This window comes from Callorhinchus milii, unplaced genomic scaffold, assembly GCF_018977255.1.
Source record: "Callorhinchus milii isolate IMCB2004 unplaced genomic scaffold, IMCB_Cmil_1.0 Scaffold1, whole genome shotgun sequence".
In the NCBI taxonomy this organism is placed as follows: Eukaryota; Metazoa; Chordata; class Chondrichthyes; order Chimaeriformes; family Callorhinchidae; genus Callorhinchus; species Callorhinchus milii.
The window spans coordinates 107,324,059-107,468,237 of NW_024704742.1; the positions used below are offsets into that span (position 1 = coordinate 107,324,059).

General features: G+C 41.2%; 2 protein-coding genes across 5 annotated transcripts; one reads left to right on the forward strand and one right to left on the reverse strand.

Moving 5' to 3' along the window:
* The first annotated feature begins 15,781 nt into the window (after positions 1-15,781).
* Positions 15,782-55,620, forward strand: st8sia4 (ST8 alpha-N-acetyl-neuraminide alpha-2,8-sialyltransferase 4). 4 transcript variants are annotated; one of them, XM_007893115.2, is made up of 5 exons: positions 15,782-15,888; positions 18,504-18,635; positions 27,583-27,840; positions 36,249-36,542; positions 53,200-55,620. In XM_007893115.2, the coding sequence occupies exons 1-5, from the start codon at positions 15,782-15,784 to the stop codon at positions 53,480-53,482; spliced, it is 1,074 nt and encodes a 357-aa protein (XP_007891306.1). In that variant the 3' UTR covers positions 53,483-55,620. The 4 variants fall into 4 exon arrangements, with proteins under 4 accessions (XP_007891306.1, XP_007891307.1, XP_042190064.1 ...); XM_007893116.2 differs by lacking the exon at positions 53,200-55,620 and adding an exon at positions 41,756-41,819; XM_042334130.1 differs by lacking the exon at positions 15,782-15,888 and adding an exon at positions 16,472-16,683.
* Positions 55,621-104,895: 49,275 nt separating this feature from the next.
* LOC103178399 (membrane protein FAM174A) lies at positions 104,896-126,408 on the reverse strand. Its single transcript, XM_007893114.2, has 3 exons — positions 126,014-126,408; positions 113,514-113,648; positions 104,896-105,982 (listed from the first exon to the last, which is right to left on the reverse strand). The coding sequence occupies exons 1-3, from the start codon at positions 126,388-126,390 to the stop codon at positions 105,979-105,981; spliced, it is 516 nt and encodes a 171-aa protein (XP_007891305.1). The 5' UTR covers positions 126,391-126,408; the 3' UTR covers positions 104,896-105,978.
* Positions 126,409-144,179: the final 17,771 nt, after the last annotated feature.

Consider the following 144,179-nt stretch of genomic DNA (forward strand, 5'->3'; position numbering starts at 1 on the left):
TCAACCTCCTTTACACTCTGGTATACAAAGATGAGAAAGGAAGACTCCATCCCAGAAACAAAAGCAGAAGTCACTGGGAACACTCAGCAGGTCAGGCCACATCTATGGAGACAGTAAAGTGAGTCAACGTTTCAGGTCCACGACCCTTCGTCAGAACTGTTGGAGGGTCGTGGACCCAAAATGTTGACTCACTTTCCTTTCTCCATAGATGCTGGCTGATCTGTTGAGTGTTTCCAGCGACTTCTGTTTTTGTTTTCAGATTTCCAGCATCTGCAGTATTTTGCGCTTTGATTCTATCCCGGATTGTACATAATGGCAGCATTTGCAGTGTCAGTCAAATAGCTGTGTGCTTAGTCAGGAAGATACCAAGGGAAATAATAGAGGTCATTTTCCTTTTGTCACTAAGCTTTTTTTATGAATTTCTGTCTCCTCCCCAGGGAAAAAAATAACTGTCTGAAGATGCTACATTAGCGAGACACTTCCACTACAACAAGAAAAGCCACTAGCCACAGTAAATCAGGATCAAAGTGCAACTTCATATATTTATAGAGTTCAAGGCACTGAAACAGAAACAACATTTTCTATTTTTGAAGCCAGTAGTTCAAATGGAAGTTGATACATCGCTTCAACATCAAAGTGCTTCGCAAGATTCACTGTAAAGTGTAGTGACTGTGTATTTTTGCAGGTGAACACTGTATGGCACAGTTCTGTTAGAAATTCAAACGAATAAACAACTAGAGCCTGAGCCAATCCCTCCGCTTATCTTTGATTGGGGTCCAGTGTGCTATTGTCACTTGGACTAAAATTAACACAGGGAATTGCCAGACAGAGAAGCTGGTGATTGAGAAATGCACCTCTCTGTTGCTGAGGAGGTTAAGTTTCGGAGAAACAGAATTATGTGAACACAATTGAACACACATACATATTTGTTTTAACTAGCAAATTAAACAGAGGCCTCATCTTTGCCCGGGGATTTGAATTGATGCCTCATGAATTTCTTTGGCACAAACTGCCTCCATCAGCAATTCTGGTGTTTGCTAAAGATATTTTTTTGGCTGTTTTCAGTGAGTTGCAAGTTTGTAGTTGCTGCTCCTGATTGTGTAAAGAAGGTCGAAATTCCAGTGGATTTACGCTGAAAGAGTTAAAACAATAAAACTATTCACGTGGGAATGTTAACACCACTCAATATCCACATATGAATGATTCTGAAGGCATCTGAATTGAAAGTTAAAAAAACACACTATCAGTCAAAACTACAGGACCACCCACAATGTGACTGGGAATGATAAAACAAGGTCATTATTGGCTTCAGGAAAGTCTATCCAGCAACAGCAAAGATGGTGCCCACTTGAAATCAGAAGTGAGGGAAATTCTGCAGATCAAAAATGCATGAAGCTAACGTCTAAAGCTGTAAAGTAAATCAAAGAGTGACCAATAGATAAGCCATTCAGTTTTTAATAATTATCTTAAATCATGTCTATACAACTGGTGTCCTGACAGAATGTCTGTCAGACATCAAGTCCTGGATGAGAACTAACTTTCTTCAGTTGAACCTCAACAAGACCGAGGCTCTCCTGATTGGCTCCCGTCGGCATCTCCTCACCTCAGGCGCTGACAGTATCACCATCCATGGTGGCACACTCCACCTCACTGAGCCAGTCCGGAACCTTGGGGTCTTGTTTGACCCTCAACTACCCTTTCTACCCCACATCTGCGCCATGACCCGCTCTGCCATCCCCCACCTCAACAACGTCGCCCGGCTCTGACACTGACTCACACCGCAGGCCACTGAAAACCCTCATACATGCCTTCATTACATCGAGGCTCGACTATGCAAAGTCACTGCTTGTCGGCCTCCCCAACTTCTACCTCCACAGGCTGCAGATCATTCAGAACTCTGCAGCCCGTGTCCTCCCCCGCACTAAGCTCTGTGACCCTATCACCCCCGTCCTCGCCCAACTCCACTGGCTTCCCATCACACAGAGGATACAGTTCAAGATCCTGGTCCTCACCTTCAAAGCCCTCCATGGTCCTCTGTACCCACCCTCTGGAACTCCATCCCGCAGTCCCTCCGTCTCGCCTCCTTCCTCGCCACCTTCAAGACCCACCTCAAGACTCTCCTCTTCGACCTTGCTTTCGATCTCCCTGCTTCCCCCCCTGCCCTCCACCCTCCCCCACCCTGACCCCCAGCTCGAACCTGTAACTCTGTCTGTCCAGGGTCTTGGGATGTCCTCCTGACGTGAAAGGCGCTATACAAATGTAATTTTGTTATTGTTGTTGTTGTTTTATGAGTTTAAATTGGCCAATTGTTCACTAGACAGAAATATATTATTTTTCCAAATTTCTGTATCTTATTCTAGTGGGTGATCACTATATGTGAAGAATATATTCTAGCTCTTGTCCTAAAATTGCCCTCACATCCTTGTCCTGCTGCTTTGGCACATCTGAAACTAATTTTTCAGTTTTCTTGCTAAATCATATAGAGCACTTTATGTGCCATACTTGGATGAGAGATTAAATTAAAATCCTGTCTCCCTGTTCAGGTGAATGTTACGGCCAGGTGCTGTAAGAGAAGGGAGTTAATTTCTCATTGTGTCCTAGCCAACAATCACCCAGATAAAATTGTCATTCACCTCATGGATGTTTGTAGGACATTTCTGTGCGCAAATTCTCTCCTTCAGGGAGGATAATCACTGATTTAGAAGTAGCGATGGGCAAGATCGGGAAGGAATTTGAAGATAAAGATCTTGAAGTTTATCTGCTGGGGTATTGGGAGCCAGTGTAGCCTTGTGAGCACGGAGGTAATTGGTATGCAGAGCATTCTAATGGGTAAGTCAAATGATACTTCTATCAGTTCATTCATGTGTCTTACTGGTTTTTTTAAAATAATCGTTCAATGACTTGCTCCTCAATTCCTGTGTAAGTACCTCAGTTGAAACTGCTCTCCCTTTGCTGTGTTGTGTTTGACACAGAATTACCCAGGAGACAAGCCGATCAAATCCTGACTGTTAATTTTAAAGGTATGCTCCTGCCTGGATCAATCTAACCGTAAAATAAAATGATAACACACCGATAACATCTAAAAAGAAAATGGAACTTTTCTTTTCAAAGTAACTCTTTCATTTAAAAAGAAAGGCAAAGGAATGAACCTGTAGCTCTGGTAGGCCGACCAATTTGGATACCATCAGTGTGAGGATGCTATAGCTCACCTCTCCGACCCTGTTCTTCACTATAATTCATGCTACAGAATCCCGTTACAATGTCTGTCAGTCTACCTGACCCAGACTGACTTGGAAGCACCACTATGACTAACAATCTGAGTATTTGATTCATTATTAACACAAACAATGGAAAGTTTGTCGTATCATGTTGATTCGCTAGTGAAAATGGCAAATAAAAAAATTGTAAGATTTATTGTACTGATAAACTTTCAGAGTCTCAGGTATAAGCCTATGAGTATGTGGTTAAGTTTAAAAACAAGCGTACATGTTAGGGTCCTTTTAATGTTGCCAACTTTCAGCTGTTATCTTAAGACTTGTTTGCTTCAAGTTTTTGGAGGCTTAATGATGGGTTTAAAAAATATTATCACTGAGATAGGGAAGGGAATGTTATCCACTGAACCTGGCTGAAAAGTGCTTCCTTCATCTTTGAACAAGGCCACATGGTGAAGTAACAAAGAGAGGCGCATTACAAGTTAACTCATTGGCTTTAAGAGAAAAGGAAGAAAATTAATGGTCTAGACTAGAGCAAAACAAAATCTCCAATACATTACTTTAGAGCTTGGTGTTTTCTGTATATGAGGAACGCCATCATTCCATGATGTGATTTTCTATGGGTAAGCTATTAATGTGCTTTTCAATTTTACAGACATACATACAAAGGTCTGAACAGTAAACTATGTCGTTCCAGGAGAGGCTCCTTTTATAAAGTGAATGAAACAGGGCAATTAAAAAACCTGTGCTTCTGTGTATACTCTCATCTTAACTCCTTAATTCTGCAACACAAAGTGAGACAATCCCAGACAGACAAATTTAATGAGGAAAATCAGAGATATGGAAAAAAGCTTGGGAAATGAAATTGAAAGATCTGCCATTCTTTTAAGGTCTCAGAGCACACATCTGACATCTGTTCCTATGTTCCCAAGTGCTATGTTGGCTATTTGGTTACTGTTATTTGAATCAAATATTAATAAAATAATGATAATTCAAAATTGTCAAAATGTCTCAAATCACATTTCATAGGATTTATTGCAAAATGCAATGACTGTGTATTTGTAGGTAAATGCAACAACAGCAACAACAACAAAATTACATTTATAGAGCGCCTTTCAAGTCGGGAGGACATCTCAAAGCACTGAACAGTTAGGTGTCGGAGCCCGAGCATGGGGGAGGGGTGGTGTAGGGGTGAGGGAAGGCAGAGAGGTGGGAGGGCAACCAAAGGCACGGTCGAAGAGGAGGGTCTTGAGACCGGCCTTGAAGGAGGCAAGGGAGGAAGCGAGGCGAAGGGGCCGTGGGATGGAGTTCCAGAGTGTGGGGGCATAGAGGCTGAAAGCCCGGCCACCGATGGTAGGGAGGGTCGGGCAGGAGACATGGAGCAGGCCGGAGCCCGCTGAATGGAGAGAGCAGGCAGGTTGGTAGGAACGCAATGCAATTTGCATACAACAATTTCCGACATACAGCCATCAAATGAATGACCAATTTTTTTCTGGCAGGATATTGAACACTGGAAGAAACTCCCTTCTGTTGTTAAGTACTGCTGTGGGACCTTTAACATCCACCTGAACACAGGTGGATCTTGGTTTAACCTTTCATTCAAAGGTTGGTGTCTCTGACAATCCAGTGCTCCCCCATCATTTCACTGCAGTGTCAGCCTAGATTATAAATTCAAAATTTTGAATTTAATCATTAACCCATAACTTTCTGATGCAGAAGAGTGCTACCGATTACACCAAACTGACACCTTTGTGGAGTCCTGTAGCTCAGTGGTTAGAGCACTCGCTTTGCAAGCGAGAGACCTGAGTTCAATTCCAGGCAGGGCGAAACCTTGGGCAAGTTTGCTTACTCCACACGGCTAATAATAATCCCTCCAAAACAAAAAAACAATAATAAATTGGTTATTTTCAATCTACGACTGTTTGTGGGACATTGCTGTGTGCAATTGGCTGCCGCGTTCGCCCACAAATATACAGTCAATTCACTTTACAGTGTGTTCTGTGAAACGCTTTGGGATGTCCTCCCGACGTGAAAAGCGCTATATAAAATGCAAGGATTATTATTATTATTATTACCTTAGAACCATGGTAATGCATGGCACAGTAAGAGGCCATTCAACTCATTGCAAGATGATTCAAAATCAAAGCCAATCAAAAGCCACTCCAAACCTGGCATGCATGTGGTGTATCTCCGGGATGATCCTGTTTAAGTGTTTATTGTAGTCGGGCAGATTTCATTGGAAAAATCGGGTCTTGACATTGGGATCGTTAAAACCAGAGGTTTGTTACATCAAATGCAAGGATTATTATTATTATAAGCAGGGTTTGTTATAGTGAGGTTCAATTGTATTTTGTGTCAGTGTTTGCTGTTTAGACAGCCCATCCATCATAATACCAATTCCCTGCTCTTTCCCTTATCTGATAGAACCATAAATTGATTTAATACATTAAATAGTTTTTTTACATTTTAACTCCTGCTGAAGTAGTGAACGTCTCTGATTACTGTGAATGTTATTGCTATCCTTGAAAAGGACCAATAACACCCAGTTGAGTCCTGCAATGTTTTTAACCTGACAATATCTTAAATCTTCTGTGTTCCATTTCTAATTGGTGAATAATTCATTTCAAGTTAAATAAGCAATTAACGAGTTTATACCATCTTGTTTAGTTGATCATGCATCAATTTTGCCTCATTATATTCAATGAATACATGGATATGTACCACAAATGAATAATTCAAATTGCCATCAATATAATTAGAGCATTGTGTGACCATTGAACAAAGTGAGATCACAACAGCTAGAAAGAAAGACATTTGTTTCTGAAGTAAGATTTAGTCAGAATATAATTTGGCTCATCATTCTGAACAGCTATTCAGGTTTCAAAAGTAGCTCGTTCATCCACAGTGAGTGTTTGATCTAACAACAAATTGGACGAATTATGCAAAACAATTAGTGCAACCATATGTAGATGATTATTTCTGTATTTTAATAAGAGAGATTTTGAGAAGTGATATGAAAAGGGTAGCTTTATACTTGCACATAGGAGGGGCTGCAATTTTTGCAATCAGTCTTAGAAAATAAGCAAAATTTCCACTCACTTTAGCTGCTTTTCATGTTTAAAAATACTGCAGTGCATTTACAATGCAGATCTTTTGTTATCACCAACCTAATTTTTTATTCAATGAAATATTAAGAAATATATCAATATGTAAACTATCTATTTTGTATCCATATTAATTCGTCCAGATTGAAGTTAGTTGGATTTGTAAAGCAGTTAATAGCCTTGACATGCAGAATTTTCATTGGTTTATTGCCTGTGAGACATTTCTGAGAGTTTGGCTGCTGTGCTTGCCTACATAAAATTGTACATTAAATACAAGGGTCTTATTTATTTATTTGTTAGCCTGACTCAGTTGGTAGCACTCTCACCTCTGAGTCAGAAGGTTGTGGGTTCATACCATACGTAGGGCCTTTGAGCTCATGGTCCATACCAACATTTCGAGCCAGTGCTGGCATGTTTTGCTTTGTTGGATGTGCTCTTCCTTTGGAAACAGGTCTCGAAAGCCTATTGAGGTTGAACATCCCATGGCACTATTAAAGAAGAGAAGAAAGTTTCTTCCGGTGTCTTGGTCAACATTCCCTCAAATAAAACTGGCTGTTGCAATTGTTGGTTGGCCAATAGGAAATGTGATACCAAGTTTTATCATTCACATTTTGAAAAGAAAATATTCTAAGCAAGAATGAAAACTTATGTATTTGTCGTTTTCTTTGGTCAATCGTGTGTCTGACATGTGCGAAACCCATCACCATACCTAAAAAATTTTTGGTCAGCTGGGTGTCTGACATATTCGGAAAATCATCACCATGCTTAAGAGTATCCAATCCATACTGAGAATTCTATATGTGTATGCCATCTACATGTGGAAAACAGTTACCAGATATTTAGACTTTACCCTTGTGTTAGTTGCTAGTTTCACTGAGTGAAGATGATTTTTTGCTGAATTTTTAAAGGATTTCTTAATTAAGAAATCTAGAAGTCCATGATGCCAACTTACAGGAATGCGGCATTAATTACATTTATGTTCAGAGCAGGGTTCTCTTAAATCAGAGTGACATTTGAGACATCAAGCTTTTAATGTTAGAAATACACAGGAACTGGTTAAAGTCGGTAAATATAAAGTTAAAATATACAGGTCAGAGACAATAGAGATGAAGAAATTTATTTCAAAATCCCAATAGGTGAGCTGAGAACTTACAGGACCAGTCACCCAAAGACAGGATTAAACTGTGGATGACTTTTTTGGTGCCTTTTTTCCATCAGCTGCATTTCAGTGAAACCCTGGAGAATTTCCACAAAAAGGAGTCAACGATAGTTTTGTGCCTTCCTATAAAAAATGTTACTGTAGTGTTAAAGTCATCTTTCTTAAATAATAAATAATATTAATAATAATCCTTGCATTTGATATAGAGCTTTTCATGTCTGCTCGACATCTCAAAGCGCTTCACAGAATAGACTGTAAAGTGAATTGACTGTATATTTGTGGGCGAATCGCAGCAGCCAATTGCGCACAACAGTGTCCCACAAACAGTCGTAGATTGAAAATGACCAATTTATTATTGTTTTTTGTTTTGGAGGGATTGGAGTAAGCTGGCTCATCAGGTTTGAGTCTTTCCTGAGAGCATTGCACAGAGATGGCTTCAGTAGCCACCACAGTTGAAGCTCACTGCCCGATCGCTTCTGCCTGCCACCAACCGTTGGTTCTTCTTCCCTGGCAGGAGGTCCTTCTTCCAAGGGTAGAGGACTTCTGTGAGGTCTATCTGAGGGAAGACGTGCGACAGCCGAGCTTTCATCAGCTCCCTTTCCAACATGGCAGTCCTGAAACGTTCTACGTTGAGCTCCTTGCAGAGCTGTGCTGCTGATTTTTCCATTGTTCTGCGAAGTGTGAGGTGAAGGCATCTCAGTTGGATTTGGATGAACCGTCAACTTCAGTAGACCGCACAATTCATGTGACAACTGCAAAGGTATTGTGGGAAGGTTGCCTTTTCTGATGTAATGCCAGGCCATGTAAAAGCCAATAAAAGTGCATTTGCAGACTTTTGTCAGGACTGTACTCATCTTCTGTAACCAGCAACCCATGCTACTGCTTCCCGTCTCACTATTTCTTAAGTGAGTCCAGTATGTTAGCCTTTCCTTCCCAATTCAGCTATCGATTATCTCTTGCAAAAAAAAATCATGTTGTGTTTCCTGGCATTGTGCTTTGCAACTTTAAAATGTGCTACTGCTACTGCTTCCCGTCTCACTATTTCTTAAGTGAGTCCAGTATGTTAACCTTTCCTTCCCAATTCAGCTATCGATTATCTCTTGCAAAAAAAATCATGTTGTGTTTCCTGGCATTGTGCTTTGCAACTTTAAAATGTTGACCTCTTTTTTTACCGCTTTGGTTGTATGTGAAGTTATTGTACTGAATTTATACACTCAAACCCATTTAGCATGTTATAAACCTCTCTGAAGTTCACCTTATAGATGTCTCATTTCAAGGATGAAAAGTCCTAGTTTATCTTGTAGATAATAAATAATGTGTAGCACAAATCCTATATTTGGAATGATTTTGAAATTTCGCTCCTATGTCTGAACCGAAAACAGTGTCACATAATCAGTATTGTCAAGGACAAGTTTCAGAAAAGATGCTTATCGCATGCTTAACAGCAGAATGGTAAATGTTCATACTGTAGTTCTTGCTTGATTATCTTTGGGGTGGGGGGTGGGGAAAGAAATATCTGTGGAAAAACTTCTGCAGAAAAGTTAGTGATGTCCTTGGTGAGGTGGGTTTTAAAAGGTCGATGGGAGCAGTAGGTTTAATGGGTTGACTGGCCCTCACCCCTTCCATGCTTTCATATGTACTTCTGATTCTCAAAGGTAATCTAGCAAAAACTCCAGACCATCCCCACACCTCCACAGGCTTGGTTTTCTTCCCTTCGTAGATAACATACTCTCCACATTTTTCGAGGCTGAAATGGTACAAAAGAAATTAGTGTATTTTAGAGTATTTGATCATCTGAGTCTGTACCTGTCTCTTATTTCCAATGTTGTTCTCATGCAGGTAGATATCCAATTCTTTTTGAAAGCATGCCATTGAAAACACAGCAATATTTCACATATCTGTGAATAAATTTGAATTCTTTCATTGGCTTTTTAATCCAGAATATGGACAAACTGTGCCAATAGATTTTAATGGAGATAAATGGATACGATACAAAATGGAACATTACCAATTTTGGAGAATGGAAAACATTTGGTGTGATTATAGATCAGTCAATGAACATTTCCAGTCAATGAAAAGCTCCCGTCAACAAAGTTGATCAACTAATAGATTGTTTCTCAAAGCCAATTGACTATAAGCCAAGAGTAAATTATTCTAGCCTTGAATGGATCACTGGTAAGGCCATATTTAGGAAATGCTGCATAATTTTAGATATCAAACTTATAAAGGATATTAAGGCATTGCAGAAGATTCTGAGAAGAGCAACAAGCAAGATTCTGAGATTCAGCCCATTAAATTATGAGAGGCTCGAGAAGTTTAACCTGGTTTATGTGGAAATAAGATTGAGCGCCAGTATTTAACATGATGACAGGCAAAGATATTATTATTATAAAATGATGATGTGAGAAGACTAGAATTTATATCCAGACTAGATTACATAACTCTGCTCACAGGATTACCTGCCTCTACCCTTCACACGTTGCAATCTATCCAAAATTCTGCAGCTCATGTGCTTTGCAACACTAGGTGGGCGAGCCTATCACCCCCCCCCCATTCTTGCCCAACTCCGCTGGCTCCCCATCCCCCATTAGACTGAGTTCAAGATCCTCCTCCTGACCTTTAAATTCCTCTCTGGTCTTGCCCCACCCTCCCTCAGTGACCTTGTTAAACCCTACAAACCCGGGTGTTCTCTCCACATTGCCAGCATCGGCCTACTTCATGACACCTGCCCCACCCACCCATTGTCGGTGGTTGTGTTTTCAGAGTACCTCTCTGAAACTCCATTGTGAAATCCCCTAAACTTGCCCCTTCCCGCACTTCATTCAAGGTCCGCCTCAAGACCTTCCTCTGTGCCTCTGCTTTTTTTCATCTTTCACCCCTCAGTCGCTCACTCTCCACCGCCCACCCCCAACTTGGGCACAAACCTAAACTGTCCAGCTCTTTGGAATGTCCTCCTGACAAAAAACGTGCTATACAAATGTACATTTGTAAAAAATATGTTTCCCCCCCCCCCCCACAGAATAGCGCATTGAGAAGGGACCCAATCAAAACAGTTTCTGTTCCATTAATGCACTGTGTTTAAAAACAAACTGAATAAGAATATTCTTGAACTGTGTTGGGTCTAAAAAGTGTTATTTGTAACAGGAATTGCAATAATAACCATAATAATAATTTATTAATTTGATCCTATAAAATCCAGAATGATTCCAAAAACTTCAGATCTTGGACGTGCTTTGAATCTGTTATGAACCAATGGAATTTTAATCTATAATGATTATTGGTTTCAGGTCTGAATATCCCTGCAGCTTTGGTACAAAGGTTTGCTTCATAGGATATTTTATACTACAGTAGATTTATATCAAATCCAAAGCAGGATCTGAATGCTACTTTATAGGTTAACAGCCGAGCAAAGTAGGAATCCTATATTTAGATTCAGATCTAGAGATCTTCTTTGCCAAATAGTGGTCTAAAAATAATTTTAGTGTAAAACATTAAAGTTAAAAAGCCATTCTATCAGCTAGGAATCCCCAATCCCTACATTTTAAAAATATGGTGGGCAATTTGATGAAGAGAAGCCTGAGGGAGGAACCATTCTCCCAAAGTTCCATCATAAACTTGTTTAAAAATCCATATTTAAAAATATGCTACTTTAATTCTAACTTTTGAATATTCCTTAATTATTTATGGTAATGATTAAGAAAAGCAATGTTGGCAGTTTTGACCCCAGGGTCTGTATACAAGCAAGCTTCTTCAGTTCTCCAAAAATGTGCCATCTCATGCAAGGTTATAAGAATAGTGTTGAGCCCTGGCAACACAGCAAAAAAGGAAAAGCGTGGCATGATACAAAGCAGGGCTCAGAGGTTGCTTCTGGAGTCACTAGGCTCATCTCAAGTCAGCATTCAAGCCCCAGAAACAAAAACAGCCACTTTATTGCCCATAAATATTGGAGTTTTTTGGGGGGTCAGCCAGGTGTCTGACACATGCGGAAACCCTTCACCACATGCTTAAAAATATCCCAAATATTTGTAAGCGATAAACAATCTCCATTTAAAACTATGTGACTCTGCTGGTAAAGGAAATACCGTTGCCTGCTGGTAAGTCTACCTTGATTATCTATTAGTGAAGTACTTATTATTCTGTTGATACTGCACACTTGCATCAATTTCTTCCTACCCATACTCAAAAACTCAATTCCATTTTAATTACAGATTGCAATTTTGAAAGATTAAAGTCCTGCAGCATATCCAGATCTTACTACGTTTGTATCTGACACATGTGCTGCAGGTTGGTCATTAAATCTGACTGTGTAAGTTAACTGATGAGTCAGCGATAGAGTGCGCGCACTGGCCAAGCATAGAGAGAGGGAGAGAGAGAGAGAGAAATCCTAGGTGTTTAGGCACTCGACATTGTACAGAGTTCTGAGAATGGAATCGGCCAACCAGGAAGAGAAGATTGTAGTTTAGATACTTTAGATCAGGAGTGGGCAAAATACGTCCCACGGGCCATATCCGGCCCGCCAAATGATTCTATCCAGCCCGTCATTGTGTCTAGCAATAGAAAAAAATGATAGTTCGTTCAGTCCCAGAAAGTCGCACAAATTTTGCATTTGAATCTGACCAGGAACATCAGCCAATCACACTGCTTAGTTGTGCGCACGCTCCCTTAAATGTTGAATCAGGCTGACGTCAGAAACGTACGGATCGGCAAATTTTCAAACACGCACGGGCGACAACCGCGGCTATACTTTTCACTGAAGAGGACGTTAATTCGAAATGAGTTTAGCAAAGCAGCGGAAAGTGGACGCTGAAGGCCGAATATTCAACAAAGAATGAACTTCTAAATTTTTTTTACCAGTGTGGGTGAAAAATAAAACAAATAAAATAAATAAAATAAAAATAAATTAAAAAATAAAATAAAGAAAGAAAATAAAAACAGTGTGCCGTTACAACATAAAGTAAGCAATTTTGCATGTTTTTCACTGGCACTCGATGAGAGTTGTGATGTCAAAGACACAGCCCAGTTGATAATTTTTATTCTAGGTATCACCAAACATTTTGAGCTCACAGAAGAATCGGCATCAATGCAGTCAATGAAAGATATGACAACTGGAGAAGTCTTTTTGGAGGCAGTAAACAAGTGTATCTTAAAATTAGGAGTGGAGTGGAAAAAATTGGTGAATGTGACCACTAATGGAAGCCCGAATCTGACAGGCAAAAATGTTGGGTTACTGAAAAGAATTCAAGATCAAGTCAAAGAAACAAATCCAGAACAGAATATTGTTTTTCTACACTGCATTATCCACCAAGAGGTTCTCTGTAAGAGTGTTCTAAAATTAAGCAGTGTCGTGGACACAGTTACGAAAGTGGTCAACTACATTCGAGCAAGAGGATTAAACCACAGGCTCAAACTCTGCTTGAGGAATTGGAATCCGAGCACACAGATGCTCTGTATCACATGAATATAAGATGGCTTAGTTTAGGAAAGATTTTGAAAAGAGTGTGGGAACTGAGAACAGAGATTGATTTATTTTTGGACATGAAACAAAAAGATTCGTATTTCCCACAGCTGAATGATGCGAATTGGCTCCCTGATTTCGCATTTGCCGTTGATATCATGGGCCACATGAATTAACTGAATTCAAAACTGCAACGGAAGAGGGCTTTTGTGCACGCAGTGTCAAGTCATTTATGTGCACGCAATGTCAAGTCATTTATGTGCACGCAGTGTCAAGTCATTTATGACAAAATTATTTATTTCATCACATCAGATAGGAAACAGGCTGTTCGCCCACTTTCCAACTTTGCAGCAGATTACTGTTTGCGATCAAAACCTTAAAAAGTATACTTCGTCACTACTTGACTTACACACCGAATCTTCTCGCCAATTAAATTATTTTAAATTAGTGTCCTCGGTTTACTGACCCACCCGCCAGTGGAAATAGTTTCTCCTTGTTCACCCTATCAAATCCCCTTGTAATTATGAAAACTTCTATTAAGTCTCCTCTTAACCTTCTCTGCTCCAAGGAGAATAATCCTCGCTTCTCTAGCCTCTCCTGATAACTGGAGTCCCTCATTCCTGGTACCATCCTGGTAAATCTCCTTTGCACCCTCTCCAATGCATCGACATCCTTCCTAAAGTGAGGTGCCCAGAACTGGACACAGTACTCCAGCTGAGGCCTAACCAGTGTTTTATAAAGGTTCATAACTTCCTGACTTTTGTATTCTATGCCCCTATTTATAAACCCTAGTATCCCGTATGCATTTTTTAACAGCTTTATCTACCTGTCCTGCCACCTTCACAGATTTACTTATCTGAACCCCAGGTCTCTCTGTTCTTTCTCCCCCTTTAAGATTGTACCATCAACTTATATTGCCTCTCCTCATTCTTCCTCCAAACATGCATCACTTTGCATTTCTCCACGTTAAACTTCATCTGCCACGTGTCTGCCCATTTTACCAGTCAGTCTGTGTCCTCTTGCAGTCTGCTCCTATCCTCCTCAATGTTTACTACTTTTCCTAACTCATCATCTGCAAACTTGGAAGTTGTACTCCCTATACCCAAGTCCATGTCATTGATATAGATCAAAAAGAGCAGTGGTCCCAATACCGACCCGTGGGGGACACCACTGCACACTTCCCTCCAGTCAGAAAAAAACAACCTCCAATACAATGGGCCTAATTATCTTCTGTGCTTTAAATTTCTATGGTTCTAATGCAAGGTTGAAAATCTATCAGGTGGGGTAGGCATATGAGCTGTTGACTGAGGGAGGGCAGCAAGGGATGGAGTGTGAGCTGTCAGTCTGCCATGTGTGAGGTAAACTTTAGATAAGCAGATGGGTAGGGCATGAGTTACCAGTTCAAATAAACACAGTTAGAGAAGGTGCAGTTGTGTGATGGATGTCAAAGACTATTGTATTGTATGGTCCAACTGGGACTGGCTGCCTTCTCTAGTGATTCCTATAGGTGTGTGCGATTTCTTTTTATTGTTTTAGCAACTTAATACAATGGCTGCAGACGGCTGCACAGTGCACAAGAGGAAACCCAGAGTTAATCTTCAAGCAGACGGCAAACGTCGTAGGAATGCAAAATATCAATTTGAGAAGTGAAGCCAACGACATGAAAGCTGAGAAAAATACAGCTGAAATGGGGGCTATTAAAAATGTAATAAGTGCAAAAGCTGTTCCCGACTCTCCAGCAAACGCCGACGTTCTCGTTAAACTCAGGCAACGAGGGCTGTGTGTTTGTGTGTGTGTGTGTGTGTGTGTGTGGCGAGAAATGAACCAGGGGGCAGACAAGGACAGAGCAAACAACTGGAAGAGATGAAAGCAGAGGAGCAAGTTCACAGCGTGAAACAAACAGCCCGTGAAGGCAGGAGCCGAAAAAGTACACGTTTATTCACAACATTTATTTGCTGAGGCGCTGCAGCTCACCCCCCCTGACCATGGCCATGACCATCCCCGGCTATTTTAAGTGGGAGCGCTTCATTTCAGTGCCCAGATTTACTGCGATGCTTTTTTTTGGGGGGGGAAAAAAAAATCATGCATATTAAACCTGCACTCGTGCAGGGCGTTACCGACCCCCCCCCCCCCCCGTCTAACACTCGGCTGTTGTTATTTGCGATTGCTCTGAAACAGAGGAAACTTTTACCTGGAGGGTTGCTACTGAGACCAATTCTTTGTTGAGGAGCAAATACTGAGCTGTTGCACGTACCGGATGAGAAAAGAGTCTGCGGTGCAAACATAGCTGTTGGTATCACCAGGATCGCCTCCCTCCCTCCCTCCCTCCCCACACCATCCCGTCTCTATCTCGAGCAGCCAGACGTGAGCCAGTGACCCCCCTCCTCCTCCTCCACCCCCTCCCCACCTCCTCCTCCTCCTGTAGCTGCTCCAGTCCGCTGTCCTGTCAATCTGCGGCTGCCTCTGGGCTGGGGCTGAGGCTGAGTGCAACCCGATTGGCTGTGAGGGAGGGAGGGGGGGGCGGGATCCGGACGGCTGGAGGTGTCATTGGGCAGAGCCGGTGTCAATCAAGCGACGGCGAGCTTTGTTCTTCCCCAGTGAGTGTGTGTGGGGAGGAGAGCACTGGGCAGTCCAGTCCAGGCTCAGCTCAGCCCAGTCCAGGCTCAGCTCAGCTCAGCCCAGGCTCAGACTGCAACCTCCCTCACACACACACACACACACACACAACCCTCTCACTTATTGCACGGGTTGGGAGGGAAAGCCGACTCTCTCTTGACTTCACGCGCGCAGGATATATTTTTTTTCCCCCCCCCCCTTCTTTTTCTTTTTTTTTCCCCCCCAAAAAAAAGCAATGCGCCTCACCCGAAAATGCTGTGCCCTGTGCACCATAAGCATCTTAGTCATTTTCTTTAAAACAAAGGACTTAACAAGAACGGAGCACCAGCAGTCGGAACTGGGGTAATGTACATCATTCTCGTGTTAAAGAATTAAGCAAAAGTCACCAGACTTGCAATGTATAAACACGCAAATTGTCATTTTTTTAAAATATATTTTTTTAAATGAACCCCAACCCCCCAATGCCTGCAATTGTTTTGGTAGATTTGGGCTTTAGTTTTTGTTTTGAGTGACAGTTCTAATTCTTGATGCACAGCGATATTTCTTTTTGTTCCTCGCCGTCTGTTGTGAAAAGAGTTGTGTGCTTTTTTTTTGTGTGGGTGTGTGTGAGTGTGATGTGTGCGGTGTGTGTGTGTGAGTGTGAGTGAGTGTGTGAGTGTGAGTGAGTGTGAGTGAGTGTGGTGTGTGAGTGTGTGGTGTGAGTGTGTGGTGTGTGAGTGAGTGGTGTGTAGTGTGAGTGAGTGTGTGAGTGAGTGTGGTGTGTGAGTGAGTGTGTGGTGTGAGTGAGTGTGTGAGTGAGTGTGTGGTGTGTGAGTGAGTGTATGGTGTGAGTGAGTGTGTGAGTGTGTGGTGTGTGTGAGTTAGTGAGTGTGTGGTGTGTGTGAGTGAGTGAGTGTGTGGAGTGTGAGTGAGTGAGTGTGTGGTGTGAGTGTGAGTGAGTGGGTGTGTGAGTGTGTGGTGTGAGTGAGTGTGAGGACGTTTGCAATGTGCATCGTCGAGAAGTGCTGCTCCTTATTGTATTGTGTTGGGCTGAGGAAGGGTCTGGACCGGCGTCTTAGCGAAAGTCTTTGGGTTAGAAGAGGAGAGGAGGGGTCGGTGGAAGGAAAATATACCGTTTGGGTGGAAGTGGATCAGTGAGTGAGTCGACTCAAAACCATCTCCACCTCAGTCTCTCTTCCCATTTCCCCCCAACACCCCACACACACGCGAAACGAGCAATAATAGTTGTGTGTGTGTGTGTGTGAGGAGGCAGTGAAAAGCATTGAGACTCACACTGGTGCCACTGCCTGCAAATGGCCAACTTTGAAATGAGTATGTCCTGTGTTCAGTCCCTGCCCTCCCCTGCCCTGCCTTCCCCTGCCCTGCCCTGCCCTGCCTTCCCGTGCCCTGCCTTCCCCTGCCCTCCCCTGCCCTGCCCTGCCTTCCCCTGCCCTCCCCTGCCCTGCCTTCCCCTGCCCTGCCCTGCCCTCCCCTGCCCTGCCTTCCCCTGCCCTCCCCTGCCTTCCCCTGCCCTGCCTTCCCCTGCCCTGCCCTGCCTTCCCCTGCCCTGCCTTCCCCTGCCCTCCCCTGCCCTGCCTTCCCCTGCCCTGCCTTCCCCTGCCCTGCCCTCCCCTGCCCTGCCCTCCCCTGTCCTCCCCTGCCCTGCCCTGCCCTCCCCTGCCCTGCCTTGCCTTGCCCTGCCCTCCCCTGCCCTGCCTTCCCCTCCCATCCCCTGCCCTGCCCTGCCTTCCCCTCCCATCCCCTGCCTGCCCTCCCCTGCCCTGCCTTCCCCTCCCATCCCCTGCCCTGCCTTCCCCTGCCCTCCCCTCCCTGCTCAGGACCTCTGTGCAGACACCAGCCACAGGGTCCTGAGCAGGGAGGGGAGGGGAGGGCAGGGCCAGTGTTTGCAGTGTGTGGTGTGGCTTTGTCACCTCCAGGCACAACAACAAACCAAACTAAACTAAACTGACTAACTTAACGGCTCTGACTCGCCTCAGATCCTCTGTGAGGATGCAGCAGTGTAAATGTGCCATGTAGTAGCCCGTCCACCGACTGAGAGAGAGAGAGAGAGAGAGAGAGAGTTGGGGGGAGGGAGAGAGAGAGAGCATCTGCTGTTAACAGTCTTGGTGCGTTTTCCAGCTCCTGTGCTCACCCATCCTTTTTTTGTCCGTCTTCTTGATCTTATTTGGACCCTCTCTCTCCCCCCCCCCCCCCCAGTGCAGATTAGTGAATGTGGCATCTTATAGTTTCACCAACTTGTCCACTAAGTGAGTGCCCCGCTCTCTGATGGGCAAGATGTTAAATTCCCCTTCATTATTGGTTGGTACCTTTTTTTTTAAAAGAAAGTCTTAGGGGGAGAGAGAGAGAGAGAGCAACAACAACAAGAAAACTTGCCACCCCCCCCCCCCACCTCCTTCCTTCCTTCCTTCCTTTAAAAAAGGAATCGGGACGATCTGAAGCCAGAGCGATGCTCAAACACTGGATCACAAGTGTAATGATCGCTAAAAGGTCCGAGATGATACCAAACACTGACTGCCGCTTGATGGGGGAGCTGTGGTGAAGGCAAGAACCCCAGGCTGCCAGCAATGCCTTGCTTTTACACGGCATATGCTTTTGTGTGTAGATGTATACGTGCAGATACATGTACAGAGCAAGCCACGTCTCATGTGCTGCAAACAGGAAAACAAGATCTAGGTGACGAGCGAAACGGGGTCAGTCGCCAAACACTAGAACATGATTATTATTATTATTCATTATTATTAAACACTGGAACACACAGAAGTTTCGTCCATCGATCGGTTGCGAGCAAAGCTGATCAATTGGTTATGATTGACAATGTACCTTTTGGGCAAAAAAGATGCTCGTTTAGTTTGATTGTTGCATTTGCATAATTTGGGCTTCTTTGCATGTTGCACATTTTTTGTCGTGACTTACTTTTTTAAAAAAAATACAACCCCAAATAATCTTAATTGTTTCAGGGATGGAGAAACGAGTCCAACCAGGCTGATGGTTAATAGTTCCAATAAAGTGAATAGAAAGGATGTTCGCCCGATCTTCAAACACTCTGTGGAGGGCTGGAAAAGCAATTTATCCCTGGTTATTAAAATAAGGTAATTTTACAGTTCAAAATATTATTTGGGACAAAATAATCTGCTTTTAGCAGATGTTGAAAATCAGAATGTGCATTATATAAGCCTCCACCATAATAGAACAATATATATTGCTTTTTGGGGTTTAAAGAAATTAATTCTGAATTGTTCTCTGAAAAATTCAGTGGGGTGTGAACAACAAATAGGATTTGTTTTATTTCACTGAGAAATAGAACATGCTTCATTATAGTTTCCAGCTGTAAACATAACTGGTAAAGGCTGCTGGTTGCTATATAAAATGGTATTTTTCAGCAGTTTATCACTCCACAATCACTCAATAAAACTCACTCACTCAACAAAACTCAGTAAAGGTAACTTTGGTGTCAGCATGACCTTAGGAGTTTGATAAGTTATCATTTACTTATTTCTCAAACTGGCACCAGTTGTTGTTCAGAGTTGAAAATAAATAAGACGCCAGAGAGAGATGGAGAGATTCTGCTTGGGGTATCAGTTGCTTGCAATAAATCCTTCATATTGCTGTCATTTTTCCAATCGGCATATAATCCTCCTTCCTTCCGCCGCAGAGAAAATACCTGACCTGAAGCGGAACATTTCACATTTTAGGAACTAGTGTGATGTGTAATATTGGGTAGCATGAGTAGTGATGATGGGATGTGTTTAATTGACCTTGGGTATTCTTCAAATAGTTCATATTAATACAGGAGTGTCCATAGGGCTGTGAAACCTCTTTATACTTTTGCTGCCTCTGTGAAACAATTTAGCAATTAAAACAAACTAAATTGTAGATGTGGTAATGTAGCAGGTGGCTGCCTGGTTATGAGTCACTTGGCTTGTTAAACCACTTGGAGACAAGAGTTCAGGGATATAATGGAGATAGAGGTATAATTGTAATAAGGCTTGCAGTCAAATCCCAGTGTAAATTGCTACTCACAATTTTTGCAAGTTTTCAACTGAAATTAAAATGCAGTGAACTGGATAATAATGTTACTAAAAATAAAGAGAATATCTCAGACCCACCTCCTCAACCTTCAGTACAAAAGCCAAACTTAATAATGGGCTGCAGAGGGATTTGCAAACCCAGAGAATCTATTTTGGAGACCTGTAGTTCAATGGTTAGAGCACTCGCTTTGCAAGCGGGAGACCTGGGTTTAGTTCCCAGCAGGGTGAAACCGTGGGCAAGTTTCCTTACTCCACACGTCTGATAATAATCCCTCAAGAAAATAAAACAATAATAAATTGGTCACTTCAAACCACAACTGTTTGTGGGACACTGCTGTGCGCAATTGGCTGCTGCGTTTTGCCCACAAATATACAGTCAATTCACTTTACAGTCTATTCTGTGATACGCTTTGAGACGTCTAGAAGACGTGAAAAGCGCTATATCAAATGCAAGGATTATTATTATTATTTTGCTTCTGAAAGGCAGAAATTATTTCTTGATCCCCAAAATTGATTCACTGCCTTAAATTTACTGAAGTGTATCTGTTATTGTTTATTGTGACATAGATAACATGCTTATTTTCTTGGATAATTATTTTCCTATTATTACGATGCATTGTTTCCATTTCTATTTGATAAAGCCATGTGACATCGAATATCGATTTTATAGCACAGGAGTTGGAGGAATATTGAGTTTGTGAGATAGAATCTGAAAATATAGCGAATCTAGGATAGAGGACACATGGTGTCTGAAATTCTACCTGACTTTCGCCTACAAGATTACTTTATTTTAAAATTTTAAGAATTACATTAAATTTGGGAAAATTCTTTAATTTGGTCTAAATTCAAAAGCAGTTTTTTTTTACCCTTTCTTAAAATAAACCATCTTAAAATTGAGACTGAATTCCAAAATTTTCTTCAATTCTGTACGATCTTAAATTTTAAGATAAAATGGATTTACAGGTTTATTGGCCTGTAACAGACACTTCCTAGACAGTGGGTAAGATCTACCAGCACCAGTCTGTACAGATACACTAAACACAAAGGATAAGGTCCACAGCAATGGCCTGTATATAGAGAGCGGGAAGAGCCACAGCTCTGACCTATTAATTGTTCCTTTCATCATATTGTATGACAGACATTCCCCAGGCATTGGGGAAGAGTCACAACATTGACCTGTACAGACGTTCTCCAGACATCGGGGTAGATTAATGGTCAGAAATAAACATGACCATTCATAACTTCCAAACAACTGAGCAAGTGCAATGTAATCAGATAAAATTCTGTAGGGCTCTGATTTGAGAACAGCTCTGTAATGTAAAGGCAGGTAACACTTAGTGTCTCTGTGTTTTCTGAAGTGAAACAATGTTAGAATTACAATGGGTTACATTTATATAGCACCTTTCATGTAAAAGAAGTGTCTTGAAACGCTTTACAAAATTAAGATGAATTATTAACAAAGTGAATGAATGCTATTATGGAGGCAAACGTGGCACCTAAGTTGGACAGGCAATTTAATATCAATAATAATTTGATAAGTGAACCATTAATTAGAATTGGAAGTGAATTTGGATAAGAAAGGAATAAAAGATGACATGCTGTAACCTAGTTTAAAAAAAAATCCACTTTTCTTTGAAATAGCACCAAGCCGTACAGATTTAGAATTTGAAGGCTGAAATCCCATTTGGCTGGAATTAGTTGGGCAACAGTTTGGATGTTGCAATTGGAGAAATTGGAGATTTTCTCTCAGAGAAAATCAGCCAGTATTCCAGCTTCTGTTCACTACTAAGTGGGCTCTACCGGAATGTATGTTTGTGTGGATATTGGGTGCAAAGAGAATTGGGCTCAACTGTGATGTCTCCTCTCCCATGGGCAAATAGTCTGCCAGTGCTCACCATGCTGGCTGAGAATGAGGAATGGCTGTTTGCATGAAGAACCAGAAGGTGGCCAACAGCTGTTGAACCACACAAACAGAAACCAGTGCCCTGGGGGAAGTTTAAAAGGAGGAAAGGGTGAAGATTGGCAGAAAAAATGTGATTTGGGGAATTATTCAAGCGCTGCAGGAGGTGGAAGAGCAGAATCTCACTATCCCACCGACTCATGCCCAACAATTTGCTTTATTCTTTGAATGCTATTAATTTCTTGGCTTCAATAAAATTCAAAATGATCTGTAACTGCAACTATTGGATAACTAGTACTCTGGGGCACATTTGAAAAGACCGGTGTATCAGAACAAAGTATTACACTATTGACATTAGAAAGATTCTTGCATGAAAGACAAGAAAATGTGGTCTGAGCATTTCCACAATTGTGAAAGAACTCCCATAACAGTTGCTGCAGTTAATACAGTATCATGTGTTTATTTAGACAAGGTGGATAAATAAGGATTAGGATTTACATTAATATTTTCAGTCTAGATTCTGTACTGATTTTCTCAAAACATTGAAATAAGCACATAACAAAAATGTCATATTGTAGTCATTTAGTGAGGGATGATGAAGTGCTAAAAACATATATATCATATCGTGCCTAAAATGTAACTGTCATGTATTTTGCTAAAGCAATTTATGTTTAAGACTAATTGGCTCAAAATGTGCTTAACACATAAGGAGTTTCTTGGGATTAAAGAACACCTTGTATTCTGACTAGTGCAGTGCTGAAGGGATAGTTAAGAGGGTCAATTTTGATTTTGTTGTATTTAGCTGAGCAATCCTGCTAACAGCAGAAGGCCACCTGGGGTTTTGAGAATGAAAACAATGACATTTATTTCCTTTAAATATTGTTCCCCTCCCTAGAAGGCAGTGGTAACATTGTTAAGGAAATGTCTCTTTGCCTGCGCTCCCAATATTGAGGGCCATTGCAACAAGGAAAGGTATTGAAGATTTCAGTTGCAGTTCACAAGCATTTGTTTACCAGTGAGGATTTAGAGGAAATGGTTGTGCCAGGAGATACTGTCTACCACAATAAGTGCCTGCAAATAGGAACATCCTGTCATGAGCCTTATTATTAACACGTCACACAAAAGCACAGAACAGTAGTAACAATCCTGATTCTCATAGCTCCAGATGACACATGCGTGTTTTTCAGAATTAGCAAGAATAACTGAAGGGAGAAAATGTAATAGACTAAATATAAAGAGCTGTAGGATGGATACACCTCATTTCTCTCTTCAGTTTTCTCCCCTCTTGTGAAGCCAATGGGTGACTCCTCCTGGAATTAGTTTTACAAGTACCGTCAGTTCTCCCATATCTCATTTTTTTCCTTCCATGGTGTGGGGACACGCAGGCTTGTCATAATAACCCACTACTGCCTCTATTTCGGCACGGACCAGGGACTGAATTTGCAACCTTAATATATATTAATATTATAATGAGATTATTATTATAAGATTATAATAATAATCATTGTTTTTGACATAATCTCATATTATATTGTTGAGATGTTTGAAAACCCTTCACAGGATATTTTCAGAATATTACTATAGTGAATGTGTATTGGTTTGCGAATACGGTGGCTAATTTATATTCAGTTGAAACAAATGGAAGAAGAGTTTGTTATAAGGAAATAAAGTGGTTCATTTAATTTATTTTTAATTGAGTATTAATGAAGGTTATGACATGTAGTGGAGTGTAGTTTAATACTCTCCATATAAGCTGAATCTCTCCTGTCTCCAGTTGTGGTCCTCAGTCAGGTTGAAAATACCCTCAGGGCTGGATTGAGTCTTAAATTCATGCAGCATCTCTGCCCTAAACGATATTTCTTTCATGAGCTATTCATGGAGCCAGTGTGAATAGTACATCAAATGAAACTTTTTTTTAGATAAAATATCTTGTAAATTGTCTGCCAGCCTATGCTTCAGATGAGACCTCCATCCTCCCAACTGAATGTTCAACTGAGGTCCTGCTGCAGTGACGCATGTGGATGCTAAGGATCCCAAAGTATTATTTTGCAGAAGAGCAGGGAATTCTCCCAGTGTCCTAACATATTATTTCCTGATCCTAATTCACCGAATGAAAAATTCCATCAGGGTAAGATATACTCCATTTATGTAGAATTTCATTCCACAATTGTTTGTCGGACACTGCATAATTGGCTGCCATGTTTTGCCCACAAAATATATAGTCAATTTCCTTTACAGTATATTCTGTGAAGTGCTTTGAGGTTTCTCAATGACGTCATAAGGCGCTATATCAAGTGCAAAGATTCTTCTTTTTATTATTTCAGGGTGTCCAGAATTTTTGCAAATTCTTAAATACAGTCTTAATTTTGAAGTCAGGTTTTCTGTTGTCTCTACGACTTACAGAAAACCAGCTTCAAAATGAAGCCTGTATTTAAGAGTTTGCCAAATGCTTGGGTGGTCTGAAATGTTAAATACTGAGATGGAATTTCTCCCCAAAACATTGTTGTTAGTGGGATTTTGCTGGTCCCGTTTGGTTGCTATGTTAGCCTACATAACGAATCATGGCATTTCAACGTTACTTATTGTGTGAAGCATATTGAGGAACTTCAATGCGAACAAGCAAGATATCAAATGATCAAGTGCAATTTTTAAAAATAATAATTATTCAACAGCACAATTAATTGAAAAAACAGGCATGCCTTATGGTGCCTGTGAGATCTGTGACCTTCTTTACCTTCACAACATAGTTTAGATTTAATCCACCGATATTTTCAAGCACGGACTGTTTCAAAAAAGTCTGCATGCTGAAAATTATTCATCTTTCAACACCCGTATATCAAAATTACAGAGAGCCAGAAAGCAGAGCATTTGCAAGTAACAAAACTGAGTCTCTATGACTGGTGCTGTGAATAAGAGAGTAAAGCTCCATTCACTCTTCCAAAGTCCATCAGAATTTCTCTGAAAGAGGTCTCTGTTTTCTAGAAAGCCAGGTACACTGCAGAGTCTGTATCAGTTCTATGTGCTGTTTTGTGTTCAACTTCGTACAACAAAAATAATTTGCTGAAAAGCTATGAAATTCCACCTCGGCGTAGATTTACTCTGTTTACACAGCATTTTAGAAGATCAAGACTCTGGCAAATTCTTAAATACAGCTTTAATTTTGAAGCTGGCTTACTATAAGTTCTTATAGAAAAACAACCTCAAAGTTAAGCCTCAATTCTACAATTTGCCAGTTTCTGGAAGCAGCTAAAGTGCTCCATAAATAAATTTAATTAGAGTAACTCTAGACCAAGGTAAAATTTTTCCCCAATGATTGTGCAATACCAAGTACAATTGAACCCTATTATAAGGTTCATCGAATGGTAACCCACCTTATAATGGGGTGTGATCACTGATCTAAGCTTCCTTCTTTCACACAACATGCAGAAGCGACATAGGTACTAACCTGATGTTCCAAAAGTCAGCCACGTTTTAGTGCAGGGAAACCTGACCGACACTCAAGTGAATGTTGGGTCCACAGAGCACCCATCTTATAACCTGGGCCAATAGAAAAATGAGGAGATATTTACCAAATATTGCGGGGCATTTGTGTGTACAGATGTGTAGCAGAGGAGGGCATTTGTAGCGTTTTCCACGAGAAAAAGTGCAGCCGCACTTTTCGATTGGCCCAGCTTATATGTTATTAGGGCGGGTCTTATAATGTGGTTTTACACTTATTTTAACATCTGTGAACAGCTGAAAATTGTACTGAGTCTTCACTTCTGCTAAAATATAGACAACATTTAATCATAAATTACTAGAGCACTTGGCTAGATTTAACGGTATTCAGAGCCCAATGCAAAACCAACAGTATAAATCTACATTGCTGATTTACATTGCTCTACTGCAGGCAGAATACATTCCCATAGTATCAGGCAATGGTAATGTACTTAACATAACATGTAACTTAACATGAAATAATTTGAATAGTACAGCACTGACCAAGAATGTGTTGCAGGAGGTCAGTGTAGGCTGGAAATATGTAACATAATGTAAGGTTAACTCTATTTTGTATAAGTGTAGTTACTTGTCCAATTAGATTCTGCAAAAAAAATCTATGGTATAAAAGAAAATAAAGAGGTGGTCAGTTTTCAATGTAATCCACTGTTATAGGATGCACAGGACAAGAAAGCACTGCTGAGATTCTTCTGCCCAGTTCCAAAGTTAAAAAATTCTTGGAATACGGTAGGGAATGCAGTAACATACTTCTTAAAAAAGTGTCAAGGACACCATTTGCGAACTAATGATACAGTGGAATAGGGAATGATTGGATAAAAATTCAACTTGGCTCTGGCTTTACTTTAACATAACAACAACAACAACTTGGATTTATATAGTGGCCTCCATGCCGGACGGCGTCTCAGAGCGCTTTACAGTTTAGGATCCCGGGGATGAGCCAGGGGGAGGGGGAGGAAGGTGACCAAAGGCGCGGTTGAAAAGAAAGGTCTTCAGCAGAGACCTGAAAATGGGAAGAGAGGGAGCGAGGCGAAGGAGTGAGGAAGGCAGTTCCAGAGCCTCGGGGCATAGTGGCTGAAGGCACGGCAGCCGAGGGTGGAGTGGAGGACTCGGGGTACAAGGAGGAGGCCAGACCCGGAGGAACAAAGTGCTGAGGAGAGAGGAGGTCGGAGAGGTAGGGGGGTGCAGAGGAGTGCAGGGACTTGAGGATAAGGATCTTGAAATCGAACATCTCCGTGTTCAAGGTTTTTCGATTTCTAAACACGATGTTCAGTTTTGAAGCCGGTTTTCTGTAAGTTCGTACCCGCTTCAACAACTGAAATCAACAATTTGCCAAGTACTACACTCTAAAATACTACATTAATAAAATAAATCTATACCCAAGTGAAATGAGTCAGTGGTGCCTTGGTAGTACAGCAAGGTTTGTAGAACAATAAAATTGAAACTATTGTAATAGAAAAGATTGTACCACTATGTGCAATTAGCTAACAAATAGTGATTGGCAAAATGAGCACAGAAGTAGAGTGAATTGTTTTGGAAGATTTGTTGCTGTGGTGACAGAATACCATTAAAATTAATACTCAGGAGAGAAATAAATGTAGAGACAACCTGTTTAAAAATGGGAAAGTGCTTCATGTTGAAAGAGTTTTGAATTAGTGGTAAGTGTCTCAGTGAGAGGCGTGGTTTTATAGGAGTTTGCTATTAGGGAGGAAATTAAAACGTGTAAATGCTTCTTCTGAGGTTTTATTATACCGGGAAGCATTGTAATTATGAGTAGCTACTGCAGTGAAGTAAGGGGAGGATGGGGAGATCCAGGACCACACCTTTTTACATTTACACAGATCACACAGATGCATTGTATGGTCATTTATTGCACAGTTTAGCAATCTTAATGCATTATTCAGCAACAAAATACACAGTCACTACACTTTACATTAAATCCTTTGAACTGCTTGGAGATGCCCTCCTGTTGTGAAATATAATAATAATATATAATAATCCTTGCATTTGATATAGCACTTTTCACATCTTCTCGACGTCTCAAAGCGCTCCATAGAATAGACTAAAGTGAATTGACCGGATATTTGTGGGCAAAACGCAGCAGCCAATTGCGCACAGCAGTGTCCCACAAACAGTCGTAGATTGAAAATTACCAATTTTTTTTTTTGTTTTGGAGGGATTATTATTAGGCGTGTGGAGTAAGGAAACTTACCCAAGGTTTCGCCCTGCCGGGAATTGAACCCAGGAGTCTCGCTTCCAAGGCGAATGCTCTAACCACTGTTATATACTATATCAATTACAAAGATTATTTATCACACAGAATTTTAAAGGTGTAATTTCCTTATGCTGTTCAATAACACATTCTCCCTTTTTGCCTCATATTTTCCTAATGCAGCAAAAGTGTGAAGAACATTTTCAAAGTGCTCACATTTTCTTATACCGTGTTATGAATCAGACGAGGCATTGACAAAAGCTATTTTATTATTAATGGTTAACAATAATAATAAAAAATAGGAACGGGCAAAGGTTTTGTTGAAGGAACTATGCCATAGGGAACAAAAAAGGGAAGCAATTTAATCACTTTCCTGAGAATGTCATTTCTTCCCAACACAGGAAGGATATTCTTCGATTTTTAGATGCAGAACGAGACATATCAGTGGTCAAGAGCAGCTTGAAACCTGGGGATATAATTCATTATGTGCTGGACAGACGTCGCACACTTAACATCTCACGCAACCTGCACAGCCTTCTGCCAGAAGTGTCGCCGATGAAGAACAAGCGATTCAACGCTTGTGCAGTCGTTGGAAATTCAGGGATTCTTCTGGGTAGCGGATGTGGAAAGGAGATTGACAGCCATGAGTTTGTAATAAGGTACGTCGCCTCCTACAGTCTCCATTTCTGCCACTGAAGTCAACAAAGATCCTCTACGAATAGTAGTCTTTTTACCTAGGCATAATAGAAATACACGATGATGAGCCAAGACTATTTCTTGCTTCTTACTGTTACCTTTTAGCAGATGTTGCTGCCTATCCTTTTCCTTATTTTCCAGTTTATCTTATTTTCCTTACACTGCATGCTCTTGGAAATGAGCAGAGCAGGTTGTAAGTCAGGGGCTGTTTAACGTTTGATGGCAACTGGGTCCTCAGCCAAGCTATCGAAAACAACTTATCTCACAAAAAACATTCCCAAATTACAAATACCAGTTGATGGTAATGCAACTATGACCTTCGGTGACCAACTCCTCAGGGCAGTTCAATTCACGAGTTGGTATTGGCATTTTACAATTTGTTTTTCTTCCATTCAATGCACCACTCCCGGTCTGACCTAGCATCTGTAACTCTCTTGTGTGTCCTTGGCTGTGCATTGTAGAAAGAATTCCTCTTTATTGGCTGTCACAAGAGTGCAACAAGGGAAATTGATTTTCCCACTGTTTTCCTTCCAAAATGAGACATTTATTGCTGGTTTCAGAGGTGCAGCAATTTTGAGGAAGAAGAAAGAATCAACCGTTAGCGTTGACTCATAACATTCTGCCTCTGTTTGCACACCTCTGCCTTTTCACTAACGTTAGTGACTTCAGGCAGGAAGGACTCATGACATTTGGGTCTAAAGGTGTGGGTTTATTTATTAATGTCAAGAATTTAATAGAATAAAAGAACTTGCATTTTTATCCTCCCATATCATATTGAAACATCTCAGAGCTCTACAGTAATTGTTAAGTGTAATGACTGATTTTGGGAAGCAAATGTATCACAAGAAATGAATCAATATATTTCCATTATAACTGTAACTATACCTCTGTATTTCCAAATATAAAAGTCATGATTAGGTTTGCAGCATTGGCTGAAATCACAGTCCTTCCTGCAATTGACTGCCTCGGTCTGTAATACTCAGAAACTTATGGACCAAACACACAAGTTCAAACCTTCAGCAGCTCAGTGGTGGGTTGAAAAAAGCACCACAACATGTAACAGCTGCTGGTGCCGTGCTGAGCTACTAATGAGCTACCTCAGTCAACGGGAGGATATGGCAATCCCCAAATGGTGGTTTCTCGGGAATTACTGGTCCCTGGCACTATCTCTGGGGAAAGGGGCTCATACAGGCTTAGCAGGAAAGTGATGCAGAACACTGAATAGTGAGCCAATCCACACCAGCTTGTACATAGTGTGTCTTCAATACTATTTTTAGGTGTGGAAAACTCATTGATCTGGGAAAACCTGTTTTTATCAGAGAGCCAAATAGGGACAAAATATAACTTAGAATCTGACAAATTTGCAAAACTCAGTAATTAAATGTTCGATCTTAAAGAGATTCGTTTGTAATATTTACAACACACTGATCGAGTTAATAAGGCAAAGTAAATTAATGTAAAGCAGTCTGATAACCAAGAAAACTAGCTAAGCCTTATTATTGAGGTACATGGGGTTAACTTCCACATGTATGCGGATGACACCCAACTCTACCTTTCCTCCTCTACCCTCAACTCCACGACCACCGATGTCCTGACAGCTGCCTGTCCGACATCGAGTCCTGGACGAGAGACAACTTTCTTCAGCTCAACGTGCGCAAAACTGAGGCCCTCCTGATTGGCTCACGTCAGCGCCTCCGCACCTCAGGCGCTGACAGCATCAGCATCCAAGGCTGCACTCTCCACCTCTCAAAGGCAGTCAGGAACCTCGGCGTTCTGTTCGACCCTGAGCTGTCCTTTCTTCCTCATATCCGCGCCACAACTGGCACCGCCTTCCATCACCTCCGACATATCGCCAGACTACGGCACTACCTCACCCCTCACGCTGCTGAAACTCTGGTCCACGCCTTTATCACCTCAAGGCTGGACTATGGGAACTCTCTCCTCGTCGGCCTTCCCGGCACCTCCCTCCACAAGCTGCAGGTCATTCAGAACTCTGCAGCTTGTGTACAGTCCCGCATCAGGCTTCGCGACCACATCACTCCCACCCTCGCTCGCCTCCACTGGCTCCCCATCCCCCAGAGGATCGATTTCAAGATCCTCATCCTCACCTACAAGGCCACCCACGGCCATGCTCCCTCCTACCTCTCCGACCTACTATCCCCCTACCTACCTGCCCGTACCCTCCGTTCCTCTGGCTCCGGTCAGCTCCACATCTCCCGCTCCAACCGCCCTACCATCGGTGGTCGGGCCTTCAGCCTCTCAGCCCCCAGGCTCTGGAACTCCATCCCCCAGTGCCTTCGCCGCCTCCTCCCTTTCCTCCTTCAAGGCCGGTCTCAAGACCTTTCTCTTTGACCGTGCCTTCAGCTCCCCTCTCGACTCTCTACCCCCTCCTCGCTCCCTCCCTTCCCCCCCCTCACCCTGACCAATTCTCCCCTGCTCGGGTCCTGACCCAGCTGTCCAGCGCCTCGGGATGTCCTCCTGACGTGAAAGGCGCTCTATAAATGGAATCTTGTTGTTGTTGTTGAGGTAGATAGAATAAATAGTCCCATTTGGAGTCTGAAAGGAAGAATTGTATTTTTGTAACATCTTACTATCATGTTGAACTATATGACAGTGCTTGAACAGTAATTACTTTCAAGTGTAGTAACTATTTATGCAGGTAAACCTAGCAGCCATTTTGCATACAGTATTGTCCTACAAGCCATCAGCGTGACATGCACAGTTTTCGCATTGTAAATCATCCCATATTACACCCAACTATCAATGTCACTATTTCTAGCTGAATGAAGAATATTTTGCTCTTTGAATAAAGCTGTCTTGATCTTTATTTTTTCCCATATCATTTGAAGTTATTCCGTCTTTCCTGGGCCATAGGGAAACAGGAACAGGCCATTCAGCCCATCAAGTCTGTTCCACCAGTTTATTGGATTTTCTCAGATCTTTTAATCCCAATTGCCCCAAGCTTTTGCCATAGGCCTTAATATTCTACTGCCCGAGAATCTGTCTATCTCTCTTGCAAACCTGGCTTTGTATCAGGGACCATTTACTGACTGAATGGGTGAACAGACAGCCAACATGCTCTCAGGCATCTGTCAATGCTGCACCTGGTCTGTCGCTAGGAAATGCACCCAAGTTGATGTGTGTTCACATTTTCTCTCTTCCGACAGGAAATGTTTGATCTTTTTTGCTGCCTTGCCTCATACTCAGCTGTGATCAAGACCTCATAATTCTGGGAAAATTACATTCTTCATTATTCTATTGTGTGCCATAATTGACCAAAAGAGTTCCATTGTAATCTTACACTAAAATCCCCCTGATGAGTTTGAAATGAACTTTTGTTGCAAAGCCTCCTATTTAATTCTGGACAAAGACTGCCAGATGTTTGGGAACTCAAATGAAACGTTTTACTGTTGTGTGCCTTCTGTAGATCCAATTTTGGATAGCTTGGAAATTATTAGACTTAAACCAACAATTGGGAGCCTGGTGAAGCTTATCCAATCTGGATAAATGTGGTAGTTAGAAGCAGGAAGTCTATATTCATTCTTGTTTAGGCAAAGAAATAGACCAAGGAAAGCTCACAGAAATTATCATATTTGTAAACATAACCCTGGCAACTATGAAACTGATGGCAGAAATGTAAATTACATTTGGTAATTTCACTCCCAGACATGTTGAGCCAACCAGACGCCTATTCTTGGTCTGCAGAGAATTAAGCCTGAGTGGCAGAAGGAGTCTTTGATTGGCATCAGTGCCCTGGGCTAGGAAAGGGAAATAGTCAACCAGGGATCCAGCTCCTGATTGATGTCTGGTGATCTTTGCTGGAAAGTACATGTCAATGAACACAGAGTGAAGACAGGATTTGGTTAATAATTTGTTCACACTCATGCTTTGGGCTCGCGTGATCAATAGCCATTTGGGAGAAGTATCCAGGGGGGTCTGGCACCCAGAGAACCAAAACCCAGCACCGTCAGAGAAGAGAAAAAAAAGGGGTAGACAAAAAATGCTTAAGATCAAAGTTGGAGGTGTTTTTACAGATGGTGTTCTTACATTAGTGGACCTCTAACACATTGAAATTTGTGAGGACATTACAGGCTCCCAGTGCTCAATTTAGGAACAATTTTAGTTCAGGTTCTAATCTTGGTTTTAAGGTCATTTTCTTTTGAATGCTGGACATAGAGTTTGGGGATAGTTCAGTTTTGCTGAATTTCTATTCCCAAATATCAGTACGGAGCTGGATCCTAAACTTTTAAAACAAAACTGCCTTTCCCAGCAGTCAAGTTTTGTTTTATTCAGCATGTTGTTTATTGCTAGATCAGTGAGCCTATGGTTTCAAGTGCTAAAAAGTGCTTCTCAGCTGAGTGCAGAAAATTTCTGCACACATCCCAATATTAGTTACTATATTGACTTACCTCTTTGACCGACCCTATGGTCACCTTCCCCCTCCCTCTCCCTTGCTTGGTGTCCAACTCTACAGTTTTGCGTCACTCTGAAATGCTATCCTTGGTGAAGGGCACTTTATAAATAGAAGTTGTTGTACATGGCATAAAAGCACTGTTCAGTCCTAGGGGCAATACATAAGAGAGCAGCAAGGTTTGTTCCCTGTATTAGAGAGATACTACTACTACTACTAATAATAATCCTTGCATTTGATATAGCGCCTTACTTATCACGTCTTCAAGAATTCTCACAGAATATACTGTAAAATGAATTGACTGTATATATTGTGGGCAAAACCATGTTATAAGTTATAAAAAATGCTGAGCTAGGGCTCTTGAAAAGATGCTTGAATGCCATAGGAAAATTAAACCCGGAAGACTGCTTTCAGATATGCTGAATGTTTAAGATTACGAAAGGATTCCATAAGTGGATTTTGATAGGCTGTTTCCACTTGTTAGTAAGTCCAAAACTTACGACACACAAATAAAATACAGCCAATAGTGAATCTAAGTAAGTGAAGCAGCAGGGCAAGAGGTCAGAGTTTTAAGCTTGTGAATGGCAACTTTGGGACTTATTTCTTTATTTCTTTACAAAGAGGGTAATCAACAGCTGGAATATAGGTTGCCAGATAGCGTGATTGAACCCAAACAATGGACTAATTTAAGAAACAGTTTGGTTCTGTTATAGAAAGATGGAATCCAAATGGGCCAAAGGGCATTCTTTATCCAAACCTCTCATCTTTGGTATAAGAAAAGTATAATTTTTCAACCAAGGTAAATGTTAATGCCCAATTTTCCCTAAAGAAAATATTTAGGCTCACAAAAACGATTTAATCGGGTTCCTGGCTTTTGCTTTAATGGTTTAGACTTTTGAGGTACATCACATTAATTCTTAATTTTATAAAATATAATTTAAGGTTTGTATTGCCAGGGTTTCCATTTAAGATGAGGTGGGAAGCATCTCTATATCAGCATTCCTTCTTTCTGTTTGCTATTGGCTTTGTTCCTGCTTTAATGTTAAGAGTGATTTATAACAAGACCGCAAGTAAAAGCTATCAAATGTATTTACTGGCTTGTAATGGACTAAACACCATCCTTGCTAAGCAGTTCCTGCACTCTGAAAGACTGCAGGAGTATAAAGGTTGTTATCGTATCCAACAAATAGTCCAATAGGCTAATAAAAAAACATTCTATGTTGCAGTACATGAGAAAAAAACAAGTGAGTTTAAATAAATAGAATCAATGTTATTTGTGGGAAACTTTTCTTGTCAGGCTGTTAGTGCTGGGGGATAGAAATGATTTGCATTTTTATTCAACATAAAGTACTCTCAGGTGAAAATAGTACCGGCTAAAGGCAGAAAAACATTCCCTCCAGCAATTACCCACTTCCCCCAACCTCAGAACCCCCACTGTGCAAAGTTCTGATATTTTTCACTTTGTTCTCATTACCCAGTTCAATTTTGAATTTGCTTCTATGTTTAGGTTACTAATTGGTAAACGTGGCACTAAAATCAAGTGTTGACGTGCAGGAAATCTTACCAAAGGTGTTGACCCAGCAATAGATTTGTACCAGCTTCAAACTGAGAGCTGACACAGTGCCCCAGAACCCTTTGCATATCATGAGATTAGAGAGCAAGCATAGGCACGATGAGCTGAATGGCCTCCTTCTGCGCTGTGCATTGCCATCAATGGTGCCTTATATGTAGTGCTTCTGATTTTTGTTTTTAACTGATAAACCCCCCGATACAAAAAATAAATTGTGTTTATCCAATAACCACTCGAAGACCACTGGAAATGGTTACTTAACTCTGAGGTGAGATTTTCTCTCTTTCTCTACTTACTCTCAGCAGCATCCTGATGTGCTAAATGCTTGCCCTCTGCCTCTCCTTCTCCTCTGTGTGCGAAGACATGTCTGGTTAAGTGTTTCTGAGAGTAAGGAAGCACTGTGCATGCGTGAGGGCACCTCTCTCCTCTCCATGTGCACAGACGGGTCTGGTGAAGTGTTTGTATGTGAGAGGAGGGAGGCAACACACAAGAGTGAGGATGTGTCTCTCCCCTCTGTGTGCACAGGCGCAACTTCTCATTACAGTAACAAAAGCCCTGAAAAACCCTGATTCATAAACACTCTAAAATTGCTAAAAAAAATCAAATTAACAAACCCCCAAAATCAGAAGGCCTACTTACATGCTCACCAACCATCATGAGCCCAACTCAATGTTGATAACTAATGCACTTATGACTGAGGTGGGCCAGTAAAATTGCCACACTGGTTATATATCAAGGCGCTATGTCAAATGCAAGGATTAATATTATTATTATGTGCTCCAGCTTCTCGAATGGCGAATGGAAGTAATATGAAACATGCAGCAGCAATGTTTAGTGGGAGGGGAGAGAGAATTAAATTACTTCTCCTATAAAAATGCATCACTAAGACATATTGAGCGCATGCATTTCCAGCTCAGACAATAAATTGGAAACCATTCCTTCTGAGATAAGTTGCTTTAAATCAAATCACTTAATGTATCTTTGAACCCTTAACTCCAAGTAAATGCAAATAAAAGAAAATTGAGTGCTTGTTAATGGAATGTCATATATTCTGTAAAGACTTTCACGTTTATGAAGTGCATTAGTCTTGTTAGGATTGTTCCAAAACATGTGCACTTTGTATAAGTTTGGTCATGCCTGCTGATGCAATGAAATGTCTGATATTTACTGACATTGGGGTCTATCATTGCTGTGTTTGTTATCTGTAGCAAACATTTCATTCCCCTTTTAAATTGCTCATGTCATTCCAGGTTAACTTATTACTTTATCCAAACATCAGATATCTATTTACTTGGTGACATGGAGCGAGCTTACTTTGACAGCTTCATCTTAAATCTCTTGCTATATAACTCTGTCCTGTGCTTCAGGTTTATCCCACACAAAATCTTTGAGCTAGTTATTGCATCAGTCATTATTATTATTATTAATGCTCTCACATGTTTCATGCTGAGTTGTGTTGCCTACCAGGAAGCTCGTAGGGAGTTCCTGTTACCTACCATCCACCTAGTGAGGGCTCAAACCTGCGTTTGTTGGATGTTAAACGACCAACTGACCTGTCGTGTATTAGTTATAGCACTCAGCTCGCAAGCGAGTGGACCTGGGCTTCAATTTCAAGGCAGGGCGAAATCTTGGTCACGTTTCTTTACTCCACATGCCTCTGTTTACCTAGCAGTAAGTAGGAACCCGGTTGTTAGTCAGTTAGTGGATCGCTTTCCTGGGGTAATAATCCCTTAAAAAAGAATAATAATTTGGTCGCTCAATCCACGGCTGTTTGTGGGACATTGCTGTGCACAATTGACTGTTGCATTTCGCCCATAAAATATACAGTCAATTCAATGAATGTCTGATATTTTTATTCAGTTGAAGTACATGAGACAGCTCAACAACTAAGGTGCTAAGGCACTATATCAAATGCCAGGATCATTATTATTATAACGAGTGACTATCCTCCTTGGGTGTGGGAGGAGATAAGCAGGGTTTCTGCTTGAAAGGCAGTACTATTAATGGTAAGCTATGCGATTTTAGCTGGTTAGACTCCAGCAGAACCCCAACTCACAATCTGAGGTTCCCAAGCCTTGGCTCTTGCCAACCTGTGCCTAATACTTTCCAGAATTAGGTAAGCAGGATGTGTCCTTCCAGGGAGAGAGTGTACATACCGTTCCAACAATCTATCTGGGATTTCCATGTGTAGGTGGGATACATGGAATTCTCAGCTTGGTGATGGATTTCTGCATGTGTCAGACACCTGACTTACCCACCAAAAACATTAATAATGCATCTTTAACATTTTTATGAACAAGCTGCTGGTGAGTTTTAATCATTTCCACTGTCTATTTATTTACAAATACTAATAAATATGGTAATTGGAGAAAACTCTTCTTTAATTTTAGGTGTAACCTTGCTCCTCTTGTGGAATACACTGATGATGTTGGATCCAAATCTGACTTTGTCACTATGAATCCATCCGTCGTGCAAAGAGCTTTTGGAAGTCTCCAGAATGAGACAGACAGAGAAAACTTTGTCCGCAGACTGGCGGTACTGAATGACAGTGTTCTGTGGATCCCTGCGTTCATGGTTAAAGGTGGAGAAAGGCATGTGGAGTGGGTGAACGAACTAATTCTAAAGAACAAACTGAGCATCCAGACAGCCTATCCATCCCTTCGACTCATCCACGCTGTGCGAGGGTAGGTATCTATCTAGTCCTTGTGTCACTCGGATGCTGTTAGGCAGTGAGCAAAACTGCAGTTCAGGGAAGTGTGAAATCAAAGCAGACAATTACACGCTCAGTGGTTAATCTCAGCTCCATTTTAATCCAACCAATTAGATTTCACTGAACAATTTCAGTGTTTCAATCGGTATGATTCAGAGTGTGATCTTCCTTACATTAAATTAGGCTTGGGTTACTTAAAGTAAAAAAGAATGATATCTGTCAGAGCTCTTTTGAATGTTGCCACAAAGGAGATCCATTTGTAGCTCCTTGCAACGGTTGATAGTCATTCAAATTTTATTCAGAATTGAAGTCTTTCCCCAGCCAAAAACTCAATCATCAGCCACATACAAAAGGGAGTGGAAACTTTCTGGTGAGGTAATAAACATTCAGGCCTCTGCACATGTTGAGAACTTATCTCTGTGAAGATGTACAGATTGCTGACAGAATTTTAATATGTACATGATTAATTTTAAAATTGCTGTAAAGTCTGCTGTACAAATCATCTCTTATTAACTAATATCCCTCATTTAAAGAATGATATGTGAAATGCATTGTTGTACAACGGTATTGCATGACAGGAGCAGGCTGACCTCATAACTCCTGAGTAATAATGTTCTTATGTGGGTTATGTCTAGTTCCCTCAGGGATGTAAACACAGCAACTGTAATTCCAGTTACTCATCTGTCATTTTTTAAAATGTTTTTGTAAAAAAAAATGTAAAACTGTGGGGTAAGTGTTTTGTTACTCATTTGGCTTTGGAAGAAAAGGTGTGTCCTGTTGAATTCCCCATCACTCCGAAGTGTTACGAGTAGAAATACCTGTGTGCTTACTGGTTTTTCTCTCACTGATTCCATGTTGCAGAATTTTATGGTTTAATAACTCTCAGTTAGAAGCGACCATTCCGCTGCCCATTTGCTCCACTGGCGACATATTTTTTGGTCAGTCAGGTGTCTGACGTGCGTGGCAAACCCATCACCATGCTTCCGAGTAACCACAATGTGGAAGTTCCACAAATGTATAACTGCCGACTGAAATCACTGGAGTGCAGTTTTCCGGCCTGGCATGGAAATGGGGAAGTTCCAAACACGTAGATCATCTCTTCCTAGGTTGTCTCTGATCTGCAGCTCTACGGTTGAGATTGCACACATATCATCGTTTGACATGTCAGACAGACTGGGGTATTTCAGGAGAAATAACTTCCTCTTTGACTGTACCTGAGATTGCTTTGTGCAGAAGCACAGAGGAGCATTCATTGGTATAGTGCACTTGTCTCCTGTCTCAATTTTTAAATGCCCTCCTAGATGGTCTCCCCAGCTCCACCATTCATAAAATCCAGTTAATTAATAACTCCACCACCCGTATCCTCACCCATACTAAACTCCGCACCCACATTCATTTCTAGGCTCCATTGACAAAAATATACAGTCGTTTCACTTTACAGTATATTCCGTGAAGCACTTTGAGATATTTCAAAGACGTGATAAGGTGCTATCAAATGCAAAGATTATTATTATAGAATGGATCGATATAGTCCACCACAAACTGAATGTTCACATTCCTGCCTTCCAGTTTGAATCTGTGCTGGTAATGTCAGGTATTTGACACTTTATGAATCTAGGGGTTCAAACCCTAATCTAGCTCTTCATTCGCCCCCCAGCCTAGCTCAGCTACGCAGGTTCCTCGGCTTGACCATCCCCCAGCGGATTGAATTCAAGACCCCACCCTCACCTTTAAATTCCTCCATGGCAGTTTCGGTTACTGTATGCCCCTATCAAGGATTTCAAAGAACACTTATCTATTGTGGAGTCTCAGTGTGTTTTCAAGTGCTAGTTGTACACCACTTTCCTTGGTGTTCTTTATCCTTTGCCTCCAGCACTCCTGAATATTATTTGAAGAATGTTTTCCGAGATAACTTCTGCAACCATACAGATCTGGCTGCTCCCTCTGCTCAGCTAATAGCAGCCTGCTTCATGCAATCTAGCCAGTAGCTTTCAGCTATTCTGACCAGACTTTCTGAAATTCCCCCTCCCCATGTTGAAAATCCTCCTGAGAACCAGTCTTTGCAATCGTGTTTTCAGGCATCTCCCACACCCTTATCTTTTGGTCCATATTGTGATTTCTTAGCTCAACTGGGTCTGGTTATGCAATATGTTTTTAACACTAGTTGTTTCTGTCTTTCCCCTTTCCTTAGTAAGAAAGGAAGAAACGTAGTATGAATTAAGCGTTACCTGGTTATCTCATGGTCCAGATCAAACTAAAAGAAACCAATTTGAAATGTTGAGGCATTTCTTAATGTGTGATACAAGCTAAACAAAACTATTCTAAACTAATCTAATTTGGCATGAGGCTCCCTCAAATTGAAGTAACATGATGACCTGATTCCCACCATGGAAAAAGAGACACTTGATTTTCTTATTTAAATAATCCATAACTTAATTAGGAAATCTGTTATGAAATCTCACCAACCAACTGAGCCAGGCTGACACTGGTGAAACCACATGATTCATAACATGTCATAAATAATAATCCTTGCATTTGATATAGCGATTTTCACGTCTTCGAGATGTCTCAAAGCGCTTCACAGAATATACTGTGAATTGACTGTATATTTGGGGGTGAAACGCGGCAGCCAATTGCGTACAGCAGTGTCCCACAAACAGTCGTGGTAGAAAAGGTATGGTGATAAAATGGTCCAGTAATAGTTTTTCCTATTGACAAATCCTAAAATTATGGCTGTATGCAACCACACACTCAGAGTGAGACTAGAAAATGTAGGTCTCAAATTATTTTACAAGTTTCGCTGGAAGGTTGAAGGACTCTGAATACATTACCAATAAACTTAAGGAAGTTATCTCGGAAAACATTCTTCAAATAATATTCAGGAGTGCTGGAGGCAAAGGATAAAGAACACCAAGGAAAGTGGTGTACAACTAGCACTTGAAAACACACTGAGGCTCCACAATAGATAAGTGTTCTTTGAAATCCTTGATAGGGGCATACAGTGACCGAAACTGCCACCTGCTGTGATGTTCTTGTTACAAGAGCTTGCCTTGTCCTACTTTCCAATTATCTAGTTCATCTCAGCACTTTAAGCAATGATGCAGTAAAGTAAATGCACAGTTTGTTCCTTTGTGAGTCAAAATTAAGGGAAATATTTTGCTTTATTTTTCCCGCTTAATACTGTCGTTTTGATGAAACTCTTAAGTTCATCACACTTGATAGCAATTCCATGTGAAGTGTTTTGGGACCTCTTTACACAGTATCAATTGCAAGGAGTATTATTGTTCATTTACTGTAATTTCACAAAAATACCATCTAGGCTCTTGAAAACAAACTGGCATAAAAATGTATCCTTCATTTTATTTGGATTTGCATATAATCCTTGCTTTCGATATAGCGTTTTTCATGTCTTCTAGACATCTCAAAGCGCTTCACAGAATATACTGTAAAGTGAATTGACCGTATATTTGTGGGCGAAACTTGGCAGCCAATTGCGTACAGCAGTGTCCCACAAACAGTCGTGGATTGAGTAACCAAATTATTATTTTTTTTATTTGAGGGATTATTATCCCCGGAAAAGCGATCCTCCAATCGACTAACAACCAGGTTCCTACTTACTGCTAGGTAAATAGAGGCATGTAGAGTAAGAAAACATGCCCAACATTTCGCCCTGTCGGGGATCAAACCCAGGTCTCTCACTTGCGAGGTGATTGCTGTAACCACTGAGCTACAGGACTCCATAACTTTTCATTGATCACCCTTTTTTCAGAGGTATTTCTGGAGTCTTAACAGTACGTTTGTATTCCCATCCTCCTTTTCTCAGTTAAGAACTATTGCTCAAGTATGAACCCATATTTGGAGCCAAATCAAACATATTTGTATACAACAACTAAAAACTTGTATTTACGTTGTGCCCTTCACATAGGATAATGTCTCAAAGTGCTTCAGTGTGCCATGTACAAAAGCACAATGTACGGAGGAAATTACAGACGCCATCAAGTGATGGTTGTGGAGCAAGGAGGGAGAAGATCCAGGGGAGATAACCTTAGGTCGACGAGGTTGGATTTAAAGGTTGGATTTAAAGACAACTAGAGAGGGAGCAAGGTAGAGGAGTACAGGAAGGGAGTTCCAGAGGTTAGGGACATAGTAACTGATTGATATGTATGATGAATACTTTTAGCATATTTAACACTCAAATCAGCTTTCAACCTCCCTTGTCTAAAGATGATTAATTCTGGTGGCTTTGTGGGTCAAGGTGGAGTCCTGCATCATAATGGTTAGAGCACTCACCTCGCAAGTGAGGGGACCCAGATTCGATTCTCGGCTGGGTCGAAACCGTAGGAAAGTTTCCTTACTCCACACACCGGTGATTATCTACTAGTAAATAGGAACCCTTTTGTTAGTCGATTGGCAGATTGCTTTCCGGGGTTGGTAATCCCTATTTTAGATATATATATAATATACATAAATATATCTGTATAATTTGGTCATTCAATCGACGACTGTTTGTGGCACACTGCTATGCGTAATTGGCTGCTGCCTTTCGCCCACAAAATACAGCCATACAGTCAATATGCTTTATAATATATTATGTGAGATGTCTTGACGGCGTCTGTAATTTCCTCCATGCATTGTGCTTTTGTACATGGTTAACCTGTGCGTTTTGCATGTGGATACTTAACCTAGCCCTCAAATTGGACCCCAATATCAGAAGTTCATAGCAAACTACAGGGTAAACAAAGCAGTGTCCTAAAAAATGCTTTATATCTAGTTAGATTAGCTGACTGACAGCTGAAAAGTACCAGCTTGCTTCTCAGTGGGGGAAAAAATAACTTTATGTGCTGTTAGTTCTCGGGCAGCTGCAGCACCTTATTAGGAGAATAGTTTCAACATCCTGTGTGTATCAAGAGCAGGATGTTGAGTCACAAAGTGGAAATATTCAAAATAGAAAAGGCCACTTGTATAAAACTCAGACTTGTTCTATTTTTATATATCACATGAAAGTTAATCAATCTTCACACCCCAGCACCTGCCCTACCTCTGATTTGCTCATACCCCACTTTGCGCCCTACACAGTCTTGCTGAAAGAACCTCCCCTGCCCACTCCATGGCATTATCAGTGGCCGAGCCTTCAACCCACACTCCTAATCTCTGGAACTCCCTGCCTCTGCTTTGCCTCTTCTTTAGCTGTCTTCAAATACACCTCCACCTTCTCCTGAAAATATGAAGCACTTTGAGGCATTATCCTACATGAAAAGCACTACACAAATGTAAGTTGTTGTTGAAATTCACCATCGAATGTAACCTGCTGCGATATTTAGTTTGTCTGCTTGACTCAACCCATTCATGCTATTAAGGCCTTGGAATTTCACAAACTTACATCACAAGTCAGCTGATAATTGAAGTGCTATTTTAAGAGGATGCCAAAGTTGTCGCTTCTGAAAATAGTCTTTTTCTAAGATGCTTTGAACCCTCAGCATTGGATGAATAGTGCATCTCTTACAGGTACAAGAGCACTACAATTTAGCACATAGATGGGTGACTTACTATTTACCTAGCAGTGAGTAGGAACACGCTTGATAGTCGATTGGCAGATCGCTTTTCTGGGGGTAATAACTCCTTCAAAAAAAAATAGTAATTTGGTCACTCAATCCATGACTATTTGTGGGACACTGCTGTGTGCAATTGGCTACTGGTTTCGTCCATAAAAATGCAGTCACCTACACTTTACAGTGTAGGTATCACGTCAACAACAACTGACATTTGTGTAGTGCTGTTCATGTAGGGATAATGCCTCAAAGTGCTTCATATCACGTCTTGAAGATAAGTTACTACATGAAATGCTAGGATTATTATGATTAACTCTCTTGTTCTAACTCAAATTTGTGTTGACATGCACTAAATACACTGCATTTTAAGACTGATCCTTGGTCCATAAATCAGAATTGCTAGTAACAGACCACACTAATGCATTGATGAATTGATTCAAAATAGAGAACTGAAACAAAAGCAACTAGTGTGAATATGCTAGCATTCAAAATTAAATATCTCTCAATCTTGTGTCACGTTACAAGGATTATTTTAATGCAGGTATTGATGCCTATTGAGTTTGTCGGTTGCTATCTCCTTGTGTTTACTGAACCAACTGCAAGGGACAAATTTGCCAACGGATGGGCCTCTTTTTTATTTGTAGGTTCTTACTCAGTTTCAGGATATGACGATATCTTCAAAAACCCCCTTGATAAGCGAGTGACAACAGACATAGACAGCCAGATTTTAATCTAAATCTCCAACATCAGTTAACCAAATTAGGTCAGATAGTCTATGAACATTCATAGAATCTTACAGCACAGAAGGAAGTCATTCAGCCCATCGTGCCTGTGCCCACTCTTTCTAAGATCTACCAATTAGTCCTACTCCCCCGCTTGTACCCCACAGCCCTGCAATTTGTTCATTTTAAGTACCTATCCAATTCCCTTTTGAAACTATTATCGAATCTGCTTCTACCCCTCCTTCAGGCTGTAACAACTCTCTGGGTAACTAGATTAATGTAAACATAATAGTATATAATAATTCTTGCATTTGATAAAGTGCCCTATCATGTCATCAAGACATCTCAAAGCACTTCACAGGATTTACTGTGTAGTGTAGTGACTGTATTTGTAGGCAAAATATTTTTGGTTTATTCAACTTAAACTCAATATAATGAATGGTCAAATGAATGGTGGCTCCATTTGTAAGAGTTCATATTCCTCCACCTGTTTTCAGGCAGAAAGTTGCCATAGATACTATACTGCAGTAGAGACACTAACATGTAGGTCAAAACACAGCCAGAGCAGATTCTGTTATTTGACAACATCTTCTAAAAGTAAATTCCACATAAAAAAATAAATGCATAAACAAATAAGTAAGTAGGGAAAAAGCCTTTGCTTTAATGTGGTGATGGGTTTAGTGGATGCTGGTCCTCAAGCAAGATCAATGCCGGATGTGCTGTTTATTCATCAGTGGTGAAACCCAATCAAACTTTCCTTCATCCATCAGAAAAAGCTTCAATTTCCATCAGGAATATAGAAGATCAAATGAGATACATGTAGAGTTTCCCTGACTGAGGAGTCATTGAATAATTGCACAGAAGACAGATCTTTTTTTTAAAACTGTTTCAGACTGTCGCCAGCAGCGGTGACATAATGGTAACGTAGATTAATAAATCCCTGTTTTTTTACTCTGTAATTCTGAATCAATATAAGCTCAGCAGTGTTAGAAGAACACTTTAGATGTACAAAAATGATCATTTGAAATAGCTCAAATTCGCTTAGTGACGAATGGAGATTTGATCAACAGTGGGCCAGGCAGACTAAACATCGATTGTCGTGTTTCATTGTCATTAATGAAGGCTGAGTGGTAGCTTGGAGAAGAAGATGTATTTCCCTTCAAGCTCCATTAAGACCATTAAAATACAACATGAGCACAGTGCTGGTTGAATCATTGCACTCCTAATTACTGCACCCATTGAGACTCCAGCAGCCTATCTGATAGACTGCTCGGAATACAAAGGAAGGATGTGGGGTTTTTTGGACTATGCTGCAGCACTTTGTTCTGTCATTGAGTTTTAAATAGTCTTGCACACTATTTAACCTGTGATTGCGTTTGCGTAACTAGACTAACTTGCAACACACTCCTCTTCTCAAAAGAGCTTTGACTCCAAGGATCATGGAAATCAGTCAAATCCTCTTTTAAAGTTAATGAGAGAGAGAAAACTCACAGACAACAGACCTTCAAACTCCTATTGTGAATCAACATTCTATTACAGAAGACCTTGAGGAAGACTTGGCATTCTTTTTACTCGAGGCTGTGAACTTTTGAACAAGAATGTTATCAAAAAAAAATAAGAGAGGTTAGAAGAATTTCTTTTACACACAGACATGGAATGCTCCAACAATGCACAGTTCAGAATAGCATTTATAAAAAGAATTGGACAAATAGTTGAAAAGGAAAACAATACATAATATTGTGGGGAAAAGGTAGTGAGTTGGACTAAATAGGTAGCACTTACAGAGACAGCAGAGATAAGATAGACTGACTGTAAAATTTGATTATTTTAACAAAGAAAACTAAGTAAACGACTTCACTATCCAGAAATACACCACCAAACTGAACTGCTTCACCTGGCCTGCTCCTCCTTCCCAATGTGAGCAGTGTACAGCCAACCATAATTGTGAACACATTATTTTTCTCTTCTGTTCCATTAGATTTGTAGTTGTTTTGACAATACTCAGAGATTGAAAGTGAAGGCATTTCTACTCCTGCCTTGTCCAGTATGGGTTTTTCCTCTCCATTTAGTTTTCTCTTCTTACCCCCACCCACCAACCCCGCCCATAAGTCCAATATGCACCAAGTCACAAAGCACATAGACAAACTGCTCTCAGGTCTATTATTTTGATTTTTAAGGATGTTTTCCACCTCCAGAACTTCCTATCTTTCACCTAAAAACGTTCCTCATGGAGACTCGGCAGATTATTTGAAAATGTGCGCAAGGAGTGGGGAAGCTTTACAGTCTCGCCTCACACACCTATAAATTTGTCCACTTTCCAGCAGTGATATTGCTGGATAGTGGCTGGAGTGAGAACCCTGGCTGATTCCCCACCCCCCCACCTCCCTGGCTGAGGAGCATTGAGGCCAAATTATATCATCCTCCTTTCTCCCATGGCTCATATCAACTAACTCAGCACCATCCCGAGGATTGAACTTTCTGGGTCTGTATGACTTAAATTTTTACTCCAGACAGAGGATTCACTCAGAGTCATCAGGTGAAGCTCAGAACAGTTCAAACATAGACAACTCTGGGGTTATCACACTGCTCCTGGGTTCACATCCATGTACCTTTTCCTGATAATTGAAAATAACAATTGGGAATTTCCTATTATAAAAGCACAGCAAAAAGATCCCTATTTTGAATGATCAAATTAAGTTAACTGCCCATCCCATATTCTCCTCCACAAACTGTATCCTTGCAGTGTTAAAGTCATGTAAAGACCCCATGCCAACCTTATCCTTATGGGCAGATCCCATTGCAGATAATAAATAGTGAAGTGGGCATCAGGAGTGGCTGTAAACTCACTGATGCATTATAGGTGCTGGATCAATAATGCATATATGTCCACCCAGTTAAAAAGCAACCTAAAGTAAATGCTTGAAAATTGGTTTTGATGTGCAGTGAAGGGCACCACGTTTAAAGCAAACTTATCTTTACCCTGACCTTTTATCTTGACCCTTTAACTCCCTTAGCCCTCTTCTACTGCGAGTTATTCTTCAGCCAGAGAAATAAAACTCTCATGTCAAAGCGCCTGAACTCATCATTCATTACACACTTCTGCTGTTGGACTCAATTGGCTGAATGTAAATATGAACAGCAGTGTTTACATTGCAGTGCACATCCCTGTATCCTGACCCAACAATCCCCTGGATGGAATTGGTCATTCATTTCATGGCTGTTTGTAGGACATTTTTGTGCACAAATTGGGTGCGCATTCACTTACAGATATGCAGTCACTACAATTTACAGTAAAATCCTATAAAGTACTATGAGAAGTTTTGACAATGTGATAAGGTGCTGTATCAACTGCAAGGGTTATTATTATTACCAATATCTGCCCATGCTAAGTGGGAAATCTTACTGCTACTCTGGGATCAAGAAAATGTTTACCAGAACAGCTTAGAATATCCCCATGGGTGAAATTTATGACACTGATATGTTAATTATTACCAGTGATAATCATTGATTAAATGCAGTTGAGACGGATAGTGAATCAAGATTGCCCCATGGGTGTACCTACCCCTGACTCCATTACATCACTTGGGTCTGAAGTTGCCTATAAACACCATTTCACTGTCAGTCTAGCAATTTGCAAAAAAATTTATTCAAGTTAAAGAATTTACAAACTTCCAAGGTATCTTGACTCCTAGTTATATTAGAAGGCTCTGGAGCTCACCTTCTCTTTTTCTTCTTTTGCCCAAAGAAGCTGATCTTTGTCACATTCTATATTTCTCTGACAACCAACCCTTTTTTGGTCAGCTGAGTATCTAACAAGTACAGAAACTCTTCACTGAGCTTAAGAGTCAGAGAGTATCTTACATCAGGGGTATGCTTATCCCCAATCAATTACTAAGGACAGAACAAAAACACCCGCATATTCTGTACCTCGTGACTATAACTGTTGGTGATGATTATCGGGTTACATGTTCTTCGTCCTTCACTATAAAAGTACATTTCTCTGTAGATCATTTTAAACCAGTCTTCCAATTACTCTCCTCATCCTTGTCTGGCATTGCCATTCGCTTCGTAAGCTCTGCCTATATTTAGCTGTGTTCATCAATTGCTCACATTAACAGAATGATACTGTACTCAGTGTTAATGGAATTAATGGTTTAATTACTTTCTAATCAGTAAAGAATGAATTTGTTCCTTTCAAATGTAATTGTTCTTATAACGCTTAGTAAACATTGCATATGAGGGGTTGTGTACAGAGCGTGTGCTCTTAGAGTGACTGGTATGCCCTATTCTTGTGAACGTATGTTTTGTAGTGAAAAACAATGAGTGAATTATGTTATAATTCTCACCCATGATGTTATTGTATTGCTGAACAAATCAGCTCTGTGACTCTGTGGATTAGTCCGAGTCTACTTGAATGTGATCCAATAGCACCCCCAACCTTCACTCCTGACTTCATTAGAATGGTTGAGTCGAATGCTGGCCTTCGAACTTGCTGTCCTGAAGTTGACTTATTGTCCATGGGGCTGCAGGATCAAAAGCAGCTGCAGGCCAGCTTTGAGCCCAACTATTGTGATGAAGACAGATTGGGCCCGGGGGTAGGTGAGGGTGGGGGGTGACCCTGGTCAGACATTGACATACACAACATCGCCACAAATTTATACCACCAGTGCAAATGGGATGTGCAGATGCTTTGCAAACTTCAATAGTTTTTATTGAAGAAGTTTCCATCTCACACTGCGAAAATCTGCTTTGCCCATAAATGCACTGAATGAATTGCCATTCAGTGTTACAGTGAAGTCAGATTTTGCAGGAAGAATATATTGTCAGTAGCATCAAAAATACTTAATTGAAAATCCATCATTGTAATATTCCTTTGGGTGCAATCTTGTCAAAAAAATTGCAGACTAATAAAATAACACTAAAAAGCAGCAGATCGTTTGTAGCATTTCGATTTGTATAGTATCAAACCCTTTTACGACGTGTGAGAGAAACAACCATTTTATTTGGTGCAAATCACAGTCATGGACAGAGGATCAACAAAGAGGACAATAGAGACATGAAATAACTCTTCCTCTTGCTTCAGTGTAGGTATATGCATTGGCAATTTTAGGGTCGCATTTTATCTAAGTCATTGTGGAGTCCTGTAGCCCAGTGATTAAAACACTCACCTCGCAAGTGAGAGACCTGGGTTCGATTTCTGGCAGGGCGATATGTTGGGCAAGTTTCTTTACTCCACACGCCTCTGTTTACCTAGCAGCAAGTAAAGCACAAGGTTGTTAGTCAATTGGCAGATCACTTTCCAGGGGTAATAATTCCTTAAAAAACAAATTGGTCACTTCCTTTCATGACTGTGGAACACTGCTGTGCACAATTGGCTGCCGCATTTCACCCATATATATATAGTCAATTCACTTTACAGTATATTCTGTGAAGCACTTTGAGACATCTAGAAGACGTGAAATACTCTATATCAAATGCAAGGATGATTATTATTATTCTAACAATATTTTCTGAATCACCACGGCAGTAGAACAAGAGGATACAGGTTCAGGGTTGCAAAGGGCAATTTCAGGACAGACACCATTAGCCAATGGATAATTAACTACTGTAACAGATTACCAGGACACAGGACTCATTTTAAAAACAGCTTGCTGTTATGAAGGGTACGTGGTAGGTGGGGAATGTGGGAAACTTAAAGTGGCCTTCTTCATCCGAACCAATTGTGTGACTGTGATCTTGTGATCTCAGTATGTGATGTGAAACTGCTTGTGTGTGAACCATTGCCTGATTCGAAACACAAAAAACCTCATGTTCAGGTTAAATTGAGTGGGAATTTTGCACATGTTATAAGTATACCTGCAAAAATGAACCTAGTCACTTATAAATTACTTGTCACAAATAATGGCTAACACCACTATAATATGACAGGATCAAAGTCGAGCTACATAATATTTCATGCAAGTCAGATTACAGTGTATACTTAGGGGAAAAAAGAGTAGGTGTTCTGGTTGAATATCTGTTTTATCTCAGAGAATTGTGCATATTGGTACCTTAGCTACACTTTATCACTGAATAAAGTGAATGAAACTATTCTAAGCATGAAATAATCTCTAGTTTATTGATTAAGGAATGAACACTGTTTCAGTGAAACCTATATTTTATGTACTGTGACTTCAATATTCTCAGCAGGCTGCAATTGTGAAATGAGAAAAGTCTGACCTTACCACAAACCATCTACGTGCCCCACTATACAGTTGTGGGTTCAAGTCTTGTGTTTGGGGCATTGAGCTAAGACTAGGTTCACACTCCAGGGCAGCTTTAGGCAGGCACTGCATTGTTTGAAGGTCCCATTTGCCTGTTCAGGTCACTCTTAAAAATTCTTGAGAGTTGTTCATTTCATTCTTAATTCATTCTAAGAACTGCTAAAAATCTGCTTCCAAATTATCAATGACATTGCTAATAATAATCCTTACATTTGTTATAGTGCCTTTCATGTCAGGAGGACATATCAAATTGTTTCATAGGATGTACTGTAAAGTGTAATGACTGTTTTTTATGAGCGAACACCCACTAAATTAAAACTGAACTTAAGAATGTTTCCATAGTTCAGCGTGGTTTCCATAGTACATCACTGACATCATAAACCTGTCCCTCTCCTCTGGCTCTGTCCCCATTCCATTAAAAACTGCCATCATCACGCCCACCCTGAAAAAACCCTCCCTTGATGCGTCGCAGCTATCAAGCTACCGGCCCATCTCCAACCTCCCCTTTCTCTCCAAGAAAGAGTTGTCGCCTCCCAACTGCGCTCTTTCCTCTCCACCCATTCTCTTTTTGAACCCCTTCAGTCAGGTTTCCGTGCTGCCCATAGCACAGAAACTGCCCTGGTCAAGGTCACCAATGATATCCTGACCATCTGTGACCAGGGCTCCCTCTGTCTCCTCGTCCTCCTCGACCTATCGGCAGCATTCGATACGGTCGACCACGCTATCCTACTCCACCGCTTGTCCTCCCACCTCAACCTTCAAGGCACTGTCCTTGAATGGTTTAGCTCTTACCTTTCCCACCGTCTTCACTTCGTCTCAACGAATGGCTTCTCCTCCACCCCCCGTACTGTCTCATGTGGTGTCCCTCAGGGCTCTGTCCTCGGTCCCCTCCTCTTCACCCTCTATATGCTCCCCCTTGGTGACATCATCCGCAAACATGGGGTTAACTTCCACATGTATGCGGATGACACCCAACTCTACCTTTCCTCCTCTACTCTCAACTCCACGACCACCGATGTCCTGACAGCCTGCCTGTCCGACATCGAGTCCTGGACGAGAGACAACTTTCTTCAGCTCAACGTGCGAAAAACCGAGGCCCTCCTGATTGGCTCACGTCAGCGCCTCCGCACCTCAGGCGCTGACACCATCAGCATCCAAGGCTGCACTCTCCACCTCTCAAAGCCAGTCAGGAACCTCGGCGTTTTGTTCGACCCTGAGCTGTCCTTTCTCCCTCACATCCGCACCACAACTGGCACCGCCTTCCATCACCTCCGGAATATCGCCAGACTACGGCACTACCTCACCCCTCACGCTGCTGAAACCCTGGTTCACGCCTTTGTCACCTCAAGGCTGGACTATGGGAACTCTCTCCTCGCCGGCCTTCCCGCCACCTCCCTCCACAAGCTGCAGGTCATTCAGAACTCTGCAGCTCGTGTACTGTCCCGCACCAGGCTTCGGGACCACATCACTCCCACCCTCGCTCGCCTCCACTGGCTCCCCATCCCCCAGAGGATTGATTTCAAGATCCTCATCCTCACCTACAAGGCCATTCACGGCCTTGCTCCCTCCTACCTCTCCAACCTACTATCCCCCTACCTACCTGCCCGTACCCTCCGTTCCTCTGGCTCCGGTCTGCTCCACGTCCCCCGCCCCAACCGCCCTACCATCGGTGGTCGGGCCTTCAGCCTCTCAGCCCCAGGCTCTGGAACTCCATCCCCCAGTGCCTTCGCCTTGCTTCCTCCCTTTCCTCCTTCAAGGCCGGTCTCAAAACCTTTCTCTTTGACCGTGCCTTCAGCTCCCCTCTCGACTCTCTTCCTCCTCCTCGCTCCCTCCCTTCCCTCCCCTCACCCTGACCATTTCCCCCCTCCTCTCTCCCTCCCTTCCCTCCCCTCACCCTGACCATTTCCCCCCTGCTCGGGTCATGACCCAACTGTGCAGCGCCTTGGGACGTCCTCCTGACGTGAAAGGCGCTCTATAAATGGAATCTTGTTGTTGTTGTTGTGTTGTGGTGGTAAATTTTAAGACAAAATGACTAGGACTAGGTGAAATTATGGATGTTATTTAACTTAACTGTATAACACTAACTAAAGTAAATCTTTATTTTTCTGGGATAATCACATCCAGTCTGGATATAAGCAAATCTGCTGATCAGAAATCCTTTGTCTTTCCAAATTTATTGCATAAAGCAGTATTTGACTGCCCATTGCTATGTGCAGTTGTTAACATGCTTTTCCACTTGAAATTTGACATTTTAAACAGCTCCAGGAGTACTGTAGATGTAAGCGGAAGATGATTCATTGCTTAGTATTATAGTAAAATACATTTTTTTAAGTTTAGCACCTTGGAGAGCAAGTAAAATGTCAAGAGAAATGTGCTTTTGTTTATCTGCTCGTAGTTCAGTTCAGGCATTTTAGATCTGGTGATGCCCCATGAACTCTGAATGTCCCTTGAAAATCAATAGTGACACCAGAATATCATACTGGGCAGCATCAATATTTCAAAAGGTTAAGCATTTCTGAGAAGCTCTGAACTTGTACAAAGTGTTGAACATTTCAGGGTAAATGCAGTTGTCAGGCTGAAACAATAAAACATAATGCACTTATATAGTGCCTTTCATGTCAAGTAATTTCTCAAAGTGCTTTACAGAAACGTACCAGAAGGGAAATGGGTAGGATAGAAGGATGAGAGGGAACTAGCTAGATATCTACATAACGTTACAGTATATTCTGTGAAGCGCTTTGAGATGTCTCAAAGACGTGATAAGGCACTATATGAATGCAAGGATAAGAACATAAGAATTTGCTAGGCGAAAGAAGACCAAAGTCCATCTAGTTTGCCTTCCACTATCCTGACAGTTGCTTGACATGTTGTCTCCCAAACTATATACTGTATTTTGAGATATTCTTTTCTATTACTATTATTATTTCATTGAGATTGAACTTTTACACACTTTTTAATGTCTGACACTAACTCACACAAAATAGATAATATTTCATGCAAACCAGATTACAGTGTATACTTAAGGGGAAAAAAGAGTAGGTGTTTTGGTTGAATGTGTGTTTTATCTCAGAGAATTGTGTATACCGGGTTCCTTAGCTGCACATTAAAATTAAATCATAAATTACTGCTTTAAAAAAAAGTTCATATTTACTTTTATTAATCAAAAATAGCTACAGGGTTTGAATTTGAAAGATTTGAAAGGTTAGATTTGCTAACTGTGATTGACATTTGCAGTTATTGGCAGAATGGCTTGTTGCGATTTCTAAAAGCCGACAGAATACAAAAAAAACTGCTGGAGAGCAAAAGGGCCCAATGTCGTGCACACAATTATGACATCTTAGAATCATAGAATATTGCAGCACAGATGGAGGCCATTTGGCCCATCGTGCCTGTGCTGGCTCTTTGGAAGAGCTTTACAATCAATCCCATTCCCCTGCTCTTTCCCCATATCCTTGCAAATTTTTCCTCTTCAAGTACCTATCCAGTTCCCTTTTGAAAGTTGTTATTGAATCTGTTTTCACCACCCTTTCAGGCAGTGCATTCCAGACCATAACAAAAAAAATTCTCCTCATCTCCCCTCTGGTTCTTTTGCCAATTATTTTGAATCTGTGTCCCTTAGTTACCAATCCACCTGCCAGTAGAAACAGTTTCTCCCAATCTCCCAATCTACTCTATCATAATTTTGAACACCTCTATTAAATCCCCCCTCTGCTCTAAGGAGAACAGTCGTCCTCACTGTTTACCAGGTTCCCAAATTTCGTGTCATCTGAAAACTTTAAAATATTGCTCTCTAAAGCCAAGTCCAAGTAATTTATGTATATCAAAAAGACCAGTGGACCTAATACCAACCCCTGGGGGACATCATTGTATACTTTCCTTGAAGGGAATTGATTGAAGACACAGTTAAAGAGGTTAGATTTCTGGGATCATACTCTGCATATGGTTAGATTTCAAAAGGGTTTCAAAAGCAAAGAGGGAGTGTGCGAGGTAGGGTGATTGAGGGGGAGAGTTCCAGAGAGATGGGACATATTGACTCAAAGTAACATTGCATAAGGTATCTGGTCAGCTAATCTCTACTGTTTATCTTTCTCTTACAGATACTGGCTGACAAACAAGGTTTACATCAAGCGGCCCAGCACAGGCCTTCTCATGTACACGCTTGCAACTCGATTCTGTGATGAGATCCATCTTTATGGGTTCTGGCCCTTTCCAAAAGATGCAAATGGAACACCAGTTAAATACCATTACTATGATAACCTGAAGTACAGATATTTCTCCAATGCCGGACCACACCGAATGCCACTGGAGTTCAAGACATTAAAATCTTTGCATGACAGAGGAGCTCTGAAATTGACAACAGGGAAATGCGGGCAGCCCTAGTGTTCACAATTCAAAAGCAGGATCCTGCCTTCTGATATGTTGGTGTGATTTGTACACACTGTGATTTGACCTGAAAAGATACTCACCAGTGATAATTACGACACTGCTGTAAAGTGCCCATCGCCAGCTAAGCTTGTAGCCGCAGAGTGTTCCAATTGAACGAGGTAGACTCAATGTTAGGAGCAAAATGCAAGCAGTGACGTGTTAACAAGGATTGAATATTGAGTGGGTAGGCTCGAGAGATTTGCCATCACTAGCAGGGCTCTGAAATTATTGAAGTCTGAGAGGTCCTGAGAACTTAATGGGGCCTGGTGTTAACCAGAGGTGGCCAGTATATATCTTAAGCAACTGCCTCAGCGAGCGATCAATGCTGTTATAGCATCCAAGCTTTACAATAATAATTTGGTGACAGTTTCAACACTTTCTTGTCATTGCTGTGACTTATGCGAGTACGCGAATTGGTCAAGGGTAATATCAGCTGTGGGAAGCCACCAGAAGAACGGAATGGCTGACAGCACTTTGCTCAGTTTCTTTGGTAGTTTTATAGCTCAAAGAATGTGAAAGACGTTGTCTCGTGGTGTGTTGAATGTGAACTGTGAAACTTAAAGGTGCCCTTTGTGCTGGTACCAAAGATCTTTATATAGTGAATCTTAGAACTTGCTTTTTGGAGACTGGGATTTGGGGAAAGTGTTACTGAGGTAAAGTGTTTTGTGCAATTGCTGTATAGTTTGTGCAGGGGAAATGAGAAGAGGAAGGGAGTGCAGCAGAGAGGAATCAAAAAGCACAGGTTTTATGTCAATAGAAGCACATCTGTACTAGTTCCTTAAAAGAACGTTAAATAGGAACTTTTTTTAAAAAACAACGTACATTTCAGCAGTTTACACAAACAAAATGCTCCCAGTGTTCTGTGTCAGGCTTTGGTACGTTGGGGTGTGGAAAATCTGACCAGTTGCACCGCTACTTATTTCATACTTAGTTAGCAAAGTTTCCAATACTCCTCCTTTCAGTTCTTCATATTGACATTACTGCGGTCGGTCAACTTCTGTTCTCTAACAGTGTGCTTCCCACAGAATAGAGTTCCTCTTTAAAATGCTATCAATTTGAATACAGCAGACTCCCTGCTAATTTTAGAACAGTACCATATGTCAGTTACTTGGGGTCTAACATGCTGTTTGGTGCTGCTAATGTTTTTTTGTTCCAGACAGTTTGCTAGAGTTAGCGAACAGCACATGTTAGAACACAGTGTGTAGAGTAAGGATGGTTGAATCAGTATTTTTTATGACGTTTTGTGATAGTTTTGACTTGAATTCATATAGTTGGTCAAAGTGATATCCAGCTGTGATTTCACAACTAAGAGTCTGTACTGCTGGTGAGAGACTGGCTCAGCTCCAAGCTTCCATGTCAAGTGAAGCTTCCTATTCTGGATGATCAGGGTAATCTGCTTTGATGAAAGAGACCGACCAATTAAAGTTTGGTTGTGGGCCAGCCTAATGCGATTAGCCGGGTGTGGGTGGGCCAGTCCAACACTGGTTCTTCCCTGCTTGCAGTCAATTAAACACACTGTGGGATCTAAGTGATTGAAAATATTACCAGTTAATAGTACACTTCTTCCAGCTAAAAGGAGAAGACGGTTTGCTGAGAGTTCCAGAGATCCTGCTATCCTCACAGTATAAATGGGAAGTAAATTGATTAGGAATCCTTCTTTGAAACTAGAAGAAGCAGACCATTCTGGGGTTTAATTTGTGATGTTTCTTAATGGTATTCCTTAATGAAAGCTGTGCTAGAATGGATGGAGTTCTCTCGAGACAATATGATGCATTTATGTAAATTACATCAAGGAATTCTCATCTGTACCACTCGCAATCGTTATTAAGGAATCCCATTAAGAAACACTACAAATTAGATATCCCTTTGTTTGTGTTGAGATCTCAGCTGGCAGAAATTTTGGATCCTCACAGTACAATGTCATGTTTTATTATTGAAGCCTTGACTATTTATTACAATGTTTTTACACTTGAAAAATAAACCTTTTTTTTAACTTTTTTTCACACACCTTGGAAACTCTTCGAACACCTTAGCAACAAGTTTCTTTGTGGATCCTCCCCTCCCCGCTGACCTTTTTCAGCCTACATCGGTCGCTGCCTCAATAAAAACATTATTCGTAACTTGGTCTTTTTCACCACAGTGATTTTATTTCCATTTATTGGAAAAGTGTGGATTCACTTAGCCAGTCTTGACTAGTACAATTTGGAGGTTTCTCCCTGTGTTGTGTGCAATAATTCTTTAGATAAAATTGGTCATTTACTTCATGGATGCTTGTGGGATATTGCTGTGGGCGAATTACTTGCTGCTTTCGGCCATTAAATGCACAGTCAATACACTTTACAGTATATTGTGTGAAGCACTTTGAGAAGTCCTCCCGACATGAAATGTCAAATGTAAGGATTATTATAATTTTGCTAAAAGAGAGAGAAGTCCAATCTAGCCAACCTATCCACCTAACTCAGTTAAGTTCTGGAGTTAATGTCTACTGGATTCAAGTCTGACTTGGATTGCTGCAGACCTCCTCCATGTGGGCTTGGCACAACAGCGCAGCCCAAGAGAATCCCCAATTTAAAACTGCTTTTGCGCCTTGAAGTAGCACTTCAACATCGCAGATCAGGAAAGCAAATAATCCTTCAATCCACGACTGTTTGTGGGACACTGCTGTACGCAATTGGCTGCCACATTTTGCCCACAAATATACAGTCAATTCACTTTACAGTCTAATCTGTGAAGTGCTTTGAGACGTCTAGAAGACGTGAAAAAGCGCTATATCAAATGCAAGGATTATTATTATTATTTTTATAAATAAAGTCATTTTCCTGTTTGGCTTTCTCCCCAATTACCTGCCTGGAGGCGAGGAGAAAGGATCCAGCTCTGTGTTAGGGAATAACCAATCCAAACACCCATCTAGATGTCCCTCAAGGTTCCTTTGATATTATTAAATAAGACTGACTCCTTTTGGTGGACAGAACTCCTTTTTGACACTCCCTTTTATGTTTCCTGTTTGTCATTTGTGTTGATAGTTAAGGATGGCAGTCACCAGCCTCAAGCTGTGCTAATTGTTTTGTAACAATTTACATTTATACAACACCCTTCTTGTAGGATAGCATCTCGGAACGCTGGTAATAATCAAGGAAATTCGTACTGGTAATAATTATGAATATAATTTGTAACAGTTATCACAAGGAACAGATTATTGGAAAACACAAATATTTAACTTCCCAAACTGTTTAGATGGTTGATAACCCTGTAAAATTAATTGACTGTATATTTTATGGGCGAACGCAGCAGCCAATTGTGCACAGCAATGTCCCACAAACAGTCGTGGATTGAAAATGACCAATTTATTATTGTTTTGTTTTGGAGGGATTATTATTAGGCGTGTGGAGTAAGGAAACTTGCCCAAGGTTTCACCCTGCCTGGAATTGATCTCAGGTCTCTCACTTGCAAAGCGAGTGCTCTAACCACTGAGCTACAGGACTCCACGCATTGCATTGATAAGATCAGAATAAGTCCCGTTTCTTTTGCAATCGCAGCAGGGAGTTGTTCACTCTGTTTGGGCTCCTCTCAGGCACACGAGAACTAGGTGGTGAGTTTGTGTTATGGTTCATATACAGATTAGAGAGCAGAAAACACAAAAACAAGAGCCTTAAACTAGATTTTTGAATGGCTTGCCTATCTTCACATCCTTCAGGTTTACACTGTTCTGGAACTAGGTCCATACCAATTCTGTCATTTTATAATAATCCTTGCATTTGATATAGCGCCTTATCACATTGTTGAGATGTCTCAAAGCACCACAGAATGTTACTTTACCGGGGCAGCCAATTTGCGCACTGCAGTATCCCAAAAAGAGCCATGAATTGAATGACCATTTTTTAAAACCTGACCAGGACACTGGGAGAAATTCCCTTCTCTTTAGAACTATGCCATGGATCTTCAATGTCCAACTGAATACGTAGATTGGACCTCAGTTCAACATCTCTTCCGAATGACGGGACCTCTGACATTGCAGCTCTTCACTGCACTGGAGTGTCAGCCTAGGCTGAGTTCAGATTCCTAATATGACTCATTTTAAGGTCATATGTAACCCATAAGCTTCAGACTCAAGAGGCAAGAGCGCTACCAAATGAGCTATACTAATATCCCACAAAATACACAGTCATTACACTTAACAGTAAATCTTGTGAAGCACTTTGAGATGTCCTTCTGAAGTAAAAGGCATTATACCAAATCATGTATTATAATTCCACACTTGTTTAAAATTGATAATAAGCTAAAAGGTCGATCACGCCATCCTCCTCCACTGCCTTTCCTCCGTCATCCACCTCAGTGGGACCACACTCGCCTGGTTCGAGTCCTACCTCACAAACTGCCAGCAGTACATCTCCACAAACGGCTTTTCCTCCCGCTCTCATCCGGTTACCTGCGGGATACCCCAAGGATCCATCCTTGGTCCCCTCCTCTTCCTAATCTATATGCTGCCTCTTGGGGATGTCATCTGCAACAACAACAACAACAACAAGATTCCATTTATAGAGCGCCTTTCACGTCAGGAGGACGTCCCAAGGCGCTGCACAGTTGGGTCATGACCCGAGCAGGGGGGAAATGGTCAGGGTGAGGGGAGGGAAGGGAGGGAGCGAGGAGGGGGAAATGGTCAGGGTGAGGGGAGGGAAGGGAGGGAGAGAGGAGGGGGGAAATGGTCAGGGTGAGGGGAGGGAAGGGAGGGAGCGAGGAGGAGGAAGAAAGTCGAGAGGGGAGCTGAAGGCACGGTCAAAGAGAAAGGTTTTGAGACCGGCCTTGAAGGAGGAAAGGGAGGAGGCGGCGAAGGCACTGGGGGATGGAGTTCCAGAGCCTGGGGGCTGAGAGGCTGAAGGCCCGACCACCGATAGTAGGGCGGTTGGGGCGGGGGACGTGGAGCAGACCGGAGCCAGAGGAACGGAGGGTACGGGCAGGTAGGTAGGGGGATAGTAGGTTGGAGAGGTAGGAGGGAGCAAGGCCGTGAATGGCCTTGTAGGTGAGGATGAGGATCTTGAAATCAAAGGTGAGGATGAGGATCTTGAAATCTGCAGACATGGGGTACACTTCCACATGTATGCGGACGACACCCAACTCTATTTTTCCACCTCACTTTGCGACCCCCAATCCCCTGATGTTCTGTCAGCCTGCCTGTCAGACCTCAGGGGCTGGATGAGCACGAATTTCCTTCAGCTAAATGTTGACAAGATGGAAGCCATACTCCTTGGCTCTCATCAAAATCTTCAATCGCACGGTTCTCACCTCCTTCACCTACCCAACCGGCCACTAAAACCCTCCGAACCTATATGCAACCTAGGCATCTGGTTCGACCCCCAATTATCCTTCCTCACCCACATCCAGTCCCTCATCGGCACCGCTTTCTTCCACCTCCGATGCATCACCCGTCTCCGCCAATATCTCACCCCAAAAGTTGCCGAAACCCTGGTCCATGCCTCTGTAATCCCTTAGCTGGACTATTCAAATGCCCTCCTCGCCGGTTAACCTCCACTACCATTCATAAAATCCAGGTCATCCAGAATTCTGCCGCCCGCATCCTTACCCATACGAATTCCGCTCCCCGATTACCCAGTCCTTGCCAGACTGCACTGGCTGCTGTCCCAGAGAGGATCGATTTCAAGATCCTCACTCTTGTTTTCAAATCGCTCCACTCCTCTGCACCCTCCTACCTCTCTGACCTCTCTCCTCACAACAGTGCCCGTTGCCTTTACTCGACCAGGTCTGGCCTCCGTGTCCCCCGAATCCTCCGCTCCACCATCGCTGACCGTGCCTTCAGCCACTAACCCCCGAGGCTCTGGAACTCCCTTCCTCACTCCCTTCGCCCCTTCTCTTCCTACTTTCAAGTCTTGACTAAAGACCTTTCCTTTCAACCGTGCCTTTGGTCAACGTCTTCCCCCTCCCCCTGGCTCGGTCCCGGGATCCGTTACTGTAAAACGCTCTGAGACGCCGTCCTGCGTGGAGGGTACTATATAAATCCAAGTTGTTGTTGTTGACTCTTTCTGGCTGTTCAAACTCCCATTCATTGTTGCCACGCACTCAGTCTAGAGAAATCATCCCTGATAGTGGAGCTGCTGTCACGACTCAGCCTGACCTAAATTATGAATTCTAATTGAAGAGACACCATAACAGGTTTATATTTAGGCACAGTGTGGATCCAAAGGCTAGTAGCCTCACCAGTTACTGGAGCTGATCATTATAAAGACATACGGAGCAGGAGCATAGCTGGAAGAGGTCAAATGCTGTGGTACATAAGGTTGAATGATGGCTCGCTTATTCTGCATATGTCTACAGATGGTGCCTTGAAGGATATAGGAATAAGATAATTCAGTGCAGTTGATATTTGCATTGTTGCTGGTAAAGCAATGACCAGCTCGTAATCTGCATCTACATTTTAAGAGACACATTACACAGCTGTGCAACTGCCTAATAAATTATTCTTAATCTCTAACTGCATTAACCACCATTAATGCACATGAAGGATAATAATAATAATAATCCTTTCAATTGATATAGAGTCTCACCTCAAAGAAATTGGGAAGTGAGGGAGAATTCTGCCTATCCTTGGCCTGGAAATTCATGCATTCTGCATCTATTGAGCAGATTGTTGCCTCTGTCTTGAGACATCTGGCCATGTTGGTCCCTTAGTGTATGCAGCACAGTCCAGCTCCACAAATAAAAATAATCCTTACAATTAATAGAGAGCCTTTCACGTCAGGAGGATGTCTCAAAACGCTGCATAGGATAAACTGTAAAGTGTAGCTTGCAGGTGAAGGGGGAGGTTCCTATTTTGTAGGAGCTCCATTGGATATCTGAATACTAATCCATTCACAACCATTCAAATATTCTTTACTCATTGCTCACGGCCTCTGTATTTTATCACTGATTAGCTAGAGGATTTGTACCCTAGGTACTGATGCCAGAAACAACACAGCAAGAATATGATGTTCAACATGTGTCTATCAACACTTGATCCATAAAAAAGCTTCATATGTCAATAGCAAGCTGCTTAATAGTCTCAGGCAAAATAGGCCAAAGTTAAGAACTTCAAAGAGAGGGCCTTGTTCGCCCACATCCTCCCTTCTAGGGATGTTAGTTGACTTTTGCTCATTAAACAACCGGGCAGTCAATAGCCAAACAGGATACTGGGCTACAGCCAAAATCCAGATGCCATACTCAAGCTATACAAAGCTCTGATCAGACCTCACTTAGAGTATTACATACAGTTCTGGTCCCTGTGACATAAAGTAGCTGCCCAGGTCCTAGATGCAGTGCAGAAAAGAGTGATGAGAATCATCCCCAGTGTTAGAAGAATGAGTTATGAGCAATGAAAAGCTCTTCATTTTTATTTGAGTATTTTAGTAGTTATCTCAGATAGAGGAATATAACATTTTAAATAAGATTGAAAAAGTAAACCTAGGACAATACTTTCAGATGCACGAAGACTGTAGAAGACGAGGACATTGGTTTAAAGCTATAAAGGCCAATTTCAGGATAGATACCAGGAAGTTTTTCTTAATCAAGTGTTGATACTATGAAGGGATGCCATTAGAGTGGTGGGAATTTTAGAAGGATGAGATAATAGGTCAAAGGTCCTTCTTCATACAAATCATTCTTACGATCGAATACAAGGATTATTATTATTATTATTATCATTCTTATGATCAAATATAAGGATTATATTTTCCATGCTGAATATATATGGTGAATACCTTTACACTCAAACCAAATTAGGCACTCAAAACATTGGGAATCGGTCTCATGTAGCAAAAGATTAGTAGCAACAATACAGGTTGTTGGTGCTATTTCAAACTGAGATTAACGGTGTAACTTTCTGGACATCATCGTGACTCAGCAACAGGAGAATATTGTGCATCAATGCTTCCTTTCAAAACTGGTGTATAAAAATTACAGGGAGGTTCATGGAAGCAAAACCTTCCTGTACATAATGATTCCAAACTGCTTAAATTTCATCCTCCCTCACAGTTTATGGCATCATCTTAATCCCTGCTTGTTTATTTCAAGCTACATAGACAGACTGCAAGAGGGAATTTGATCTTTTTCCTAATAATATTAATAATTCTTGTATGTGATATAGCTCCATCGGTGAGATATCTCAAAGCACTTCACAGAATATACTGCAAAGTGAATTGACTGTGTATTTTGTGGGCAAAAATGTTCCACTGACATTTGTAGGGCTGAGGAGAAATTCCAGTGAGCATTACCTGTGGTGATGTTGGCTACTAAAGGGATTTCCCATAATAATCATGCGTCACCTAAAGCACTGAGGGGGGAGATCCAGCTGGATCTGATTTCCTCTTTTTATTTGCCAATTCACAGTGTCCAGATAGGTAAATTGTTGAATTTGGTCTTAACTTTGAGGGCGGTTTTCTGTAGTTCTTAAACAAAATGTAATTGTACATAACGATAGGACAGGAGAGCAATACTAACAGCAATTCAGACTCTTTGCTTGAGTGTGTAATAACTGGTGCTATATGACAAGCTGCTCATTGCTCCAGGGGCCACATAGCAATTAATATTGTACCATAGGCTCACGTCTTTACAAAACATAAACAGGAAACGTTGGAAATTCACAGAAGCTCGATGAGTATGAAAGTAAAGTTTCACTTTTGGGTGGGCCCCTTTCCTTCCATTCTGATAAAGAGTAACATCCTTGATTTTCAGATATGAATCAATCTGCTGTGACTTCTAGCCTTTATTTTAGATTTTAACTCAGTGGCTGTTTTTTTTCTCCTTTTATGTGCACTGCGAGGTTTGTTTTCAGGCAGCTCGAAGTGAGATTCTCACCTCACTTCGTTAGTTTGAGGTTAGTATGGCCATTAACTTAAAATATAAATATCGCTGGTTCCATCCCTCGACTGAACTGTGAGGATAATTTTAGTGGGGGCAGCAGTAGTTCTGTTGTAGTTGATTTTAGTATCCCATAGGCAGCTGGTGAAAATATTCTTGGGGTGGCGGACTCAGTGGTCAACCTATGAGATAGGTGTAGCCTCTGTGCCAGTGTCAAAGATGGCTGCCTCTCCCTCCCTCCCAACAGGAAACGTTGGAAATTCACAGAAGCTCAATGAGTATATGAAAGTAAAGTTTCACTTTTGGGTGTGCCCTGATACATAGGATCAGTACCAGCTTCAAAGATGACCACTCCGCCACCCTTCTCACAAGCAGATTTCAAGCTACTTCTCTCACAACAAGTCCCTTATGCTCTGGGTGAAAAAGAAGCACCTGAATTTAGCTTTTATTGCTAACTTCTTGTCTGAACCCTTCAACACAGAGAACAGTCTGCATAGATCATCATTGTTAATCCCCTTCAGAAACTTGAAAACTTCAATTTGGTCACCTAAAAGCTTCTCCATTCCAAAGGAAACACATAGCAAAACAGGAATAAAACAAGGCCATTCATCCCACCAAGCATATTCCACCAGTCCATTACATCTTGGTAGATCTTCCAATCCAAATGTTCCTCCTTGCCACCTTTACATCACTACTATCTGATTATCTCTCTTTTAAATATTGATTCCATTTCTACAGCTTTCTGGAGTAGAATATTCTACATTTTCACAACCCTCAGTGCGAAGAAATGCTTCCTGATTTCAGTTCTCATTGTCTTGGTTAAATTTTTAATGCTATACCCACTTTGTGTAGCCATTCAGACTGGTGGAACAGGCTGATGTGCTGAATGGCCTTCTCTGAAAGCCCCCTTTCACTCATAAAATATACAGTCAATTGACTTTACAGTATATTCTCTGAAGCACTTTGAGGCGCCTTGAAGAGGTGATGAGGCGCTACATCAAATGCAAGGATTATTATTTGTAATAGATATTCTAATTCATGTTAAATAAAACAGGACAAACTTAAATTCCTGATACCTGAAAACTTCTTCATTGCTCCCTTTGTAACCTGCCTGGAATTAGAAGATCACAACAGAACATGGGACTCTTAGGTTTCAGATACTTGCAGGACACAAACTAACTCACAGAGCTTATTCTCCCCAGGAGTCCTGTAGCTCGGTAATTAGAGCACGCACCTCGCAAGTGAGACACATGGGTTTGATTCCTGGCAGAGCAAAACTTTGGCCAAGTTTCCTTACTCCTCATGTCTAATAATGATCCCTCAAGAAAAAAATAATAAATTGGTCACTTCAATCCACGACTGCTTATGGGACACTGCTGTGCGTAATTGGCTGCCGCATTTCACCCACAAATATAGTCAATTCACTTTACAGTAGATTCTGTGAAATGCTTTGAGACGTCTAGAAGACATGTAAAGCGCTGTATCAAATGCAAGGATTATTATTATTAGATATATATTCTATTATCGGGAATCCATCAGTGTGCAATGCACAAGTCAGTTTTGATTGTACTGCTTTAAAGATCCAGTGAAATCCGTGTGCTTTCAACATATAAATTGAACATGACTGAAAAGCCAGCTACATCACTTTTATTTAACATGTGAACAGTGAAGAGTGGCAGTACTGAAATAGTTGAAACCTGAATAATTCAAGTTGACAGTCATAACACATTGCTTGGAACGGTGCATAAGGAAATCTCTTTGACCGTGCCTTCAGCTCCCCTCTCGACTCTCTTCCTCCGCCTCGCTCCCTCCCTTCCCTCCCCTCACCCTGACCATTTCCCCCCTCCTCTCTCCCTCCCTTCCCTCCCCTCACCCTGACCATTTCCCCCCTCCTCGCTCCCTCCCTTCCCTCCCCTCACCCTGACCATTTCCCCCCAATGCTCGGGTCATGACCCAACTGTGCAGCGCCTTGGGACGTCCTCCTGACGTGAAAGGCGCTCTATAAATGGAATCTTGTTGTTGTTGTTGTTGTTGTACAAAGCGGAACAGGAAAACTACTGTGATGTACAGCTATTTTAGAAATCATATGTTACTGACAGTAAATCCTGTGAAGCGCTTTGAGACGTCCTCCTTCACCATCATTAGGAAAAATCTAATGATACCCATAAAGTTGTTAGGAGGTTGTTTACTTGGTTTTCTCTTCCAGCCATGGAAACTTTGTGGAAGCCAGGCTGTGAATACCACTGACTCATATCATAAGGTGTCTCATTAGATGTTAGCCTAGCTCACTTGGTAGTACTCTCACTTCTGAGTCAGCCGGGTGTGGATTAAAGACTCGTATTGGGACTTTCATCTCACATAGATTAGACTGACAGTTTAATATCGGATTGGGATTGTGCTGCATTACCAGAGGTGTTGACCTTTGGATGAAATGTTCAACCGAGGTCCTGTCCATTCAGGTGGGTGTTAAAGATCCGACAACACTGTTCAAAAAGAAAAGTCCATATCAAATACAAGGATGATTATTATTATTATTATTATTATTATAGTATCTGATGCCTCAGTGTTCAAGGGCTTTTGATAGTTTACAAACTAATTTTACCAGTTGCACATTGGCACAAGATCCTAAGATCACCAAATAGGTTCAGATAAAGAATTCGCTTTGGCCCATTTAATGATTCATACATTCACAGGTAGTACAGCTCAGAAACAGGCTGTTCAGCCCATCCAATCTGGCTGGTTATATACCACACGAGTTCCTATCCAGATCCTATCCCTTCTCCCATATCTTGGCTGCATCAAAATCCATCATTGGCAGTCAGGCCTTCAGCTTTTCTACCCCCACCCTTTGAACCTCCATCCCACAGTCCCTTCGCCGTATGCCCTACCTTGCCTCCTTGAAGGCTTGTCTCAAGACCCTCCTCTTCAAATGTGCCTTCGGTCGCCCTCCTACCCGTACCCTCGCTGCTCTCCATCCCTTCTGATCCCAACCCCTAGTCCAAGTCCCTGACTGTCCAGCGCCTTGGGACATCCTCACCGATCACCCATTTAGGCAGCCTGAAATTCTACCCAGTATTAGCCTGTCTGGTCATGTAATTTGTTGTCATTGTTGTTGTTGTCCTCTAATTCTGTGGTCTTTTAGCATCTAAAAGTATTATTCTGGTTTTCAATCCCATCTAAAATCTCATATACCTCTCGTTGACATAATGGTGCTTGGTTTAAGAAGAATTAGCTGAGAATATTGGTTCTGTTGTCAATGTACACAAGTCTGCAACTCTCCATTTGCTTTCACCCCATTCACATATTTCACTTGTCAGTTTTGCTGATCTTAAATCAAAACAGCTTTCAAAATTGAGCCTGAATTTAAGAGTTTCACACAATGCTGTGTGATCTTAGATTTTAAGATAAAATGGTCTTACAGGCTAAGACTAGGTAGAATTTCAGGCCTATGGCGCTGTATCATGTTGAAACATCTCAAAGCACTTTCCACAATCAGTTATTGTGACATAGAGTGACTGGTATACTTATGTAAACGCAGCAGCAACATTTCATAAATAGCAATGGGATGAACGGCCAAATGCAATCCGTTTGGTGGATTTACGTTTAGAAGCAATATTGGTCATAGCACTAAGAGATTGCTCTGCTCTTCTTCCAAATAGAGTGCAGCCCTGTTATAATGTTTCATTTGGTCCTAATATGCTCACTTCCAGTGTGGCAGCCAGCTATTGCACTAAAATGGCATATTTACCTGTTATCACACCTCGCTTATCCTGATAACCACTTTATAATGAAGCTTCCCTGAATTGCCATATGTTCTTTTAAGGGCTAACTGAACTGTCAGAACAGGCAGATGGGCCTCCAGTTTAAATTTCATTTGAAGGATGGCTTTTTTCAACATTGCAGCATTCTCTCAGTATTATCACCCCACATTCTGAGCGCAGATACTGGTTTGAGGATCAGAACTGCAACCATCTGACCCAGAAGACACATTTTTATTAACCCTGCATCGAGAACCCTTTCAGCCACTATGTCAAGCCTAAAACTAGCTGGAAACAATAGTGTAACACTGTTAGATGGCCCCCATGCCCTACAATTTCAGTTTCAGGGATGTTCTGGCACATGTGGTGCTTTTTAACCTAATTTTCTTTGCATCTCGAGGCTCTACCTGCTCCTTGTGCCAAGTTATTTCTAAAAACAGTTTTGTAGCATCATCTCATTGGCATATGGGACACTATCACTTTATTGAACTATTACAATATATTGTAAACATTGCAGCAGTTCAGAAAAAGAATCTTGCCATATAACTATTCTAAATAGTTTACCCACACTGCTTTATCAGTTGTGTAGCTTAGTACCGTTAATTTGCGGTTAGAGCACTTGCCTTATAAGTGAGAGGACCCAGATTTGATTCCCGATGTGGGACGAAGCCTTGGACAAATTTCCTTACTCCACACGCCTCTGTTTATCTAGCAATCAGTAGGAACCCAATTGCTAGTTGATTGGTGGATCGCTTTCCTGGGGTAATAATACCCCTAAAACACAAAAATTGTTCACTCAATCCACAACTATTAGTGGGACACTCCTGTGCGGAATTGGCTGCCGTGTTTCGCTCGCAAAAATATACAGTCAATCCACTCTACAGTATATTCTGTGAAGTGCTTGAGACATCTCAATGAAGTGATAAGGCACTATATCAAATGCAAGGATTATTATTAAAGATAATAACTGCATACACAACAAAAATAAATCAGCAGTAAATAGACAACAGCTTTGTAACTGCAGTAATCATTGCTCTAGAGTAGAGGAGATATTGAACCAAACTTCAAGTGAATAAAATTAAATAGGCAGAAATTTCTACTTTTGCTCATTTTAATCAGCTCCATTAATTACTGATATATTTTTGGTTTAAGGCTTTGTACAGTGATCTATTACATCTCCACAGCTACTGCCGTTCTTTGACTCGTGCAAAAACGGCCTTCTACTCCAACATCATCTTGGAGGCTGAACACAACCCAAAAATCCTTTTTTCCCCCACCCACTACCTCCTCCGTGCACCCCCTCAGGCCTCCTCAATCTTCGTATCAAATGCCAAATGCAAGGAGATCATGGACTTTTTTCTTCTAAAATACTTAACATCCGCCAGGCAGCCTCATCCACCTGTCCCTTGTCACCCACCGCCACGCCCTCTTTGTCCCCCTCACCTTCCTCATCATCTGCTCCTACCACCACCCTCATTCTACATTCCTTCCTCCCCATCTCTCCGTCCTCCCTCTTACCCACCATCACCTCCATGAAACCCACCACCTGCTGCCTCGAACACCCTCCCCACCAACTTACTGGTCACACAGCTCCCCCTCCTCTGCCCACTACTGGCTGACATCATCAACCAGTCCCTCTCCTCCGGATCAGTCCCTGTCTCCCTCAAAACTGCTGTCATCACCCCCCTCCTGAAAAAACCCTCCCTAGATCCCTCAAACCCCAGCCACTACCGCCCTATTTCTAACCTGCCCTTCCTCTCAAAAGTTCTGGAACGCGTCGTTGCTAATCAACTTCACGCACACCTCTCCTCCCACTCCCTCTTCGAACCCCTCCGGTCCGGTTTCCGCCCTGCCCACAGTACAGAGACTGCGCTTGTGAAAGTCACAAACGACATCCTCTCTATCTGTGACCAGGGCTCTCTCTGCCTCCTTGTCCTTCTGGAACTCTCTGCTGCGTTCGACACAGTCGATCACGCCATCCTCCTCCACCGCCTTTCCTGTGTCATCCACCTCAGTGGGACCGCACTCGCCTGGTTCGTGTCCTACCTCACGAGCCACCAGCAGTACATCTGCACAAACGGCTTCTCCTCCCGCTCTCACCCGATCACCTGTGGGGTACCCCAAGGATCCATCCTTGGCCCCTTCCTCTTCTGATCTATATGCTCCCTGTTGGGGATGTCATCGGCAGACATGGGGTACATTTCCACATGTATGCAGATGACACTCAACTCTACTTTTCCACCTCTCTTTGTGACCTCCAGTCCCCTGATGTTCTGTCAGCCTGCCTGTCAGACCTCAGGGGCTGGATGAGCGCAAACTTCCTTCAGCTGAACATTGACAAGACGGAAGCCATACTCTTCGGCTCTCATCAATGTCTGAAATCTCATGGTTCTCACCTCCTCCACCTACCTGACCTCCCCCTAAAACTCTCCGAACCCGTACGCAACCTAGGCGTCAGGTTCGACCCCCAATTAGCCTTCCTCCCCCACATCCGGTCCCTTACCAGCACCGCCTTTTTCCACCTCCGTCGCATCGCCTGTCTCCGCCAATACCTCTCCCCAAAAGCCGCTGAAACTCTGGTCCATGCCTTTGTCACCTCTCGGCTGGACTACTCCAATGCCCTCCTCGCCGGTCTCCCATCCCATCCCCTACCATCCATAAAATCCAAATCATTCAAAACTCTGCCACCCGCATTCTCACCCGCTTGAAACTCCGCTCCCCGATCACCCCAGTCCTTGCCAGACTGCACTGGTTGCCTAACCCAGAGAGGATCGATTTCAATATCCTCACCCTTGTATTCAAGTCCCTGCACTTCTCTGCACCCCCCTACCTCTCTGACCTACTATCTCCTCAAAACAGTACTCATTGCCTTCGTTCCTCCAGGTCTGGCCTCCTCCTTGTCCCCCAAGTCCTCCGCTCCACCCTGGGCGGCCATGCCTTCAGCCACTATGCCCCGAGGCTCTGGAACTGCCTTCCTCACTCCCTTCGCCTTGCTTCCTCCCTTCCCATTTTCAGGTCTCTGCTGAAGACCTTTCTTTTCGACCGCGCCTTTGGTCACCTTTGTTAATGTTATCTGAGTTTAATACAATAAGGAACTTGTGATTACAATAATTAAGTTAGAAGCAACATTATTGCTGAAATAATCATACTGTTAAAGATAGTGAGATTGCAACACAATGGATAATGAACCACTGAAATGTTAAACCGAAGTTCCATCTGCCTACACTGATTTAGATTGTGAAGCAGTCAGAGACATTATTCTCTGTGAAGGGATATAAATGCAAGTTGCTGGTGTTGCCGATTGAGGTGAATGATCCCATGGCATTATTTTGGTGGAAAATTAGGGCATTCTCCCAGGATCTTAGCTAATATCCCTCCCTCAACAGCAGCAACAACAACAACTTGCCCTTATATAGCACCCTCCACGCAGGGTTGCGTCTCAGAGCACTTAACAGTGGCAGAGCCTGACTCTGAGCCGGGGGGGTGTGGGGTGGGTGGTGGCCGTAAGCACGACGGAAGAGGAAAGTTTTCAGGTGGGACTTGAAAAAGGGGAGAGGGGCCAAAGCGGAGGGATTAAGAGAGAGTGTTCAGAGTTTCGGGACATGCAAATTCACTTGAAACCAAAAGATTGACCATTCATCTCATTGCTGTAGTGGGTCCAGATTAACTGCCATGTTTTGTTCTATATCAAGCTATTGCCCTTCAAATGACTCTTCCAGACATTGTAACATGATATATTGGATGTTGGTTATTTTTTAGCTGTGTCAGCCTGGCTAAGTTGGTAGTACTCTACCTTCTGAATCAGAGGGTTGTGTTTCAAACCTCACAACGAGACTCACATAGTGCCAGATGACACACCAATGCAGTGCTGAGGGTGAATTGCATCAACAGGGATGTTGTCCTTCGGATGAGAAGGTAAACAGAGGTCCCATCTGCTTGTTCAGGTGGACGTTAAAGATCCCATGGTACTACTTAAAAAGAGAAGGAAATTTCTTCTGGTGTCCTGGCCAACAATCTCCCAAAATAAAATTGGTCATTCACTACATGGCTGTTTTGAGCTATATTGTTGTGCACAAAATTGGCTGGCTAGCGTTCAGTCACACACAAGCAGTCCTTGCACTTTACAGTAAATCCTATGAAGTGCTTTGGGATGTCATCCTGACGTGAAAGGTATTGCATCAAATGTAAGGATTATTATTATTATTATTGTCTTCAATTCAGTTTTGATTTACTTGGAAGCTGTTTTCCCAATGTGCGTTTTAAAAATTCAAAAGACTATTTTCTAAATTGAGACTGAATTTAAAAATTTTGCAAAATTCTGCAGGATCTTAAACTTTAAAACAATTGTTTTAAGGCTGAAGACCACAAGAAATATCAGACTGTTTAAATCTCTTGCTGGGTCGTGGTTCCATGGACATGGCAACCATTCAGTAGCTTGCCATTTTTTTTCTGTAAACCCAGAGGGTGAAGGTCCACAGACTATTTGACCTTGAGGGCTTTGGAGCAAAGGCTGATCCTGTTCTCATCCAATGTCTGCAGATGCGCATTTTAATACAGGTAAGAAATAATCCTTACATTTGGTAATAGTACCTTTCACATTGAGAGGACATCTCAAAGCGATTCACAAGATATATCGTAAAGCAATGGTGGCTAACCTTTATGGTCAGACAACAAAATAAATGTTTTTGATTGAATATTTCTTGAATTATGCCATCAAGAAATAACTAAAAACACACTACCCATCAAAAATAGACTTATCTAGACTTGCGTGAACGTTCAGGGGGCTGTTTCTTCCCATAAAGTGAAGTGAATGTATTTTGTGGGTGAATGCAGGACACTGGGATAATGTTCCCCCTTCTAGCCAACAGCGCTGAAGCCCATTGGAGCACTCAGAATTGCTCTTATGGCTGAGATTAGAAAATCAGCAAAAAACAGTATTTGAACCTGCAATCTTCCACATTGTGTAATTTAGAGAGCATTGTTTTCATTTCCTAGGCCATTAGGGACCCAGCTGATGTTATTAGTCAATTTTCTCTACAAGATCTATTTCCTAATTGTTCACTCTAAGGTCAAGTTTTGATTTGTCTCGTTGCAATTTATTTGTAATCCATATTTCAAACTTGTCTGTCTAAATTCTCTTATAATCTCTCTTTATTATCAACAATCAATAATGCATAGTCAATAAGTTTGGGCTGTTTATCAATAATTTTCCACTGATCTTGAAGGCAGCTTCTACATCATCTGGACTGCATCTCCCAATAGATTCAGGACTTCTTTAAATGGACATAGGCGACAGAGCAGATTCTTCTCTGATGCTTCTTCTCATCTGTAGCTTGTTCCCAGGATTTATGCCTAACACACAGTAATTATCATGCCTTTCCAATTAATTCCAATCTTTTTAGAGCATTTATTAACCGCTTGTCCTGATCCCTATCTAATACTTTCACATAATAATAATAATAATCCTTGCATTTGATATAGCGCTTTTCACATTTTCTAAACGTCTCAAAGCACTTCACAGGATATAGAGTAAAATGAATTGACTGTATATTTGTGGACAAAACGTGGCAGCCAATTGCGCACAGCAGTGTCCCACAAACTGTGGATTTAGTGACCAAATATTTTTTTTTGAGGGATTATTATCCCTGGAAAAATAATCCACCAATCGACGTACAACCGGGTTCCTACTTACTACTAGGTAAACAGAGGTGTGTGGCGTAAGGAAACGTGCCCAACATTTCACCCTGCTGGGAATCGAACCCAGGTCTCCTGCTTGCAAGGTGAGTGCTCTAACCACTGAGCTACAGGACTCCACTCTATAATAACAACTTGCATTTATATAATGATATAGCGCCTTCTCATGCCATTAGGACGTCTCAAAGCGCTTCAACAACAACAACAATTTGGATTTATATAGTGCCCTCCACGCTGGAAGGCGTCTCAGAGCGCTTCACAGTAACGGATCCCGGGGCCGAGCCAGGGGGAGGGGGAGGAAGGTGACCAAAGGCGCGGTTGAAAAGAAAGGTCTTTAGCTGAGACCTGAACATAGGAAGAGAGGGGATGAGGCGAAGGGAGTGAGGAAGGGAATTCCAGAGCCTCGGGGCATAGTGGCTGAAGGCACGGCCACCGAGGGTGGAGCAGAGGACTCGGGGGACAAGGAGGAGGCCAGACCCGGCGGAACAAAGGCAAGAATATTCTGTATTTTACTCTATATTTTGTGGACGATATGTGGCAGCCAATTGCACACAGCAGTGTCCTACAAACAGTCGTGGATTAATACCAATTTATTATTTTACAGTTATAACCCTTTTCAGTTAAATTGGTGTTTCATGTAGGACAGCGTCTCGAAAAGCTGCACAGTAACAAGGGTGGACACTGAGCAAGGGAGAAGGGGAAGCCACCATAGATGTCATCAAAAACTTAAATCTTCAAGTGGGATTTAAAGATAGGTAAAGAAGGGGTGGGGGGGGGGGGTGCAGAGGGATTGAGGCAGGGAGTTCCAGAGGCTAGGGAACTAGTGATTGAAGGCATGGACACTGACAGTGGTGTGGAGGGCTTGGGGATGTGCAGCAGACCTGAGTTCTATGAAATACACGGGTATGATTTAAGATACCATAATATGTTCATAATACTGCATTATGAAATGTAGCAAATTTCATTTCAAATGCAAAGGATGATTTGGCTCCAGTTTACATGTTTAGCAAAGGAATGTTGGAATCAATGGCATGCATGGAGCTCTCAATTTGACTTGGATACTCTTTAGCATGGTGATATGTCTCCACGTGGGACACCCGCCTGACCAAAGATATATGTTTTATTATTTCTAGCACAATTTGTAGCAACAATTCCCAGCGTGGCTCAAGATGATTCTGTGTTCTCCATTCTATAGCCTTTGATATTTTCAGTGTGTCATGAATGTGGGACTGGCAATGTCAATGTTCCATTATCTGAAGGAAAGGGATAAGGCTGAACTGCCTGCCAATATGTCCCAGATGAAAACTGATGACATGAGCGAGATGCCAGTGGGGCATTATTGATTATGGAGCTATACCTTCGCTTGGATAACTATAATCAGAAGAAGTGAGTTAAGAAACTCAAGGAGAAAATATTTGATCATACCATCTGATTTTGCTCACATTTGGCTCTTTGGCATGTGCTGGATACTTAGGCTGTAATGGCATCATTTGGTTTATTTCTGTCCATGAAAGAAAATGTTAGAATCACCCTATAAAACATACATTCAAAACAAGTCATCCAATTCCTTATCTTAAGGTGAAGGAACAAAAACTTAAACGCACCACATTACAAGCACATTAATGTCGACAGAAAATATCCAATGAACTATTATCGAAGCAAAAGGCCTTTGACTTAAATCAGAACTACCTGACATTGAAGTATAATGTTTTGCTTAGCCCAGTTCTGCATTAGTCATATTTTACACAATCGTCATAAGTGACTCTGGTATCCTTGAACACATCAAGCTGTTAGATACAACCACACAATATAGTAATAGATGGAATGACACATTGTCTTTTACTGACAGCAGCTTAAATGGAGCAGGAGCAATAATTAATCATACGTGTCATAACAACAATAGGATTCACTGGCAGCGCAGATGTGGAGAGCTGGTGTAGATGTCAGATAATGGTAAGGAGGGGGTTCAACTCCACATCATATTTAAAGAAAGAACATGTATTTTTATAGTATGTTATCAAGTAGAAATGTGAATGTTATCAGGTGTGTTCATGGTTTAGATCCCATAAACAACCATAGGTGAAGGGCCAATTAATTTCAAAGATCATTGACCAGGGCACAAGGAGAAACAATTTTACCAATAGTGATGTGGGATCATTAATATACACCTGATAAATGGTTCTACATCTCATCCGAAAGATATCTCTATTAACAGATAGCAGCTATAAGTGATGACATGGATATTTTGTTAGGTCTGTTACATTAGTTACATGTGGTCGACCACTTTCATTAACATGTCTTAGTCTTTTGATCTCTCACAGTATTTTCTAATGTTTTTAAGGCTTTACTATTCTCCATTGCAATGTAATTTTTATCCTTTCTGACTTTCTAAAGCAGTCACAAATTCAATAGCTAAGGTTAGACGAGTCTGTACACTGGATTCAGTCTTCACAAAGACTGACTCAAACAGGATCTGGTGACAATACACTTTGAATTGTTGAAACTCTCTTCATGGACCATTCACACCATGGATTCTAGGTACTACTATTAAAAAGTAATAGGATTTTTGATCTTAATGATCTTTTCTTTGTTACAAATCTTCTGTTGTTTTGTATAATACTGTACCTTGTTTGGTGAGAAGGGAACTACAGTGGATGAAGTCTTATCCTGCATCTGACTCCAGTCTGGAGATATTTGGAAATATTTATTTTCATTGCTATGTGAAGTAGGACTCATGGGGTTGCTTCGGACCTTTTTTTCTTAGTAAGGTTACACAAGTTTCTATGATGGATGTCCCACTCAATGCCCTAAATGTGGCCAGGGAACAACAAGGCTCAGCCTACGTTGTTCCTAAGGCTCAGATTTTGTAATTGACCAATGGGATTGTATGCTGACTCTTTCTATCTTCCTCAGCTCCCTCTGGAGAAGAACTTATCTTTCGCATACAGTTCTCCTAGCTAAGTGGCTGAAAGTCATTGCTCTGTGGCTGGAGAAGTTCAGGAGTGGATTCATGTCCTATCTGTCTGTGGTCCCACTCCACCTGCTGTATTAGATGTAACTACACATGAATACAATGGGTCGATATGGCCGCTTAATGTGTCATAAGTTTCTATGCTTCTATGACCCCCATTTTCCATTTGCTTCTTTTGATGTGTATTGATGGTCCTGTATTAGCTATCACCTCCTTACTTTACTTTACAAGTAACATGGTTTATTTAAAAATTTACAGAATAGTAGGAGCTAAGTGATATGGTTGACTAACTTAACTGCTACCAAGGCCATTTAAGTTGTTCCCTTAGCAACGTTTTATTTCAGTCTTCCCAACTATGTCGGCAATTAAATGTGTGCGTCTCACCATAAAATGTACTAATAACCCTCTTGAATGGGGAAAAAAGACATTGGGCAGTCTGAAATCTCTCAGCTGCTAAATTACTCAGTTACAGAAGATTCACCTTATATATGTAGAACATGTGAATATTACATTGGCTCAGCATGGGTCAGTTCTTTTTTACATATTGCTTCATAAATCCCTAATATTTAATGATAAATCTCTGACTCACCAACTGGCTCCATGTCTACATGCTGCATAAATGTGTGCATAATAGTGTAACACTTCAACAGGAGCTACTCTGGAGCCCCAAATGGCAGCCACTTTAGAGAGTCTTACAGGACCTTGTGATCCTGGGAGAAAGGGAAAGCCTAAATATGGTGGCTGCCCCTGAGTTCCTGCCAAAGCAGGCAATTCCTGGCCAATTTGACCAGGCAGGTGATGGGAGAGAGGTTAAGGAATACAATAGTTTTTGCAAGGCTGGAATCTATCTCTCTGGCTCTCCCAAACCTGGTGAAGTAGCAGCACTGCATTGGGCCAGCTCCACATGGCCCAACTTCCTGTCAAAGCTACGAGTAAAACCCAAGATCAACTCATAAGGAATAGGATGTGGCTTTGTATGTGGATTAACCATCTGGCTTCTGCTATCTTGGGGTGCTGTGTGATATGGGTTTGTCTGTCATAAACTTGATCTGCAAGTGTGTATGTCCGCTTTGTTATGTGATAGTACATGTGTCTTTCAGATGAAACGATAACTGAGGACCCACTTGCCTGTTCAGGCGAACATTAAAGATCCCATGACACTATTCGAAAAGAGAAGGGAGTTTCTCCTGGTGTCCCGGCCAACAAAACCCCAAACCACCACCAAATAGAATTGGTTACTCACTCCACAGGTGTTTGTGGGGCATTGCTGTGCACAACCTGTCTGCTGCGTTCCGCCCACATAATACAAAGTACGAACTCTTGGATTGGTGGCATGAACACAATGTTTCATGTTCACTGTCTGTATGAAGATTTGTCTTCAATTCGGGGAAATCCTGGGATATTTCACAGAGCCCCTTCCTTCTTCTCAATAAAATAAGTCTGAGGAGGGAATTCAGATTAGTAATTTCTTCCCAAAAGTGTGAGGGAGTGCAGAAGTTTCGGCTTCTATCTCAATTAATTAAGAATTTAACTTAGAAATAATCGCAAGCCAGCAATATTAAGAAAACTAAAGGTGGCAGATCAGAATAACAAGAGAGATAAACAGAATAGGTCAAAGAGGGCTGAGAAGCTCAGTAAAGAAGATAGGGCAGCAGAGAGTAGGGGAAATGGTAAGAAATTAAAATGGCTATATCTGAATGTACGAAGCATTCGGAATAAGATAGATGAATTAAAGGCACAGATACAAACAGGTATGATCTGGTAGCCATTACTGAGACATGGTTACAGGGAGATCTAGGGTGGGAGTTAAATATTCTGGGGTTTTCAGCTTATAGGAAGGATAGACAATGTGGAAAACGAGGTGTGGGGGTAGCTTTGTTAATAAAGGATGGAATAAAAACAGTAGAGAGGAAGGATTTCAAATCAGATAACCAGGATGTAGAGACGGTATGGGTAGAATTACGAAATAACAAGGGGCAGAAAACATTAGTGGGAGTAGTTTATAGACCCCCAAACAGTGATCAGAGCAGAGTGCAGGGTATTAATCAAGAAATTAGAGAAGCATGTAGCAAAGGTAATACAGTAATAGTGGGTGATTTCAATCTTCACATAGATTGGGAAAACCAAATCGGCAAAAGTAGGGTAGAGGAGGAGTTTATAGAATGTATGAAAGATAGCTTTTGGAGCAGTATGCTGAGGAACCAAACAGGGATAGGCCATCCTAGACCTTGTTTTGTGTAACGAAACAGGGCTAGTCGGTAATATAAATACTAAGGCTCCTCTAGGGCAGAGTGATCATAACATGAAAGAATTTAGTATTAAGTTAGAGAGCGATGTAGTCAAATCAGAAGCAACAACAACAACAACAACAACATGATTCCATTTATAAAGCGCCTTTCACGTCAGGAGGACGTCCCAAGGCGCTGCACAGTTGGGTCATGACCCGAGCAGGGGGGAAATGGTCAGGGGAGGGGAGAGAGCGAGGAGGGGGGAAATGGTCAGGGTGAGGGGAGGGAAGGGAGGGAGCGAGGAGGGGGAAGAGAGTCGAGAGGGGAGCTGAAGGCTCGGTCAAAGAGAAAGGGTCTTAAATTTAAATAAAGCTAACTTTATCAGGTATCAGGTATGAGGGAAGAATTAGCTAAAATAGACTGGGGAATTAGATTAATGGATATGACAATAGACCAATAATGGCAAACGTTTAAAGATGCAGTGCAAAAATTCTCAGCGGTCACATATTCCCTTGAGGAATAAGAGTACCACAGGGAAAGCAGTTCATCCGTGGCTAACTAGAGCAGTTAGAGAAAGTATAAAACTAAAAGAAAAGGTCTATAAAACTGCCAAAAAGAGTAACAAACCTGAGGACTGGGAGTGTTTTAGGGACCAACAAAGGAAAACCAAAAAGCTTATTAAGAGTGAGAAAATGGATTATGAGGGCAAGCTAGCTAGGAACATTAAGACAGATTGTAAGAGTTTTTATAAGTACATGAAGAGGAATAGGCTAGCAAAAGTAAATGTGGGTCCATTACAGGCAGAGACAGGAGGAATTATAATGAGGGATAAGGATATGGCAGAGTCCCTAAATAAATACTTTGCTTTTGTCTTCATGTTAGAAGACACAAGAAATTTACCAGAAATAGAGATGAACCATGGGGCTAATGATAGAGAGCAACATAGGGAAATTTACATCAGCAAAGAATTGGTGCTAGGGAAATTGTTGGCATTAAAAAGTGACAAGTCCCCTGGACCTGATGGTTTGCATCCTAGGGTTTTAAAAGAAGTAGCTCATGAGATAGTGGAGGCTCTGTGTCTGAGTTACTAAAATTCTTTGGATTCTGGAACAGTTCCCATTGATTGGAAGATCGCAAACATCACACCACTATTTAAGAAGGGTGGGAGAGTAAAGATGGGGAACTATAGACCAGTCAGTCTGACATCGGTAGTAGGGAAAATTCTAGAATCCTTAATGAAGGATGCCGTAGTGGGATACTTAGAGGATCACAATATAATTAGACAGGGTCAACATGGCTTTACAAAAGGGAAGTCATGCTTAACAAATCTTTTAGATTTTTTTGAGTACATATGAAGTAAATTAGATAGGGGGGAATCAGTGAATGTAGTATATTCGATAAGGTGCCGCATAAAAGGTCGATCCAGGAGATTAGGACCCATGGAATTAAGGGGAATATATTAGCATGGATTGAAGAATGGCTAACAGGAAGAAAACAAAGAGTGGGGATAAATGGGTCCTTCTCAGATTGGCGGGATGTGACTAGTGGAGTGCCACAAGAATCAGTGCTTGGGCCTCAACTTTTTACAATCTACATCAACGATCTAGATGAGTACATCGAACTTAATATATCCAAATTCGCGGATGACACTAAACTAGGAGGGAAAGTAAACACCGAGGATGACATTAAAAAAATGCAACGAGATATAGATAGGCTAGGTGAGTGGGCAAATAGGTGGCAGATGAAATATAATCTAGGGAAGTGTGAAGTCATCCACCTAGGTGGCAAAAACAGTAGAGCAGATTATTTTTTNAGAAGGGGAGAGACTAGATAGTGTTAGCATTCAGAGGGATTTGGGTGTCCTTGTACACCAGTCACAAAAAGTTAGTTTGCAGGTACAGTAAGCAATTAGGAAGGCTAACGGTATGTTGGCCTTTGTTACAAAAGGGTTAGAATATAATAATATATAATAATAATAATCCTTGCATTTGATATGGCGCTTTTCACGTCGGGAGGACGTCCCAAAGCGCTTCACAGAACACACTGTAAAGTGAATTGACTGTATATTTGTGGGCGAATGCGGCAGCCAATTGCGCACAGCAATGTCCCACAAACAGTCGTAGATTGAAAATGACCAATTTATTATTGTTTTGGTTTTGGAGGGATTATTATTAGGTGTGTGGAGTAAGGAAACTTGCCCAAGGTTTCGCCCTGCCTGGAATTGAACTCAGGTCTCTCACTTGCAAAGCGAGTGCTCTAACCACTGAGCTACAGGACTTCACAAAAGACAGACATACACAAACAGACAGACAAACAGAGACAGGCAGACACACACACACACACAGAGACAGACAGACAGACAGACAGACAGACAGACAGACAGACAGACAGACAGACAGACAGACCAGACAGACCAGACAGACCAGACAGACAGACAGACACAGACAGACAGACAGACAGACAGACAACCACACAGACACACAGACACACACAGACAGACAGACAGACACACACACACACACACAGAGTAGGTAAGTCTTGCTGCAACTGTATAGGGCCCTGGTGAGACCCCACCTAGAGTATTGTGTGCAGCTTTGGTCTCCTTATTTAAGAAAGGATGTACTCGCCTTGGAGGAGGTATAGCGTAGATTCACTAGATTGGTACCTGGGATGAGTGGGATGAGTTATGAGGATAGGTTGAGCAATTTAGGCCTATATTCTCTAGAATTTAAAAGAATGAGAGGTGATCTTATAGAAACCTATAAGATTATTAAGGGGCACGACAGAATAGATAGTGGGAGACTTTTTCCCCTGGTTGGAGAAACTATAACCAAGGGTCACAGTCTTAAAATTAGGGGTAAGTCCTTTCGCACTGAGTTGAGGAAAAACTTCTTCACTTAGAGGGTAGTGAATTTATGGAATTCTCTACCCCAAAGGGCTGTAGATGCTCAGTCCTTGAACATATTCAAGACTGAGATTGATAGATTTCCTGTGGATGAAGGGATTAAGAGATATGGGGATAAGGCGGATAGGTGGAGTTAGAATAGATCAGCCATGATCTTATTGAATGGTGGGGCAGGCTCTAGGGGCCGAATGATCTGCCATTGCCTGGTTCGATTCCTATCTCTCTCACCGTCTCCACTTTGTTGCTTCTAACGGTTTCTCCTCCAGTCCCCGCACTGTCACATCTGGCATCCCCCAGGGCTCCCCCTTGGTAACATCATGCGCAGACATGAGGTTAACTTCCACATGTGTGCGGATGACACCCAACTCTATGTTTCTGCCTCCACCCTCAACTCCAGGACCACTGCTGTCCTGACAGACTCCCTGTCGGACATCAAGTCCTGGATGAGAACAAATTTCCTACAGTTGAATGTGAACAAGACTGAGGCTCTCCTGATTGGCTCACGTCAGCGCCTCAGTACCTCAGACTCTGGCAACATCAACCTCCATGGTTGCACACTTCAACTCACCAGCCAGTCAGGAGCCTGGGTGTCTTGTTCGACCCTCAACTGTCTTTTCTCCCCCACATTCAAGCCATGACCCGCTCTGCCTTCCCTCACCTCCGTAACATCGCCCGACTCCGCCATTACCTCACCCCTCAGGCTGCTGAAACTCTTGTTCATGCCTTCATCACCTCCAGGCTCGACTATGAAAATGCCCTGCTTGTCAGCCTTCCCAACTCCTCCCTCCACAGGCTGCAGATAATCCAGAACTCTGCAGCCCGTGTCCTCTCCCACACCAAACTCCATGAACCATCTCCCCCACTCTCGCCCGACTCCACTGACTCCATATCCTTCAGAGGATCCAGTTCAAAATCCTGGTCCTCACATACAAAGCCCTCAATGGCCTCGCCCCACCCTACCTCTGTGACCTCCTAACCCCCTATTAACCCGCCCGTTCCCTCCACTCAGCCAGCTCTGGCCTGCTCCACGTCCCCTGATCCACCCTTCAGCCACTCTGCCCCTAACCTCTGGAATTCCATCCCCAATCACTCTGCCTCACCCCCTCCTTAGCCTCCTTCAAGTCCCACCTCAAGACCCTCCTCTTCGACCATGCCATCGGCCACCCCCTTCCCCTCCCCTCCCTTACCCCCCCAATCCCAGCTCGGGTCTGAAATGCTGTACTCTGTCCAGCGCCTTGGGACATCGTCCCGACATGAAAGGCGCTATACAAATGTAATCTTGTTGTTGTTGTTGTACTCCTGCTCCTAATTCTTATGTTCTTGTGTTCTTATCTGCAACCACAGTAAGCTGCTACAGTAAGACTTAAGCTTAACACACGCACATCCCTTTTTTTGGATAATTCCCCAATAAGGTTATGTGATATTATTGTAATTTATCTCAGAGCTCTAACATGTATCAATAACTCAAAAGCAGATGTTATTAAACTTTTTTTGTGTAAAAATGTAAAATGCATCAATAATTAAATCAAATTAAACTGTTTTTCAATAAGTACATAAACCCTGTGAAAATAATATTGGATTCAATGTTTGCTCTTTGTCATATGCTATTTCTCCAACTCTATGTGGAATTGATGCTATATCAGTTTTCTTGATTAAAGCAAAGAAAAAGGAAAGTCTATTCATTTACCATGAAAGGACCAAGAATAATTTGGTCACTCAATCCACTGTTTGTGGGATGCTGCTGTGCGCAATCACGTGCTGCATTTCACCCACAAAATATATTCAATTCCTTTTACAGTATATTCTGGGAAGCACTTTGAGACATCTCAATGATATAATAAGTCGCTATGCCAAATGCAATTATTATTTGATCAAGCCCAATCCATCCACAGACCAGCGAAAACCAACTTTTTAAAATGATTTTTACTCATCAATTCCATTTCCTTGTCTCAACAATAACTCGAGTAAAGCCTGAGTATCTATAGCATTACTTTGCAGCTGCCAGGGAAGCAACATGTTTCATTTGATCATCTCTGTGTCATTATTTTATAACAGTTTATCCCATTCCCAGCCACATAAACATCAAGCTTTTTTTTTAAGTTATACTTAACACAGCAATAATTGCTTTATGTTTGAGTCTACTGCATACATTTGCTGTTTTTAGCTTTGACTGGATGCTTTCATTGATCAGCCACTGCTGAAGGACACAAGCAGTCCATTCAACCTATTCAACAACAACAAATGACATTTGTACAGCACCTTTCAAGTCAGGAGGACATCCCAAGGCCCTGACCGGTCAGAGATCCGATCCCAAGCATGCGCTGCCCAAATCATTTCCACTTTCTTGAGTATTTTAACCCAACCTTTCCGTTTCTGTTGATGTCGGTGGAGATCTGTCATAGTGCGCATATTCCATGTTTCCATCCCAATGTGAAACGTATATTTTCACATTAATGCCGCCTTCTGTTCTTTAAATCAAATCTCTGAACTGTATTGATTTGAGTCCACTGTACTCATTCCTGACCACCTGTTGTTATAGATTGACAAGATTATTATGATAGGTCAATAGTTGTATATTATTCAACAATAGTCTTAACATTAGGGAACCCAGAATGGATCTGTGCAAAACCCACCAGTTTCTATCCTCCTTCCTCCATTTATCAAAACTTTCAATTGCTAAGCCAATTTCCAATATGGTTAGCAAGTTGACTATTAATTCTAGGAGCTTATGCCTTCTATATAAATCTTCATAAGATTCATATGTGGAACTTTATCAAGTACTTTCCGAAAATCCAAGTACAATTAACTTCAATCAATCAATTTAGTTACGTGTTCAAAGAATTTCAATACGTTTCTGAAGCTTGACCTATCTATTGCTTCTAAATCCATGTTGACCACTTGTTCTAGCTTTTATGCACTTTAGATGGACACTGATGGCATATGTGAAAAGAGCCAAATCAAATGGAAATCAACTGCAAGAATTATTTAGGATTCTTATTTAGGATGAGGATTAAGAAGCTGCTAACAGCCCATCCAATGGCATAGCAACTTTCAAAATGTGCATACTATTTCCTGTTTGTTTTTCTTCTGTAGATTGAATAATGAAAAAAATTAACACTTAAAAATAAATATTCAGCAACTGACTTGTTTATTAACTATGATTCATGTTTTCCTTTACAATTCTTTTGTACGTCCAGAGAATGTATAGTAAGCAACCTTTAGTGGGAAGAAATAATAATTTTAAGCTGTACTGAGAAAAGGAAGACAAAATGAAAGATAATAATAATCCTTGTATTTGATGAAATTATATGTCACTGCTTCCCAGCTTGTCCCTTTTGACTTCCTCATGAACAGATGCTCTGATATAGTGTTGGGGTGGACACAATGACAGGAAGAAGCTTTTTTACTGAACAAACAAAATAATTTGTGTATCAGGTTGGCGCAATAATTGCCTCTGAGTTAGAAGGTTGTTGGTTCAAGTCCCCTTTGGGTTTGGAATCACACAGTCTAAGCTAACACTCCAATGTAATGCTGGGAGTGTATTGCATTGTCGGAGGTACCTTCCTTCGGATGAGACATTAAACTGAAGTCCCGTCTGCCTGTTCAGATGGACATTAAAGATCCTACTGCACTATTCAAAAAGAAAATAGCTTCTCTCCTGGCCTACAAATCCACCAAATAAAATAGGTCACTCACTCCGTGGTTGTTTGTGGGATATTGCAGTGTGAAAAAACTGGCTGCTGCATTTCACCCACAAAACACAGTCAATCCACGTCATAGTATTTTGATATCCTTTAAATGTGTAATTAATGACTGGAACACATTGCCAGGAAGGGTGGTTGAAGCCTGAACACTGCATTCATTTAAAAAGCAGCTTTGGCCAATGGGCCTTCTTGATCTTAACCAATCTTGTGATCTTGTGAAATGCTGAGATTGATCCATTATGCTCCAACTCCCTGGAAATCTTAAAATCCCTTCATCTTGTGCCTACTCACTTTGCTTTTAACACCATCACTTTGACTGTGTTATTGATCAATATTGCCAAACTCCACCTGACCCCAAGTTGATGATCCCTGTCATCTTTACAAAGTTCTCTGTGATATTCATCTTACGTGAGAGGTGCAGTCCACTTCTTTCTGCTGTTCTGTCCGTTTGCACTTGTAAGAGCCAAGCTAGTCTTCCCCTGGACCAGGTTATACCGAATTCCAAGGTTCACCTGTCCGTTGGCTTCTCTTAATCTCTTCGAAAAGCTGAATCAATATTCACAGTCTTTTAATCAATAGTCTTTTCAATAGAACTCGCTGCCCTTAAACCTGGCAATGCATTGAATTTCTTATTTTTATCACTTGTCGACTTCCCCAATAGATATTGTAAAACATACAGGAATTATACTGTTGTTAGCAGCCTAAACTCAACCCACTAAGTGATCCATGGGAGTAGTCTTTAGCCTTACCAGCAATACAAAGTAGTATTGTATGCACAGAGGAAAGAAAAAGGCCACTCCCTCTTGTTCAAATCACTGGGGTAGAGGTTGGAGGCAGCCTGAGACATTTAAATTGCCAGGATGGACTGAACCAGCTCAACTACTTGCCTTATCATTCACCTAGAACCAAACAGTCTTTCCATTTCACAGGAAATGCCATAACATGCTTTGAGACAAGAACTTGCATTTAGATTTTTTGCCTTTCACACAGGGTCGTGCCTTGAAGCATTTAGCAATCAAGCAAAGCTTGACACCAAACCTGGGAGAGAGAAGAGAGGTGACAGTAGGCATGGTCAAAGAGGAATGTCTTCAGACTTGGAGCATACCCCCTGAATAACGGGTATTAGTGGAGGCAGAGGGGACAAGGGATGTGCAGGAAGCCAGAGCCAGCTGAGCAAAGGGGGTGGGTAGAGGAGTGGGGTATTAGCAGGACATGGGATGAGAATAACCTATGTCTAATGTAAGGATTATTACTTATTATCTACCTGTGCATTGGGTACACAAGAATTCATTTCTCCTGCATGTCTAGCTCTTTTGTACTAAGTTTCTGATATGACGTTTCAAGAACTGGGAAAACCAGCTTCCCAGTTAAAACTGTATTTAAGCATTATCTAAAATGTTACATTCTTAAATTTTTAACAATGGTCTCAATGCTAGGACCATGGGAAAATTTGGGTCCCAGAAAGTCTTAACATTGCTGACTTATAATAATATATAATAATAATAATCCTTGCATTTGATATAGCGCTTTTCACGTCGGGAGAACATCCCAAAGCGCTTCACAGAACATACTGCAAAGTGAATTGACTGTATATTTGTGGGCGAACGCGGCAGCCAATTGCACACAGCAATGTCCCACAAACAGTCGTAGATTGAAAATAACCAATTTATTATTGTTTTTTTGTTTTGGAGGGATTATTATTAGCCGTGTGGAGTAAGGAAACTTGCCCAAGGTTTCGCCCTCTGCCTGGAATTGAACTCAGGTCTCTCACTTGCAAAGCGAGTGCTCTAACCACTGAGCTACAGGACTTGGTCTATTGGGGTGGGTGTGGGGAGGGGAGTGGGGTGGGGGGGGTTTCCAACACAGCCAAGTGCTTCTCACAAAAGGGAATTATTTAAAAATGCTTTTCAATATTACTTTATAATTACCAAGTCATTCCAGCAGAAAGATGATTTATATTTCCACTGGAATTTTTCAATCAATTGTTAAAATAGAGGATATTTTCATGGTCAGCCATGGCACATGATAAATAATACCACCAGTGAGGCTGCCTGAGAAACCCGTGACTGTCAAGGTTACAGATGGTTACAGACACCTCACAGGCAGCTGGCCTTGACACATTATATTTGCAATGCATAATACGTTTTCAACTGCAAAAAATTGAATAGATAAAGGTATATTTGACATCCAACTCAATCTGTTTTGTGTTGTTCCTACCATCTGGAACTCCATCCTGGAGCCCCTCTGCCTCACCCCCTCCTTTGCCTCCTTCAAGGCCAATCTCAAGACCTTCCTTTTCGACCACCCCTTCAGTCATCTTCCTTCCTCCTCCTCACCCCACCCCATCCTCCACTCCTCTCTGATCTCAACCCATAGCTTGGGTGCAAACCCATCATTAGCCAGCATCTTGGGATGTCCTCCTGACGTAAAAGATGCTACATAAATGCAATTTGTTGTTATTGCTGTTGTTACTTTGCTATTGTGATTTCATATGTTAGAAATGTCACTCTTATTTCCACTGTTATCATAGAATCATAGAATTGTACAGCACAAAAAGGGGCCATTCGGCCCATCAAGTTTGTGCCGGCTCTTTGAATAGAGCAATTAATGTCAATCCCACTCCCCAGCCCTTTCCCCATAACCCTGCAAACCTGTCCTCCTCAAATACCCGTCCACCGCATTTTTAAAGGTAGTTATCGAATGGGCCTCGACCACCCCTTTCAGGCAATGCGTTCCAGATTCGAACAACTCTGCTTACACTGGTGTTATAAATGACCTTCAACCTTGTTGAAATATTTGAGTTCCCCCTCGATGATTCTGTGTGCGATTCCTTTGGTTCCGAGTTTCTCAACTGGAAAAGTATTTCTTTAACTGTTCGTCCAAAGTATTGGACTATGGTTAATGGAAATAAAATGAGAAAGTAACAAAGTAGTAATAATAATAGTCCTTGCATTTGATATAGCGCCTTATAAAGTCTTTGAGACATCTCAAAGCGCTTCATAGAATATACCGTAAAGTGAATTGACTGTATATTTTGTGGGCGAAGAGCGGCAGCAAATTGCATACAGCAGTATCCCACAAACAGTTGTGGATTGTAGTGACCAACTTATAATTTTTTAAAAAAATTGTAGGAATTATTACCCCCGGAAAAGCAATCCGCCAATCAACTAACAACCGGGTTCCTAATTGATGCTTTGTAAACAGAGGCGTGTGGAGTAGGAAAACTTGCCCAACATTTCGCCCTGCTGGGAATCGAACCCAGGTCTCTAGTAGGAATTTGTAGTCTGCTACTATTTTATTTCCATTATGTATAAATGGGGTTCTAATATGTAGTGATTTCCAATAGAAGTTCCTGATAAGAAAACTAGAATTAGCTCACGTGGTTTCATGAGATCTCTCCTCCACTTCATTCTACTTCTGGGATAGATTTCTGGCAGGTTAGCAGGTGTGACATACTTTCCATTACTAGGAGGCCCCGATTGGTTTCCTTACTGAGAAATCCCATTAGAAAGTGCCACATATCAAATAGACCCTGTTATAAACATTTTCCTTGGACACTTCACCATTTGCAGAGGAGCTCAAACCTTAATCAAATAAATTATTGATGAAGAAATTAGTTTTTGTGTGTTTGTATGTATATAGATAGCTAGGTATGTACGTATGTGTGATTGTGTATGGATGTGAATGTGTACAATACAATGTACATTTATATAGCTCCTTTCACGTCCGGAGGATGTCTCAAAGCACTTCAAATAGTAATAACAGTAATATATATAATATTTGCATTTGATATAGTACCTTATCACATCGTGGAGATGACTCAACGAACAACTAAATAAGCAGAGATGTATGGAATAAGGAAACTTGTGTAAGGTTTCGCCCTTAGAAGAAGATGTCTTCTAGACATCTCAAAGCGCTTCACAGAATTTACTGTAAAGTGAATTGACTGTATATTTGTGGGCGTCCTCTCACTTTTGAGGCAAGCACGCTAATCACGTTACAGGACTCCATGAAATGTATTACAGCAAACAGACAACCAAAGTGACTTGTAGTTAGAAATGTGAAAAAGTCACTGTGTTTTATCATACAAATTCCTTGGCATCATCATATGATGCTTATTTACAACAGGAAACACTATTGTCTTACAGCCCATTATTATCAGCCATATTGGTCAATTACAACAGTAGGTTCAGAACCACTTGTGACTGAGTTATCTCCATTTAACTTATTGGATAGTGTCACAGAAACACTCTGGCCCTGTTTAGTGGAACCTACAATGCCACAATACTTTTGTGTCCTTTCCTGTAAGCGGGGTCCCCTTGGAGCTGAACTGGTTCCAAATTGAAAACAGAGAGAGCTGGGAAAACTCAGCAGGTCAGGCAGCATGTATGGAGAAAGGAAAGTGAGTCAACGTTTTGGGTCCACAACCCTTCGCCTGACCCCTCTCTGTTTTTGTTTCAGATTTCCAGCATCTGCAGTATTTTGTGTTTGGCTCCAAATTGACATTGACAATGGAATGTCGGAATTGAACCCGGCTTCTGTGGGTTCAGTCGACCGGTTCCTGATCCAGGTGGGTCTGCAGTATTCCAGGGCACCTCTAATGACAGAACAACCAACAGCCATAGAATAGTTCATCGGCAGGACCTGGAGGTGCAGACCAGTCACTGGGGCAGGGAATCATTCCACTCAGCTCCTATTAACCCTGCAAGCCAAAGCCCTAATAGGTTGTGTGGTCCCAGCAGTGGGAAAGCTTGCCAGACAGCAATATCAATGGCAAACTATGCTGTTTTAGCTGGTTAGACTCCAGCAGTACCCCAACGCTGGGGTTCCCAAGCCTTGGCTCTTGCCAACCTGCGCTTAATACTTTCCAGAATCAGGGAGAGAGTGCGCATTTCATTCAACAATCTATCTCTGGAATTTCCATGTGTAGGTGGGATGCATGGAATTCTCAGTTTGGTTTGGATACTCTTAAGCATAATGATGGGTTTCCACATGTATCACACACCCACCTAACCAAAAAAAGTCCTTTCCTATCTATATACTGTACAACTTTAATATTTTGCCTTCCTGAAGCACTGACAACATTACCATCCAAGGATGCACACTCCACCTCACTGAGCCAGTCTGGAACCTTGGCATCTTGTTCGTCCCTCATCTGTCCTTTCTAGCCCACATTCGTGCCATGGGCCGCTCTGCCTTCACCCACCTCCGCAACATCACCCGCTCTGCCACTGCTTCACCCCTCAGGCTGCGAAACCCTCATCCATGCATTCACCACATCTAGGCTCGACTATGCCAACTCACTGTTTGTCAGTCTTCCTAACGCTTCTCTTCACAAGCTGCAGTTCATCCAGAATTCTGCAGCTAGTGTCCTCTCCCGCACCAGGCTCCGTGACACCCATTACCCCCACCCTTGCCAGCTCTACTGGTTTCCCTTCCCCCAGAGGATAGAGTTCAAAATCCTCATCCTCGCCTTCAAGGCCCTCCATAGTCTTGCCCCCTCCTACCTCTGTGACCTACTGATCCCATATCAACCTGCCAACACCCTCCGCTCAACAGGCTCTGGCCTGCTCCATGTCCCCCGCCGGCCAGGCCTTCAGCATTTCTGTCCCCACCCTATGGAACACCATCCCACTTTCCCCTCGCCTTGCTCCCTCCCTTACCTCCTTCAAGGCGCAGCTCAAAACCCTCCTCTTTGACTGAGCCTTCGGCCATTGCCCTACCCTCCTCCCTTCCCAATCCTGACCCACAGCTCAGGGTCTAAATCCCTGACTGTCCAGCACCTTGGGACATCCTCCTGACGTGAAAAGCACTATACAAATGTAATTTTATATTGTATTGTATAAATTATTTAGGATCTGTACAAATGAGAAGAGAAGCAACAAATGTGTAGAATTCGGACTTCAGAACCATATATTTGAAAGTTATTATTCTGATATTGATTTATATATTCTTATGGAAGGTTTCCACTGTTCTAAGCCAATCCAAGTGTTCTCCTAGCATAAGATTTGTGCCTATCTAAGTCAATGAATATCATTGCAAGTTTAATCAATTTTATATACATTATTGAAAGTAACCACTTTGAAATTAGACAAATCATAGAAGGAATACAGAAAAATAAAGCCATATTGTTCATGTTTCCTTAATACAACCTCAGAATCTTGCCTGCAGCAGTTCGCTATTTCTGTGTTCCACACCAACCTTTGTGAGATTACCTATTTTTGCTAAGCCGTGAACAAATTTGTGTTGTGAACTTGAACCCACTGGGTTAAGATTGATTGTAATTGTCATTGCATTGTCTGCCTAGATATAATTCAAGCCTTAGTGGTGAAAGGAGTGTGTAAAAAAAATCCTTTTGTTTGATTTTATACCATGTAGTGATTCTAAACTGCATTTCTGTCATTTAACGTGGTAGCAATACTTCAACAGTTTGTTGTTATCAACTTGAAATTTCTCATGGTCTTATCCTTAAGACTATTATGTACAAGGGAGAGAAAGGCATAGAGGGATATTTGAGAGGGGATTACGAGAGTTGGAGGCCCATGTATAATAGAAACACTGGCACGGTCTAGTTCGACTGAGAGGCCTGTTCCATTCTATAATGTTATAGGTGATTCTATGTTGCCTTAACACTTAGCTTAGTTTAGTTTCTTACAGTTCTTTCAAAAAATTCACTTTCAAAATTAGGCAAATTTTTAAAAAGTTCCAAATTTTGACAAACTTTACTTTATGGGAACATTTTAAGATTAAGGAATTTCTGGACTCAGATACCTTAACGAGAATGTAGTCATGGAAAAGTTGTGTCATCTTAAGGGTACCATACATTCACAAAGTAATGTCATTTGGCAGTTTTCTGACTGACACAATGGATTTTCTGTGAAAGGATAAATAAAGAAATAAAGGGTATTTTCTGATTGTAAGCTATAAACACATACATACTCTTCAAAGCATTCAACAAAAGGAAATCAATTTACTTCTCTTCACAATGTGATGGCAAAATTACATCAAACATTTGTAAAAATGCGTGTATCATATACCAATGTATTGAATTTTTATATTTTCCCACATCTTAGCTACATCTGTGCCATTGCCTAATTTACATCTGTGCAAATGCCAACAACACGTAAATGTATTAATAATTGGATTGAAGCACAATTTTTTACATAATAATAGTGCATATCATATAATAGTTGGCATTCAGAGTAGAAAATATTATAAAGTGTTCATTTAAGGAGAGTGAATGTAATATTTTGTGGAGTCCTGTAGCTCAGTGGTTAGAGCACTCGCTTTGCAAGTGAGAGACCTGAGTTCAATTCCAGGCAGAGGGCGAAACCTTGGGCAAGTTTCCTTACTCCACACAGAGCCTAATAATAATCCCTCCAAAACCAAAAACAATAATAAATTGGTCATTTTCAATCTACGACTGTCTGTGGGACATTGCTGTGCGCAATTGGCTGCCGCGTTCGCCCACAAATATACAGTCAATTCACTTTACAGTGTGTTCTGTGAAGCGCTTTGGGACGTCCTCCCGACGTGAAAAGCGCTATATCAAATGCAAGGATTATTATTATTATTATTATTATTTAACTCAATATTGACTTATTAGATGGCAGTCATTCCCTAATGCATAATCCCAAACTACAGACGATCAATGCAAAAGGAAGAAAATTGACAAGAGCATTTATTAATGGGATATCATACCATCCATAAAGCCTTCTGTTTTGATATAAAAAAATCTGTGAAACAAATTCTCTTCAGATATTTCTAAACCTTATTTTGTTATTTTGTGTAACAATAATAATCCTTACATTGATATAGTGCCTTTCATGTCATGAGGATGTCCCAAAATGCTTCACAGGATATACTGATAAGTGCAGTGGCTGTGTTTTTTATGGGCAAATATACATGAATATACATGAGGTTACCCGCAGGAGATGCACTTTGCATCTTGATTATTATTAATTATTAGAAAGAAAGGTTAGTCAAAGGTAGGGTGGGGCCAATTAAGGACCAAGGCGGAAATCTTATTGTGGAGGCATAGCTGATGTACTGAATGAGTACTTTGCATCTGTCTTCACAAAAGAAGTGGATCAGTATCGGAGGAAAGGGTAGACGGAATGGTTAGGATAAGTATAAAAAGAGAGGAAGTACTGAAAAGGTTGACTGGGCTGAAGGTAGATAAGTCGCCTGGTCCGGACGGGATGCAGCCAAGGGTACTATGGGAGGCACGGGTACAAATAGCGGAGGCTTTGGCTACAATTTTTCAATCTTCGTTGGACACAGGAGTGGTGCCAGAGGACTGGAGAGTGGCCAGTGTTACTCCCCTGTACAAAAAGGGACAGAAGAAAAACCTGGGAACTACAGGCCAGTCAGCCTAACATCAGTAGTGGGGAAACTCCTGGAGACTATAATCCGGGACAGAATAAATCTTCACTTAGAAGATTATGGGTTAATTAGGGACAGCCAGCACGGATTTGTTAAAGGCAAATCTTGTCTAACAAATCTAATAGAATTTTTCGATGAGGTAACGGAAAGGGTGGATAAAGGTAGTGCAGTTGATGTAGTTTATATGGACTTTCAAAAGGCATTTGACAAAGTGCCACATGAAAGATTTGTAAGAAAGATAGCCCACAGTATAAAAGGGACAGTGGCAGCATGGATCCAGAACTGGCTGGAAGACAGAAAGCAGAGAGTTGTGGTGAACGGCTGCTTTTCTGACTGGAGGGAAGTGTACAGTGGCGTTCCCCAGGGATCGGTATTAGGACGACTGCTCTTCTTAATATACATAAATGATCTGGACTTGGGTATAGCAAGTACCATTTCCAAGTTTGCGGATGACACAAAGTTAGGTAGGGTGGTAAACAGTGAGAAGGATAGGAGCCAACTGCAGGAAGACATAGACAGAATGGTAAAATGGGCAGACACATGGCAGATGAATTTCAATGTGGAGAAATGCGAGGTAATACATTTTGGTAGAAAGAATGAGGGGAGGCAATATAGGCTGGTAATGGGGGGTAAAAGAACAGAGACCTGGGGGTGCAGATAAATGAATCCTTGAAGTGGCAGGACAGGTAAATAAAGCTGTAAAAAGGGCATATGCGATACTAGGCTTTATAAATAGGGGCATAGAGTACAAGAGTCAGGAGGTTATGATTAACCTATATAAAACACTGGTTAGGCCTCAGTTCTGGGCACCACACTATAGGAAGGATGTTAAGGCATTGGAAAGGGTGCAGAGGAGATTTACAAGGATGGTACCAGGAATGAGGGACCTTGATTATGAGGAAAGGCTAGAGAGGATAGGATTATTCTCATTGGAGCCGAGAAGGTTACCAGGAGATCTAATAGAGGTCTTCAAATCATGAGGAGATTTGATAGGTTAGAAAGGGAAAAACTGTTTCCACTGGTGGATGTGTAGGTGACTCGAGATCACAGATTTAAAATAGTCTCTAAAAGAAGCAGAGGGGAAGTGAGAAGAATTTTTTTCACGCAGCGAGTTGTTCGAATTTGTAATGCATTGCCTGAAAGGGTGGTCGAGGCCGATTCGATAACAACTTTTGAAAACGCTTTTGAAATGATAGGTATTTGAGGAGGACGGGTCTGCAGGGTTATGGGGAAAGGGCTGGGGAGTGGGATTAACATTACATTGCTCTTTTCAAAGTGCCGGCACAGACTCGATGGACCAAATGATCTCTTTTTGTGCTGTACAATTCTATGATTCTATGATTCTATGATTATTATTCCTGCCACACCCCTGTGATTTCTGCAATTTGGCATAAAATTGGATCACACATTTGTGTTTTGTGAAATCGTACCCTCAAAGAACTAGTTTGAGATGCTTAATAGATTTCACTTGAGATTCTAACTCTCAGCAAAGAGAAGAAACATTTCATCCTATTACTCTAGGGTAAAATCAGACAAAGCCAAAAGATTTTAAAAGATAGTGCATTAATTGACTCTAGTATCCTGTTCCTCATAAATACATTATTATAATTGAAATTCTCTCAACGATAATGTTAATTTTTGGATTATTTTCATTGTTAGTATTTCTTACAGCTAATAACCATTGTTTTCTTTGCATCCAGCAATATAATGAAAGAGGCCCTTGAATTATTAAGGGTGAAGCAATTTTTCAGGACTCTCTGTCATAAAGTACAAAGCTGCCCTTGGTAATGTCTCCACAATTTGTATGTAATTGATCCAGTTTATCATTTTGTATTCTCTTTTGATTGCCATAAAAAGTAGAGCATTGCTGCTGCCAGTTTCAGACACAAGCCTCATCAATGATATTCAAATCTTAATAAAACCCTGTGTGATTGACCACCGCTTACAAATTTTAGAAAATAAATGTAAAATATTGCCGCGGCAAGAGCACATTTGGAAGCTGTTTTAAACCACAAGAGCAAAATGCAAGTGGCTTATAAATTCACAAGAACACTATCAGTATCCTGTTCTATTTCGGATGCTTCTTGCTGTCACTGCAGGTCATTGAAACTGTGGTTAATACATGTATCTGACTAGTCTTCGCAGTTGACAGGAAGACAAACTATTTTGAAACATCAAAATGTGATACTTTGACAAAAGGGTCACATTGACAGGAGGGAATTTTACTGGAAAGAGCATAGCCAGTACCAAACTTAGGGGGGAGAAATTCCACCTGGGTGTAGATTTACTCTATTTTCTTTGCATTTCAGAATGTGTTGAATTTGGCAAATCTGTAGTTCACTCGGGTCAGCCTTCTTGGGGATAGAAACCACAATAGTACTCTATTGTTGTGAAAAACTTTGTGCGAGGCCATCTAGCGAGCTACGCACAGCATTAAAGATCTCCTGGCGTTCACCACTGTGCAACATCTGAAGATTTCACACTGATCCCACAACACATGGCCTGATCCTCTAAGGGGTATTTTTACCCAGACAAGGTTAGCAGAGCACACTCTGACTTCCACTGCCACCAAGTCCTGGTCAATGATCGGAGCACCATTCATCTTTGGGTCCATAGGCCTTTCAACCACCTGATACCCATGAAAACACAGACGATGAACACTCACCATCACACACATTTCCTGCAGAGGCAGAAATGCCTCTTCATTCTTGAGAAAGGAAAAGACTGATCTCAGATGTTTTGCCTCTCGAGGAATTTATCTATTATCAATCTGCAGAAAGGCTGAGTGATCAATCAGAGATACAACATAAGCAAACTAAGCACATATTATTTTTCTTAGTTCCTGGATGCCTTTCCTGCTTATTTTTGGTTCTTATTGAGTATTGCAGACAACAAACATACTTTAAATTTGTCAGATAATTTTTCCTACATGGATTTCATTGTCATTTCCATTACTAATAAATTATGCGGCTCTGATGCAGTTCTCACTCCTTGTTGTACTTGCGAATGTTAGTAATGCTTACATACTAAATGGCCTCTGCTCTTTTCTAACCCTGTCAGTGTGAATCCCTGCTCAAAGGTGTCTCAACCGAGTCAGAATCAGTCGCCCACAGGTATTCCCAAAAAACTCCAATGCCCGGTAACTGGGAGTGGGACTCGGTCTGTCCGCACTGCCAAAACTCCGATGTTGATAGCTAGTCTTTAAGTGAATTACTTCTTTTCTGGTCTTAGAAATTTTTAGGGCTTAGGGCTTTTTCCCCACACAAGGGTCCACGTGACTTTCCGGGCTTTTTGCTACTTCTTTTGCAAACAGCTTTTGCAACTAAATCGTTTGCAAGCTTTTTCTTAAACAGAATCTAATTCATAGTCATAGAATCATATAGCACAGAAAGAGGCCATTCGGTCCATCGTGTCTGCTCCGGCTCCGAAAAGAGCAATCCAACTCAATCCCACTGGCCTGCTTTCTCTCCATAGCCCTGCAATCTTGTCCTCCCCAAATACCCATCTACGTTTCTCTTAAAAGTTGTTATTGTTATTGAATCGGCTTCCACTACCCTCTCAAGTAATGCATTCCAGATCCAAACACTTTTCACTTCTCCTCTGTACTTCCTATATTCTATTTGATTATCCTGTGTGTTTTGGCCTCCTTTTTCTGTTTTATTTTAATCCCAATTCCCTTAGTCATCCAGGGCAATTTGATTGTCCTACCTTTCCTGTTTGTGGGAATGTATTTGCTCTGTCCCCAAACTATCTCCTCCTTGAAGGCTTCCCATTGGTCATTTGCTGTCTTACCTGCCAATCTTTCTTTCCAATCTATCTTGGCCAGGTCCCTTTATAACTCACTGAAATTAGCCCGCTTCCAGTTGAGGTTCTTTACCTTTGATTGATCGTTGTCCTTTTCCACAACTATTCTAAACTAATGATATTGTGATCACTGTTATCCAGATACTCTCCTACTGAAACCTGCTCCACTTCATTTCCCAGAACTAAATCCAACGCTGCTTCTATTGCGAAGCCTAACAGGACATGGGTTTGCAGTTTTGCAATTTGGTTCATTTAGTCCATCACTATTTGAAATTGATGAAGTGAGCATCAGTTTCAAAAAATATCCTCCATTCGGGGACAGAGCAAATATCCTCTGAAATAATACACTTGGCAAAGCTAGGTTTGCTGCATAAATCCAAGGCACGCATAGAGGTATATATATATATATATATATATATATACGTCCTCAACCATGCGTGGCAAAGCCTGAGGGCAGTTTTAGTTGAAATAATACCAATTAATAAAATATGAAGAGAACTTGTAGTTTCCATCGATAAATAATGTTATGAACAGTTGATTTGTTCCACTGTGTAAGCGATTTGGTTGTTTTCATTCAATAAAATGTTCTCTGGCAATTCCAATGTGTTTCACATTATATTCTCGAGTTATGTTGGGTCTAGTTCAGGCCATATGCTGGGCTAACAGAAAAGTACAGAAATATTTGCCGAAAATTGTGGGGCATTTGGGGAAATTGTGAGAAATTGTGTGGAAAATTGCAGAGGGTGATTGGTGCTATTGAAAGATGCATTTTGTGAAACATCCCAGATTAAAACTATAGGCATGCATTTCCTGAACATGTGGTTATGTTTAAAATGCTAAAAATGCTAATGTAAATAGTATAGCACTTACCAAAAACTGGTTGCAGGAGCTCAGTTTAGGCCGAGCGCAGCCGATTCCCCACACATATGCGACCGGAACCGCTCTGCCCACAAAAACAGCGCGAGAGGCTCAGGGCCTAGCCCACCGTGTGTACAGGTTAGTAGCGGAGGGTGTGTTTGTAGCGCATTTGTAACGGATGGGGCATTCGTAGCGGATTCCTTGGAAAATGTGCGACCGCACTTTTCTATTGGCCCAAGTCATATGCTTGAGACGTACATCAGCAGACTGGTACAAGCTCTTGAGTCTCCTTCAACCATGTATCGCAGTGTTACAGCTTACTTCCAGACCTTCATCAACGAACAACAACTTGCATTTATACAGCACCATTCACGTGGGGTAGCATCTCAAGAGCGTTAACATACAGTGAAATCATTGCAAAAATTGTGTCAGATTGTGACTCCCTCCCTTTTTAGAGTACAATGCCTACAGAATAGTGGTAAACTGAAATCAGCAACTCACGTCTATGAAGAATGTTCCCCAATTCCCTTCTCTCCTGCACTCCACACACACTATGTTCTGTCTTACAAAGCTCCAGATAAATTGATCCTGCATCTCATTGCTATTTATGGGACTCTGTTGGGAACAGAATAATTGCTGTGTTTATCCATAAGAACAGTCAATGTACTTGAAAATAACTACTCTGAAGTGCTTTGACATTCAGATAGACTGTACAGTACAGAAACAGGCCAGTCTCTAGCAAAAAAAGGCTTAACCTGCCAGCCCTGGTATCATCCTGGTAACTCTACTTTGTATTCTTTCCATCACTGATATATCTTTCATATAGTGTGGAGAACAGAATTGGACACAATAATACAAATGTGGTCTAACCATGGTTTGGTACAAATTCAACATCACCTCCTTACCTTTGTGTTCTGTTCTTCTGCATATAAAGCTCAAAACTCCATTGGTCTTTTTATAGCCTTATCTACCTGTGCAGCTACTTTTAAAGATTTGTAAATCTGAATCCCCAGATATCTTTGCTCCTCTCAGGTTCCTACCATCTTGACGATAGATGGCTTCTTTATGTTTCCTGCTGAAGTGAATTACTTCTCATGTTTCTACATTAAACTTCATTTGCCATCTATCTGTCCATCCTGCATTCTTCTGCACTCCCCTTTACTGTTTACCATGCTCCCCAGCTTGATGTCAATTGCAAATTTTGACACCACACCGCCTATATGATTCCAAATCATTTATGTATATGGTGAACAGCAGCAGTCTTAACACAGATCCCTGTAGAACACTACTTCCTACCTTTTGCCAGCTTGAGAAGATACCCTTAACTCCTACCCTTTGCTTTCGTTTTCCGAACCATTCTTTAATCCAGCCTGCTATCTCTCCTATGATTCCACAAGCCCAGATTTTAATCGTGAGCCTTTCACGCGACACTTTATCAAAGGTCTTCTGGAAATCAAAATCCACTACATTCACCGCATGTCCCTCGCCTACTTCAGAGAATTCGATAAGGTTGGTCAAGCATGACCTTTCTTTCGTAAATCCATACTGGCTGCTATTAATTATATTCTCCTTCTCCAGATGACTAGTTGCTTCATCTTTTATTATAGATTCCAACACCTTGCCCACATCCGATGTTAAGGTGACTGGCCTGTAGGTTCCTGGATTAGCTCTACCACCTTTTAGGTAATAAATATTATATTGGCCATTCTCCCGTCCTTTGGTTTATGTACAAATTGGCTGCCACATTCACCCACAAATATAGCTACTACACTTCACAGTACATTCTCCTGGTGTGAAAGGCATTATACAGAATGCAAGGATTATTATTATATTATTATTTATCTGCAGAAGCGAGTCTGCCATTGCAGGCAACTTTTGGTGTAAAGCAGCTAAATTTTCCAATGACATACCATCCCTGGTCCCAGAAACTGGTCTGCCTCTCCAATTCTCTGATAGGGTTCTTAAATATGTATACTAAAGTCTCAGCTATCTCCTCCCTGGTTGGGGGGGGGGGGGGGGGGGGGGGAATTTACCTTAAACTAGGGTGGCAAACACATGATAAGAATTGGCTATAGAAATTGTTTATAAAAATAATAATGATAATTTGGTCACTCAATCCACGACTGTTTGTGGGACACTGCTGTGCGCAATTGCCACATTTCGCTCACAAAATATACAATCAATTCACTTTACAGTATATTCTGTGAAGCGCTTTGAGACGTCTAGAAAAGACGCTATATCAAGTGCAAGGATTATTATATAAAAGGAGCTCCACAAGAGCAAATTAGTTTTTGCTTCATTACATTCACCTCCTCTCCTGGTCCATCCTTCTTCCCTTCCTAATGTGTGCAGACTACATATTATTAAAATATTGTACTACTAAGTTATAATATACTTCTCAATGGATTAAGAAATTGTTTTGTATAGTAACTCAAAAGCCATAGTTCACCATAGGAAGTTTCCTAAGGACAAAAAGAACATTTAGAAATATTTTTGCCTTATGAATTTATCTACAGTACCGAGTCCGTCTCTGCAGACAATTTACGGTATAAAGCAACTGAAGTTCCCAACATCAAATCATCCCTGGACCCACAAACTGGTCTGCCTCTCCAGTTCTCTTTGATGGATATCTGTCATTGGCGTAGCAATGCACCTCTGCAGGATAACAACAACAAACTACATTTCATCTTTCACATCAGGAGAGCTTCCCAAGACGCTGGACAGTCAGGGATCTGTACCCAAGCTGGTGGTTGGGATGAGGAGGGGAGGAGGACAGGGAGGGTAGGGGTAGGAGGGTGACCGAAGGCACGGTCGAAGAGGGTCTTGAGACAGGTCCTGAAGGAGGCAGAGAATCAAAGACATCTAAGATTCAGATACATATCCTGCCCTTCATTTGTGTTATTTTGCTAGCAGCAGAAGCGAAAATAAATTTCTAAAACATTTTGCAACTTTTCTAATGTCTTTCCACCACTTGCCTGGTGACATTGTACACACATGCACAGCGTTACGTTGCAAGCCTCCACACTCTTCCCCCATCCTTCAGAAGCATGGAGCAAAGATAGAAGAGCAGGTGAAGCAATAAAAAGCTAAATGCAAAATCTTCACTTTGTCAATGTAAAGCAGAATAGCAGCAGAGTGCATCCTGTGACTAGCTGACAATGGTATCATAAACAGTAAGTTAATGAACAAAAATGAATTCACTTGTTTCAGTTTGTTGCCTATTTTGAGGTCTAACTTGCAGTCAAAACTAAGATTCCTTAAATATTGAATATTAATTAATTAGATATGTGGGAGGCCAATACCTCTAATGCCGATGCCCTGACGGGGCTAATCAAGTTATTAAGGATTAACAACTGATGTCAAAATTCGTATAGTAGTGAGTATTATGAATTTTGACATAACTTGTTTATCTAAAATTATTTTATATCTACATTACCAAACAATGACTGATCCAGTGGAAGGAAAGTCTTATGTGGAGTAAAATTCCATCCTTGGTGCAGATTTATTCTTTAATACCAATTAGAACATCCAGAATTTGGCAAATTATATAATATAATAATAATCCTTACATTTGATATAGGGCCTATCACCTCTTCGAGATGTCTCAAAGCGCCTCACAGAATATCCTGTAAAGTGAATTGACTGAATATTTTGTGGGTGAAACGCGGCAGCCAATTGTACACAGCAATTCATAACATTAATATTCATAACATTAATTTCTAGTTTAGGGGAAAAGGGAAACATGATGAGACTTGTTGAACATTTCTTGTTCTTCCTGGGTTTTTAAAGATTAAATACTGTACATTTTCTCTGGTGGTTTGAGCTTATACTGTATTGCTTTTGACACATACAATTTTAAACTAAATGGTACAATGTTATTATAATTGCTACTCATCTGGAATTTTAATTTATGCAAACACAAAAATCGTGTTTAATTATGCTTAGGCCATGTTCCTTATTAGTGCTACTCTTATATATGTGACCAGTCAACATTTTAATTATCAGTATAAATTCAACTTTTACTGTGTGTTAGTTAATGACAGGTGAATTAGATTAGTATGAGAATTAAGTACAATCATAATAATAATCCTTGTATTTGATTTACTGTCTTTCCCCCTCCCACCTCTCTGACCTGCTGACTCCCTACCAACTTGCCCGCTCCCTCCGTTCATCGCGCTCTGGCCTGCTCCATTCTCCCGCCTGACCCACCCTACCATCGGTGACCGGGCTTTCAGCCTCTCTGCCCCCACTCTGGAACTCCAGCCCATGGTCCCTTCCCCTCGCTTCCTCCCTTGCCTCCTTCAAGGCCAGTCTCAAGACCCTTCTCTGCGACCGTGCCTTTGGTTTCCCTCCCACCTCTCTGCCTTCCCTCACCGCTACACCACCCCTCCCCCATGCTCGGGCCCCGACATCTGACTGTTCAACGCTTTGGGACGTCCTCCCAATGTGAAAGATGCTCTATAAATGTAATTTTGTTGTTATTGTTGTTCATGCCGGAAGGATGTCTCAAAGCGCTTTGCAGGACTGAGAATGTAAAGCCCAAAATCCACAGCGCTACGACAGTGATGTCAGGCAATGAGAAGATCTTATACCTTATCAGAGATTTATACAGAATGCAGGAAAAAACATACTTATTTGTATCATCTTCAATTTCAACATTTTTTTCTAATTACAAATGATTTTGATTCTGTTCAGAGGCCTTGCCGTGTTTCGTAAATCAGGAAATTTGTGGAAATCCACCCCAATAGATGGATGAACAAAGTTTATAACCTAGTAGATTTTTAATAAGTTGTCTGACTTCAAATTCTGTAATATTTTTCTCTGAAAATGATCATCAATTTTATGTGCACATCATTGGACATTATCAAGAGTTGATTGCATTTACCTTTAACATCAAGACAATCATCAGAGTATTAATAGAGATACAACAAACAACAAGAGTATTTGCATACCAAAATTAAACAAAACTGCTTCAGATATGTTTGATGTATTTACTAAGGAGTTTTCAATTCAGCATATTTCTCAAAATGGATTACACACAGCATTAATAATTTATGGAAACAGTTTTGTAGAAAGCATACAACAATCTTTTTTGAGTTGCATGGGAAATTTTGTACTAATAACACTGATACAGTAACCCAGCAACAGAATTCATAGTTCAAGCACTAATTATCAGGCTCCATTGCACTAGATTAACAGCACAAATTGAGCATTGCAAACCAGCTTTGTATTCCATTTTAATGTTAATAGTACTTTTCTAGAACAGAATGTTAAGTAATTGCCTTTCAAACATTTATAACCTGCTTAGCCTCAAAGATCATTGCAAATCACAAATTTCAATATAATTCAACTGCATGAAAAAGGAAAACAATAAACTCAGTAATTTTATGTATGTTCAAATTTCACTATAATTCAACAAAGGTGAATAGAAGGATAGAAAATATATCTGTACACATCATTAGGTTAAGACCCCAGGGACTGATGTGCTATTCCATCTCCTACAAAGAGCTAGTTTGGCTGGTCCATCATCAGTACCTTGGACCTGCCTAGTTCAGATATCAAACTCCCACGATTGTCACACAGGATCAACTTAATTTTGATCTTTCATTGCTTGAAATTCATTGCATGCCACACCGGATTCAACTTAACCCCAGAGACCCGGCTTACCTCTCCCCCCAGACTCCCTCTGAAGATGGTCACCAGTTGCCTGGTGGATCATAGGTACCAACAATTTTGTCATATGCAAACTTTCAAGCTGAAAAAAACAGTACAATTTCTGCATGTTTCTTTTAAATAATGATTAACTACATGGTAGGGTCCACTTCATTTTGAGTGTTAAAAACATCCTCCACTAGGATAACAAGTGATATTCTTTAGGGCTACTTTTAACAGCTACATTTTGGCTGGAGCTATGAATGCAAAATGATGAATGTAAAAAACAGATGTAAAAATAATGCTTAATAAATACATTAAGGTTGTGACAGCCTTATCTAGCTTGACTGAGACTTTATTTGAGACTCAGTCAAAAAGCAGACTACGATAATTTTTTCAGTATTTTTTGTCACCAATTTATAATGGAGTATGCACTCCGCCAGTCCATTTATCAAGTCTCCAGTTAGAGCAAGCCTATTGTTCCTAAACAAATGATTAATTGCCTGGTTCCTTGAACACAAAATGTTTAAACCCACTGAGCATTAACATAAGAATGCTGCATCAGCATTGAAAAAAAATCTCAAGATTAGAACTCTTGACACGATTTAAGAAATTGAATCTGGGTTTTTAATATTTTCCTATTTTCACACTGGATAGAATTGGTCCAAGACAAAAGGGCCCCAACATGGGTATTTCTCTAAGGGAATAGAAACTGGAAGTGCACGGATTGGGCTCATGTAAAACTAGGCTCAAGTCAGACAAGCGATTGCTTATTTAGAAACCATTTTCCACCCTTGGTCTAGAATTCAAGGGTGGAAAATAACTTTTTATTGAAAACTCAGCTGAAAATCAAGTGTAGTAGAACACCTGCATTAGAAGATCCTCACTGGAAATTCAATAAATGATGTGATCATTTTCAATAAATTTTTTCAATAAATTTTCAATAAATTATGAAATAAATTATGCAAGATCATTTTCGTCCACCTTACATTATAAGCCCCATTAGTAAAGGGTTATTTGCACTCATTAACATCTCCAATGAGAGCAATATCAATAAAGCCTATTTTGGTACATTGAAACATTAACATGCAGTGTCCCAGTAGTGAGAAACTGAAGATTAATCAATTTCATATGGTTGATTTACCAAACATCAGCCACATCCTTGTGGGTAGGAAAGGGAACATTCTGATGAAGTTTCCTTTAGCCACTGTGCTTCTCCAAACTGTGAATTCAGAGGAAGTGGTTGAAGCATGTCAACAGACTCTTATTTAATGTGATCAGGGTAGATTCACATATCTGTGCCCCCTTGCACACAAAAAGTCTTGTGTCAATATACACTCATGTCAACTGGAAGTTGTTTGGTCCTGGATACTATATCTGAACACCCAATACAATTGTTCCTCTCAGGTAATGTGATCAACTTGACAGTGCACCCACAATGAACTCCAAGAATGATTTCCTCAGCCATAAAAATCTGCTAAACTATTATAATGGCCAAAATCATAAGATCTATTGCTTTCCTGATAATGAGTATAAACACTTTTTCAACATCAATGATTGATCATGTTGAGTCATTCCAATATTTAATGCGAATCCCAAATTCCAAAAGACAAATAGCACCGTTGGATAACACTTGCAATATCCATGAGGTGAGTTAAGTTTATTCAACAGCATCATGTCATCTGTGACTGACAAGAACCCCTCAGAATTTCTGGGAGCTCCAGTGTAAAATGTAGATGGTGTCCCCAGATTAACTAGGCATTGATGGCTAGGCATTGTTAGCCACATATCAGAGAACCATGACAGCAATAGGCAAACTTATGCAGCAATCTCAGCTAATAGGGGTGGACTATAGGTGAAGCATGAACAACCCAGTAGGAAAACACATCCCTAGATCCGTGTTCAATATAGGCTAGCACTGAGTAGGTACAGTCTGGAACTAGATCTTGACCACCCTTACTAGATTAACCCTTACTGTCCTTAAATTTATCCCACAAGGCAGCCAGTATTTCCAAGATCAATCTATAATAATAAATAATCCCGGCATTTGATGTAGCGCTTTTCACGTCTTCTAGACGTCCCAAAGCGCTTCACAGAATATATTTTAAAGTGAATAGACTATATTTGTGCACGAAACGCAGCAGCCAATTGCGCACAGCAGTGTCCCACAAACAGTCGTGGATTGAAGTGACCAATTTATTATTGTTACTTTTATAATCTATAACAATCTATTATGATTCTGCATTGTGGGAATGTTCTACTTCAACAAGAAGCAGAATAGACATCAGGGTTAACGACTCACATCAGGGTTTGTACAATAGAGTGGTTAAAGCTAAACACATCTTTTTTCTTAAGAGGTGAAGATGAAATTTTAAAAAAATCAAATTTACCCAAAACAGAAATGTTTAACAAAGCTAAAGTAGTGAGGTCTGAGGCGAAAGGGGGAGGCAAAACCTTCTTGTGTGACACAAGTGGGAAAGTTGGGGCAGAATGAGTTTCTTCCAGTGATAGGTGGAGGATGCAAAATGAAGACAGTGATTTTTATTTACAAGACTTACTATCACATATTTATTAGTGTTTTATTAAAAAAANTCTTTTTTTTTCTTTTAGCAGTACAAGCAACATATCCCAACATAACAGGTCTTCAGAATTTACTTTGAAACATTTGATTACACTTGTAATCATTATGATGCAGTTACTCAAATACCATTATAATAACATCTTATAACAGTCTTTGCCAGAAATTCTCATGACAAAAACAAACTATTTACTCAATACTCATACAGAAAAATATCTAAAAGGCATTGATTGACATTTAAGTAACCTTTCAATTATTTAATACCTACTTCACATTTGCATAAAGGAAAAAAAATCATTAAGACTGATCATTATAGGAGTGAATTTTGTAAACACATTTCCAGATTCCCCAAATCTATATAGATTCTGTACACAGTATATGAGAACTTTAACTTCTACACATTGCATTAGCACAGTGTGTGGCTCAACTTTCCTAGGAAAGGATTATTAAAATTACACTAAATTCATTAAAACTAGTTACTGTTAGTACGAATACAAAACTGTTACAAGCTTCAAGAATATTTCTAATCTTCTCAAGTCTATCTTTGGACTCTACTTAGGCAACTTTTTAATTCTAATTACTTGACCATTGCTACCCTTGAACTCTGACCCTAAACTTAGGCTTCAAGGCTGACTCCAATCGTACTGTATAATTTCCCTGAACTTTTAGCAGACTTTCCAATTGCCATATTGTTCCAGGCCAAATCTAGACGAATAATTATGTGTACATACATAATAATTAGAAACATTTCCATTTGCTCTCCTATTTAAAAAAANTAAAAGTAATAATTCTTTCTATATCTTTACAGACAGAATTAAAACCTACATACTCCATTTTCATTGCACATATAATCAGAAGCAAAAAAAACACATTTGCCCATATATTAAAATAGTACCTTCTTCATAGGACAGTAGAGATACAAAACTACTGTACAGAAATAACTTACAGTACATACAATACATAGATTTGGAACCCATTCCAATATAGCAAAGTGCAGATAATTTCTTTATATTGCTGGAATCTTTGTAGCTTAGGTCTTGATCAAAGGTGCACTGCAAAGTTCACAGCATCTATCTGCAATAAAACATAAAAAATGAAAGTAAGATGCTTCCTCATTCATTTAGGTTTGAACACAATTGATTGCTGTACCACATACAAATTAATAATGATGATTTATTTATGCAAAAGCCTTCATTGGCAAGATCTCATGAAAAGAAAAAAAGGAAAATGGCAACAGAACTATTTGCATTATCACACAATACACATGCCTTATCTCAGAATCAAGTATTTTCAAAAATGACCCCCAAAAAATCAAAATGCATCTGCTTCATTTGTATATCCTTTATTTCCTTTAAAGAACTTTACCCCCCCACCTAAAGCATACTATTCTTAATGGTAATACTCAAAAGAACCTGCTGATTTAATGTCTATAGCTGGTGGAGACAAAAATAGTCTGTGCAGGCCTTGAGCACAAATAGGACCAGCTATATATTCTTTAGTGTTGCCAATCAAAAATATTTTGAAATGAAACCTGTACTGTAATGCAGATGATCACCACTACTCAATTATACAGGAAGTTGTTCTTTAGTATCTGGAAACTAGTTAATGAAGAAATGTTTGTTCATTCTGGCACTGTTCCCATCCCCCTCAAAACAGCCATAATCACCCCCCATCCTGAAAAAACCTTTTCTGGATCCATCCCTGTTTTCTAACTACTGGCCCATCTCCAAATTCCCTTTCCTTTCCAAGGCCCTTGAAAGAGTTGTCGTTTCCCAGCTTCGCTCCTTCCTTCCTACCGCTCCCTTCACGAGCCCCTCCAATCGGGTTTCTGTGCTGCTCACCACACGGAAACTGCTCTGGTCAAGATCACAAACGACATCCTGTCCATTTCAGCGCCTTGGGACATCCTCCCGACGTGAAAGGCGCTCTATAAATGGAATCTTGTTGTTGTTGTTTGTAACCAGGGATCCCTCTGCCTCCTTGACCTCTCTGCTGCCTGTAGAGCACTCCATCCTCCTCCACTGTCTCTCCTCTTACCTCAACCTTCAAGGTTCTGTCCTTGAATGGTTCAGGTCTTCTCTCTCATACTGTCTCCAATTTGTCTCTGCCAACGGTTTCTCTTCCAGCCCCTCGGTGACATCATCCACAGACATTGGGTCAACTTCCATATGTACGCAGATGACACACAACTCTATCTCTCTACCTCCACCCTCGATTCCAGGACACCTGACGTCCTGACAGACTATCTGTCAGACATCATGTCCCGGATGAGAGCCAACTTTCTGCAGCTTAGTGTCAGCAAGAACGAGGCCCCCCGATTGGCTCGCCCAGAACCTCTGCACCTCAGTTACTGGCAGTATCAGCATCCACAGATACACACTGAACCTCAGCAAGCCAGTCAGGAACCTGGGTGTCTTGTTCGACCTTCAACTGTCCTTTATCCCCCATATTTGTGCCACGACCTGCACTGCCTTCTCCCACCTACGCAACGTTGCCCGACTCCGCCACTACCTCACCCCTCAGGCCACCGTAACCCTCATACAAACATTCATCACCTCAAGACTCAACTACGGAAACTCCCACCTCGTCGGCCTCCCCAACTCTTCCCTCCACAAGCTGCAGAATATCCAGAACTCTGCAGCTTATGTCCTCTCCTGCATCAGGCTCTGTGATCCCATCACCCCCACCCTCGCCCGGCTCCACTGGCTTCCCAACCCTCAGAGGATAGAACTCACAATCCTCGTCCTCATTTTCAAGGCCCTCCACGTCCTTGCCCCCTCCTATCTCTCTGACCTGTTAACACCCTATCAACCTGCCTGCTCCCTCTGTTCAGCAGGCTCCGGACTGCTCCATGTCTCCTGCCCGACCCGCCCTACCATCAGCGGCCAGGCTTTCAGCCTCTCTGCCCCACCCTTTAGAACTCCATCCCACAATTCCTTCGCCTTGCTCCCTCTCTTGCCTCATTCAAGGCATGACTCAAGACCCTTTTTTTCGAACGTGCCTTCAGCCGCCCTTCTATCTCTCTGCCCTCCCTCATCCCAACCCCGTCACCTCACGCTCGGGTCCTGATCCCCAACTGCTCAGCGCCTTGGGACGTTCTACCGACATGAAAGGAGCTTTACAAATGTAATATTGTTATTGTTGATCATATCTGATATTAGCTTTGGAACAGAAATCATGATTCCCATAATTTCTACAAATGGGATGCCCTCCCAACGTGAAAGTGCTATATAAATGGAATTTGATGTTGAATGATTAGCATCATTGAAGGCGAGTCTGTAAATATGAGAGGTTTGTAATTATCCATGAAGGTGAGGTCTATAACTGCCAGGTGATTAGTTGTTCATTTTTTGCAGCAGATAACTTCCTTTAACTTTACTGCTGAAAGTTACTGCTCTACAGTTTGAGAATTGGCATCCTTTTCAGATTCAAATCGAGTATCCCAAATGATTTGTTGCTTCCCTGCTGTCATAATTGAACATATGAAAAATACTCAAGAAATATTCAGAAAACACCAAGAACAGGAAAATAATGACACAGAAAAGGGGAAAAAAAAGGTTTTTTCCCTTTTCTGTAGGAGCCGGATGAAAGAGAAGGACCTCCAAAGTAATAATATTAGAATTATTCCCATAACATCCACAGACCTGTTTAGGAAGGAGATTAAATGCTTTGGTGCTTGGCTTGGAAAATTATGCAGTAAGGAATTTCAGATTTTATAAGCTGTACAGGAGAACAGCTTTCATGTTCCTTGCAGAAATGTTAACTAGGGCAATGGGAAAGGATTCAAAATAGTTAGGAAGGGGGTGAAAAAACAGAACACACCAAATAGAAAGAGGCAGTCTTTAAGAATCTTAAAAATGGGTTATGACTAGGAAAAAGATAAATTAAGAAAACAGACAGCAAAAAGAAAAAATGGGATTTAAGAGGGATAAATGATTCTAGTATATATAAATTAGCAGATAAAACATTGACTTCTGGTTGACTTCTGGTGAAATGGTTCCAGCATGTATAATCATTCTGACTCGGAGAAAAGGGTGCATTGTACGGTCTATGGCTAATAAGAAAGATTATAACAAAATGAGATTTTAAAAAGCAACATATGATAAAACCGAGCAAACAATACAATTCACATTTGATGTAATTTTCAAGCTTAGGTTTTTATTTGTTGGAACTTTCACCAAACTATTTACCTCTTAGAGATTCTACAATCAAAGTTATAGAGGGCTCATTAAAATGTTCAATATTCAAAGCGTTGTATTGAGTTAAAAATTCAACATCGTTAATCGTCAACCCACATAAGCAGAGTTCCCTTAAACAAGCACTTTTGCTCTGCCCACAAGCACTGTATTTTGTTTGTCAAAAAGTACACAAATCTCTATCTAGTGTGCTGTAACAAAAGTTAAATAGGGTAAGAAATTGGCAAATTGTAAAAAAAAGAGGAACAAGTATACCAGTTATGACAGAGGGATTTCCCACTATAAATGCAGAACGAATCTAGTGTTAGAAAACAATGCATGCTAAACTCCTGTAAGAGTTTCACTACTAATCTAGATTGCAAAATAGTTAAACAAATACCATTTTGGAACAAATGAACACAAATTGTGAAAGGTAAAACACATGTGAGAATAGAGATTATATAAACTGTGCAGGAAATTTAAACAAATCATCTGACCTAAGTATCAACAGTTGAAAGAGTTTAAAATCAGAATTCTGTACTTCCCTTATCTCAAAACAGTACTTCCTATGAGGTTTTATGTTTTTCCAAACTAAACTTTCTCACAGCAAGATATCTTCTCACTTGTACTATAACTGTAAAATTACCATTAGTGAACTAGAACTCTAATCTTGTTTTCTCATGTGTACATCAAACAACTATATATAAATCCAGTTTTATTACATTGTTGAAAAGTGTTGTATAGAAGAGAACAAATAAAAATCAGTGTTTAAAAAAAACTAACAATTGTAGTTTCACTTAGTGGAGGTCCAAAGTAGGCTTTGCACTATAAGTGAGGCAACACTATAAAAAGGGGTTCAACAGATAGATAATAAACAGGTTCTGTACAGGTTACCTGGCCTCAAACAAAAGGTACTTCAGGTTACTATCATAACATATGCATGGCACATATGCAACACATGGTTAGCTCACGTTAAGGTAGCTCTAAGAAGTTTGAGAAGAAGCCAAAGCACAGAGTTGGATTGCTGATGTAAGGCTGAGGCACAACCAGTGCAATGTCATTTATGCACTTGAAGTGTCAGGGCTCATGCTGACAGGGTAGGGAAAACCAGGTAACAGCATTTCCCTGAACTTTCAAATATGTAATCGTACAGATAGATAAATGCTGAGATATTGGTTGCTTTGCAACTTCTCTGGTTGCAAAAACTATCCCAGCTCAATATCACAAAATACCAAAGTCTAATCAGTTCTTCAGCATCTGTTTGTCAGATTAGACATTAAAACCAAGGTTCCATTCACCCTTTCAGGTAGATGCCAAAGATCTAGGACTAGAAAAGATCATTTTGCTGCAACAAGGCTATCCTTAAGTAAGCCTCTGCTGCATTCTCTCTCTTACACCCTTCATCAAATTCTTTGCCAAATAGCTATCCTATCCAATTTGCCGACACAATTTGCCTTCACAGTCTTCCTGGGTAGTCTATTCAGTCTTCCTCTCTGTAAACATATGATTGAAGCTCAATTTATCTATACCCTGTAGGATCTTAAACAATTTAATGTCAAGCTAGGGCTCTTTAATCATGAAAAACATTGTCACAGAAGGGACTTTATAGAAGTTTATAAGAATGGCTTTTGCAACCCTGAACCTCATTATTTTTGTTAATATTGAATGGGATTGAGGAAGTAAACACAGAACAATACTTTTGGATCTACTAAGATAGCAAAACAAAAAGAACGAGGTTCAGGATTGCAATGGGCAATTACAGCACAGACAGCAGGACGTATTTCTTCACCCAGCGGATAATTAACGGCAAGAACAGGTTATCAGGAAGGTAACTGGTTGAGTACAGCTTTCTGCCCTCATTATTTTTAAAAAAAGGTTGATGCTGTAACGGGAGGATGACAGGGTGGATATTTTGAAAGGATGAGGCCAAATGGACCAAAGAACTTCCTTCCTTCATCCAAACCTCTTGTGAGTTCTCCCCTGACTCTGGGTTTATTTAGTGTGAAGATTTGCACTGTTCTGTACTCCTCTATATTAAAAATAAATTTAAAGAGTTGATTTTGCATAGAAGAAAAATTGTAGGATTAAGGATGGAGAAAAGGTGAAGTTCTCCTTATAGGAAAACGAATACTATGTCCCATAGGTACAACAACAACAAAATTACATTTGTATAGCGCCCTTCACATCGGGAGGATGTCCCAAGGTGCTGGAAGTAACCAGAAAGTTAAAAAAAATTACCATGAGATAGTATAATTTTGAGGGTTTTTTTAAAAGAGAGTGGAAACCTCCCATTTAGTATACCACTCTTTCAGGGAATTTATCTTCACATCCAATGCAGGAATATCAACAAGTATGTCCATTGGGAATTCCACAAATAAATATTTGGAGTAGAATTAGATATCATTTAGAAGATATTTCAGGCAGCAAAACTGAGTAACATACTTATGTATTCAGTTAGTACTGAAATTGTCGTATTCAAACATTCCAGATTGACATTCAAGGGTAACCAGAATGTCAAATCAAAGGATATTCTATCAAAAATCAACTCTTCAAATGTATTTTAAATATACAGAATATATAGAGTTGCTCACAGATTCATCAACAGTAAAACCTCTCAGCAGCAATTCAACTGATACACAAAGGATTTTTTAATCTTTAAAAAATAGTTAAAATCAGAAAGCAAGAAAACACCCTTTCATTCTTCGTTAGTATCTTAAAGGAGGGATAGTTCATCACTAGTTCTTCGCTTACAATGGAAGAAAAGAAAATAAAAGAAAAAATGTTCTCTTCCTCCAAAGTAATCAGAAATCCAAAAAAAAAGATTAATAATCAACAATTATACAGAATTACGCTTGGTAGTTGAATCAGCTCCTTTTGTTGAAGATACAAGATATATAACCTAATTTTCCTTTATTTTAAGCTTCTCCACATTTTACGACAATTGATTTATTAGTACCCAAGGGAAGGAAGATCGTTTCAGTCGGGGCAAAAATGCCTCCCTCAACAACAAATTATATTTCTATAGCGTCTTTCATGTCAGGAGGACGTCCTAAGGTGCTGGTCAAGCAAGGATTTGCACCCAAGTTGTGGGTTAGGATCAGGAGGGGTGGAGGGAGGGTGGGGGCAGAGAGAGAGGTGCTTTGAAGTGATTTGAGGCATCCTCTCAAATGTGGAAGGGGCTAGTAAATGCATAAATAATAATTTAAATAGTTATTAAATTAAATTATTATTACAATAATACCCTTTGTGAAGAAACAAATAGATACAGTTAATTATTCTGGTTAATTCAAACCTACAGCATATTAAAAAAGGACAAGGGACAGTCATAGAAAATTGTGCTAGTTTACTGTTCTTAAATTTATCCATGCGCCCCACCCCAAATCATCTCAGTCTGCTGTATTGTCAAACTAATTTAAACGTTTCTTCAAAGAACTCCAAATCAATCCTGATAGTCTAATTATGAGGTCAGAACAAAAAGTGAGGATTTTGTTAAATATTGATTTTAAAAAATATATTTTTAGATTTAGTTTCCATTTTGGAACAAATTTTGTAGCGTCACTAAAGTGGCAATGATAAATGATGCTACAGGATAAATTCCACATGGAAATTAGATCTTAAAAAAGGTTAAGATTCCAGCTTAGGCTCTGAGGCAATGTCATATAAAACACTGTACAGAATTCTACTTCTATATATTAGAAAAAAATTAATTGAGTAAAATGACTACACTGCAAGCACAAGTTTGAAGATCCTAGATGGAGAAACCTGAGAAGCACATCTTGTCTCCCCTCCACAAACCATTACAAGGTGTTCTTGCAGAAAATGAGCCAATACTGGTCTTGAATGAATAGAAGCTCTAGATTCACAGCCAGGAATTAAAGATGTATTCCTGTTCTTCTGGGTTATACTAGTGACTCAGTAGAGTATGTCAATGCAAAACTAGAGAATCTACCCAAGTCGAAATGACTGGTTTCTTCAGGAATTATTGAAATTAATTATAAATTTGGACCTTTCATAATTTAACTTTTTATTTTTTTTAAAGCTTGCACAGGAGACAAAAAAGGTGAATGGTTATGTCTTGAAATACCTTTTTTAATGTCAGATGCAAAAAACTAGGCTTCTTTTTCCACTAGAAGCCATTTGAATTTTATAGTTCAAATACTTTGTTCATGGGATATTTCATTATGAAATCCTGAAACATTTCATACATTTTCATTTGGGTTACATTAGAAAACAAACGTTACTAGTCCATTACTCTGTTTCATACACTAGTGAACAGTGTATCTTTTTATTTTTGGCCAAAATATCCATACACACAAGGCTATCTCATTTCTTTGGACACACAAATAGAGACTTAACCTGCTCAGTTACTGTATTTCATGACTACCCCAGATTGATTTTAAGAAAGCATCATCATTAAATTGAATACTAACCTCCTTGAATGATTCACATCAAATAGTGTATCGTCCTCCTCATCATCTTCCTGATCTAAAGGTCTCATCTCCATGTTTTCTAGATGTGTATTCAGCACACCATACTTGCGCGTTTTTCTGTTAACTCTTCTCATCCTAGGATAAACAGAAGTTGTTAGAATAATTGGCAAACAGTTTTGCTCAGCTATAGCCAAGTAGCTCCTTCTGGCTCCAAATGAATGTTAATTCACCATTACAAATTCACAATAAGGAAATTATAAACATTTTCTATACAGTGTGAATAACTAGGAACAGTACAACCTGAAAGTCACTAATTGACGAGCTTATAAAACATATTTTTCCTACTTTTAAAATTGCACTGCATAACTGGTTAAAAAAAATTAATATCAATAATTGTTCAAAAATTTTGCTGAAGGTATATAATAATAATCCTTGCATTTGATATTGCGCTTTTCACGTCTTCTAGATGTTTCAAACTGCTTCACAGAATAGACTGTAAAGTGAATTGACTGTATATTTGTGGGCGAAATGCGGCAGCCAATTGCTCACAGCAGTGTCCCAAAAACAATCGTGGATTGAAATGACCAATTTATCATTTTTTTTGAGGGATTATTATCAGGCGTGTAGAGTAAGTAAACTTGCCCAAGGTTTCACCCTGTCAGGAATTGAACCCAGGTTTCTCGCTTGCAAAGCGAGTACTCTAACCACTGAGCTACAGGACTCTGAGATATCATCGAATTAGGAGCTGCAAAATGGTGCTGTAAATGGAATATATGTTGGTTTGGGCAGATGCCAATATGTCTAGAAGCTGGATTTCAGATTTTGTCTGCACTTGCTGCTGACAAAATTTGTTGCTTGCTGCTTGACGGAACATAGCGGCTATGCTTCCTACCAAAACCAGATAAATGCACCCAATCACAATCTGCTGTCATAATCTTCTTCCCGTTTGCAAAAATTGCTGGAAGAGTAAGTATAAACAGAACAAATTAAGTGTGAAATAATGCAATAACTACACACATTTTCTGCACCAAGTAGTTCCGATTGCAGCAATACATTTTCCTCTTTCAAATTTACGATTGGCAATTGCTTTGCAGTCAGCAAAACAAATGTGATATAGATGGAAAAGAAAACACATTGCTAAAATTAGACTGTAATATCCTCATCATTGTAATGATGGTAGTATTAGTACTAGTACTTACTGGGATATGAAATATTTTCTAACGCATTCCTAAACGAGTCAATGAAAATTGACATATTTACTTTACTGCTGAGAAATTATTGCTGCAGAGAAAGGTTAAAAATTATCAAAAGGATTTAAACGCTCTTCACAATGTGCCTGGACTCATTATTAAGTAATTGCAGTACCAATAATTTGTAACATTTCCCACAACATATTTTTGGATGTAAAACAAGGATATGGATTTGAAACATTTAGATGGTAACAGGTTTTAGGGTTACTGTAAAAACAAAATTTAACTGCAAGCTATGATTTGATCAATCTAAAGAATCATTTTTTTAACATTGTTTCTGTAACTCTTAGACCACAAAGTTGTCTGCAAGCCGAAGACATTTTTCAAAATGTCATAGTTGTAGTGGTGTTCCAGCAAGACAGCTTCAGCTTTGACATTGCTTTTATAGCAAAAGTTATTCCATGAAGCCTATTAAAACTCCCACATTAAATAAATTAGACATAGAATTTTAAACTGACTGCCTCCCCAACAATTCAGTTGGCAAAGCCATTACCTAGAATGAATCCAAGCTGTACAGAGCTGAACAGTCCCAGAATCAATCCTTAGTTTTTGCTGAGTTAACTAATCTCAACAGTGGAGGTGCCCGTCACAATTGGCCTCATGGTTATTCAACCTGTTAGGTAGAAAGTGACCTACTTTTCACTTAAGTGGGAAATCCAGGACAAGGGAAATAACATTACTGTTTATGGGTAAAATTAAAATCAGAAACATTCTTCAAATAAAAGGTTCTGTGGATATGGAATGAACTTCCCAGAACTGTAGATACCGAATCTATTAAGATATTAAAAGTGAGTTGCAGAGATAAAGTACTTGAAGTATTAAAGGATAGAGAAAAGATAAACACATCAGGTTAGAAAGATAACAAGCTGCCTATAGACTAATGAAATAAAGCAGGATTAATAGGCCAAACAGCCTACTCTGTATTTTGGTTGCAGAATCCAATTCTCAAATCACTCAAAGTGAAGTTGGCTTTCTTCCTACTCTGAAGTCCTTAAGGCATTCCTCACAAAACTAATAGCTTTACTAACTTATTTAATTTCCTCATCTTGCAAAAATTATAATTTTTGTCACTGTAAATCATTCAAAGCAATGCAGCATCATTTACATTAAGCACTGATAGTGTTATCCTCAACGCATAATTTGATAAAAATATGGTCTAGAGCAGCACAAAACTAAAGAAGAAAAAAATTACATTTATGTAGCGCCTTTCATATTGGGAGGATGTCCCAAGGGACTGGACAGTGAAGAGTTTGCACCCCAGCTGGGGCTTGGAGTCAAGAAGGGTAGAGGGCAAGGAGGTGGGAGGATGACCAAAGGCACAGGTCTTGAGACAGGCATTGAAAGAAGCAAAGGAGGGGGATAGATGGAGCGACTCCTAGATGGCGTTCCAGAAGGTGGGAGCAGAAAGGTTGAAGGCCTGACCGCCAACGATGGGGAGGGCAGGACGGGGGACATGGCCAGTATCCACCAAGCGGAAAAGTTGGCAATGTTTTAGTAGGTCACAGAGGTGGAGCAAGACTGCAGAGGCCTTTAAAAGCGAGGACAAGAATCTTGAACTTGATCCTCTGTGGGATGGGGAGCAAGTTGAACCCAAAAAAATTCAAATTCCGATTGTCTATCAGTGCCACTGATGTATGATGCACAGGTGATTGATTGTTGGTGAGGACTGGATCAGAGTCAACACAGCAATAATTCTCAGTCTTCAAAATTGCAGATGCAGCACAGAAGGTCCCCAGGAAAGCCTGTCAGCAGCACAGTGTCATCTGCAAACAGATACACCAAGTCCGTCCCACTCTATACCATCCAATACGTCATTGATCACTTCCTTCTGAAGGATTATGACACACTCTATTTAGATGACAGAATCAGAAGTCCTCTATTCTAAAAGGATTTTCTCTCACTTTTCCAGATGCATAAGAATGATAGTCATTTCTGCACAGAGCTCTTTGGGCTAAGTTAGTATAACCTTCTGAGAACCACCCCACCTTCAGAAATGAAACTGGCTTACGCAACATGTAATGACTGTATTCTGTAGGTGAACATTTACTTACTGAAGGCAGAACTTTTAAAAAAAGTTTTACTTAAACGGGACATGTTCCACATCTTGCTTTACAATCTGCCATGCTAGTTGTTTCTATAGTAGTTGTTTCTATAGGATTTTATTCTTATAGTAGTCCGTAGCATGCTTACAGCAACATATACCCTCTGTAAGTCAGCAGTAGTCTTGAAACAGTGAAAAACTGTGAAATTTATAAAATAAATTAACAATAGTGTGAACTTGGTTCTGCCTTGAGTCGTTCAGATACTACCTCTCATACCATCTGCACTTTATCTCCACATGTTTTGTGAGCATAATAATAATCTTTGCATTTGATATAGCGTTTTTCACGTCGGGAGGACGTCCCAAAGCGCTTCACAGAACACACTGTAAAGTGAATTGACTGTATATTTGTGGGCGAACGCAGCAGCCAATTGCGCACAGCAATGTCCCACAAACAGTCGTAGATTGAAAATGACCAATTTATTATTGTTTTTGGAGGGATTATTATTAGGCATGTGGAGTAAGGAAACTTGCCCAAGATTTCGCCCTGCCGGGAATTGAACTCAGGTCTCTCGCTTGCAAAGCGAGTGCTCTAACCACTGAGCTACAGGACTCCACAAATCTAGCAATTTTCTTTGCGTTGGAAAAAAACACTATCATGAACACTTTCCTGCCTACCACAGTAACATAATGAAAATGGAAAATTGTAAGTTCTTTATTTCACAATCCCTCAAAACCACCAAATGCAAATCATTTTCTTTAATGTGAAACCATGTAGAAGTCTGGGTTACACATAATCAAACATAGCCATCAAATAAAAGACTTGTTTAGATTTTATTTGAAGGAAGGCCTTGAACATGTCGGCAAGTAAGAGGTATGGAACATTTTAGTTTTGAAAATCAGCAACACGCACTCTTATGCTACATAAAGTACAGCCAGGTGACAAGTAGAACTCTTCTCCTTTATGTTGTGAAATCAGCACCAGTTTTAGTTTCCCCACATCACCCATTACAAGCATAGGGGGATCATGAACAATTAATGGAATGCATAGAAAGAATTTACAAGTGTTACTATCAAGGCATGTTGCAACCTTTCGTAGTTTTAAAGTTTCAATAATAGGCGTTAACCAAACAAAATGTAGAATCTAATATCAGCTTCACAATTATAAAAAGATACTGCATTGGGGGTAAATGAAAACATTTACAAAAATGTTCACACAAAAAGCATTGTGAAGTCCTGTAACTCTAAAGTACTCGCTACGCAAGTGAGAAGACCTGGGTTTGTATTCCAGGCAGGACGAAATGTTGGGCAAGTTTCCTTAGCCCACACGCCTCTGTTCACCTAGGATTATGTAGGAACCCGGTAGTTAGTCGATTGACAGTTGCTTTTCCAGGGGTAATAATCCCTTTTTTTTAAAAAAAGTAGTCACTCAATCCACGATTGTTTGTGGGACACTACTGTGCGCAATTGGCCGCCGCGTTTCACCCACAAATATAGTCAATCCCTTCTCGAGTATATTCTGTGAAGTGCTTTGAAACGTCTCAAAGATGTGATAAGGCGTTATATCAAATGCAACGATTATTATTATTATAAATAAACCCTCATTGATTCTGAATACTCAGTCGATTTAAGACACAAAGGGACAACTTCTGCAACATGAATTCACAGCAACGGAGAATGGAACATCTATATCAGTCAAACCTGTTCAACAACCATCTCCATTCAGCAACCACTCCTGTTAACAACATTCCTGGAACAGCCTGGAAAGATTTTGCATAATAACCCACCTCAATTCAGCAACCATCTATCTAACGCAAACAGTGGCCATTCTTTGCTAGTTCTTTTATACCCTGTGCCATGGTACCGGCACTTTTCAGAGGTCACACTTGCTGAGGAAACCATCAGGAAATAGCAAGCACCCACCATAAAATGGTGATAGATTTCTTCGGAAAACAGCGATAATTTGTGATTGTAATTTCATTATTCGTAATCTTTCATTTATTTATTAAAATCACCAACAAACCCTTACTCGGAGACCACCCTTATATAAAGGCCCCTGTCCAGGTCCCCTGAGCAATTGTTGAAGACAGGTTTGACTGTAACTTTAATATAAATTTTGTCACAGATTGTATTCAGAGTAAAGCTCTCAAAGAGAAGTTTTACTGTATTTGTGTAAGATTTAAATTTTCCCATACCAGTCTTACGGCGTCTTTAAGTGAGATTGCCGATACATTAGAATACATTAGAATATACAGCACAGAAACAGGCCATTCGGCCCAACTTGTCTAATCCGGTCTTTATTTCTACATGAGCCTCTTCCTGCCCTTCCTCAAGTAAGCCTTCAAGCATAAACTTCTATTCCTTTCTCCCTCATGTACCTATCAAACTTTCCCTTAAATACATGCTATTTACCTCAACAACTCCTTGTGGTAGCATGTTCCACATTCCCACTACTCTCTGTGTGAAGAAATTTCTTCTAACTTCCCTATTTGATCTATCTGTGACTATCTTATATTGATGGCTCCTGGTTTTGGTCCCCCCCAGAAGTAGAAACATCTTCCCTATGTCTCCCCTGTCAAAATCTTTCATCATTTTGCATAATAAGCCACCTCTATTCAGCAACAATCTATCTAATGCAAACAGTGGCCATTCTATCAGGTCACCCCTTATCCTCCTCTTTTTTCAAGAGAAAGGAGTCCAAGTATGTTCAGCCTTTCCTGATAGGTATAACCTCTCAGTTCTGGAATCATCCTTGTGAATCTCCTTTGCGATAAAATGCTAATCAATGCAACTAGTACAATCCATATCCATGATGTAACATATTGGTATATAGCCCATTCTATTGCTATTGGATCATTGTAAGTTATCTTAAATACATAATAAAACAAAGTTTGAAATAATTATAGGCAACCATAGAACATTTATTTACTCATAATATTCTCTGATGCATCAATGGAGAAAGTTGAACTCATTGAAAAACGGCAATCTCCCTGCTGATATTTGTGTTTTGTGAGTCTAATGTGGGTGAATCATATGTCACTAGGCATACCCTCACTTCATATTCTACTGAACAGATTTTTATATTTTATAGGAAGTTTTTGCATTTTCATACATTGATGTTTTTTCCTCATGCTTCAGAGGGATGCTGAAATAAAATCAAAGGGAAACCTATAAAGTCTGCAGGTTTCCTTTGTCCAGGGACTCAAGATAACTGGATTCTTCCAGTTGTGATAATCATTACAAATTCATTCAGAAAATTCAAACTACAACATAGGAAGAGTAGAACAGTTTCACAGCACGTTAGAAATGCAATGCACTGCGTCATAGAGTTCAGTAATAGTCAGGTTTGCATCCACAATTCTCCATATGGTTAATTTTCTCTGTTGTGCTATTGCAGGAAAAGTTTCAAAGGACACATTGAGCAATCATCAACAACAACAACAACAAGATTCCATTTATAGAGCACCTTTCACGTCGGGAGGACGTCCCAAGGCACTGTACAGTTGGGTCAGGACCCGAGCAGGGGGGAAATGGTCAGGGTGAGGGGAGGGAAGGGGGTAGAGAGTCGAGAGGGGAGCTGGAGGCTCGGTCAAAGAGAAAGGTCTTGAGACCGGCCTTGAAGGAGAAAAGGGAGGAGGCGGCGAAGGCACTGGGGATAGAGTTCAATCAGTTATTGAATAACATAGAAAAAGACTTCATGAGAAGATCATCAAAGGGAGAAATAGTTTTAAAGTTTCTAGCGGTGAAGTATGGGTCATTTCGCAATAATTAGCATCACTCAGACAGACAATCATATGTAAACTGTACTTCCTCCAGAACAAAGTAATATGAACAGAATACTCTGTGAAGCGCTTTGAGACGTCCAGAAGACATGGAAAGCGCTATATTAAATGCAAGGATTATTAATATTTTTCATCAACAACAACTTGCATTTATATAGCTCCCTGCATGCAGGGCAGTATCTCAAAGCGCTTAACAGTGGTGGAGCCTGACTCTGAGCCGGGGTGGGGGGGTGCCCGTAAGCATGGTGGAAAAGGAAGAATTTCAGGCGGGACTTGAAAAAGGGGAATGGGGGGCAAGGCAGAGGAATTGCGGGAAAGTGTTCCGGAGTTTTAGGGCGTAGTGGCTGACAGCGCGATCTCCAATGGTGGAGCAGGGGGGGTGTGAGGGTCAAGCAGGAGGCCGGTGCCAGTCAAGCGGAGGCAGGTGGTAGATTGGGGAGTGAGGAAGTCAGAGAGGAAGGGAGGTGACAGGGAGTGAAGGGATTTAAACACGAGTGTGTGGACCTTGAAGTTGATCCATTCGGTGATGGGGAGCCAGTGGAGCCTGGTCAGAACTGGTGAGATAGGGTCAGTATGCAGCCAGCAGAGTTCTGAATAGTGGAGCTGGGGAGACCAGCAAGGAGTGCGTTTTGAGTAATCTCGGCGTGAGGTGACAAATGCATGCACAAGGGTTTCGGCTGCATTTGGGGTAAGGTACAGTTGGAGGTGGGCAATGTGGCAGGGATGGAGGAAGGCGGTCTGTTCAGGGACAGGATATGGGGAACGAAGGACAACTGGGAGTCGAACTGGATGCCTAGACTGCACACTAATTCAGTGAGTCTGAGGGAGAGCCCAGGGAGGTTAAGGGGATCAGATTGGCAGGAGTGAAGACGTTGACAGGAGCCAAGGAGTATGGTTGTCCACATTCAGCTGTAGGAAGTTTGCACTCATCCAGGCCATGATGTCTGGCAGACAAGCAGATAGAACATTGACGGTCCTAGAGTCGATACTGGAGGAGGCAAAATAGATTTGTGTGTCATCCGCATACATGTGGAAATTTAACTCGTGCGCGGATGACATCACCCAGTGGGAGCATATAGATAAGGAAAAGAAGAGGGCCAAGGATGGAGCACTGGGGTACCCTGCAGGGACCAGGCGGGGGCGGGAGGAGAAATCATTTCCCAAGATGAAGTGGAGGCATTTGGTTAAGTAGGACTCGAACCATGCGAGTACGGTCCCACTAAGCTGGATGAGGGAGGAGAGGCGGTGGAGGAGAATGTCGTGGTCTATTGTATCGAATGCGGCAGAGAAATCCAGGAGGACAAGGAGGCAGAGGAAGCCCTGGTCACAAAGAGAGGATGTTGTTTGTGACTTTGACAAGCGTCGTCTCTGTGCTGTGGGCAGGATGAAAACTAGGCTGCTGGGGCTCAAGGAGGGAGTGAAGAGAGAGGTATGACCAAAGTTGACCTGCAACAGTGCATTCCAGGACTTTGGCAAGGAAGGGCAGGTTGGAAATGGGACAATAGTGTGAGGGATTAGAGGGATCGAGGGTGGGTTTTTTGAGGAGGTGTGTGATAACAGGAGGGTGGAACAGAGCCTGAGGAGAGAGAACTGTGTCGGCCAGCAGGTGGAAGAGGGGGAGTTGACTGACCAGCAGCTGGGTGGGGAGGGGGTCGAGTCAACAAATGGTGAATTTATGCGGGTGACTGCGGTTGAGATGGAGGAGGGAGAAATGGGGGCAAAGGATTGTAAGGAGGGGGGAGTGGGAGGAGCCCTGGCAGAGGGAGAAGGCCGTGTGGATGGTCTGGGTATGGTGGAAGGGGACATGGGGAGGTGGGAGGGGGGGAGGGGGGGCAGGATGATGCAGCCAAGCGGATGTTTTCAATCTTTGAGGTGAAGAAGTCTAGTACCTCTTCGCACTTGGGAGTTTGATGTGACGATAGAGGGAGCTTGATGGGGTGCACGAAGGAGGTGATGGAAATTGGTATCTTTGGGTTGTTTTTGGCCGCCAGGATGATTTTGAAGGAAAATGTCAGTTTTGGCTTGTGAAAGGGCGAGCGGTAGGAGCAGAGGTGCTCCAGCCACAGATGGCGATGAATCGTGAAGCTGGATTTCTGCCATCTACGCTCGAGCATCCGGGTTTGGGTTTCAAGTGAGTAGAGATGACTATTGCACCAGGGGGAGCGGGTGGATTTGGAAACGGCCCTGGATTTCAAGGGAGTCAGGGAATTAAAGGTTGTGGAGAGATGGTCATTCAGCAACCTGATGGCTGCATCAGGATCACTGCAGGTGGAGGGCCAGAGGAAGAGGAGGTCCGAAGAAGAGAAGGCATTTGTGAGGGACTCAGGGGGAAGCTTTTTCCAGGGGCGGAAAAAGATGGTGGTGGGATGGTGGGATTGAAAGAGCGGAGGGGAATGAGGGAGGAGAGGGAGATGAGGAAGTTGTCCAAGATGGCCCTGTCCGTGATGAACAAGATCAGAAATGTCAAGGCCATGTGTGATGACGAGGTCGAGTGGGTGGCCAGGGTCGTGGATAGTTGATGTGTGGGTGAGGTTTAGGGAAGAGAGGAGGCAGTGAAAATTGATGAAAATGGAGGCCAAAAGGTGGTGCAAGGGGAGTTAAGTTGGAGGTTGAAATCACGCTGGTGATGATGAGCTGGTGTTCAGTGCAGCGGGACAGGGATGAGAGGTGGGCGAAAACTTATTTGCTGAGTTTGTATATTTCCTCCTAGTAGTCTACACAAGCAAAACAAACTATAATATTACAGGCATTACGGAGACTCGATTAAACAATAACATGTTGTAGACTGTGTAGAGGAAATCAATTCACAAGTATACAGACAGCACTGCAAGGAATAGAAAGGCTTAACAAGGAAAGTGTGAGATTATTATGCGAATATGGATCAGGTGTAGATCATATGACATGAGGTAAGCATTATTAAGGGGAAGAACTAATTTTCAGGATTGATTATGGGTCACTAATTCAAGAGGAGGCTTTAGGCTCAAACTTCATTTTCATGTGAGAGACCAAACTGTTCATGATAATTACAAATCTACGGGGATGAGTAAAAATGAGCAAAAAAGTGATTATGCATGAAGCGGCATGAAACATAAGGAGGTTAAAAAAAAGCAGTAATATATCTATTGTTGAACCGGGCTATGACAGAACAGATTACAGTGAGTGACTTTAGTATGCCCAAGTTTAAAGTTGGACTAATGATAGATAATGACAGCAACTGAATATACTGATACATGTGAAATTATCATAGGAGTACACATGGTTTAGTGTACACTGTATCACGTAAAGTCCTAAAGTTCTGTAACAGAGGATCCATGAATGCCATTTACATGGATCTTCAGAAGGCATTTGATAAGATGCCATATAAGAGTTTACCAGTTAAAATGAAGGTACGCGGACTCTAGACCCAATCTCACGACAAAGATAGGAAGTTGGTTGGAAAGGAAACAGTTTGGATAATAGTGATGTTCTATGATTGACAGTCATGGAAGGCAGTGACAAGTAATGACCCCAGGCATTGGTGCAGGTACAACAGCTTTTCAAGCTATATATAAATGACCTAGATATTAGAACAGAGAAGTATACCCAAGTGTGCTGAGGACTAAGCTAAGAAGAATAGTAAATTGTGAAGAAAGGAGAAATTTTCACAGATTTAGGGAATAAGTGTCACAATCAGAGATTTAGTTCAATGTAGCAAAGTGAAAATGGTAAACAGGAATACATTGTAAATCAGGAAATACTGGGGTAGGCAGGAGTTACTTAAATAGTTAAATGATATTGGGCTTCACAACCAGGAATGTAAAAGGCAATGCTACTTCAGTTGTTGCAGGTCAGACTTCAATTGAGTATTAACATTCAGTTTTGAGTGTCCAACCTTCAGAAAAATACACCAGCTTTGGAGGGCAATCTCTAACAATTCACAATAATAACTGAAATGAAAGGCATTAGTTATGATGAGAAGCTGGGTAACCTTGAGTTACATTCCCTAGAGCTAAGCAATGTTAAGAGGTGATCTGATTGAGATGTTTAAAATAATGAGGTGAAGAGAGGTAAAGGGAGAATGTGAGAGAGGACAGAGAGGAAGGAGAGGTGAGGGAAAGCAAAAAAAAGAGAAAACAAAGAGGAGATAGTAATCCTTGCATTTGATATAGTGCCTTATCACATCTTCGAGACGTCTCAAAAAACTTCACAGAATATACTGTAAAGTGTATTGACTGTATATTTTATGGACGATAGAGGAGAGAGACAAAAAAGGGGAGAATAAAGGAGGGAAATAAACAAAGCGGGAGGTTAGAATACACAGATTTATTAGGATGTGGAACATTTTACAGGAAGTGTCTATCATTGCTATGCTAATTATAATATTCAAGCAAAGATATGAAGAAGATTCAAAAGCAGATAGGAAAGATGGGTTATAATAATAATCCTTGCATTTGATTCAACGCTTTTCACATTAGTCTCAAAATGCTTCACAGGATTTACTGTAAATTAAGAATGACTGTATATTTGTAGGCAAACACAGAAGGCCATTTGTGCACAGCAAAGTTCCACAAACGGACATGAAGTGAATGACTTAATTTCATATGAGGTGGGGATTGTTAACCAGGACACCAGGAGAAACTCCCTTCTCCTTTTGAATAGTGCCATGGGATCTTTAATATCGTGCAGGTGGACTTATCTAGTCCAAGCTGACACTTCAATGCAGCACACCCCCAGCACTGCATTGAAGTGTCAGCTTGGAGTAGATAAGTTTCATTGTCTGATGCACAGATTGCGCACAGGCTCAATGAGTCTGAGAGATGTACAAGTTGGAAGACACTGACAGAAGCCAAAGAGGATGGCTTCAGTCTTGTTCATATTCAACTGCAGAAAGTTGGCACTCATTCAGGCATTGATGTTTGCATGAATGCAAGTTGATTTTTGTCTTGAAATGGACCTTGAACAAGATGAGGGAAGGAACAAATCAGAGGTATTCCAGGATAGAGTTCCAGAGAATGGGAGCAGAAAGTCTGCTGAGGATGGGGTTGGGGGAAATGAAGCAGGCTGGTAACACACTAGTATTGGGTAAGGTAGTGGCCAGTGAAGCAAGTGTGCACATTGCCAGTGCTAGTGATGCCCATGCTCTTGGTACCCCATGGCTTGTGGCTACTTCCCTGTGACAGACGTACCATTGCCAGATTTGCAGCGCAAGTCACCAGTAGGATCAGTGCCAGGTTTGCCAGTATCATCAGCACCGGTACCACCAGAGCCAGCATTGCCAGCACCAGGCGTGCCAGTGCCAATGCCAGTATTGCCCGTGTTATCAGTGCCAATGCCATCAGTTCCAACATGGCTGATGTTATCGGCACCGGGTTGGCCAGTACCAACACCGCTGTTGCCAGTGCCGGTATTGCCAGCATTATCAGTGACAGTATTGCCGGTATCTCTTACCTAACGGTCCTGACCACGAAATAGATAATCACGAAGGCGGTGACCACGATGAGCACGTACAGCGCCCGCTGGATCATCATGGTCTGTTCGTGGAACGGCATGGCCGAGAAGTCGCCCTCTTTCTTCCTCTTACCACCGGGCCCGGCCGCCCCCGAGGAGCCGCTCAGGCTGCTATTGCCGCCTTCGCCTCCTGCCTTGCCGCCCCGCGTGACATTGCTGGCGGCCTGGGCCGAGCTGCCGCCGCTCAGGCTCAGGCTCAGGCTCCGGCTCAGCCTCGCCAGGCCCACCATTGGCGGCGGCGCCAGCTCACTGAGCCCCACCGCCACCCCGAGGGTCAGCAGCAGGAGAGGGGGGAAGCGGGCCGAGCTGAGGGCCATACCGCCTGTCAGTGCTCGCAAACGAGCTGCGCTACTCCATGGCCCCGGGGGGGGGGGAGGGTTGGGGGGGGGTTGGGGGCGGCGGTTGGACTGGAACTCGCGGCGGATGTTTTTCAAAATAAATTTGAAACGCTCTCCTTCCCCGAACCGCCAGTGACGTCACCGGGCACCGGGCACCGCGCCAGCCCGTCACGTGACTGGATGCGGAAGCGCCGGGTTTGGGCTATGGAGACACGTGAGGACCTGGGCATTGGGGGGCGGGGGGGGGGGGTCTGATAGGTCATGTGGAGGGTGGGGTGAGACCATGTGGGGTGGGGTGGGTGATGGGAACTGGATGAGACGATTGGGGGTGGGATGGATTATGCGGGAGATGGGATGATGGCGGATGGGATGGACGATGGCAATGGGGTTGGTTGATGGAGATGGGCTGTGGGGGATGGGATCGGTATTGGGGTGGATCGTGGTGGGATGGGATGGATGGTGGGGCAGATTGTTTCACTTAAGGTACAGGGCATCCCTGTTGCAACACCCCACTGACCTGCGCAAAACAGAAGTGCGACGCATCTTGCGCTAAGAATGTTAGTTGTTGGTTCTTGTGTGCTATACAATCCAATGCAGTTGACATTTATATTGCACCTTTCAAATCAGGAGGACATCTCAAAGCACTTCACACTGTTGGCTGGGCATCCGAGCCAGGGCAGTGGGAGCTGAAGGGAAGGGGTAGGGGGGAGATGACAGAAAGCATGATCAATGAGATAATTTTTTGAGCGATTGGGCAATGCTCTGGAGGATCTTGAATCCAACCCGCTGGGGGATGGGGAGCCAGTGGAATTGAGTGAGGATGAAAGGCTTTGCGGAGCCTGATGCAGGAGTGGACACATGCTGCAGAGTTCAGGATATTCTGTAGGATGTGTAGGGAAGAGCTGGGGAGTTGGCGAGCTGGGCAATGGCGAAGTCAAGCCTAGATGTGATAAATGCATGAATTCGGCAGAGAAGCAAGAAGAGGAGAGTCACTCAAAGGTGTCACTTCCTGTGTGTTTCGCTTCCCTGCTATTAGCAGGAGGATGTGCCAGTGATGTTATTTAATGAAGGCATTGATGTAGCACATAGAAAGTGGTGCTTGTGCATGCAGGCAAATAATGTGCAAGAAGCGGCATCAGAGGTGATCTGACAACTCAGATTGGCCATTGTTTTGAGCTTCAGTTAAAGTGCAACCTCCAAGGTACTGAATCTAGACAGCAACTTTATAATGGGATTGCCCTATTTCTAAAATAAAGCTAGAATTGGGGGCAGTTTTTTTCCTCCTACTTTCTAATGATGTAAGGATTTGTTGTAAATACATTGTGAATACAATGTGAAGTTTTTTCCTCCCCCAAAACTCCAAAATGTGCATTTTAAAACCGTTTTATTAAACAATTGCAGTGAGCTTCAGTACCAGACAATAAAAATACACAAAATAATATTATTATTATTATTAGCTTCTTGCTTGCAGATAAAAAATGCTATCCTTTTGTAAAATTGCTAACAATATCTTATGATCTTATTACGATATCTGGTGGTATGTAATTTCAAAGCCCTTTTTTCTGGTTTGTGTATTCCAGTAATATCAATTTTTAAGAGTTTGAAAATGAACTCTTCGGTTTATGTGCTTTCATAAGCTATGTGGCTTCAATAATAGTAGAGATTTGTGTCACATTTGTGCTTCTGAAGTCTAGTTGCACTAGAAAACAGTACAATAATTTACTTTTTTGCATTCCTGGTAGTTACGATCATCCATTGACTGTGCTAACATGATGAATACCAAAGAATGTATCACTACGTAAGAGGTGGAAGCCAATGTAATTCTAGCTCTTCCATATAAAGCACTCAACAAGTAATGTCACCTTCGGGGGAAGGACAGAAATCAATTCATGAACTGCGATTTTGCTCATGACACATAAAAGGTATCAGATTTTCCAGCAACTGAATTTTTCTTAAAAATAAGATGTTATAGAAATACATAAACAAAGGTTTTGTCATACTCATCAAAAAAATTTTTTACTGGAAAAGCAGGAAACAATAATCTGATCTAAAAGTAAACTACAAAGTGTTTAACTAGCGAAATACTGGTCAACTTCTTTATAAGGCGGAGTCCATAAAATGCCAGCCTGCCTTATAATGAGGCGATGAGCATCCGATTCCAGACGGCACCGATCACACAACCAGTGTCATCACTGTGCAGAAACCATCTGTATGCTCTCCTGTTGTACCAATTCATGGGGACATGAAACTCAGTACAAAATTCTGCTGTTGTAGTTCAAATGCTGCCATTGTGTTACAAGTGAATCTGCATTATAGTGAAGTGTGTTAAAATACAACAACAACAAATTGCATTCATACAGTGTCTTTCACATCGGGAAGACATCCCAAAGCTTCACAGGATGCACTGCAACATGCAGTGACTGTATGTTTTGTGAGAGAAAACAGCAGCCAATTTGATTACAGCAATGACCCACAAACGTGAACAGTGACCAATTTTATTTGGGGGATTGTCGACCAGGACACTAGGAGAAACTCCCTTCTCTTTTCAAATAGTGCCATGGGATCTTTAGCATCCACCTGAACAGACAGACAGGACCTTGGTTTATGTTTCATCCAAAGGACAGCACCTCCAACAGTACAACACCCCCCCAGCATTGCATTGGAGAATCATCTTAGATAATATGAGTTCCAAATCCTCATGTATTTTTTAGGAATATGACAAACCTTTGTTTGTGAGTTTCTATAGCACATTATTTTATGAAAAAATCAGTTCTTGGAAAATGTGATAGCTTATATGTGTCATGAACAAAATCGTAGTTTATGGATTGGTTTCTGTCCTCTCCCTGAATGTTACATTACCTGTTGAGTGCTTTATATAGTTAGAATGCTACTAAATGATAATGGTATTGCCCTTTAATGCAATAAGCATCAGAATTTCAACCCATTTAAATTGAAACTGGATTTATCTCATGGAACACAACAAATGGAACAAAACAAGAATATGATCACATTTGTACTTTCAATTAAAAATTAATCAGTTGAATCAGGATTGTCAAGCGCCTTGAGACGTGCTTCCCGTGTGAAAGATGCTATAATTTATTAAATATGTATTCTATCTGGTATATGTGATTCTGGATCCAATGTTGTATTCTTCTGATATGGAGTTTAACCTACTTTAGTTATTTAACCGCCTCACTTTCTCTTTCTTTTTTTTAATGGAATATTTTACAAACCTGTTTCCTTTGAAGTATGTTTACTGATCATCCCACATTTCAAGTAAATATAATTTCAAAGCATGTCTTACACATCAAATATATTCCTACTTGAAAGCATTTTACTGTATCACACCATTTCCATATAGCATGTAGAACATCAAACAGAACTATTTTTAACCTAAGATTGTACAACTAAGAGCTGGAAACCCAATGAACGCATAGATGCCAATAGGACTTTGTTTACAATTGATATTATTATTTGAGACTGAAAGGATACAAGCTATTTCTGATTCCAGACATTATAGTAAAAAATAATCCTTGCATTTCATATGGCGCTTTTCACGTCTTCTAGACGTCTCAAAGCGCATCACAGAATATACTGTAAAGTGAATTGACTATATATTTATGGGCAAAACGCGGTAGCCAATTGGGCACAGTAGTGCCCCACAAACAGTCGTGGATTGAAGTGAACAATTTATTATTTTTTTTTACTTGAGGGATTATTAGGCGTGTGGAGTAAGGAAACTTGCCCAAGGTTTGGCCCTGCCGGGAATTGACCCCAGGTCTCTCGCTTGCGAGCCCAGTGCTCTAACCACTAAGCTACAGGACTCCACATTGCATTTTTCCCCATCAGAGAGACTTAAGAACTTGCCAGAAATAAGTTCCCACTAGTGCACTTAGGTTTCGCAGCAAAACACCACTTTCTAACTTAAAATAAGCAACAACTTTATGAATGTTTTAAAATGTAAATGTTTGTAAAAAACACATGATATTACTTTTTTTTTAAAAATCCACTCTAGGTCTACTTGCCTTCATTACATCCAGGCTCGACTATGCCAATCCCCTGCTTGTTGGTCTTCCTAACTCTTCCCTCAGCAAGCTGCAGATCATCCAGAACTCTGCAGCTCATGTCCTCTCCCGCACCAGACTCCGTGACCCCATCACACCAATCCTCGCCCGGCTCCACTGGCTCCCCATCCCTCGGAGGATCAAGTTCAAAATTCTTGTCCTCACTTTCAAGGCCCTCCATGGCCTGGCCTCCTCCTACCTCTCCAACCTGCTGACCCCTTATCAACCTGTCCGCTCCCTCCGTTCAACCTGCTCCTTGTCCCACGCCCATCCCACACCACCATCAGCAGTCGGGCCTTCAGCCTCTCTGCCCCCATCCTCTGAAACTCCATCCCACATTCCCTTCGCATCGCTCCCTTCCTTGCCTCCTTCAAGGCAAGCCTTAAGATCCTCCTCTTCAGCTGTGCCTTCGGTCACCCTCCTATCCTCTCTGCCTTCCACCCTCCCTAATCGCAACCCAGTCCCACTAGGGTTATAATCCCTGACTGCCCTGATCCCTCCCTCCCTTCAACTGCTTGCCCTTTTTACCACAAACTTTGTCCTTGACTTTGCAAATGGGTCAAAGGAAACCTTTTTTGAGCCCAGGAGCTCAAAGCCATGAGGGAGAACTCTAATAATATAATCCTTGCATTTGATATAGCGTCTTATCATGTCTTCGAGACATCTCAAAGCGCTTCACAGAATATACTGTACAGTGATTTTTTGAAGTAATTATTACCCCCGGAAACGTGATCTACCAATTGATTAACAGCTGGGTTCCTACTTATTGCTAGGTAAACAGAAGTGTGTTGTAGGGAAACTTGCCCAACATTTCATGCTGCCCGGGAATCAAACCCAGGTTCTCTTGCTTGTGAGGCGAGTGTTGTAACCATTAAGCTACAGAACTGTGTCCCTTATTCCAAACATACAAATAATTGGTCATTCATCTCATTGCAGAGGCAACTTAGCTATTGTGTTTGCCTGCATCCATTACAAATCAAAGTAGTTTATTGCATGAAGTGCTTTGAAACATTATCCTATGATAAAGCATTAAAGGTGGAATCCAGACTATGGATTTCACACATGCTGGGAAAAATAGAATAGAGTACGAAATGGTCTAACACTTCAAAACTAGCCTAATTGTAAACACTATCAAACAAGTTTTGTATCTTAGACGATAAAGCAGAGAGATCCCCAGAATTGACTCTAATGAGGCCAGATGGCTCGCAAAGTTAACTTGCTACTGTGATTGAGAGGAAAGTTTCTATATTCTTAATAAAAAATCCTCCTGACAGAATGACAGCCTCTTTAAGAGTGTTGCTGTCTGTCATACTTACAAAGATTTGCTGTTTAATTGTTGCCTACCTTTGCTGTCCTGTTTATTTCCAAGCAATCAACAAGCTTGAAGACAATGATTTCACAGTCAGTTAAACTGTAGAGACTATGATGGCAGATGATTATTCTTTTACCCAGTTTCTTCTGGAAAGTTATTTTAGTTCAAAGTGTAATTTACAAGCAGAAATGAATGGTGAAGCTGTGGTTATAGGTTGCAATCTATGTTGAAGCATGGAAATTGAAACAGTTAAATGCCTCACTGCAGCAGTTAGATTTCAAGATAAAGAACGAGGCTTCAAAGATGAATCTCTGTATCTGCTATTTCCCATTGCCTCGCAGTAATACCGTGCAGGATAATTAAGGATGCTTTGCCACGCGCTTACATATAAAAAGAACCATAGATGGGAAATTTTCTAGGATCATCCTACACGCTTTTGTTCAAAAATCCTCAGCACTTCTTTCCTTGTGACCACACAAATTTCAGTTGTAATTTGCCAACCATTAATCTAAATTTTTTACTTAAATAGAGTCAATGTATAGCAATGAAGAGTATTTGATTGCAAAATCGAAATTATAATTTCTATTCTTGCATACACGTTTAGAAAATAAGCTTCAGAAGGTCTTAAATCCAATAATCTGCAACTGAGAGGCCTTGCTCAATTCTCCCTGCATTGCCAGGACCGCATTATCTACTTATGCTCCACAGCCCCAAAAGGAATTCAAACCAATATTACAGATTTATTTGACTTTCAGATGACTTGATGTGTTTTCATTCTTTGGTCTAGTTTTTTCAGTGTACTGAATCTTCTTTACTGATAAAGACAAAATATCTGTGTGTCTGTGTGTCTGTCTGTCTGCCAAGAACTCAATAATCGATTGACATAGAGACATGATTTATACCTCATCGGAAAGGTCTTTCATGAGGGAGTGTCATGGGCATATCTTTGGGGGTATCGATCATTGATGAGCTATATTTAAAAATTCTTTAATTGGGCTCACAAAAAAGTATACATGATATTCTGCAACAAAATAGCTATGCATGGTATTCGGTAACAAAGAAGCGACAGGAAATTACATACCCTTCTAGAGAAATATATTTATACTATTAGACAAAATATCTGTCTGTGTATCTGTCACCCAATAACGCAATAACCGATTGGCATAGAGACATGATTTATACCTCATCAGAAAGGTTTCCTTACTCCACATGCCTAATAATAATCCCTGCAAAACAAAACAATAATAAATTGGTCACTTCAATCCATGACTGGATTGAAGTGACCAATGGGACACAGTGGGACACTGCTGTGCGCAATTGGCTGCCGCATTTCGCCTACAAATATACAGTCAATTCACTTTGCAGTCTATTCTGTGAAGTGCTTTGAGACATCTAGAAGATGTGAAAAGCGCTATTATCAAATGCAAGGATTATTATTATTATTATCGACTCCAACAAGGAGTCCTCCCAACACAAGTCCTCCCAAAAGGAGTCCTCCCAAAGGAGTCCTCCCAACAAACAGGATATTGCTATTTTTTAAAAAAAACAAGAAATATGATTAACTGGAATAAATGTGCTGCTTCTTTGCAAAAAAACTTTTTTTTAGTAATAATCCCTCCCCCAAAAGAAAAGTTTGTCACTCAATCCACAACAGTTTGTGGGACTCTGCTGTGCAGAATTGACTACCGCGTTTTGCCCACAAAATATACAGTCAAATCACTATATGGTATATCCTGCGAAATGCTTTGGGACGTCTCAATGGTGTGATAAGGCACGATATCAAATTGAAGGATTATTATTATTAAAAAGCCATTCTTGAAAATTACTTTTTGAGTATTCAGTGCGAGGAAGTGACATCGGTAGCAACCCAAAGACCTGAAAGCCAACCATTTGGGCTCGTGCACAGTGATTGCAGAATAAATTACTTGCAATTATATCCCTTTAACAACAGCAACAACAAAATTACATTTGTATAGCACCTTTTCATGTTGGGAGGACGTCTCAAGGCGCTGGACAGTCAGAGTTGGGTGTTGGGATCGGGGAGAGTGGAGGGCAGAGGGGGGAAGCAGGGTGATTGAAAGCAAGGTCAAAGAGGAGAGTCTTGAGACGGGTCTTGAAGGAGGCAAGGGAGGTAGCAAGGTGGAGGGACTGCGGGATTGAATTCCAGAGGGTGGAGGCAGAGTGGCAGAATGGTGGGGCGAGCGAGGCGGGGTCGTGAAGCAGGCCGGAGCCCACTGCACGGAGGCAGTGGGCAGGATGGTAGGGGGTTAGGAGGTCGCAGAGGTGGGGGAGCAAGACCATGGAGGGCTGTGAAGGTGAGGACCAGGATCTTGAACTGTAACTTCTATGTGATAGGAAGCCAGTGGAGTCGGGCGAGGATGAGAGTGATAGGGTCACGGAGCCTGGTGCGGGAGAGGACACGGGCTGCAGAGTTCTGGATGATCTGCAGCCTATGGAGGGAGGAGTTGCGGAGGCCGACAAGTAGGGAGTTTGTAAAGTCAAGCCTCGATGTAATGAAAATATGTATGAGGGTTTCAGCAGCCTGTGGTTTGAGACAGTGGTGGAGCCGGGAGATGTTATGGAGGTGGGGGAAGGCAGAACGGGTCATGGCACAGATGTGGGATAGAAAGGATAGTTGAGGGTCAAACAAAATGCCAAAGATCTGGACTGGCTTAGTAAGGTGGAGTGTGCATCCTTGGATGGTGATGCTGTCAGTGCTTGAGGTGTGGAGGCGCTGACTGGAGCCAGGAGTGCCTTGGTCTTGTTGATGTTCAACTGAAGAAAATTAGCTTTCATGCTTTATAGTGCAGATTGGGATTTCACAGATCTCAACTAGTGTATAATAACCGGGCTCCATTGCAATTGGCCCTAGTACTAAATTGTTTGATGGGATTGTATCCCACAGATACAGTATACTACTCTGGGCAGAGACAATTCTTATGAACTTTAATTTCTCTTACTTGAGGCTTGTTAGAGTTATATTTTGTCTTTTGATCCTGAAATCACATCTTGCCTTTCATCATGATAAAGTGTAAGATGCTCAGCATCTCTTCACTCTTGTTTTCTCCACTGAACTTCTGTCTCTTTTTCTAACTTAAAGTCCCAGTTTTATTTTTCTCTGAACTTTGGGTAATGGATTGCTAAACCTTTGAAATTAGTGAGTTTAGATTTACATGAATTATCCCAAATGGATTGTACAGGTAATCAAGTTTTACTCATCATTACATGTCCCTGAAGTTATTCCCGATATCTGAAAAATCTGTATATCAACCTCACCTTTATTTGTACTTTATGGAAATGGTCCAAGATTGATCTTAATTTTTTTTAACTTTTCCACGTTTACCAGTTCAATGTGTCCTGGTACAGACTCAATGGGCCAAAATACCACTTGGCTGATGGTATGTTATTTCTGGGGTGTGCAATATTTTTTCTGCCCAATATACGTCATCTTACATTCACTTGCACTGAAACAATTTGCATTCTTGACTTTAATTTATTCTCTCGACATGACTGTTTTTTTCTTGTCAAAGTGTTAATGTGATCTTTGGCATCTTGTTTTCACAGTAGCCATTTCATCAGTTAACATGCTTTCTTTCCCTATTTGAAAGTGTGGCAGCTTATTAACTAAAGATTATCAATTGGGCACATTTTGGCACTTTAGGACAATGGTATCCAATTTATAGCCTGCTATGTGGAAGTAGGCAGCTTGTTTTCCGTATGGAGGTTTTTCCCAAATATTGAAACATTTTTAATTGGGATCAAAAATGCACTTTTGCAAACATTATTGCGATTTCAGTTTCCAAATATTTGATTGTGATATTCCCTGGGAGATTCACAATATCACGAATCACAAGGTGGCGGAGTCGAAAATAAACAAGTCTAACGTTCAAATCGCGTTGTTTCCTACCAAGGTTTTAATTGCTGATTTTTTTTTAAACTTTATCCATTCACAATATGTTACATCTCGCAATCAGATTTAAAATGCAACTTAGTCGCAATTGTTAACTTAAATCCAGTTTCCAATATCCCATTTTTGATCCCATTGCCTATTGTTTAGATCACTGAACTAAAAGTTGAAATAGCCAGTTGACTCACTTTTATTACAAAGAGTGCTTTGTAATAAATAAAAAAAAGATATTATGATTAGAAATTGAAAGGAAAATATATTCCATAAATTGCTCCTGTATCCTAAATATTAGAAAGGGAGAAATATCTCTTCCTCATTTGAAATTGCCCCTTTTTATCTCTAGAACTGGTTGTCAGAGATATGGGAGAAGAGAGATGACATTCTAACAAGGTGCCTCCTTGGCATATGATGCGGATCCATTCTAGTGATGTGAATTGACACAGTGAACTCAGAGTAACATTGGGAATCTGACACCCAATGTCTGCTGCCAAAATGCTCTGAGCAGCAGCTTTAAAGGAGAAAGAGAGATACAGATAATAATAATCCTTGCATTTGATATAGCGCCTTATCATATCTTCGAGACATCTCAAAGCGCTTCACAGAATATACTGTATAAATTAATTGACTGTATATTTTGTGGGCGAAATATGGCAGCCAATTGCACACTGCATATCCCACAAACAGTCGTGGATTGAAGTGACCAATTTTTTATTTATTTATTTATTTATTGAAGGAATTATTACCCCCCGGAAAAGTGATCTGCCAATCGGCTAACAACCTGGTTCTTGCTTACTGCTAGGTAAACAGAGGAGTGTGGAGTAAGGAAACTTGCCCAACATTTCGCCCTGTCGGGTATCGAACCCAGATCTCTTGCTTGCGAGGCGAGTGCTTTAACCACTGAGCTACAGGAGTCCAAATGTGTATTTTGCAGGCAAAAGTATATTTTATAAGCATGTCACAATCAAGCCAGTCCTCTGTGGCAGTCTCGGTAGTCCAGTTCCTGAGTCAGGTGGGTCCACAGTATTCCAGGGCACTACTAATGACAGCACAGCTCATCGGCAGGACTTGGAAGGGCAGACCAACTTGGGCCATGGACTCATACCACTCAGCTTCTCTTAATCTTGCAAACCAAAGCCCTAACAGATAGTGTTTTTAGCTGGACAAACAGTGGGAAAGCTTGCCAGGCAGTGCTCTCAATGGTAAGCTATGCAGGTTTGCCTGGTTAGACTCCAACAGTATCTCAATCTCAATGCACACTTTGGGGTCCCCAAGCTTTGGCCCTTGTCAACCTGCACCCTAATACTTTCCAGAATTAAGATAGCAGGATGCATCCCTCCAGAGAGAGAGTGCACATTCCATTCCAATAAAAATCTGGAACTCTCAATTTGGTTAGAATACTTGTAATGCATTTCCACATGTCAGTCACTTAGCTGACCAAAAAAAACTTGTAATATTAGAGCTATTTAAAAAAAATCAACATACAAATGAGTTTTAAGGCCACAAAAGTATTATAAATAGAATATGCTATGGAGTGATAGAGTGTGATTTTTATTCCCACTCATAAGTCATGTGAGGGGATAAAACTAGTATTTTCTGTATATTAAATGATCAAAGTTGTGCATTGATAAACTGCTCCATTAGGATTTCAGTTACAAGTTATTCAGTGGTTGATTTACGAGCAGCTACATATATCTCACACTATTATTTCCACTTATCCCCCGACAATGAGCACCACCAGCCCTGTGTGTTTAAACAAAGCCAATCATCTGAACACATAGCCACATCTATTAATATTGAACACAAAAGTAGAATTAAGTAGTCTAGTATATAAAAAAAAGCATTCTACGCCACTTTTTAAAATATATTAAGTTATCCCAGTGGATTTTCCAAAATTGACTTTGTTGAAATTATTTAAATGAAGGACTTCACCTCAAAACCCAGATATTAGCCTGGTTCAATGGTAACACTCTCATCTCTGAGTCAGAAAGCTGTGGATTCAAGTTTATTTTTGTTCTTTGGACTGACATAGTCTAGGATGACACTGTCATGCAATGCTAGGGAATCTTTGTATTATTGGAGTTGCCATCCTTTGGATGAGACGGTAAACCAAGGTACCATCTGCCTGTTGAGGTGAGACATTAAAGATCCCATGGCACTATTCAAAACGAGAAAGGAGGTTTCTCCCAGTGTCCTGGCCAATAATCCTCCAAATAAAATTGGTCATCGAATTCATGGCTGTATGTGGAATACTGCTGCACACAAATTGACTGACATGTTTGCCTGCAAAATGCATAGACATTAAGCATTAGAGTGAATCCTGTGAAACGTTTGGAGACATCCTCCCAGCATCAAAGACGCTATATAAAATGTAACGATTATTATGACAGGTTGTAAACAAATCACTTATTGGAGCCCTAGAATCTTCATACAAATTGGGCATATACTTATTCCTTCCTTCTTGTATTAATATTGCAGCTGGAAAGTACTTATAACTTCAGGAAATGCAGCAGTTTTGACTGTAATTTTAATACATGTATATAAGTATATATGTATGCAATATATATCAGCCTGAAAAAACCTGGACTGAGAAAAATCAACATCCACAAACATCCTGTATAACATGTTTTTGGTTTTGTCCAAATACACTCTTATGTGCTCTAGCTGTAAATCTGGGAGGATCAGCTAACAAATGGGATTTCCTGCAAGACACCAGCAAATTTAGAGATAGGTTTATAATAAGAGGCACTCATCACCAAATGTCAGTAACTTATTGAAAAACACCCATTGCACCTTGGTGATTTTTTTTAACTTTAAGCTGTTTGTCTTAAGGCTATCTTTTTCCGTTTAACTCCACACATGCACATACACTGCAGAGGGGACAAAAGACAAAATTGAAGTAATCATTTATCCTTTCATCACTTTGGCTAGGTACATTATTTATACTTTGATTGTGATGTCTAGCTGGTCTTTGTTACACCATCTACAATTGTGTTTTCACATTCAGAGATCAATACAAAAGTTAGAGTGTTATTACCATATTTGGACAACTTTGGAGTCAGTTCATCGTGAAACAGTCAATTGCTACTGTGTAGACTGCAGAGGAAAGTACACATCAGAGGAGTGGAAGTATATTAGCTCCAGTGTGAATTCTTGTAGTGCAATATTTTGACTCAGTATTAAAGTGAGGAGGGAAAGTTTTATTCAAAATATAATAAAAATAACTTGCGTTCTCCTGAGGACTTTGTTGGTAATGTTACTGCCCACTGTATGAGTCATACAGATCACAAAGGTCACAAAGGTTCGATCCCCAGACTGTGCAGAGTTAGATGAACAGAATTAGACGATCACAGATCATGTGGCTGCAGCAACATGGATTCAGTGGGAGGGAGGGAACATCAGTCAGAATTTCCACCATTGACTGCTGCGCACTTAATTCTGCATTTGACTATTTGGATATCTTGTGATCCTGTGGGTACATATCCTGCAGACAATTGCTGTCTGGGCTCACAAGCAAAGAATGGCCACTTGTGTGGAGCAGAGGGTACACTACTGATAGAATTGTAGGCAAATATGAATCGTTGTCTTCAGAAGGGGAAATGGCAGAGAGGGAGAGGAAATCATCACATCACTAATCTTACCATTGGGCACAGTTTTAGGTACAAACATGGGACCTAAAATTCCACCTAGTCTTACAACAACAACAACAACAAGATTCCATTTATAGAGCGCCTTTCACGTCAGGAGGACGTCCCAAGGCGCTGCACAGTTGGGTCATGACCCGAGCAGGGGGGAAATGGTCAGGGTGAGGGGAGGGAAGGGAGGGAGAGAGGAGGGGGGAAATGGTCAGGGTGAGGGGAGGGAAGGGAGGGAGCGAGGAGGAGGAAGAGAGTCGAGAGGGGAGCTGAAGGCACGGTCAAAGAGAAAGGTTTTGAGACCGGCCTTGAAGGAGGAAAGGGAGGAAGCAAGGCGAAGGCACTGGGGGATGGAGTTCCAGAGCCTCGGGGCTGAGAGGCTGAAGGCCCGACCACCGATAGTAGGGCGGTTGGGGCGGGGGACGTGGAGCAGACCGGAGCCAGAGGAACGGAGGGTACGGGAGGGTAGTCTTAGTCTGTAAGAGCATCTGAAATTTAAATTTAAGATCAGAGCAGTCAAAAATTATAATCTGCAAAAATAAATATTACTTACCTATTTAATTTCAGAAGGTATTTTAGTCTACACCAGATTCACAAAGTCTGCACCAGCTTCACAAAATATAAATCATACAATGTACACTTTAAAAGCGGTGGGAAACTGAAATATTTGATTTGTATTTTTGGAAGCTAGTTTATTAAGTGCATGTAAAATAAGGATAATTTTAAACTGAATTTTGTGGTCAATAGTTTCATTTTCACTTCATTAAAATGAATATCTGGTATATGTTCATTTATTGACCTGGAGCCTAACAACCCAAAAATGGTGCAAAGCAACAACCTTCAATGTTATTTGTAAATGAATACACTTCAGAATCAGTCAGTACTTTATCAGTGCTAAGGCACACTTTATGTGGCCTAGTTTTAAATATATATTCGATAATTATTTCCTAGATCTTAAAGGGCTCCAGAAAACTATGGGGGTGCTGTACCTTGCATATAGAGGTATTTAGGATCTTTTTAAAAAAATGTAATATGAAGAGTGGCCATTTTTAAGGTCAACAGTAGATCATTCTTGAAACACTAGTTATGTCATTGGCCATCGCAGTGTTATTTATGCCAGTGATCTGCTCAGAAAACACTCGTGGCATTTTAGGTGCTTCTTGTTTGTTTTGTCATAGTTCATTACTGCCTTTTGCCTGCTATTTTGTACATTTAGTTATCAAATTATTCCTAAGATATGATCTAATGGCAAAATGAACTGCAACAGTATTTTAGTATTCAACTTCATCTCCCATCAAAGCTATTATTACTGCAGAATTCTCTACAATCGCATGCCCTGTCATTCATTATTAATTAATTATTACGTACTATGCTGTCACTCATAGTGATCTCTGGTGTCTAATGCTGAACTTGTGCTTCTTTGTGGCTACCATCATAAGCACTCTGAGACACTATCCTGCGTGAAGGGTACTATATAAATGTAACTTGTTGTTGTACCAGACTTAGAATTGTGGCTCATAAACTGGAAACACTAAAATGAGTCATGTTAACAACTGTTATTGTGCAGTATTATAGAGAAAAGAGAGGCAATAAACAAGAAATGTTTTACTATCTTTTCCAGCTATTCTACTTATCATAATCCCTTTGCCATCTGTTTCAGCTCACAACTGTGCTTGATTTGCCAGTTCTGACTATATCTTGTGTCAGCAATAAAGCTTGGCAATCCATAGTCCTGAAATCACTCGACTGCAAAAAGCAGGTGGCTTTATACAGTCTTATAAAGTTGCTCATCTGTGTCACTTGTACACTAATTTGTCACTTTAATACCTCACAATTTCTTTATATTTTTACTGTAGCTCATAATTAGCTATTCCTCATCAGGGATTGCATTCCTTTGCAAAAGAAAATTCCTTTGCCTACAGATAAAATAAAATCCTGTGAAACGCTTTGAGAAGTCCTTCCAATATGTAGAGCGGTATATCAATTGTATGGATAAATAATATTATTGAGAAAATGCCTGTATAGGAAAATGTCCTAGAATGTGCTGATGGATTTCTAAACCAAATCTGTCACCTTAGAAAAACGAGTACAATATAATACCTTGACTTATCGAATAAAATACATTTCATACAACATGTATGTAAATGCACCAGTAAATAAATGCCCTGTGTGCATCAATACAGCAAAATGCTTAACAATAAACTGCAGCTGACACCCTCTCATGTGAACCAATCCTTCAAAGAGCAAGCTTGCAGAGATCCGTAACCGCTTCTGTAAATTTTCTGCTCTTAAAGATACGTTTGTTTCTTCAGAGATTTATCTATTCATAATTGACATTTTTATAAAGGTTGTGAGAGATTCAGGTGGAGACGACCAATATGGTTATAATAATCCAAGGTTTATTAAGTAATACAAATAGCTTAACTTATTTTTAAAACTGAGACCATAGATACAGTAGAATCGATATCGATTCCACTGGGAAGTGCGCTGACCCTCACACAACTCGAACTATTTCAAAGTTACCTCTTTCTTTTATGTGTCTCTAACTCCACCTTCCCTGGTCACAGAGATACCCGCCCCACCCTTTGCAGGCTGCTTTGGAGAGAGAGAGATATGAACAACTTCTGGGAAGCCTTCCACAGCCTACTTGTTCAAACGGCAAATGCATTTAAATGTAGAAAAGAGTGAGGTGATACATTTTGGTAGAAGGAATAAGGAAATCACATACATCCTGGAAAATAAAAACATAAATGGGGTACAGGAGCAAAGGGACCTAGGGGTACACATACACAATTCACTAAAAGTAGCAACACAGGTTAATAAGGCCAAAAAGAAAGACAAACCAGGCATTGGGGTTCAATTCTAGAGATATATAAATGAAAGCAGGGAAGTTATGGTAAACGTCTGTAGAACCTTGGTTAGACCACACTTAGACTACTGTGTGCAGTTCTGGTCCCCACATTATAGAATGGATGTCGAGGCACTGGAGAGGGTGCAAAGGAGATTCACAAGGATGGAAATGTGGAATATGCCACCACAAGGAGTTGTTGAGGCAAATAGCATAAATGTATTTAAGGGAAAGCTAGATAGGTACATAAGGGAGAAAGGAATAGAAGGTTATGCTTGAAGGCTTAGTTGGGACGTCCTCCTGACGTGAAAGGCGCTTTATAAATGGAATCTTGTTGTTGTTGTTGTTGTTGTTGAGGAAGGGCAGGAGGAGGCTCATGTGGAGCATAAACACCGGCATTGACCAGTTGGGCCAAATAGCCTGTTTCTGGGTTGTATTTTCTAATGTATTCTAATGTGTTTTCAGCCTTGAAATAGGCAGGTATCTGAGGCTGCAGCCTTTACCTCACCCCTCACGCTGCTGAAACCCTGGTTCACGCCTTTGTCACCTCAAGGCTGGACTATGGGAACTCTCTCCTCGCCGGCCTTCCCGCCACCTCCCTCCACAAGCTGCAGGTCATTCAGAACTCTGCAGCTCGTGTACTGTCCCGCACCAGGCTTCGGGACCACATCACTCCCACCCTCGCTCGCCTCCACTGGCTCCCCATCCCCCAGAGGATTGATTTCAAGATCCTCATCCTCACCTACAAGGCCATTCACGGCCTTGCTCCCTCCTACCTCTCCAACCTACTATCCCCCTACCTACCTGCCCGTACCCTCCGTTCCTCTGGCTCCGGTCTGCTCCACGTCCCCCGCCCCAACCGCCCTACTATCGGTGGTCGGGCCTTCAGCCTCTCAGCCCCGAGGCTCTGGAACTCCATCCCCCAGTGCCTTCGCCTTGCTTCCTCCCTTTCCTCCTTCAAGGCCGGTCTCAAAACCTTTCTCTTTGACCGTGCCTTTAGCTCCCCTCTCGACTCTCTTCCTCCTCCTCGCTCCCTCCCTTCCCTCCCCTCACCCTGACCATTTCCCCCTCCTCTCTCCCTCCCTTCCCTCCCCTCACCCTGACCATTTCCCCCCTGCTCGGGTCATGACCCAACTGTGCAGCGCCTTGGGACGTCCTCCTGACGTGAAAGGCGCTCTATAAATGGAATCTTGTTGTTGTTGTTGTTGTTTTCTTTCTGTAGTCCATTGTTCTTACATCTATGCTCAAAGACTTGATTTTTCATTATCTCAGAGGAGTGAACATCTTCCCAGGAAATGTAATCAGAAGCTGACCTCAGCCTCTCCAGCAAAGCTAATTTTAACGCCTGCTAAGCAAGTCATTCTATCAAACAAATCTTATTAAAGGATTATGGGTAGGTTACATTCTAAACATATATAAAGAATAATTAAAAGCCTTAAAATCATTAAACATCACAAATAGAATCTTACAACAACAACAACAACTTGGATTTATATAGCGCCCTCCACGCCTGACGGCGTCTCAGAGCGCTTCACAGTAACGGATCCTGGGGCAGAGCCAGGGGGAGGGGGAGGTAGGTGACCAAAGGCGCAGTTGAAAAGAAAGGTCTTCAGCAGAGACCTGAAAATAAGAAGAGAGGAGGCGAGGTGAAAGGAGTGAGAAAGGGAGTTTGTGCAATAAACCTCACAAGGTTTATTGAGAATTTGATTGAGTCAGTCTCTCAGCTATAACTTTATTAACAATTTTTGCAGCACCCAATTGTCTGTGGCATTTCACAACATAGACCATGTTTGTGTACTGCACAAAGGACATGTCCAAATCCTGCGGTCCGCGCCTAACATCAGCACCCAGAAGAATATTGCGCCCAAAGAGCTGAAATAAAGCATTTCATTCCCCAGTGCTAACACTGTTTGTCTTGATTAGCACAAATGTATCATTCAAAAAAATCATTAGCACAATTCAGCAGAATTTTAAACTACATCTGCTATTCGCTCCTCCAAAGTAC

Bases quoted from the DNA above. Each gene is read 5' to 3' on its own strand.
- st8sia4 (XM_007893115.2), top strand. From the start codon at position 15,782: ATGCGCCTCACCCGAAAATGCTGTGCCCTGTGCACCATAAGCATCTTA. The intron at 15,889-18,503 runs GTAATGTACATC...TAATTGTTTCAG, and splicing joins CACCAGCAGTCGGAACTGGG to GGATGGAGAAACGAGTCCAA. The intron at 18,636-27,582 runs GTAATTTTACAG...TTCCCAACACAG, and splicing joins TCCCTGGTTATTAAAATAAG to GAAGGATATTCTTCGATTTT.
- LOC103178399 (XM_007893114.2), bottom strand. From the start codon at position 126,390: ATGGCCCTCAGCTCGGCCCGCTTCCCCCCTCTCCTGCTGCTGACCCTC. The intron at 113,649-126,013 runs GTAAGAGATACC...TGTTTATCCTAG, and splicing joins TTCGTGGTCAGGACCGTTAG to GATGAGAAGAGTTAACAGAA.